The 144,179-nt window shown below is 39.4% G+C and overlaps 3 protein-coding genes across 3 annotated transcripts; all 3 read left to right on the top strand.

Moving 5' to 3' along the window:
* The first annotated feature begins 751 nt into the window (after window positions 1-751).
* Window positions 752-8,287, top strand: LOC113041330 (macrophage mannose receptor 1-like). Its single transcript, XM_026199797.1, has 3 exons — window positions 752-1,255; window positions 1,588-1,938; window positions 7,638-8,287. Exons 1-3 carry the CDS (start codon window positions 877-879, stop codon window positions 7,991-7,993), a joined length of 1,086 nt encoding a protein of 361 aa, XP_026055582.1. The 5' UTR covers window positions 752-876; the 3' UTR covers window positions 7,994-8,287.
* Window positions 8,288-23,951: 15,664 nt separating this feature from the next.
* On the top strand, window positions 23,952-27,686 carry LOC113041334 (macrophage mannose receptor 1-like). The gene is made up of 5 exons (XM_026199800.1): window positions 23,952-24,024; window positions 24,924-24,962; window positions 25,300-25,662; window positions 25,992-26,339; window positions 27,083-27,686. The coding sequence occupies exons 2-5, from the start codon at window positions 24,926-24,928 to the stop codon at window positions 27,436-27,438; spliced, it is 1,104 nt and encodes a 367-aa protein (XP_026055585.1). The 5' UTR covers window positions 23,952-24,024; window positions 24,924-24,925; the 3' UTR covers window positions 27,439-27,686.
* Window positions 27,687-58,996: 31,310 nt separating this feature from the next.
* Window positions 58,997-121,653, top strand: LOC113041333 (macrophage mannose receptor 1-like). Its single transcript, XM_026199799.1, has 5 exons — window positions 58,997-59,121; window positions 59,873-59,911; window positions 111,083-111,445; window positions 111,824-112,171; window positions 121,067-121,653. Exons 2-5 carry the CDS (start codon window positions 59,875-59,877, stop codon window positions 121,420-121,422), a joined length of 1,104 nt encoding a protein of 367 aa, XP_026055584.1. The 5' UTR covers window positions 58,997-59,121; window positions 59,873-59,874; the 3' UTR covers window positions 121,423-121,653.
* The last annotated feature ends 22,526 nt before the right edge of the window (window positions 121,654-144,179 follow it).

A 144,179-nucleotide genomic window follows, 5' to 3' on the forward strand; every position in this document is an offset into this window, starting at 1 on the left:
TTTTTAGGCCCTATGACTAACACCTCTGTTTTTTCTGAATTTAGCAGTAAGAAATTACTCGTCATCCAATTTTTTATATCCACTATGCATTCCATTAGTTTTTCAAATTGGTGTGTTTCACCGGGCTGCGAGGAAATATAGAGCTGAGTATCATCAGCATAACAGTGAAAGCTAACACCATGTTTCCTGATGATATCTCATCAGCCTATTTCCCTGCATTTATCACATGTGAATCCCTCATCAGCGACAGAGATAGATAAACTGTACATGTGGCAAGAGGTGCAAATAACAATTATAGGAGAAGCCATTACTCACCGTGCTTGATGAAATATTCTTACTGCGGTTGTTTGATGAACTTGTGAAAAACTGAGTGCTAACACTTTGCAGGTGTGCTGCAGTCACGGAAAAGTGAACGATCAAAGTTAATCTGATAAGATTGATCGATAATATCAGAAATATGGTGTGAATTAAGTTATATTTTACAACTTTAAAAAACAAACAAACAAACAAACAGATGATAGTAAGAAAGATTATAAAGAAAAAATATAAAATAAAAACAGCTACACGGAGCTATGATTAGCTACAGAAGGCCAGCAGGAAGAAGAGAAAACACTGTCCAACAGCGACACCAACAGGCCAAGACGATTCAAAGAATTCAGTTTGGTCACTGAAAATCAAATCTCTGGAAATGCAGCACATTCATGTGTTTATCTTTAAAGTGAACTCAGTGTTCTTCCTCTAGAGCTCCACAGTCTCACCAAATCCTGTAGAAACACTGAACGTACAAAAGCACCATTCAGAGCACTTTATCAAACACATACTGAAACTCTGAGCTCTTGAAATACAGTGTGGATATAATGAGTGAGATCTGTGTGAATGTGTCTCTCCTCAGTCGTGGTCAGTTCGTCTCCGCGTCAGTATCACTTTGTGAATCAGAAGAAGAACTGGACTGAAGCTCAGAGATACTGCAGAGAGAAATACACAGATCTGGTCTCTATCAATGACATGAATGAACAGAAGGATATAAATCAGCTCCTAAAGAGAGAGAACAGTGCTGACCGTGTCTGGATTGGGCTGCAGGACGCATGGGATTGGTCTCTGAATAACTCTGACTTCTACAGAGGAGATGAGTCTCAGTTTAGGAAGAGGGGACCAGATCAACCAAATGGAGATGGAGACTGTGTTTTTATGAAGAGTGATGGACAATGGCATGATATGAGCTGTGCTACCCAAACACATTTCATCTGCTATAATGGTGAGATCAGCTGTATGTTTCATATCTGATGAACTTTGCACTATTAACCAAATTCACACTATTATCTTATTTAAAGCTGCTCATAGCTGAATTGGTTTAACTTTGCAACACTGACACTTATTTTATTTTAAATGCCACAGAAATAAATGTGACTTGATTATGTGATTAAAACAGAAATTTTCTGAAAGAACTGGTCATTTTCACAAAGAAACACTCAGTTTTGAATAATGAATCACAATTAGATGTGTCTTTTTGTTCTTGGTAAATGAGAGGAGAAAGAACATGTATTTTATTATTTAAATCAATATCAGATTTCTCTTTCTCTTTTAAAGGCAGCAGTAAAGGATTCGTCCCTGTACAGGAGAAAAAGAACTGGATTGAAGCTCAGAAACACTGCAGAGAGAAACACACAGATCTGGCCAGTGTGAGGAATGAGACGGAGAATAATCAGATAAAGAAAATCATAAACCAGAACCTAACTTCACCTAATCAAGCCTGGATCGGTCTGCAAAGATCCTGGAATTGGTCAGACAACAGCAACTTCATATCCCCTCTCTGGAGCAGTGGTCAGCCCAATAGCAGAGATGGCAAAAACAGCATCTGTGCATCAACTGGTATCAGTGATGAAGGACGATGGACAGACGAGCGTTGTTCAGATCAGCATCTCTTTGTGTGTTATGATGGTGAGTAGATCAATCATCTGAGCTGCTGAACATCTACTTGTTAAACTACAGAAACTCTCTCATCATTACAGTGTGACTGCACTATTCCTTTAACCAGCAATTCCCAGAGTTTCTGTCAGTGAAAGTATTTCTTGAAGTCTTTAAACTAATTTTTCATTAATTTGACAAAACATTCACGGTTCACATTCACATTCATGGTTCTCTCATGTCAGTTAATGATCACAAGACGTGCAGCTAAGCAAAAAAAATATATATAAAATGAAGTGCTGAAAACTTCTGTTCACAAAAAAGTTGGAAATTATGCAAATTGGTAAATTATGTAAACTGGGTTTACACACACTGGGTTCTCAAATGCTCATGTGATCGCACATGTTCCAGTGACTTATTTCTTAGTTTTCTGATAACTTCTCTTTGATGGTGAAATTTTGAGGTTGTTCATGAGGCGTGTAAAGGGCGTGTTTTAGTGACGTGCAGGGGTGCTTCAAGCTCCACTGTGGAAACCCTGCGCTATTTTGGCCTCGGTGCTACTGGCCCGGGGCTATGAGCCCCGCCTGGCCCGCTTTAAGCCCTGGCTCGCACTGGTCCGACAGTGGAAATGCGGCTATTGGCACATAAGGGACTGCAACATAATCTGCTTATCAGAAATGTTGCTGGGAGAGAGAAAGTGTTAATGGGAGAGAGGACTCGGAGCAAGAGGAGTTAGGATCGTGACCGGTGTAGCAGTCGATTCTGTTCCCCTCGGAATGTCTGTTCCCCTTTACGCAAACATACTACAATTCTTGCGTAGTTGCCGAGTTACTATACGTACGATCAGAACTAGCGTGCGCAAGAAGCATGACTGGATATACGGCAAGTAAAATAGTTCAAAATACAGTCCTAAATCCTAAACTTGAAATTAAATTTAAGATGAGAGGTTTTTCAACTTGAAGTGTAAAAACATAAGACAAAAATAACGGAACAACTGCAAAATGAATAAAAAAAATAGAACATTAACGGGAGTGCGATAATCATTTTACTATGTTGCAGTGTAGCAAGAAATTAATCCCTTTTTGCTTTCCTTACATCCAAGTGTGTTCGGTGTGTTTGTACGCGGGAGTGTTGCCAAAGCCGCAGAATCTAGGCTACTTTGGGAAAATGTTTGATTAACTATTAATTTTTTTCTATGAATATATGACGTACTAACAGGGAATTTGCAGCGCCCCCACACTTTGATGCTCATTACAAGAATAGTATGTATAGTAATCTTTATTGAAGTAAATTAGGTTTTAATCGCCATCATGCATGAATGAATAATATTTTTGCTATTTTACACTTAATAATCCATCATGTTCACATTGCACAACTGAAATTGCACTTCAAAATATTCATATTTTCAATATTTTTTGAGACCCCCCAAAAATTTTTAATTTCTCGTTTTCAGGGGAGCCCATGTCTTATTAAGGGGAGCCGAGCTCCCCCTAGCTCCCCCGTAGTTCGCACTATGACCCCAGGAACATCACATCTCTGTCGCCTCATCTGGAGCATCTAACAATTATGTAAGGCCTGTACTGCTTGCCTCGTGAGTTTACAGCGGTCATCGTCACAGATGTATACATTCCACCACAAGCAGACATGGAGATGGCCCTGTCTAAACTCCATGATGTTCTTAGTGTCTGCTTAAACAACCACCCGGACACTGCCATCATTGTGAGTGGGGACTTTAATCAAGCCAGTCTTTAACATGTAATGCCAGACTTTTACCAGCACATTTCCTGTTCAACCAGAGGGAGGAATACATTTGACCACTGCTATTCTCAGTTCAGGAATGGCTTTAAAGCTAGCTGGCAACCAGGTTTTGGAAAATCTGACCATATAATCAGAAGCTGTGCTACAGGATGCACTCGATAACATGGACTGGGACATGTTAAGGTCTAGTTCTATTGACATCAGTGAATTTGCGGATGTAGCTATCAGCTTTGTGAAAGTGACGTGACATACAGCCAAGTATGGTGACCCATACTCGGAATTCGTGCTCTGCTTTAAACCCATCCAAATTGCACACACACAACAGTGAACACACACACCGTGAACACACCCGAAGCAGTGGGCAGCCATTTATGCTGTGGCACCCGGGGAGCAGTTGGGGGTTCGGTGCCTTGCTCAAGGGCACCTAAGTCGTGGTATTGAGAGTGGAGAGAGAACTGTACATGCACTCCCCCCACCTACAATTCCTGTCAGCTTGAGACTCGAACTCACAACCCTTAGATTGCAAGGCCAACTCTCTAACCATTGGGCCACGACTTCCCCTTTGTCTGCACGCTGGTTGAGGAGTTAACACAATCCATAACAATAAAAACTTTCTCGAACCAGAAACCATGGGTCGATAAATCAATCTGGGCAGTGGTGAATGTGCGCACAGCCGTGTATAATGGCAGGAGATATGATAGAGTAGAAAACTGCCTGTTGCGCTCTCCGATGCACTGTGAGAACTGCTAAATAACAGTACAGAGAATGGGTGGAGTCTCATTTCCAACTGAATGACTCCAGGCACATGTGGCAGAGACTGAGAACTAACTGTTCTTTTAAAAGTAAACCCTTCGTCGCAGTGAGTGCTGACTCTTCACTACACAATGAGCTGTACACCTTTTATGCACGTTTCGAAGCAAACCTCTGGCGATATCAACAGTCTGCCAACATGCAAAGAGGAAAAGAACAGCTTCGTCAGTGATGCATGCGCAATCACTGTATTGGAGGATGAGGTTCGTTGAGCCCTGAAGCTTGTGAACTTCAGGGAAGCGGCTGGCCCAGATGGGATTTCCGGTTGTGTATTGAGATCATGCACTGATCAGCTGGCTGGATTGTTTACGTCCATCTTTAACGAGTTCCTTGCACAGTCAGTTGTCCCTACATGCTTTCAAAAAAATCTATCATAATTCCTGTGATAAAAAACAACAATCCATCTTGCCTAAATGACTATTGACCAGTAGCACTCACAGCCATAGACAGTAAAAGAAATGGACACAGCGACCCCATTGGAACTCAACTGAGACAATTGAAGCCCATTTTTAGCGTTTTTTAGCACTTCCGTTTCTTACGTGCAGACTCAAACGAAGCGTGATGACGTCAGCAACCTGTCTGACAGATGTAAATCTTCTAGTAGCTGTGCGTGCAAACTGCCATCGTTAATCTTGCAGAGACGGCGAGCTTGAGCGGGGAGTTCTTTGGCGTGAGTGAGCAGGAGTAAGTATTCAGATTAATTATTTTGTATAGTATTTTAAAATGTAACGCCAGTACGCCATATTAAGTTAATTGCCTGCGAGCTTCTCCTCCTGTCTGTACGGTAATGCGACAGAGAGTCGAGTGTAGGGCTGTGCAAAAAATCAAATGCGATTTTCATGCACATCTCATCAGTAAAGACGCTCCTGTAATTAGAAGTATATTTCCAGCACGTGCGTTCAGATCAGGGTTGCCAGGTTTTCACAACAAATCCTGCCCAGTTGTTCTTAAAACTGTTCCAAAACTAGCCCAATCTTCCGGGAGGTTCCCCGATAAAAATTGCTTCCCGGGGTTAAAATATACGTTTTTTAGCAGGATTACCTTGGTAAAATTAGCATTTTAGGGGCTAAATATCACGTTGGAAGACTTGGCAACACTGGTTCAGGTGGAGCGGCAGTTACTACACAGAGCCGTAGTCTACGGACTACGAAAAAAAAGTATATTTTAACCCCCGGGAAGACATTTTTTATCGGGGAACCTTCTGGAAGCACGATTGGGCTAGTTTTTGACTAGTTTTGAGAAGCAACTGGGCAGGATTTGTTGTGAAAACCTGGCAACCCTGATCTGAACGCACATGCTGGAGAAATAGTTCTAATTACAGGAGCGTCTTTACTGACGAGATGTGCATGAAAATCGCATTCGATTTTTTGCACAGCCCTAGTCGAGTGGTTGTGATGCAATCGTTAGCCTATTTTTTACAAAAACTGTTTCTACGGGGCTGTAATGTAACATAGAAGGTAATGGAGCCCTTTATACATTGTTGTGTATCTTTAGAAATAAATAATGGACAAACAGAGTCTTTAAACGCCTCAGATGTAAAGTTATTCGCTGTCAAAGTGATGCCAAAATGAATGGGAGTCAATGGGAATGCTAACGCAAGTGAAGTTCTGCTACAAGATGGCAGCACGCAGCCGACTTCAACTTCCGGTCGACTTCCTTGCCGCCTGCTCACAGCACTAATTATGATGGTTTTTGAGAGGCTAATCAAGAACATCATCTGCTCCTCTATCCCTAACAGCATTGACCCATTCCAGTTTGCCCTAATAGGTCTGCTGAGGATGTTTTCTCCCATCTCCTGCATGCCACTCTCACCCACACTGACAGCAATAAGGTGAATTATGTGAGCCTTCTGTTTTTAGATTATAGCTCAGCCTTTAACACTATAGTCCCTACAATCTGGTCTCCAAGCTCAGAAACCTCAGACTGAATGCCCCACTCTGTGACTGGGTTCTTGAATTTCTATCATGCAGACCTCAGGTAGTGAGGGTGGCTCCGACCACCTCCAACATCATCACCCTGAGTACAGGAGCCCCACAAGGATGTGTTTTGAGCCCGCTGCTCTACTCGCTCTACATATATGACTGTGTGTCCATTCACACCTCCACGTCTGTCATCAAGTTTGCGGATGATCCAGTGGTGATGGGCTTCATCACCTACAACGAGGGTGGCTAAAGAAACAAACTGTCTCTTTCTGAATGTCAGCAAAACCAAGGAGCTGGTTGTGTACTTCAGGAGGAGGCAGCAGTGGATCTACACCCCACTCATCATTAACAGGAACACAGTGGAGAGGGTGAGCAGCTTCAAATATCTTGGTGTACACATTTCCAAGGACCTGACCAGGACTAACCACATTCAAGCTCAAGTAAAAAAAAAAGCCAGACGACAACTGTACCATTTGAGACTCCTGTGAAAATTCAAGGTTTCCCCTGGAATCCTCAAAACGTTCATATCGGGTCTATAGAAAGTATATTGACTATTGAGGATATTGTCTTGTCATCCACACCAAGAGATGTAAATCTAGGGCTGTTTAGATCCTCAAAGACTCCACCCACCCTGGAAACTCACTATTTAATCTGCTACAGTCAGGCAGACGCTTCCACAGTCTGATGGCAAAAACAGAGAGGCTAAGAAGGAGTTTCTTCCCTCACGCTATCAGACTACTAAACATGGACATTAAACACACTGCACTTTAGAGAATCCGGAAGTGTAGGGTTACCCAGTAGCTCTCTGTGTCTGCACTTTTTTTTGATAAGCTAGCTATGCAACTCATCCTCACTGCACTGTTTACATCTCAAAACAACATCTGTGTAGTAGTTTTATATATTTTGTATGTTTCATTATTTGTATTTAGTTTGGTTTTTTTCTTCTTTATTTGTGTTTAATTTTCTTATTTTTTTCTTCTTATAATTTTTCATACATTTCATTATTTTTATTTAATTTTCTCTTATTTTTTTCTTGCACAGTCTGAAAAGAGTATGCCAGACCTACATTTTACTCCTTGTTGTTGGTCATATAACTTGCATGTGACAAAATAAAATCTTGAACATCTTGTATCTTGAATCTTAAGTATTAGCTTTCATAAACTGTGGAGGCCTGCTGCTTTAACTCAACACTCTTCATATGAGTTCCTGTGTTTAAATACTTCACTTTCTGTTTGTTTCCAGATAAACTCGTTCTGATCCGAGAGAATAAGACGTGGACTGAAGCTCTGAGATACTGCAGAAATATGAGCATGGACCTGGTGTCGGTGGATTCGGAGCAGATGCAGAAGCGGGTGATGAATGTGACCTCGAGCGCTCTCTCTGATCACGTGTGGCTGGGTCTGCGTCACTCCTGCACAGTGGGGATCTGGTTCTGGGTCAATGGTTACACCGTGTGCTATGATCAGTGGGCTTCTAGTTATGACACTGGACTGAACAACTGCACTTCGACAGTCAGATCTGGAGTCATTCGAAAGAATGATAATCGCTGGATCAGCCGCCTTGAAACTGATAGATACAACTTCATCTGCATCAAGTGAGTGCTGGAGAGTACCTGATTACATGTGATCCAGATTACAAATATTCTGTACTTGTAATTAGATTACACTGCATCTCATTGGCTACCATTACATGCACACTTTTTGGTTCAATCAGACTGAATTCATTATGATTGATGCATCTGATTATTGTGTTTACATGAATGCTAAATAAAGTGATCTGGTTGATGTGTTTATATATCACAAGCTTCAAATCAGAATAGATTTTTTTAGACATGCGCACACTGCTCAAATAGTGAAAGTGAAAGTGACATATAGATAATATTGACTTTTCACTGTTTGCACATAATAACCACTCTCCTACATGGTTTCTTTATTTGTTTTTAAAAGCAGAATTATTATATACACGTTTATGGATAAATAAACATATTAACTGCTGTGCTGTGCTGTGCTGCTCATATATATATATGCCCATCCCATCCAAAATGGGTTGCCTGTGGATGAGTCTTCAAAACAAGGCTGTCCTGCTCCACTTCACAGTTGCCGAGTGAAAGGAGAATTTTCTAATGAAAGGACATGCATTTATACAACACTTTATTCAAAAGGAAGAGCCGCTCGTTCCGTACGTCATTACATTATTTCTGTGTCATTGCACATGTGCAGTCCTTTCAGTTTCGTGGTTCAATCCGATCGAGTGTTTACATGCCAGCTCAATCATATTAGAAGAGGAATAAACCACCACCTTCAATGGTCGTCATGGTTTCTAAGTATGTTCTTATGTGTCACTATAGTTACTGATTATGTTGTTCACCTGTGTCTTATTAATTTCCTTCATTACTGTTTTTTATTTAATTACTCTCACTTGACGTTAAAGATTATTAATATTTTTGGCTTGATGACAAAGTGAGTGTGATGTTGCTTTGTATAAAATCATCAACAATGAATACATGTAAATTGAAAATGGAAAAATGTTTTATATCATTACAATAAATATTAATTGAGTGACTTCACAGAATATTTGCACTTTATTTGAACATCAACAGAAACATTTAAATTAAGTAATTGATGCTTTATTGATACTTCAATGTTGCAGCAATATTACAAGATCTACAAATACAAACAGTGATGCAAAAAAAAAACAAACAGACAAACTTAGAAACACCAAATAATGTCTTTGAATTATACATGAAAATACCAAAAGCTGGTTTCCTGGTACAGTTGTGTTTTTTTTTAATCAACAGCACACATTCAAATTCTGTTCTGAAGATACAATCTGTTCCATATCTGATTATTCTTCCTCGAAGGACACTGGGACATTCATGACTATAAAAATGAACAACAATATGTAAATTAATAGGAAAAAATATTGACACATGAAATAAACAGAGAATTGCAAAGACAAGAATAAGGCAAAGCATGTTTATTTATATAGCACATTTCATACATAATGTTAATTTGCATTCCTTTGATTTACATAAAAGGAATTAAAACTATGATAAAATGGCTAATGTTTAGAACATCTGATATCTTCTGGAAGCTGATTCCAGCTGCGGGCGACATAATAACTAAAAGCAGAGTTCCCTTGTTTTGTGTGAACCCTTGGTATTTCTAACTGACTCGATCCTAGTGATCTGAGCGGTTTGTTAGGTTTATATTCAGTGAGCATATCTGACGTACCTGTATAAAAACAATTGTCTTGATGTTTTGTGATTAATCAGTTGAGTGAAGCATTTTTCTCATCATGTTCACCTGTTTCTTGCCTTAAACTGAGAAATCACATATAGGCTAACCAAACAACTAGACACAAATAATCACCTCAGCACAACTAAACAAGGGAAGTGAATCAACAACTAACCAATAAATGCAACTAAACATCTGAACCACGAAGATAATGCACTTCTACGGAGCACCTCTGGTCCCACTTTGTCAAAAAAAATATATATAACTAACTCGTGGCCTCAAGATGAGTTAACTCGTGGCCTCAAGATAAGGTAACTCGTGGCCTCAAGATGAGTTAACTCGTGGCCTCAAGATAAGGTAACTAGTGGCCTCAAGATAAGTTAACTTGTGGCCTCAAGATAAGTTAACTCATGGCCTCAAGATAAGGTAGCTCGTGGCCTCAAGATAAGGTAACTAGTGGCCTCAAGATAAGTTAACTCATGGCCTCAAGATAAGGTAGCTCGTGGCCTCAAGATAAGGTAACTAGTGGCCTCAAGATAAGTTAACTCGTGGCCTCAAGATAATAACTCATGACCTCAAGATAAGTACTTGCTACATCATTAGAAGAATGGCATCTACACTGATATTTGTCTGTTTCTCTCTTATTCCGAGGTCAGCGTAGCCACCAGATCCAGTCTGTGTCCAGATCAGAGGGTCACTGCAGTCACCCGGATCCAGTACGTATCCAGACCAGATGGTGGATCAGCACCTAGAAAGGACCTCTACATCCCTGAAAGACAGCGGAGACCAGGACAACTAGAGCCCCAGATACAGATCCCCTGTAAAGACCTTGTCTCAGAGGAGCACCAGGACAAGACCACAGGAAACAGATGATTCTTCTGCACAATCTGACTTTGCTGCAGCCTGGAATTGAACTACTGGTTTCGTCTGGTCAGAGGAGAACTGGCCCCCCAACTGAGCCTGGTTTCTCCCAAGGTTTTTTTCTCCATTCTGTCACCGATGGAGTTTCGGTTCCTTGCCGCTGTCGCCTCTGGCTTGCTTAGTTGGGGTCACTTCATCTACAGCGATATCGTTGACTTGATTGCAAATAAATGCACAGACACTATTTAACTAAACAGAGATGACATCACTGAATTCAATGATGAACTGCCTCTAACTATCATTTTGCATTATTGAGACACTTTTCCCAATGAATGTTGTTCAGCTGCTTTGACGCAATGTATTTTGTTTAAAGTGCTATATAAATAAAGGTGACTTGACTGGACTTGACTTGACTCAGTGTGGATTTTTACCATATGGAAATTAAATATTTAAGTTCAATATCTGCCAGTATTATATACGTTTAATCATTTCATCTTTACAAGCTAACTTTAGCTTAGAAAGTCTTCACATAGCCTAACGTCAGCAGCAGTGTGGGACAACTTCAGAAAAAGTTTAAAAAGGTAAACTTCAAATGTAAGCATATGGAGATAAAAAGTAGTTACGGTAGCTATAATCTCTAATAATGTAAAATAATAAATACCTTTTTTTGACCAAACAAAAGCGAAAACTCAAGGCCGTGTCTGATGAAATCACCAGATGACCATTAAACCAATATCCCAGAGTAATTAATTTACTCAAACAGTACACTGACTGAACTGCTGTGAAGACCGAACTGAAGATGAACACCGAGCCAAGCCAGATGACAAACGAACACGCCCACTGCTGGAGCAGTTCTCGTTCTCGAGTCATGAACCGGTTGCATCGGTTTTCGGATCACCAGTACACTGAACCGAGATATATATATATATATATATATTTAAGATGAATGTTTCTAATCTGTATATTGTAGATAATGTATATGCCAAAGGGGTTTTCAGGGAAGTTGGACAATAATTAAGACTCTATGTTTAATAGGAATAAGGGATGATTTATGAAATATCTGTACTGTATATATAGTTAATGATGACACATTAACAAATTGAGTTTGTAGTAAACAGAACATGAACATGAGTAGAGCAGCTGATGATATTGAACTGCAGCACGTGCCGGTTAGAGTGATTCTCGTTCTCGAGACACGAAACGGTTGCATCGGTTTCGGATCATCAGTACACTGAACTGAAAACCTTTTCTTTCCGACGCGTCCGATTCGATAACCGAGGAGCTGATGATACTGTGCATCCGTGATTCAGCGTGAAGCAGACTGACACAGAGCGCGTCTGGACCGAACTGATTCTTTTGGTGATTGATTCTGAACTGATTCTGTGCTAATGTTATGAGCGCGGGTAAACCGAGGACTTGAATGAAGGGCAATCTGGCGAAACGTAAGTTCATTTAATAAAAAATGCATCGCAATGGATTATGTATAGTAAGTGGATCATGGTTTCTGCACTGATGACACCTGATTTATTTACTTTATATCTTCAAGACCTAAATCCTAGTATGCAAATTATTGGTGTTACTGTATTTGGGTGCGTTGTTGCAAAACTCAAATGTAAACTTTTGATGATTATGAGGTTTTTAACTGACTAAAGTTATGATTACTGACTTATATAAAAAATTATATATATATATATATATATATATATATATATATATATATATATATATATATATGTATATGTATATATATATATATGAACTTCCCATCACATCTCGGTTATGTATGTAACCCACGGTTCCCGGAATAGGGAACAAGATGCTGCGGTGACATCACCTTAGTGGGAACACCCCTCGGTGTGTCGATTGTCTGAAGTCCTATACCATCCCACCAATCCCATTGGCCAAATAGCGTTTGGCACCGCCCTACGCATGCGTACGCATCGTATACCTGAGTGCCGCTATTTTGCTCAGATTTCATGAACTGAAGAAATGCTATCAAGGTATGGAATGGCCGGGACCGCAGCATCTCGTTCCCTATTCGGGGAACCATGGTTACATACGTAACCGAGATGTTCCCTTTCATTGGTCACTTCGATGCTGCGGTGACGTCACCGTTTGGGAACCCTATACCATAACGCAGTGATCCTCAAATCTGGCTCGCGAGATCCACTTTCCTGTGAAGTTCAGCTCTAACCCTAATCAAACACGCATGAGTTTGCTAATCAATGTCTTCAGGATCATTAGAAAATCACAGAAAGGTGTGTTTAATAAGAGTCGGAGCTAAACTCTACAGGAAACTGGATCTCGCAAGCCAGATTTGAGGACCACTGCCATAACGCCTGACGTACCTGATAGTTGGAATCCAAGGAAAGCATCTGCTCAAGTGGACAGAACCCGGGAGCCAGGAGCCATCCTCACATCCAGACTTAAAACTTGACAAAAGTGTTGGGTGAGGAACATCCTGCCGCAACACAGATATCATATATAGAAGAACCACTGAGAAAGCTTGTGATTAAGCCACTGCTCTCGTTTAATGAGCTCTAACTCCTAAGGGCGAAGCGAGTCCGCGCGCCTCATAGGCTAAAGATATAGTCTCTACTAGCCAATGGGACATGGGCTGCTTTGTGACAGCATGGCCTCTATTTTGTGTCCTAACAGACAAAGCTGGTCGGATTCATGCCATGGAGCTGTTTGATCAACATAAGCCTTCAGCGCTCTAACAGGGCAAAGACTCAGATCTCCTGACCCTGCCTCTGCAGGGGGTAAAGCCTCCAAGACTACTTGTTGAAAGTGAAAAGGGTTCGAAGCGACCTTAGGGACATAATTAGGCCTCGGTCGCAGCAATACTTTCACAGAGCCTGGTTCAAAATCCGGTATAGTTTCAAAGGGCTCAAACGGATGCCTTGATAAACCTTGCAACACAATGGATAAATCCCATGAAGGAACTCGCACAGGGCGGACAGGCCTCGGCCATCGTGCACCTGTCACGATCGGTGTACTGGAAACACGGGAGAGGGAACCAATTGTAGGTAAGTCATTTATTAAGGGTAATCCAAACAGGTAAACAATCCAGGCAGGGTCAAAACCAGAAGATCCAAACAACATAAACAAGACACGAACACAAGGCAAGGCAAGGCAAGGCAAGAATTGACGGACATGAATAATACTCAGACTTTAAACAAGGACTCCGTAACACAGACTCAGACATACAGGGTATAAATACACGGAAGGATAATGAGGGAACAGACAGGTGGGGAACAATCAATACTCAACAAGGAGGAAGGTGACTAAATAAGGGAACAGGAAGTGATAAGGTGACAGACATCGTGAGAAAGGAGGACATCTAGTGGAACCCCAGGGAACAAAACCCAGACACTGTGACAGCACAGTATAAAACGAGAGACCAGCGGATGACGGCCCGCTGAAGCACCATCTATACATACTTGGTAAGTTGGAATGGCTGCCACATAAACTTTCAGAGTGGCTGACGTTACATCATCAGAGAAACGGTCTTGAAGGAACTACAGTACTGAAGCCACTGGGCAGTAAACTGGATCCATATTACAAATTCCACACCAGGTCGTAAACAGTTTCCATTTGAAGCATATAAGCATCTCGTAGAAGTTGCCCTGGAATTCATTATAGTCTCTGTGGTTTCAACAGAAAGACCGGGACATATTAACTCACTCCGCTCAGAGGCCATGCCCACAGCTTCCATAGATCTGGCCTTGGGAGCAAAATCAATCCCTGTGCTTGCGATAGTAAGTCCTGTCTGAGGGGAATCTCCCATGGAGAGCCCGCTAACAGACTGAACAGGTCCACAAACCACGGCTGTGTGGGCCATCATGGAGCCACCAGCAGCAGCTGCTCCACTCTGTCCAGCCGTATCCTGGATAACACCGCTGGAATTAGACGAATCAGGGGAAAAGCATACAAGCTGGTTCTGGGCCAATTGTGAGCTAACGCATCCAAGCCTAGGGGCGATGGAGGGGATAGGGAGAACCACAGCGGGAAATGCGTAGTCATGCTCGACGCAAATAAGTCCACTCTTGCTTCTCCAAATATTTGCCATAAAAGGCTCACCGTTTGGGGGTGCAACCTCAATTCCCCCTGCTCCAGAGTCTGTCTGGATCACAAATCCACTCTGAAGTTCAAACGTCCGGGCCACATAAACTGCTCTGATCGACAGAAATCTGTTCCGAGACCAAAGAAGAGTATTGTGTAATCCTCCTCGATGATTCAGATAGGACACAACCGCTATGTTGTCTGACCTGAGTAGTACATGAAGGCCAACGCCAGCCAATCGTCCAGGCAATTCAATCCAAGAATGCCTTGGAGCCGCAACGGGGCCAGAACTGCGTCCATGCGTTTCGAAATACTTGATGAGCCAAGGCTAAGCCAAAAGAAGAACACAGTATTGATACACTTTGCCCTCTAAAGCGTATCTAAAGGAACTTCTTGTGTCTCTTGATGATCTTAATGTGAAAATATGCATCCTTCAGATTGATCGTGACAAAACAACTGTTTGGTTGAATCTGAGACGGAATAGACTTTACCGTTAACATCTTGATTTCCACGGCAAAAAGGCAGGCCTTTCTGAACTGAATGGTGTATCCGTGACGAATTGTGCGTAACACCCATAGTGAAAATGCCGTGCAAGCACTACCCTGTGCCCCATAAAACGTAGTGGTTTCCAAGCCTCCGCCTACGTTTTATTGTGTCTAATCCTGTAGCATATCCATGGCAGGATTTAATCCAACAAGATAAACATCGGGCCACGCTGCTAGCGAGAACGCAGCAGCTGTGTGAGCCATCATAAACAGGCCATCTTAGTCAGCCTCTTGTGCCGTCCCTTAAACTCTGAAGGCTGGATTGTGCAGAGTGTCTGAGGGGGCGCTCAAGTGATAGCTCGATCCAATGATGCTAAAGGTGCCTTTGCTGCGAGACAGTCAGAGTTAGAGCACGGGGACTGCAGTGAGAGGCTTGGATGTGCATTAGCGGTTCAACAGCGCTCTCTAATGGAGGGCACAGTCCCTGATGAACAGGAAGGGAAGCGCATGCGTCAAAGTCGCTGCGTTTCGTTGTGTATAACCCTGAAGCGTATTCACGGCAGGATTTAATCCAACAAGATAAACATCGGGCCAAACCACTAGCGAGAATGCGGCAGCTGTGTGAGCCATCATAAACTGTCCGTCTTTAGCACTATTCGGACCGGACTAGTTTTCTAAACTACGTTTGAGTTTCGATTCTTACCACCTGACGTCTGAGATTTTCATGTACCAATTCGGGCGGGACTAGTATGTCCGTGTTTATTACAGAGGTGGGAGGGTCTGATTTGTGCATCTGGGCGTCACAGAGATCACGCGCTCTGTATGCGTGCATTGCATTCTTTCAGAATGATTGCCTTAGTATTATTACACAATAAATACTAAATGGCTAGTATAGCAAAACCATGTTAATGTGTGGTTCCTTTAGTTTAACGTGTTTTCCTTTTTTTATTAAATGTAATTAAAACATTATGTAACTGAGTACATAAATGAACGTGAGTAATCTTACCTGATGCTGATATTACAATAGCCGGTATTAACAGTTTATCTTGCTCTTGATTTTATTATTTGTATTATTTTTTTATTAATATCTATTTGCCGCTAAGCAAATATATCAAACATCCGCGCGGTAGAGCATCTACGGTAATTCACGTTGGCCAAAACACACAAGGAAACGCGTTGTGAAATAAAATATCACCGGCAATCACAGACATTCGCATTCGGACGGGATTAGTTTTCTCAGAGGATCACTGAGTTTGCTGAAAAACGGTAGGTAATTTGCTCTGGAATTATCACAGAGGTTGTGTGAGAAAAACACAGACGTGGCAGATTCGGACGGGATTAAAATCACAGAGTACGTCTGTGAAACGCAGATTTCTCTAACGACCCCCTGTGAAACTAGTCCCATCCGAATAGGGCTTTAGTCAGCCTCTTGTGCCGTCCCTCAAGGTTTACTCTTAGGGCAAACCTTCCTACCTCTTTCTCCAGGCCCTCTCCCACTACTCGGGCCTGGCCCTCCATCCCTCCCCCTGATCCACCTCCATTCCGCCTTCCTCAGATAAGAGCAATACATCAATCAAATCTGTAAATGATAAACTTTTTGGTATACAGACATAACAACAAAACTTTGTGCACTTATAAAATAAAGATAACAAACAAAGTGTGCTGTCTGCAGCCTTTGTCTGCACTGATCTTCATTTACAAACACATCATTAAAATTAACTGTAACTCTGTGAATACTCAATGAAGAAACATGAGAGAGATATCTATAGAAAGCTTGACATGTTTGCTTTTAAACTAAACGAGTGCCGCTAAAAACAAATATTCTGTGATAAAGTTATCCATATGAAAACAATGCAATGTCCGTTTTTCACGTCTCTCTAGACTTTTTCCAAAGACTTTTTCCAAACTATAATTCCTGACTAAATATATAATCAAGTGAAATATTAAGAAGTTTCAAAAACAATATACAATACTATACCATTCAAAAGCTAGATGTAAATAATATAAATGCAACAAATAAAGATAACTGTAACAAATTTTCCCCCCTAAATAACCTGAAAAATTTTCTCAGCTCTTTTCAACATTAATAATAATAATAATAATAATAATAATAATAATAATAATAATAATAATAATAATAATAAATAATAACAAATGTTTTTTGTGGAAAATAAGATTTCTGAAGGATTGTGTGACTGGAGTAATGATGCAAAAAAAATAGTTTGAAGGTCAGCTTTGATTGTTCCTAATAAACTGTTTAACTGCACTCCCAAGTGGATATAAAATTTGGTTGTGGGATAATTAAATATATTCTTCTCAATATCATAAACTCGTCATTATCTTTAGGACACGTCCCAAAACCATTAAAGCTGGCGGTTATCAAGCCTCTTATTAAGAAACCAAAACTAGATCCTAGTGTACTGGCAAATTATAGGCCTATTTCAAATCTTCCATTTATGTCTAAAATTTTAGAGAAAGTTGTGTCTACTCAATTGAGCACCTTCCTGCATAAAAATGATCTGAATGAAGAATTTCAGTCAGGTTTTAGGCCCCACCATAGCACAGAAACTGCACTTGTTAAAATTACAAATGACCTGCTCCTTGCGTCAGATCAAGGCTGCATCTAATTTCTAGTCTTACTTGATCTTAGTGCTGCGTTCGACACCATAGATCCTGACATACTGATAGATCGATTACAAAACTATACAGGTATTCAAGGGCAGGCTCTAAGATGGTTTAGATCCTACCTGTCCGATCGCTACCATTTTGTTTACTTAAATGGGGAGTCATCTCATTTATCATCAGTAAAATATGGAGTGCCACAAGGATCCGTCCTAGGTCCCCTTCTATTTTCAATATATATGTTGCCCCTTGGTAATATTATTAGAAAATATGGAATTAGCTTCCACTGTTATGCTGATGATACTCAGCTATATATCTCAACGAGACCAGATGAAACTTCCCAATTATCTAAGCTAACAGAGTGTGTTAAAAATGTAAAAGATTGGATGACACACAATTTTCTCGAATTAAATTCGGATAAGACAGAGATACTAATTATTGGACCAAAAAACACTACACAGAATCTTGTAGATTACAATCTGCAACTAGACGGATGTACTGTTACTTCCTCTACAGTCAGAAATCTGGGTGTTATATTAGACAGCAATTTGTCTTTTGAAAATCATATTTCCAATGTTACAAAAACTGCATTCTTCCATCTTATAAACATTGCCAAGCTACGAAACATGTTATCTGTTTCTGATGCAGAAAAGCTAGTTCATGCATTCATGACCTCTAGACTGGACTATTGTAATGCACTTCTAGGTGGTTGTCCTGCTTCGTCAATAAACAAGCTACAGGTCGTCCAAAATGCAGCAGCTAGAGTCCTTATGAGGTCAAGAAAATATGATCATATTACCCCAATTTTACAGTCTCTGCACTGGCTACCTATTAAGTTCCGTATCAGTTACAAATTATCATTACTTACCTATAAGGCCCTAAATGGTTTAGCTCCAGCGTACCTAACTAGCCTTCTACCACGTTACAACCCATCACGCACCCTAAGGTCACAAAACGCTGGACTTTTGGTCGTTCCTAGGATAGCAAAGTCCACTAAAGGAGGTAGAGCTTTCTCACATTTGGCTCCCAAACTCTGGAATAGCCTTCCTGATAATGTTCGGGGTTCAGACACACTCTCTCTGTTTAAATCTAGATTAAAAACACATCTCTTTCGCCAAGCATTCGAATAATGTATCTTTTTAATTGTGAGTGTAGTTGCATCTGTTCAAAGGTGCATTTTTATTCATTAACTTGGGTTAAACTAATTTTACTTTGTTGGATCAGCAGCTATGCTAATGATGTCTGTATTTTGTTTCTATGTTTCGCCACGGGATTTACATCCCTGGATCAGTCTGGATCCAGAACACCTGAGAAGAGATGATGCTGACCCTCAGAGGACCCCAGATGATGCTAACCTTGAATCAACAAACAGAACTAACAATTATTGCTAAATGTGTGACTGAATCATATAATAACTTAATTAATAATATTGATAGTTCATCGTCTAGCTGACTACGTCTTGTATTATTATTATTATTATTATTTTTTTAAATCCTGTCAAATGTGCACAAACTACTAGCTACTACTAAATATTGTAGAAACATAATTTTCTGTAAAGTTGCTTTGTTACGATTTATTTTGTAAAAAGCGCTATACAAGTAAACTTGAATTGAATTGAATTGAATTCTAAATAAACTACAAACATAAAATTATATACATTTATTTTGTCTTCACATTCTTTCTTGTAACTCCTCCCTCACAGTGGCACAGCTGAATGAGAGGCTCATTATGCAGCTCATTATGCAGCTCATTATGCAGGCCTTTGTCTTTGTAAATCACAATGATATTCATGATAGTTGATGCCTACTCGCATATGACTTTTACCAACAAAAAGTGTCTTAAAAAATTTAAATCAATATATTGTTTTCTGTAAGTGAGTAAATAAGATGATTTTCACATAATTTAGAAAGAAAAATTCTAGGTTACAAGCTCCAGTTCTCAAAAGTCCCGGGAACCAATGTTATTTATGTGTTGTTGTTGTTTTTTTTTTTTTTTTTTTGCCTTATTCAAGTCATTTAACATTTTTATGCGTGGTTAGTGAAAAACTAAAAATTCTCAAAAACACAATCATGTACATACATGCATTTCACATATTATTATACCCCAGTTTGTGCTGATTACAGTGAGATTAGAATTTACCCGTTTAGATATTTATAAGAAACTGAAAAAAGCACAAATGTCATGGCATGACAAAACTTCTCCAGGCCCCAAAAATACCCTTAGACTGACTCCAGAGGGTTAAAAACTATTCAGCGGAATATTCCCCTGCTAGTTACTTGAGTTGACTCCTGCTTATACTTACCTATTGTGTTTAGCTTCTCTCTCAGTGATCTGCCTTCTCCATCCCGTGGCTCCAGTTACTCTACAGTGTTACCTCGATCAGTACCTCTCGTTCTAACCATCACTGAGGTGTGTGCTCATCATCCTCCAGTTTGGTCACCCTCACCGGCAACTCTGGTCAATTCTTTTTGGCCTATATGACTTTGTTACAGAAGTTATACCAGAGACTGTTCTAGACATTCATATCACAACATCAGAAGTCTAACCTATCAGTTTTGCCTGTTGAAGTTATTTCTGTCATGTCCATAGAAAATGTTCCTGTCAGTCGTTTTAAGTTCCCCAGAGATCACTCCTGGTTACATGTCCAGTCCATGGAGAAGGTTTTTGCCTTTTTTTTAACCAGATTCATGAAGTGATTCCTGCTCGTCATGTTCATGAAGACTATTCATGTCTGTTAAGTTATGCCTTCAGAGGTTGTCCCTACCCATTATGTCTGGGCCATACAAGATGTTCCTGCCTGTCCTGTCACTCCTACAGAGGTTGTTTCTGCCAGTTGGCTCATGGTCATAGAAGGTGTTCCTACCTATCAAGTTATGGCTAGATAAAATGTTCCTGTCTGTCTTGTTTTGTCATCGGAGGTCATCCTTGCCAGTTGGGTCATGGCCATGGAGATGTGTTCCTGTTTGTCTGGTCAAGCCCTCAGACGTTGTTCCTGCTAGTTAAGTTACATCCACTGAGATCATACCAGATCTGGTGTTTCTGACGAGTCCCTCAGAGGATGTTCCTACTAGTCATCAGCCACCTGAAGAGGCCATCCTGTCAGTTTTGTCTTGTCCTTGAAGATTGTTCCTGTTAGTCTTGTCAAGCCCAAGGAGGTTGGTTCTGCTAGTCAAGGTACAAGTCAAGGTACAGTCACTGAGATCAGACCTGCTACCTGCTGCTTCTGACAAGTCTCTCAGAGGATGTTCCTACTAGTCGTGAGCCACCTGAAGAGGCTATCCTGTCTGTTTTGTCCCTTCTTTAAAGATTGTTCCTGTTTGTCTTGTCAAGCCCACCGAGGTTGTTCTTGTTAGAAATTGCCCCCACTGAGATCATACTGGATCCGCTAACTGCTGCTTCTGATGAGTCCCTCAGAGGATGTTCCTGCTAGAAGTTGTGCCACTGAGCTCATACCAGACCGGTATCTGCTGCTTCTAACGAGTCCCTCAGAGTGTGTTCCAGCTAATCATGTTTCACCTGTGGAGGCTTTCCCCAAGTATACTACTCCAGTTATGACCACTGAAGATGTTCCTGTACAGTCTGCTCAAGCAGACGTTGTGCCCTTGTTTTGTCTGGTCCTGTGTAGTTGCCTTGCTCCTTGTTTTAGTAATTTGTTTGTTTTTGCCTTTTTTGCTTTTATTTGTAAAATGTATTTAGTTTTTATAGTCCTGATTCTTGTTTTTGTTTATTCTCTAAGTTGGTTAAATTGGTACAAATTCCTTTTTACTTTACTCTTTATTAGTTACTTGGTTATATTTTCCCTTGTCTTGGGGTTAACTTGTGTTTTTGTGGAACATTGTCCTGTCTAGTCTTGTGTTCGAGTGTCCTGCCCTGGTTCTACCTGCCTGGCACTTTTTTTACTGTCGAAGTATAAAAAACGTAAATAATATTGTCATTTAAAATGTTTTGTCTTACATGGTACAATTATCATAAAAACTTCTTTGTTGTTAGATTTATTATTATAATTTTTTTAGCTAAATCTCAATTGTCATGCTATGTCTCAAGGATGTTCAATAAATTACAACTTTTATAAACTGAAAAGAAAATAATAAAATTGATAATAAAAATACCTCAGGCATAATTGTATTTTAGTGTTTTTTTTTTTTTTTTTTTTTTTTTTACCCTAAAAGCATATGAAGTTGATACATTATGACACTAAAATCTTTGTACTCTGGTGACACCATATCCTGTTATTAAACTCTCTGAACAGTTTTAATTAGTTGAAGGACCAGGAAATTGTTTTACTTTTTTTTTTTTTTTTTTTTTTTACTGCATATGTCAACTAAATATATTTTTCTATCTGTATCTTGAAAGGTAAAATGTTACAATTAGGTCTCAGTGTGAGATTGTGGGTGGGGTTAGATGAAACTGTAGGTATGGGGGCCCCTTTTGGAAATCTGCTCAGGGCCCCCAAAAAGCTGGGGCCGGCCCTGTTTACCCAGTTTATATCTGTAAGGAGTTCATTACACATTTTCCGTGTGTTAACATCTGTAATTATATTATTCGAATGTCTGACTTGATTCTTTTTAATGTATTTTGCCCCACCCCCAAACATATGATTGGACTATCAGTTGAATATCGGCAAGATTCTAAAATTCCGATTTGACTCTGAACATCCTTAGTCGGGGACACCCCTAATAATGTTAAAGCAGATGTATAGACTTACACTCGAGTGTGTGCGTGTGTGTGACTGATAAGAGCTCTGCCATTCACACCTAACATAAAATTTTCCATCAAGTCAAAAATATTCCTCCTGTTAAAAATACTGAAAAAACATCTTAATGCTGGATGTGTTTCAGGTTTTGTCTTCTCCAGATGTTCACTGCTGGACTGGAGTGCTGTGGATTATTGTGATGTTTTTATCAGCTGTTTGGACTCTCATTCTGAAGGCACCCATTCATGATGCACTGATGCAATGCTACATTTCTCCAAATTGGATGAAGAAACAAAGTCATCATGATCTGGAGGGTGAGCAATTCCTTTGAGTTTATGTTGCAAACAAGAAAATATGTTGTTTTTGTTGTTGTTTTAATCATGAACTTCATTAATTCATCAAAACTTCATTTTGATAAATTTTTCAGAAAACAAGACTAATAAAATGACATTGCATCTCCAGTAAATATTTCTTGACTTAAGAAAGTTTTTACTTGAAAACAAAACAAAATATGGCTGCTGAACAGCATGTTTGTGGTGTGACATCATCTTACGGGAAAGATATTAGATGCAAATCACTGGAATACTCCCCGGCCATAAATGATGGCAATATACTGTATTTTTGAAGGTGACGTGATATTAATTACTGTCTCATATTTGCATGTTTGACGCACTGCAACCAAATCTGAATCTGAATATTACCATGATAACATAGTAACAAACAATGTGGCAACACAGAAGATAATGTGTATCAATTCAGCTCAAACTCTGCACCACACACATCCAAAATATTATATATATATATATATATATATATATATATATATATATATATATATATATATATATATAATATTTAAGTTTACATTTACTTTATTTCAGAATCTTGCAACCGAAAAAAAAAAAAATGCTTTTTTATGATTTTAGTTTTAATTGCTCTGTTTCCAACCAGATTTTTGACCAGAATCTCTCAACAATAATAATAAAGACAAAACACAAGAGACAAAACTCTTATTGTTTTTCTGCTGATTCTGTATTTTACATGGAAGCTCCTGGATTTCTGGTTAGATTGTTGCTGTTTTTTTCCTTGTATAACAACGGCGCACATTCAAATTCTGTCCCGTATTTGATTATTCATCCCTGAGGGATACGGAGACATTCATAACTATCAGCTGCATAAAAATCTACATAAAAATATGTAAATTAAAATGGAAAATATTCAAATAAGATAAACAGAGGAAATGAGTACAGGAATAATACTAGTATTCCTTATACAATTACTCAAAATAATTAACAAAAAATATCTTGCATTCTTTCAGTACTCAGCATTTTCATCGAAGTTTCAACTTTATCTCAGATGTTTCCCTGGAGAAATAAAAAAAGGATACAAACGAGTCAACAATCCAGTCCAGAGCTGTACAATTAATGTGGAGTTCAAACATCTGAAAGCAGGAAACCCTCAGTAAAAGTGTTTCATTTCTCACTATTATTCATTTCTCTATTATAAAAGAAGGAAACAAACCTGAACAAAGAAACAAACAAGTCACAGAAAGGAGTGAAGAAGGGAGGGAACCAAAGATGGGAGGAGCAGAAAGAGAGAGGATCATGATATCAGTCTGTTCTGATAAAAGAAGAAACACAAACACACCTGAAACACAACATCTACAGGTAAGAGACTCTGAGTTATAACTTTACATTGATCATAATATGATTGATTTATCAGTGTTTATATCACATTATATTAAGCTGACCACTGTTTAACTGGTGAATGTGTGTAGTTTCCTCATTTTATCTGTTGGTATCTGGGTTTTTACAGAGAAAAACCTTCACAAGTGTTTCCTAAATGTATTTTTGTACTATATTTATTAATTAAACAAATTATACTCTATTACAAGAGCAAAACCTACTTACAACTGCAATGCAATACCAGATCATAATGTCTGTGTGAATTTAACAGCAGAAACGTGCAGCATAAAACAATACACTGTAAAAACTGATCATATTTCTTAATAATAAAACATTAAAAAGCATACAGAAAAAATCTGATAACTGTATCATACTGTGTATAACTGCTAGAAATGTAATTTTATAGTCCTTGTGTCATTGTTTCATTCATATAGTGAATTCATTATGTGGGTTTCTATTTTTAACTATATCACAATCTGTGTATTTAAGGTTGTCAGTGTTTTAATGATTTTACTGTTTCAGCAGGTTGGTATATTTGAATTATATCAGTGAGTGAAATATGTTCACAAATAATGTACAGTAAAATGTTTTACTGTGGATGCAACTTAAATCTGGAAACCTAAAATATTTCTGCTGTATTTTTTACTGTAAAATTCTGACAACCACAGCTGCTTTTACTGTAAGTTTGATGTATTTTCAGTGTATTTTCACACTGAATTGTGACACACATCAGCTTCAGGAGCTTCATGTGTGTATTTATGACTGATGTAGAATCTAATAAGCAATGATAAAGCAGAAATGATATGATCTGATGTTCTGAATCTGGTCAGATGTTCAGCGTCTGCTTCATTTATTGAGACTGATTTCTGTTTTTCCCTCAGAAATGGAGAGAATCACACTGATGTCTGTTCTGCTCACAGGTGAGTGCTTGACTAGTACTAGTGCTGATAGTTAGTGTTAGTGCTGTCACAACTAAAAGAGATCTCAGCCAACTTTCAAGTTCAAGTCGATTCAAAGAATTCAGTTTGGTCACTGAAAATCAAATCTCTGGAAATGCAGCACATTCATGTGTTCATCTTTAAAGTGCACTCAATGTTCTTCCTCTAGAGCTCCACAGTCTCACCAAATCCTGTAGAAACACTGAACGTACGACAGCACCATTCAGAGCACTTTATCAAACACATACTGAAACTCTGAGCTCTTGAAATACAGTGTGGATATAATGAGTGAGATCTGTTTGAATGTGTCTCTCCTCAGTCGTGGTCAGTTCGTCTCCGCGTCAGTATCACTTTGTGAATCAGAAGAAGAACTGGACTGAAGCTCAGAGATACTGCAGAGAGAAATACACAGATCTGGTCTCTATCAATGACATGAATGAACAGAATGACACAAATCAGCTCCTACAGAGAGAGAACAGTGCTGACCGTGTCTGGATTGGGCTGCAGGACGCATGGGTTTGGTCTCTGAATAACTCTGACTTCTACAGAGGAGATGAGTCTCAGTTTAGGAAGTGGGATCCAACACAACCAAGTGGAGATGGAGACTGTGTTTATATGAAGAGTGATGGACAATGGCATGATGTAGACTGTAGTACAACAAGATATTTCATCTGCTATAATGGTGAGATCAGCTGTATGTTTCATATCTGATTAACTTTTCACTATTAATGAACCAAACTGACACTAGTATCTTCTTTAAAGTTGCTCTTAGCTGAATTGAATGGGTTTTTGAGTAATTGATGAACTTTGCAACACTGAAACTTATTTTATTTTGAATGCTACAGAAATAAATGTGACTTAATTATGTGATTAAAACAGAAATGTTTTAAAATATTTGATACTTGAATAATGAACCACAATTGGATTTTTTTTTTTCTTGGTAAATGAGAGGAGAAAGAACATGTATTTAACTCTTTAAATAAATATCAGATTTCTCTTTCTCTTTTAAAGGCAGCAGTAAAGGATTCATCCTTGAACAGGATCATAAGAACTGGATTGAAGCTCAGAAACACTGCAGAGAGAAACACACAGATCTGGCCAGTGTGAGGAATGAGACGGAGAATAATCAGATCCAGAACATCATAAACCAGAACCTAACTTCACCTAATGAAGCCTGGATCGGTCTGTACAGATCCTGGTATTGGTCAGACAACAGCAACTTCATATTCAATCTCTGGAGCACTGGTGAACCCAATATCAGAGATGGCAATAAAAGCATCTGTGTATCAACTGGTATCAGTGATGGACGATGGACAGACGAGCGTTGTTCAGATCAGCATCTCTTTGTGTGTTATGATGGTGAGTAGATCAATCATCTGAGCTGCTGAACATCTACTTGTCAAACTACAGAAACTCTCTCATCATTACAGTGTGACTGCACTATTCCTTTAACCAGCAATTCCCAGAGTTTCTGTCAGTGAAAGTAAAAGTTGGACAAACCATTCTCACATTCACGGTTCTCTGATGTCATTTAATATTACAATATTAATTATATAATATTAATTATTCTTGTTATAAACATTAAAACAAATATTACTGTTGTTAATCTACTGCCATGTAAGTGACAATACTAATATTGATGATTTAAATACTTCAGTTTCAAACTTTTAAATCCAAAGGCTTTTGCTTTGGTGAATATTAATGGAGAGCTGTAAATTACTGTCCACAAAAAAATGGTAAATGATGTAAACTGGGTTTACACACATTGGTTTCTGAAATGTTTATTAAACTCAGTGTTAATGTGAAGCAGTATTTAATGTGAATGTAGACGCTGAAAGCACTGTTTTAGAAGCTGCTGGTGTGTAAATGAACACAGTGCCACGCTTCACTCTGAAACACAACACATCAGACTTTGATTTGATTATCACACTAAAGCTGTATCATGATTTCAGATTCATTTTGATTAACTGTGCAGCCTCATTTAAATACATACATTTTTCATTAATTATTTAGTTTCCATAAACTCAGGAAGTCTGTTTAACTCAACACTCTTCATATGAGTTCCTGTGTTTAAATGCTTCACTTTCTGTTTGTGTTTCCAGATAAACTGGTTCTGATCCGAGAGAATAAGACGTGGTCTGAAGCTCTGAGATATTGCAGAAATATGAGCATGGACCTGGTGTCGGTGGATTCGGAGCAGATGCAGCAGCGGGTGATGAATGTGACCTCGAGCGCTCTCTCTGATCACGTGTGGCTGGGTCTGCGTCACTCCTGCACAGTGGGGATCTGGTTCTGGGTCAACGGTCAGACCGTGTGCTATGATCAGTGGGCTTCTGGTTATGACAGCGGACCGGACGAATGTGATAAGACGGTCAGATCCGGAGTCATTCGAAAGAATGATACTCGCTGGATCAGCCGCCCTGAAACTGATAGATACAACTTCATCTGCATCAAGTGAGTGCTGGAGACTCACTGATTACATCTGATCCAGATTACAAATATTCAGTACTTTTAATTAGATCGCACTACATTTTAATATGCCTATAAATAGAGGACCGTTAATTTCTTATGGATTACGTTCACACAATACCAGTAAATTATTCACTCAATTATAAAGTAATCACAAAGTACTCAGAATACATTACTTAAAACGTGAAATCTAATGGATTGTTACTAAATAAAATTTTCATTATGTACTTTATAACCAGTAACAGACTTATAATATAATATAATATAATATAATATAATATAATATAATATAATATAATATAATATAATATAATATAATACACCCACTGTGAATCATATAACAGATTATGAAAATTAAATAAAGCCAATTGGACTTGATTAAAAATAATAATAATTCCAGTTTACTTGTAAAGCTCTTTTCACAATACATACCATTTCAAAACAGCTTAACTAAAAATTAATATTTCATAGTTATGATCATGAATTTTTCTGTTATTGGACTCAGATCATCTCCATTTAGAATCTTTAATGTCTATTTGAACTTCTGTCATGTTTTTATTTAAGATCAAATAAATGATTCAGTTTCACGACTCATGAGGTGATGGAGACAAACATTTACTGTGTTTTCTTTCATTTGACTTTATTATTATTTTTGTATTGCATGTTATTTAGTACTAAGCACTTACATTTACTTTTCTGAAAATAATATGTTCAGGAAACTTCATCTAAAATGACTGCAAATATACTCATTTTAATGCATGCAACTTGATATGAGACACAAGTATCTAATCGGACACTGTGATGGAAAATATGTAAGATACTCTTATATATGTGTCATGTCATGTTCAGTTTTGGTTTTAGTTTCATTTTGATAGACTTTTAGTTTTCTTTCAGTTTGTTTGGTCGTCATGGTTTTTAAGTATCTTCTTATCTGTCACTATAGTTACTGATTATGTTGTTCACCTGTGTCTCATTAATTTCCTTCATTACTGTGTATTTTTTTTTTAATTCCTCTCACTTGGCATTGTAGACTATTAATATTTTTGACTCGAGTGTTATGTTCCTCTGTATAAACTCATCTACAATGAATACATGTAAACATAATTGGATAAATGTAACAATTTTATATAATGATAATAAATGTTAATTGAGTGACTTTATGGAATATTTGCACTATATTTGAACATCAGCTGAAGCAAATAAAGTGGTTTAAATACTGTGGCAAATACTGTACAGATTAAAGAAAAAGAAAAAAAAGTTTTTTTCTAACTGAAATATTTCTATTACAGTAAATGTATTTTTGTATATTTAATGTATATTTAAGTTAAATTAAACACAAATTTTAAATATTGCCTTGGCAACTAGCTAAAATAGGCTTAATTTACTTTAATTTAGTTTTATTAGTTTTAATATCCCTGTTTCCTGCAAGAGATTTTTAATCAGAGGAAACACTCAACTTTCACTCAAATTTTACCTGAAAATCGCTCCTGTTTTGCTGGTTTGATTGTGTTTTTACCATCATCATTATTTTAGAATATTCCATAATTCATATTATTATAGATGGAGTAATTAGTGGTTGTCTGAAAGAACGAATGAAACACATTTGTCTATGTTTCACTCCATATCTAATTGCACTCGTGGAAAGTGCTTGAGAAACAGTGTCTCTTCTGCGGCTTGCTACACTTTCACCTCATTTTTTCAACTCATCCACACTACATGATTTAACTGATTTATATGTAAAATGGCGACAGCGAACCCCATTAAAAGAAATAATCATTTTTAAGATGATTGTTTTCATGCCCACTGGCCAAAGAAAAAAAAGGCAAGGGGGCCCCCTGCAGCTTGTGTATTTTTGTGTATACGGAGGATCGACTCTGGTAATCAGTATTCAATTCACTTATATCTATGTATGGTAGGTTACAGGCCCGGACTGGCCATCGGCTGATTTTGCCCGCTGCCCAGTTGTAGTTTTTTTGTTATTTATAATAATATTTTATATTATTGCCTGCCCCGTGTGATCATTGCCGAGTGTGACATTCAATAATAAATTGATGATAAATAATTAAAGAGCCAGTAAGATGAAAATTCTAAGCTTCCTATCACTGTTTATAAGTCCTGTACATTAGGTTTAAATCCATCCAAGGTTAAAAAAAACATTGTCATTTTGTCAAAATATCATTTTAAAATGACCTCAATTCTCAGAGATCCCCAAACGGTTCGCGCGAAGCTGTTCAAAAGATTCAGTTTCCTTAAACCCCACCTTTGGGTAGCATACTGTGCTCTGATTGGTCAACTAACATAGTCAGTTTTGATTGGTTGTTCCGCACACACCTCCACGGTAAACTATGCGTTAGCATCTGTTTGGGGTGAATTATGTCTTATTCCTCTCACCGCGAAGCAAACAGTAAAATAAAAAACTTGAACAGTCTCGCTGCTTTTTCTTCTGTTTGTGTGTATTCAAGCCGCGCTTCAGTTTGAATCTGAATAGAGCGTTCAGCGCGGGGGCGTGGTCACATTAGATATAATGAAGGGGGATGTGAAAAACATACATCGCGTTGTTTTCATATGGATTACTTTATCACAGAATATCTGTTTTCGGCAGCACTTGTTTAGTTTTAAAGTACACATGTCAATCTTTCTATAGATATCTCTCTCATGTCTCTTCGTTGAGTATTCACGGAGTTACACTACATTTTAATGACGTGTTTGTACATGACGATCAGCGCAGACAGGCTGCAGACAGCACACATACTGATAAGACGCTCGGGAGAAAACAGACACATAACTTCATAATCATACTTCACTTTGTGATTCGGAGATGCTCATTGTTCTAAATAAAGTTGGTAATAAACCCTCTTTTATGGCCAAATGCTTTGAAAATCCCACCTTGTACTCACCGAGATTAGAAAAGCAGTCATCAGTGAAATGTTGTGAACACAACAAAAGGGATTTGTTGTACTGCTCTGGTTTTGTGCTAAAAATGAATTTTAGCCATTGGTTCTTCTGATCTTCATTCTTTGGCAGTGAAAATAAAACAAACTTGCCTTTACAATTAAAAACACACTGTCTCCACGACATGAGGACTGCCTACCTTTACCTACGGATCGCTGCATTTCCTAGAGATTTATGCTCATTTGAAATAGGATGGCCTACAAAGTATGGCATTTGTTTGAATCATTATTAAGAGAGCGATATTGAATGTGGATGTGTTGTACCTGTTTAAATTATTCTCTAACCCAAAAATATCCAGTTTAGAAGGAACAAACTAATTCCTTGAGAACTATAACTTCCCGCTCATGGTCATTGCCATCATCATAGCCTTCACATTATTTCTGATTTTAATAATTTATCTGTATCAAGCTAAATGTGTTTATTGCGAATTCTTGCTAAATATGCAGTTTTATAACTGTCCATTCACATGAACTGTAGTCGTGGTGGAGCGAGTGAAAATCACGACGCTCCGACTTTAAAAAAATCTGCTCCTTGCTCCAGTTAAAATCACCCCCCTTCACTCCACACTCTGCTCAAATACTCTGGTCTTGACTGACAGCGCTATGATTCTGTTCCGTGCTCCCATCTAATGGGGCGTACACCAGATTCGTGCATAGTTGGATGCTTAAGCCGAGTTCAAACTGCACGATGTTCAAAGTAGTCAGGTCGCTGTTCTTTTCACACTACATGACTATCTTGGTCAGCATTCAGTCGCTGCTGTGTTCACACTGCACTATGGATCGCCGACAGAAGATTTCACACTGCATGAATTTACAATAGGAAGAATCGCACGTGTTGCAACCAAACACACGCGAGATGTGACAAGGAATAAATGCGATATCATGTGTGCAAGACTGGAGTTCTCACTTGAGACTGGGAATATTATTAAAAATGGTAACCCGCAAAAAGCTTCCAATATGAATTACCTGTGTGAGAAGATGCCTCTTTCTGAAACAAAGCCATGCTTGCTGATATTGTGGTCTATAACTCCTCCCAGAACTCCCCACTGCTCTGTATCTTGCTCTTTCATTGGTCCAGATATTTAGAATGGCAAATATTTCACTGGGCTAAAATCTGAGCTCGGCTTTAAAAGTTTTACATTTAGTCGCTTCATTCACGCGTGAAAAATACACTTGACAATAGACGCAAATTCGTGTCATGGGAGAGGCTTCTGACTGGTTGATTTCACGCAGCATTGTGATTTCAACCACCATTTTTTTTTCAGTGAATTTTACAAATATTACATTTATTACATGAGTCATGGAATGCAGTTTTAAAAGTATTTTAGGCGAGAATGAAGTTGTTTTAAACTCAATTATGTGGTTTTCTTATAAAGACAGTGCCTATTTAAAAATGTGTTTGCCAATTCTGGAGACAATCAGCTCCACGCGATCAGCAGGAGCTCAGTGCCCATGTTACCGATGAGAGCAGTCTTGACTCAGCTAGTCAACACATTTCCCCGAACTACATTTCTGTGGCTATTAATATTTTAAAGGAAAAGGCAAGGAAGCAGTGGTGTTTTTTTTTTATCAAGTTTAGATGATTTTGTCCTCCATTGTTGTCCTCCATCTGCAGTCAGGATTTAGACAGTATCATAGTACATAGACTGCTTTCCTTAGAGTTACAAATGACCTGCTCTTATAATCTGATCATGGTGGTATCTCTCTATCAGTGCTATTGGATCTTAGTGCTGCTTTTAACACAACATTCTTTTGCATGGACTAGAAAACTTTGTTGGCATTAATGGAAGTGCCATCAATTTGACCAGTGAATGAAGAGATACAGTGCTCATGTAGGCGGTCAAATTAGGCATTTGAGTTTTTTTTATTTTTTTTTATTTTGTGTAATAAGAAATGTAGTGTATACTGTTAACTTCAGCAAAACTTGTTTTCAATGTACTGTTTTCAATGGTTCCGATCGAGAGTTCCTATCAATTGTTCTATGTGGGGCTTTAATTAGTGGGACACCTACGTAAACTATATCGCTTCTCCTTTAAGCGTTCGCGTTTAGGCGCATGGTGTATGCAGATGGGGAAGCGGAGGTAGTCTTTCTCTCTTCTATTTGTCTTGTATTGACTAATTTTCGCTAATGAAATCACTTTATTTATGATGTCAAAACACTGTTAAGAGGCTATGTCATAATGTGTATCAGTGTGATTCGATTATTTTCTTTGTAAGTTGCTCTTTTAACCGTGTTGAAGTTAGAGCCTCATTTTCACGTGCGTTTTTCAATGCAGGAATTAGAGAGTAACATTAGGCCTTCTCGAATGTCCCTAATTGTGCCTCACTTCTCTGTTTAAGGTATGTTTTTCCAATTTGTGATCATTTATTTGACTGTTTACTATGTAATGTGTGAGTTTAACTTGATAGTTGTGTACCTCCAGTATATATTAATTTCATACTAAAATGCTTTGTGGTATATCTTCATACAATGAAACTGTGTAAAATAGGAACTTTATTATACACACAGTGGTTCAGCAATCAGTTTAAGGTACATTTATATGTGCATTTAAATGAATTTATAACATGTTTGTATGTTAACTTTTCCTGTTATTTAATTTCCATTTATTTTTCCTGTGAATGCTGTCCTGTTATGTTGGGTAATTCAGCAACATCGTTTACATGTTAAATGCTATATAATGCCTTCGCGTTAAAGCATTCGCGCTCAGGCGCATGTTGTATGCAGACGGGGAAGCGGAGGAATTAGAGAGTAACGTTAGGCCTTCTTGAATGTCCCTAATTGTGCCTCACTTCTCTGTTTAAGGTGAATAAATAACAGAGTATCATCACTTCAGTCGTTGAGTGGTTGTGTTTCCATGGTGGTGTCCTGTGGTTACCACTTGAAGTCTGCTACATAAAACTGGTGCCGTGACCCGGATCCACTTGGTCAGCTGCAGCCGATCGCCGAATCTGTAACCACTGTATATTTACATATTTCACAAATTTCTGTTAATTTATTTGGGTTTAATTTTTGTCTTACCATTCAGAATGGCCGGAAGAGGTAGAGACACTTCTGATATTTTCACTCCATTAGCTGGGAGAGGTAGGGGTAGAGGTCTGTATAGTGTAAGAGAGAATACAGGGGCCATACCAAAACTGTTATTTCCAAGTACCTTGCCAGAGCCAAAAGTAAATCCCCATCCAGAGTTAGCACAGCCAACGTGTTCCACTCCATCTGACCCCAGCCCCAACGTCACACAGCAGCTACGAGAGTTAATAGGAGAGCTAGGTAGTCAGATTGGTGAGTCCATAATCAGACTTGTGCTAAGTGTCAAAGTGTCGAACCCCCTGTCTCTGACCAAGAGCCAAATGGTTTCTCGTTCTCCTCAGAAGAAGTGTCGACCATACTGATGAACCAGGTTGATTGGAATGCAGGCCCAATGGGAGAAGTGCATTATTGGCTAACTCAGGATGTGCACAACTTAATTACAGCTGGGCAAAGTGTGCTGCCAGTATTTACACTGAAAGCGCTTCAGGATAAACAGTCAGAAGATCCTGTTTTGGCTCGAGTTCTTTCTTATGTCTCCCTTGGCAGGAGGCCATCAAGACGTGAGAGGACAAAAGATTTGTTAAAAATCCTGAAGACTCTCAAACAGTGGGAGAGGTTAAAAATGTTGGACGGAGTTTTGTATCGTGTGTGCAAAGACCAGCTAACAGGAAAGAAACGTTGGCAATATATCTTCCCAGCTTCACTCACCGAACAAGGCCTGCAGGGAGTACATGACGATGCTGGTCACCAGGGCCAGGCCAGAACACTTAATTTGACCAGAGAAAGGTTCTTTTGGGTAGGCATGGAGCGGGATGTCAGAGAACATTTTAGATGCTGTAAGTGCTGCGTGGTGAGCAAGACACCTGAGCCAGAAGCAAGAGCCCCACTCGAGAGTGTTAAGACAACCAGGCATCTAGAGTTGGTGTGCATAGACTTTTGGTCTGCAGATGCAGATCGCAGAGGTGGAAGTGTTGATGTGTTGGTGATTACAGACCATTTCACCAAAATGGCACACGCCTTCGCATGCAAAACCAAACAGCCCAGCAAGTAGCTTGCCAACTGTGGGACAGATATTTCTGCATCTATGGATTCCCAGAGAGGATCCATTCAGATCAGGGTGCAAACTTCAGGTGAACTGATTCAGGAGTTGCTGCAGATTGCAGGTGTCAAGAGGTTGAGAATGACGGCTTATCATCCTATGGGGAATGTTCACACTGAGCGGTTTAATCGCACACTGGGCAGTATGATACGAGCCCTAACCCCAAGAGTTAAGCAAAAGTGGCCTCAGATGTTACAAACACTGACGTTCACCTATAACTGCACCGCTCATGAATCAACGCGTTACGCACCATTCTCTCTGATGTATGGAAGGATCCCTCGTCTGCCAATAGATGTTATGTTCCATAGTGTTGGAAGAGATGACGACATCACAGACTATGGCAGCTACGTTGCAAAAATGAGAGATGATCTCAAGGAGGCTCTTAACCTTGCTCAAGCTAATGCTAGTGCAAGTCAGCAACGACAGGCTGAATTCTACATTAGGAGAGTAAAGGGATGCGACATTGAGGAAGGAGACCGAGTACTGTTAGCCAACAAGGTTGAAAGAGGACGGAGAAAACTGGCTGATAAGTGGGAATCAGTGCCCTATGTCAGAATCAGAATCAGAATGAGCTTTATTGCCAGGTATGTTTACACATACGAGGAATTTGTTTTCGTGACAGAAGCTCCGCAGTACAACAGAATGACAGCGACAGAACATAAAACACATAATAAAAGAATAAAAAATACAAATATGTAGACAGTGAATGACAATATACAAATGACAATTGTAGGCAGGTATATTACAAAATGAAGTTATGTATGTACATATATATTGTGTGCAAAATTTAAGTGTATACTAAGTATGTGTGTTAGATAAATAAAGTGTGTGTGTATATAAATATAAAGTGTAGTGTGTTCGCCATTATTGTCAGCTGTTCATAAGATGGATTGCCTGAGGGAAGAAACTGGTCCTGTGTCTGGTCGTTCTAGTGCTCAGTGCTCGGTAGCGTCGACCAGATGGCAACAGTTCAAAGAGGGAGTGTGCTGGATGTGAGGGGTCCAGAGTGATTTTGACAGCCCTTTTTCTCACTCTGGATAAGTACAGTTCTTGAATAGATGGGAGAGTTGAACCGATGATTCGCTCAGCAGTCCGGACTACCCTCTGTAGTCTTCTGAGGTCAGATTTAGAAGCTGAGCTGAACCAGACAGTTACTGAAGTGCAGAGGATGGATTCAATGATGGTGGAGTAGAACTGTTTCAGCAGCTCCTGTGGCAGGTTTAACTTCCTCAGCTGGCGGAGAAAGTACAACCTCTGCTGGGCCTTTTTTACGATGGAGTCAATGTGAATGTCCCACCTCAGGTCCTGAGAGATGGTGGTTCCCAGGAACCTGAATGACTCCACTGCAGTCACAGGGCTGTTCATGATGGTGAGTGGGGGGAGTGCAGGGGGGTTTCTCCTGAAGTCCACGATCATCTCCACTGTTTTGAGCGTGTTAAGCTCCAGGTTGTTGAGACTGCACCAGACAGCCAGCTCTTTTACCTCCTGTCTGTAAGCAGACTCGTCACCGTCCTGAATGAGGCCGATGAGTGTGGTGTCATCTGCAAACTTCAGGAGCTTGACAGAGGGGTCCTTAGATGTGCAATCGTTGGTGTACAGGGAGAAGAGCAGTGGGGAGAGAACACAGCCCTGGGGAGCTCCGGTGCTGATTGTACGGGTGTACGGGTACGGGTGCTGGTGGCTTCTAAAGACTCCAGATGCCACATTTATCGTGTTAAGAATATCAGTACGGGTCAAGAGAAGGTAGTACACCGTAACCTAATGTTGCAAGCCAACTTTCTGCCTCTTGAAGAAGGAGAACATGAAGATGAGTCTTTCCACGATGACTCATTAGCCAGCCAGGAGCAGTCAGGTGAAGCTTTGGCACATAATTCTGCACTAGGGAGTGACCTTCCTGAAACAGAGCATACTGCTGAGTGGGTTGCTTCCTTACCTGACACAGATAATTCGGTGGAAGGGCGATTAGATGCGGGAGAACAGGAGAGTGTAATGGATCCTGGAAAGCCTGAGAGTAAATCAGATGATTCTGACCCAGGGTCTGAAATTAATTTCCCTCAGTCCGACTCCCAAATCAATCAATCAATCAATCAATCACCTTTATTTATATAGTGCTTTAAACAAAATACATTGCGTCAAAGCACTGAACAACATTCATTTGGAAAACAGTGTCTCAATAATGCAAAATGATAGTTAAAGGCAGTTCATCATTGAATTCAGTTATGTCATCTCTGTTCAGTTGAAATAGTGTCTGTTTTTATTTGCAATCAAGTCAATGATATCGCTGTAGATGAAGTGACCCCAACTAAGCAAGCCGGAGGCGACAGCGGCAAGGAACCGAAACTCCATCGGTGACAGAATGGAGAAAAAAACCTTGGGAGAAACCAGGCTCAGTTGGGGGGTCAGTTCTCCTCTGACCAGACGAAAACCAGTAGTTCAATTTCAGGCTGCAGCAAAGTCAGATTGTGCAGAAGAATCATCTGTTTCCTGTGGTCTTGTCCTGGTGCTCCTCTGAGACAAGGTCTTTACAGGGGATCTGTATCTGGGGCTCTAGTTGTCCTGGTCTCCGCTGTCTTTCAGGGCAGTAGAGGTACGTACTGGATACGTACTGGATCCGGGTGACTGCAGTGACCCTCTGATCTGGACACAGACTGGATCTCGTGGCCACAGTGACCTCGGAACAAGAGAGAAACAGACAAATATTAGCGTAGATGCCATTCTTCTAATGATGTAGAAAGTACGGTGTTATGTGAAGTGTTTCCGGTTCCGGTTTACCTAACTAATGCAGCCTAAAAATCCTTTAACGGATTTGGATATTAAAAGCATATTAGTTTGTTATGTGTATGCCAGGTTAAAGAGATGGGTCTTTAATCTAGATTTAAACTGCAAGAGTGTGTCTGCCTCCCGAACAATGTTAGGTAGGTTATTCCAGAGTTTAGGCGCCAAATAGGAAAAGGATCTGCCGCCCGCAGTTGATTTTGATATTCTAGGTATTATCAAATTGCTTTTTGAGTTTTGAGAACGTAGCGGACCTAGAGGAGTATAATGTAAAAGGAGCTCATTCAAATACTGAGGTGCTAAACCATTCAGGGCTTTATAAGTAATAAGCAATATTTTAAAATCTATACGATGTTTGATAGGGAGCCAGTGCAGTGTGGACAGCACCGGGTTAATATGGTCATACTTCCTGGTTCTAGTAAGAACTCTTGCTGCTGCATTTTGGACTAGCTGTAGTTTGTTTACCAAGCGTGCAGAACAACCACCCAATAAAGCATTACAATAGTCTAACCTTGAAGTCATAAATGCATGGATTAACATTTCTGCATTTGACATTGAGAGCATAGGCCGTAATTTAGATATATTTTTGAGATGGAAAAATGCAGTTTTACAAATGCTAGAAACGTGGCTTTCTAAGGAAAGATTGCGATCAAGTAGCACACCTAGGTTCCTAACTGATGACGAAGAATTGACAGAGCAACCATCAAGTCTTAGACAGTGTTCTAGGTTATTACAAGCAGAGTTTTTAGGCCCTATGATTAACACCTCTGTTTTTTCTGAATTTAGCAGTAAGAAATTACTTGTCATCCAATTTTTTATATCGACTATGCATTCCATTAGTTTTTCAAATTGGTGTGTTTCACCAGGCTGCAAGGAAATAGCTGTGTATCATCAGCATAACAGTGAAAGCTAACACCATGTTTCCTGATGATATCTCCCAAGGGTAACATATAAAGCGTGAAGAGTAGCGGCCCTAGTACTGAGCCTTGAGGTACTCCATACTGCACTTGTGATCGATATGATACATCTTCATTCACTGCTACGAACTGATGGCGGTCATATTAGTACGATTTAAACCATGCTAATGCACTTCCACTGATGCCAACAAAGTGTTCAAGTCTATGCAAAAGAATGTTGTGGTCAATTGTGTCAAACGCAGCACTAAGATCCAATAAAACTAATAGAGAGATACACCCACGATCAGATGATAAGAGCAGATCATTTGTAACTCTAAGGAGAGCAGTCTCAGTAATATGATACGGTCTAAATCCTGACTGGAAATCCTCACATATACCATTATTCTCTAAGAAGGAATATAATTGTGAGGATACCACCTTTTCTAGTATCTTGGACAGAAAAGGGAGATTCGAGATTGGTCTATAATTAACAAGTTCTCTGGGGTCAAGTTGTGGCTTTTTCATGAGAGGCTTAATAACAGCCAGTTTGAAGGTTTTGGGGACATATCCTAATGACAATGAGGAATTAATAATAGTCAGAAGAGGACCTATGACTTCTGGAAGCACCTCTTTTAAGAGCTTAGATGGTATAGGGTCTAACATACATGTTGTTGGTTTAGATGATTTAACAAGTTTATACAATTCTTCCTCTCCTATAGTAGAGAATGAGTGGAACTGTTCCTCAGGGGGTCTATAGTGCACTGTCTGATGTGATACGGTAGCTGACGGCTGAATGGTTGCAATTTTATCTGTAATAGTATCGATTTTAGAAGTAAAGTAGTTCATAAAGTCATTACTGTTGTGGTGTTGGGAAATGTCAACACTTGTTGAGGCTTTATTTTTCGTTAATTTAGCCACTGTATTGAATAAATACCTGGGGTTATGTTTGTTTTCTTCTAAAAGAGAAGAAAAGTAATCAGATCTAGCAGTTTTTAATGCTTTTCTATAGGATATGCTACTTTCCCGCCAAGCAATACGAAATACCTCTAGTTTTGTTTTCCTCCAGCTGCGCTCCATTTTTCGGGCTGCTCTCTTTAGGGTGCGAGTATGCTCATTATACCATGGTGTCAAACTGTTTTCCTTAACCTTCCTTAAGCATAAAGGAGCAACTGTATTTAAAGTGCTAGAAAAGAGAGAGTCCATAGTTTCTGTTACATCATCAAGTTGTTCTGAGGTTTTGGATATGCTAAGGAATTTGGATACATCAGGAAGATAACTTAAAAAGCAGTCTTTTGTGGTAGAAGTGATGGTTCTTCGATACTTGTAACAAGAAGTAGAATTTGTAATTTTGGCTATATGAAGTTTACACAGAACTAAATGATCTGAGATATCATCACTTGGCTGAATAATTTCAACACTATCAACATCAATTCCATGTGACAGTATTAAATCTAGAGTATGATTTCGACAATGAGTAGGTCCTGAAACATGTTGTCTAACACCAATAGAGTTCAGAATGTCTATAAATGCTGATCCCAATGCGTCTTTTTCATTATCGACATGGATATTAAAATCACCAACTATTAAGACTTTATCTGCAGCCAGAACTAACTCGGATGTAAAATCACCAAACTCTTTAATAAAGTCTGTATGGTGTCCTGGTGGCCTGTATACAGTAGCCAGTACAAACATAACAGGGGATTTATCATTAACATTGGTTTCTCTGGATAATGTTATATGAAGCACCATTACTTCAAACGAGTTATACTTGAAGCCTGCCCTCTGAGAAATCCTGAAAACGTTGTTATAAATTGAAGCAACTCCTCCCCCTTTGCCTTTTAAACGGGGCTCATGTTTATAACAGTGATCTTGGGGGGTGGACTCATTTAAAATAATGTAATCATCAGGTTTTAGCCAAGTTTCTGTCAAACAGAGCACATCTATATTATGATCAGTTATCATATTATTTACAAAAAGTGTTTTCGTAGAAATGGATCTGATATTCAATAAGCCAATCTTTATCATTTGTTTATCCATATTGCATTTGTTTTTTATTTGTTGAACCTCAATTAAATTGTTAACCTTAACTTGGTTTGGACATTTTTTGTATTTTCTAGTTCGGGGAACAGACACAGTCTATATAGTGTGATATCTAGGTGAAAGAGTCTCTATGTGCTGAGAATTAACTGACCTCTGTGACGGGAGGCAGCTAGCAGACGGTCGGTTTAGCCAGTCTGTCTGCTTCCTGACCTGGGCCCCAGTTAGTCAAGTATAAACACTAAGGGCCCTATCTTGCTCCCAGCGCAATTGACTTTGTACACCGACGCATGTGTCATTCCTATTTTGCACCTGCGCAAAGCGCGCTTTTCCCTCCACAGAAGCACGTCGCTAAACTAGTGAATGAACTTGCGCTCCCTGGGCGGTTCAGCGCATAAAAGGAGGCGTGTTCCGGCGCAAACAATCCCTGGTGCTATTTTGCTGTTCCATTAAACAATTGCGCCACTGACCAGAAAAAAACTAGTCTAAAGTCAGTGGCGCGTTGCGCGTTGTTCATTATGCTATTTTAAGGGCGCATGCTTGACCATAATGTATAGCGTGCACAACGCGCATACACTTTGCTCATGTAATCTAAACAGATGCAACAGTTATTTTTGCAAATCATAAATTGTTACACTTAAAAAAAATATTAACACGAGATGACGGAAATCATTGTGGTGTGCCACGAAGATGTGAAAAAATAGGCATAAATCTAGCTTACAAATTATTCAGGCTAATTGTAGTAATTAAGGATCAGACCTGTTTGAGGTCATATATGTATATAAGGACATCTGACAAATTGGTTTGTCCGTCAAGAACCAGGAAAAAAAAAATCGATGAAACAATTGTGGCTATTTCCTCCCACGCCTGTTTAACCGACGCTATTTTGGGTGGGTTTCTCCCATCCCCATACAACACAACTTCTCTGTCTTTCACTGCTCTTACAAGAACATCAGTCTCCTCGGCTGTGAACCGCTCCTGGCGTGCGCCTGGTAAATACGCCATAAAAATAGCAATCCATAATGGAACTTGCGCACCTGCTTTTAAAGGGAATGTTGGATGACGCTCTGATTGGTTTATTTCACGTTACGCCCAAACCACACCTATGAATAATGAAGCTACTTCAGACCAACCCATTTTAGATTTGCGCCGGGCGCAAGAGCCATTTATCCCGCCGGGAAAATAGCAACAGCGCCGAGACCCGCCCACAAACTTACTTGCGCTTCGCGCTTTGACACTTGCGTTTCAGATCGTTAAAATAGGGCCCTAAGACTATTTGCCATATTTCTAGACAGAAGAGCAGCACCACCCCAGGAGGGATGAAGACCATCTCTTTTAAACAGGTCAGGTCTGCCCCAAAAGCTCGTCCAATTGTCTATGAAACCTATGTTATTCTGTGGGCACCACTTAGACATCCAGCCATTGAGTGATGACAATCTGCTATGCATCTCGTCACCACGGTAAGCAGGCAGGGGACCAGAGCATATTACAGTGTCTGACATCGTGCTTGCAAGTTCACACACCTCTTTAAAGTTATTTTTAGTGATCTCCGACTGGCGAAGTCGAACATCATTAGCGCCGGCATGAATAACAATCTTACTGTATTTACGCTTAGCATTAGCCAGCACTTTTAAATTTGCCAAGATGTCAGGCGCTCTGGCTCCCGGTAAACATTTGACTATGGTGGCTGATGTCTCTATATTCACGTTCCGTACAATAGAATCGCCAATAACTAGAGCACTTTCATCAGGTTTCTCAGTGTGTGCATCACTGAGTGGGGAGAAGCTGTTTAATGTTTTGATCGGAACAGAAGAGCGGTGTTTTGACCCACGACTACGCTGCCTCACCGTCACCCAGTTGCCCTGCTGCAGGGGCTCTGTTTCCGGAACCGAACAATGTACAGGAGTCCCTGAGCTAGACGCATCCGAAGCCATATCTAGAGCCCTAACATTCTTACTGTCCTCAATTAAAGTTTGGATGTGTGTCTCTAATTCTGAAATCTTCTCTGTCAGCCTAACTATTTCCCTGCATTTATCACATGTGAATCCCTCATCAGCGACAGAGATAGATAAACTGTACATGTGGCAAGAGGTGCAAATAACAATTGTAGGAGAAGCCATTACTCACCGTGCTTGATGAAATATTCTTACTGCGGTTGTTTGATGAACTTGTGGAAAACTGCAGCGTGAGAGAGGAGAGGAGGGGAGAAAAGAAAACGCTAATGACAAGCTAACGAGTGCTAACGCTTTGCAGGTGTACTGCAGTCACGGAAGAGTGAAGGTCAAAGTTAATCTGATAAGATTGATCGGTAATATCAGAAATATGGTGTGAATTAAGTTATATTTTACAATTTAAAAAACAAACAAACAGACAGTGATAGTAAGAAAGATTATAGAGAAAAAAATATATAAAATAAAAACAGCTACACGGAGCTATGATTAGCTACAGAAGGCCAACAGGAAGTAGAGAAAACCAAATCATCCCATCAAATCTTACAGACTCTCAAGACCAAGTCTATGCAGTTGGTGCAATGCCCAGTGCTAGAGAGCAGTTGAGATCCACCAGCACTGGGTCCATCTCTAGCGCACCACATAATGTATCTGAAATAGTGACCCAGGTATGAACACGGGTTGGTAGGTTAGTTAGACCGGTAAACAGGCTGATTCAAAATATGACTCAGAGAACAACTCACAATGCAGTTAAATATGTTTCTAAGTCTCTCTTATTTTAAGAGGTTTTAAGTTATGTAGGCCCAGTAATAAGAATGTGAGGCAACAAAAAAAGAGTGTAAATTAAGTCACATTGAGTGGTGTATAAGGCACCTCTTGAGCAAAAGAATATCTGAGAGCCTGATCAACTTTATGTTCTTTTTCCCGTGAGTGTCGGGAAACATGAATGTTGTATGACAGAATGATGTTGTCAAGTAACCATCTAATTGCCCTATTTGCTCCTTTATTCAACATAAAGGTGTAAGCTCAAGTTTTGTGAAGTTAAAGGGGAAGTATGTAGCCGGTCAATTTAGGCATTGGAGTTATAATTTTTAATTTTTATTTTTTTTTGTGTAATAAGAAATGTAGTATATACTGTTAACTTCAGCAAAACTTGTTTTCAATGTACTGTTTTCAATGGTTCCGATCGAGAGTTCCTATCAATTGTTCTATGTGGGGCTTTAATTAGTGGGACACCTACGTAAACTATATCACTTCTCCTTTAAGCGTTCGCGTTTAGGCGCATGGTGTATGCAGATGGGGAAGCAGAGGTAGTTTTTCTCTCTTCTATTTGTCTTGTATAGACTAATTTTCGCTAATGAAATCACTTTATTTGTGATGTCAAAACACTGTTAAGAGGTTATGTCATAATGTGTATCAGTGTGATTCAATTATTTTCTTTGTAAGTTGCTCTTTTAACCGGGTTGAAGTTAGAGCCTCATTTTCACGTGCGTTTTTCAATGCAGGAATTAGAGAGTAACATTAGGCCTTCTCTAATGTCTCTAATTGTGCCTCACTTCTCTGTAAGGTATGTTTTTCCAATTTGTGATCATTTATTTGACTGTTTACTATGTAATGTGTGAGTTTAACTTGATAGTTGTGTACCTCCAGTATATATTAATTTCATACTAAAATGCCTTGTGGTATATCTTCATACAATGAGACTGTTTGTGTAAAATAAGAACTTTATTATACACACAGTGGTTCAGCAATCAGTTTACTGCGAACTGACTCAAATGATTCGCGATCCCGCTCCGAACTGCCAAACTGACTCAAATGATTCGCGATCCCCATAACTGACTCAAATGATTCGCGATCCCGCTCCGAACTCCCGAACTGACTCAAATGATTTGCGATCCAAAAACTGACTCAAATGATTCGTGAACCCGATTTGAACTCCCGAACTGACTCAAATGATTCGCGATCCAGCTCCGAGCTCCCAAACTGTCTCAAATGATTCGTGATCCCCATAACTGACTCAAATGATTTGCGATCCCCATAACTGACTCAAATGATTCACAAACCCGCTACGAACTCCCTAACTGATTCAAATGATTCGCGATCCCCAAACTGACTCAAATGATTCGCGATCACGCTGCGAACTCCCGAACTGATTCAAATGATTCGCGATCCCCAAACTGACTCAAATGATTCGCGATCCTGCTCCGAACTCCCGAACTGTAAAAATAAATTAATAATTATAGATTTTCAAATATTACACCTGTCATAGTCTATTTTGCTGTCAATACTGTAGACGGTGTCCTTTATCAGGCTTTATATTTATGCTCAACATGAAGAATAGATACTGTTGTCATGAAGACAAGACCCTGGTCTGTCGACAGTCTCCCTCTATGTCACCTACAGCAGCAGCAGTGATTCTGGTGTGTAAAGACCATAGACTGTATATAAACACAGAAAACTCGAAGCAGCCGCCATGCAGCAGAACCGCCACGCTCACGACACGCAGCCAGTGTGTCACCGGCCTGAGACTCAGGGGGAAAAGTTGGGTAAAAATGTATTATCTATCAATAAATGAAGCTTTAATGAAAGCACAGACTTTGAGATGATAAATAACTAACGTTACAAAGTGGCAGTGTTGGGCAGTAGCGTCGCTACAAGTAGCGAAGCTACTAGTTTAACTACATTTCTCAGTAGCTTGGTCGTAGCTTCGCTGCTTTCTGAATCAAATAGCTTTTTAGTAGCGAAGCTCTTTTTTTTTACCAAGTAGTGCGGTAGCTTCCACACAAGCTACATTTTCGCAAGCATTTCTGAAGCTCAAACTCAAAAATCGGGAAATACAACTGTTAAGATCGCTGATCCTGGATTAGTAATGACGCGACGGCGCTACTTCATCTTGTTCGTGTTTACGGTGGATAGCAACCAACCATCTTTATGATGCATTACTTCCACCTTCTGCTCCGGATGGTACCACTCCTTGGCCAGTCACGCAAAAAATTATTTGATGAAATGATGGCATAGGATGAGGTCGGAGAACAGCTAATCCCGAGGAGTGAGTCGCCGTGGCCGTACCTCGACAAGTACATGACACTGACCGAGATAACAGAGAGAAAGTATGTTTTCAGATGCTGTTTGTAAAAATTATCAGGGTCCAGCCTGGCCATTTTTTTTGGTCTTGCATTTTGTTCTGCAAAGGCCTACAGTATATTAAGCATGCCCATGCAACAGGTGCATACACTTACTTGTGCGCACATTGTTAATTACATGTATTTAGATTGTTTTTGTTGCCAAATTGATAAGGAACACAAAAAACTATTCAACTAAACAATTACACCTGCCTATCTGTTTGACTGACAGTTTTGAGCACTGAGATAGCATTGACTTGTAATAAAACGTGTTCAACATAAACATTTAATTTTAAAAGTAGCTTAGATGTAGCAAGCTACTGTTGATGTAGCTTAGCTTGCTACATTTCCCAGGGGGGTAGCTTCAGTGTAGTGAAGCTTCATTTACTGTAGAGTAACTGGTAGCTTAGCTCACTAAATTTTTCAAGTAGCTTGCCCAACACTGCAAGGTGGTGTAGTCTACTACGTGATACGTTACCCACTTTTAAAAAGCGTTGAGTACGCAGTCTGCGTAGGGCACCAACTCCCGGAGAGGACACCATCTACTGTCTATGGGCACCATCCCAGTTACTCCAAAGAAAAAAAAAGAAAAAAAAGAAACTTCCTCCATTCTCCCATCCGCGCTCACGACCGCTCGCACCTCATGTTTGCGGCTGAATGTTCATAATTGATGGATGAACATCTGTGCCCGGGTAGAGTACATCAGCAATCCAGCAAAGATAAAGGAAAACTAAATGTAAAAAAAAAAAAAAAAAGGCACAGGAGGGATGAAGACCATCTCTTTTAAACAGGTAAGGTCTGCCCCAAAAGCTCGTCCAAATGTCTAGGAAACCTATGTTATTCTGTGGGCACCACTTAGACATCCAGCCATTGAGTGATGACAATCTGCTATGCATCTAGTCACCACGGTAAGCAGGCAGGGGACCAGAGCATATTACAGTGTCTGACATCATGCTTGCAAGTTCACACACCTCTTTAAAATTATTTTTAGTGATCTCCGACTGGCGAAGTCGAACATCATCAGCGGCGTCATGAATAACAATCTTACTGTATTTACGTTTAGCATTAGAAACATTTGACTATGGTCGCTGGAGTCTCTATATTCACGTTCCGTACAATAGAATCACCAATAACTAGAGCACTTTCATCAGGTTTCTCAGTGGGTGCATCACTGAGTGGGGAGAACCTGTTTAATGTTTTGATCGGAACAGAAGAGCGGTGTTTTGACCCACGACTACGCTGCCTCACCGTCACCCAGTTGCCCTGCTGCAGGGGCTCTGCTGGAACCGGACAATGTACAGGTATCCCTGAGCTAGACGCATCCAAAGCCGTATCTAGAGCCCTAACATTCTTACTGTCCTCAATTAAAGTTTGGATGCGTGTGAAATCTTCTATCAGCCTAACTATTTCCCTGCATTTATCACATGTGAATCCCTCATCAGCGACAGAGATAGATAAACTGTACATGTGGCAAGAGGTGCAAATAACGATAGCAGACGAAGCCATTACTCACCGTGCTTGATGAAATATTCTTACTGCGGTTGTTTGATGAACTTGTGAAAAACTGGAGTGAGAGAGAGGAGAGGAGAAAAGAGAACGCTAATGACAAGCTAACAAGTGCTAACACTTTGCAGGTGTACTGCACTCACGGAAAAGTGAACGATCAAAGTTAATCTGATAAGATTGATCGATAATATCAGAAATATGTTGTGAATTAAGTTATATTTTACAACTTTAAAAAACAAACAAACAAACAGACAGTGATAGTAAGATAAAGATTATAGAGAAAAAAATAAAATAAAAACAGCTGCACAGAGCTACGATTAGCTACAGAAGGCCAACAGGAAGTAGAGAAAACACTCATGCTTAACGCAATTTTTTTAATGTGTTCCTGTAGCTCAATTGGTAGAGCACTGTGCTAACAAGTGCAAGGTTGGGGGTTCGATTCCCCGGGAACACATGATATGTAAAAGTTGATAGCCTGAATGGACTGTAAGTCGCTTTGGATAAAAGTGTCTGCTAAATGCATAAATTAAATTTTAATCTTAATTTAATGAGTGATTTACATGTTAAGCCAATGCAAAGACGCAATAGACATCCTGCGGCGCAATTCACATGAATGACTTGACGCAATTTGAGCGTTTTGTCATTTGAGGAGCTTGATCTAGTAGTGATGTGATTAGAACGTAGCGAACGGAGGCAGAAATCTGAAACTGTACAATACATCTTCGTACTTTTATAGAAATAGTGGCTCTATTTATAATTTAAAAACTATAAACATTTTAACCTTGAAAAAAAAAAACACTCCCTCCTTGTGTTTTCATTTAAACATATTAATAGCAGCAGAAATGTAGTTCAGGGAAATGTGTAAGCCTATATTGTCATGATCCTGTCTCTTTCTCTGTCTCCCTCTGCTGGTTACTCACACGCTCTATTCCCCATCACTCTCTGTTTCATTACTGACAGCTGTTTTCACTTTCCATTAGGCTCGTTCCTCCCCAACTGTTCCTCATCCCGTCTCATTATCTTGGCTACTTCTAACCCTCTCTTTTCCCGTCTTGTATTGACCAGGGTCTTTTCACTCCTGTCCTGTCCTGTCCTGTCCTGTCGGGGTGTGCTACGATAATACTTACTGCTGGAATTACTCTGTGCTCGTCATTATACATCCACAGAACCCTACCTGCTAAGAGCTGCTACAGCTTACATGCTCGGTGCTCTCCGACTATCAGCCCCTTCGTGAGTTGTGAGTGCCTCCGCCTCGCCAGTCTTCTGGTCACCCCTGCCACAGAGGAGCAGTGTGTTCACGTTTTATTACCAAGCCTATGGGTTTCTTCAGTTGGTCGTTCTCTCTTATTTGTGTTTGGATTATCTGTGGCCAGACTTTCTTTCAATTAAAGAACTGTAATAGTCATACTCCTATTCTACCCCATCACATATATACCCTACATTACAATGAAACTATATATTATATCAAACAGTACCGCCTATTTTTATTTTCATTTTAACATTTCAGACAGGACAACTTTGGCAAGTTACTTGAGTTTATTTAACACAATTTATCTTTGGTGGTATGGTTAGGGGGGTTCTTGCTCCCAAATTAATTGAACATACAAGAGCTTAAACATTAACCCACCAGAACCATCAGATTGGAAATGCATGGCAATTAAGTCACTTAATAAATGTCTTTAAAGCAAATAGTGGTAATTGTGTAGATTTGGCAGTGGGATGTCTATCCTGTAGCTTGGATATGAAGATGAGTGTCTCTTAGTGGACTTGAAAGCCTCAGTGATCTGAAACAAAGAGACGACAACCAGAAGGCACACGTTAATATGCTCATGCTTTTAATAGGGAGGGAGGGTTGGGAGCCATTTGAACATACTTACCGAGCAGTAGTGCACCGTATATATGTCCCGTGTCTAATAGGAGAATGGTAGTGATTAGAGCCATTTGACAGCTGACTGCATCAGCTGGTCGCAGCCCTGAACTAAGGTTGTGCTCGATTTCAGACAGGACCACTTTGGCAAGTTTATTGAGTTTATTGAACACAATTTATCTTTGGCAATATGGTTCCTTATGGGGGTTCTAACCCCCCAAACATAATGAGAGGTATTACTGCCTTAAGAAGAACCCCCCAAAACCAACATTGTTCCATTCCTGCAAAAGAGAAAAGACAGTGTTATTGAGATATTCTTAATGTAACCTACTGGCTAGCAGAGGGGTACTCTCCACTATAATGAGGGAGAGAATAGCAGGCCTCTCTCTAATTAAAGTAGCATAAAGTAAATTATTTGACTCTAGGGGTCAAACAACTAAAAATAAAAAAAAAGCAGAAACTATATTAGCATACTATCATCTAAAAAACATTGCAAGAATTAGATGTTTTGTTTCCAGTCAAGACTTGGAGAAACTTGTTCATGCCTTTATCACCAGCAGGGTGGACTATTGTAATGGTCTTCTCACTGGCCTTGCAAAGAAGGCCATTAGACAGCTGCAGCTCATCCAGAACACAGCCACCAGGATTCCGACTAGAACAAGAAAATCTGAGCATATCACACCAGTCCTCAGGGCCATACACTGGTTTCCAGTTACATTTAGGATTGATTTTAAAGTAATTTTACTCATATATAAGTCACTAAATTACCTAGGACCAAAATACATAGCAGATATGTTCACTGAATATAAACCTAACAGACCACTCAGATCACTAGGATCGAGTCAGTTAGAAATACCAAGGGTTCACACAGAACAAGGGAAGCCCGCCTTTAGCTACTGTATACAGGCCACCATACCGACTTTATTAAAGAATTTGGTGATTTTACATCCGAGTTAGTTCTGGCTGCAGATAAAGTTTTAATAGTTGGTGATTGTAATATCCATGTTGATCATGAAAAAGATTCATTGGGCTCAGCATTGATAGACATTCTGAAATCTATTGGGGTTAGACAACTATGGACTCTCTCTTTTCTAACATTTTAAATACAGTTGCTCCTTTATGCTTAAGGAAGGTTAAGGAAACCAGTATGACACCATGGTATAATGAGCATAATCCCACCCTAAAGAGAGCAGCACGAAAAATGGAGCGCAGCTGGAGGAAAACAAAACTAGAGGTATTTTGTATTGCTTGGCAGGAAAGTAACCTATCCCACAGAAAAGCATTAAAAACTGCCAGATCCAATTACTTTTCTTCTCTTTCAGAAAAAAAAACAAACATGACCCCAGGTATTTATTCAATACAGTAGCTAAATTAACGAAAAATAAAGCCTCCACAAGTCATCACAGTAGTAATCACCTTTATTTATATAGCGCTTTAAACAAAATACATTGCGTCAAAAAAACTGAACAAGATTCATTAGGAAAACAGTGTGTCAATGATGCTAAATTATAGTTAAAGGCAGTTCATCATTGAATTCAGTGATTTCATCTCTGTTCAGTTAAATAGTGTCTGTGCATTTATTTGTAATCAAGTCAACGATATCGCAGTAGATGAGGTGACCCCAACTAAGCAAGCCAGAGGCGATAGCGGCAAGGAACCGAAACTCCATCGGTGACAGAATGGAGAAAAAAACCTTGGGAGAAACCAGGCTCAGTTGGGGGCCAGTTCTCCTCTGACCAGACGAAACCAGTAGTTCAATTCCAGGCTGCAGCAAAGTCAGATTGTGCAGAAGAATCATCTGTTTCCTGTGGTCTTGTCCTGGTGCTCCTCTGAGACAAGGTCTATACAGGTGATCTGTATCTGGGACTCTAGTTGTCCTGGTCTCCGCTGTCTTTCAGGTCAGTAGAGGTCCTTTCTAGGTGCTGATCCACCATCTGGTCTGGATACGTACTGGATCCGGGTGACTGCAGTGACCCTCTGATCTGGATACAGACTGGATCTGGTGGCCACGGTGACCTCGGAACAAGAGAGAAACAGACAAATATTAGCGTAGATGCCATTCTTCTAATGATGTAGCAAGTACATAGGGTTTTATGGGAAGTGTTTCCGTTTCCGGTTTACCTAATTAATACAGCCTAAAAATCCTTTAACGGATTTGGATATTAAAAGCCTATTAGTATGTTATATGTAAGCCAGGTTAAAGAGATGGGTGTTTAACCTCTTAGCCTGCATCCTGACGCCCTCGTCCTCAAAGCCATTCAACTCACACATGTCAGTTTATGAATAGATTAAATCAAATGGGACAAATTTAATCTTGACAAACTATGTATCATTATAAAGATCTAAGCCTCAAGCATCGACGACAGATTGCTGTTTTTCAATGGAAAGCTTAAAAAGACTGTATTTGCTACATTTGAGTAAGCAGTACACATAAAAAAGCATGAACATTAGAAACGCTGTACATACCAGATCCGTCGTAATAACGAGTCATAAACACATCCACAGCTGTAAATCCCAGTTTAATTAGAAAGGTAAGGGTCCAATGAACGACATCTCATGAAGCACGTTTAGTCCAACGAAGCAATACCATGGTAATATGGATCATAATTCCTTTGTTTACGTTTCAGTTCTTCAGCGACAGAACTGTTTCAGTCCATTATGGAATAACTCACGGTCGGAAACTGCGTCTTGGTAGGAAAAACACGGCATGGTTTTGCAGCGTAGTGTCACAAACAGAATGAGGCGATCCACCGGAAAAAGAATGAATGAAAGATAGGTGAAAGATAGTTTATTTGAATTTGCCGCTCCCTCGTGACGCGCTCTGACGCACCTGTCAGCTGATGGAGGCGGAACTTATAGCGATCGCCTTTGTCTTTGTTTCTTTTATTTTTCGACAGTTTTTATATATGTGAGAGTGTGTTTTATGTTGAATGTGAATGTATCTGCGTGATTACCATCTGTTTGAGTGCAAATCAGCCCAAATCAGCTCGCTATTACTGCATGATCACGGCTATCAAAGTGAACGTGTCTATATGAATAGAGAGAGTGGATTATTTACTTTATGGCACATTTGTGTTATTACCATCTGTATAAGTGGCCATCAGCACTTCAGGACTTATTTGCATTGTAATTCATTGTAAATACTGCATTTCTAACAATCTCAGGATTTTCTGTTTTCTGTATTTTTCTTACTCAAATTACTCTTATTGTATTTTTCTAGTGATAAAATAAATTACTAATATGATGTCTAAGTTTCTGTCTAGCGTTTTATAATTGAAAAAAAAAAACTATGCAGGTGTATGTTTACTTAATAATTAGTTTGTAGAAGCCTTCAATACTACTGGGAAATATATTTTCTTAAATTTGGGGGGCGGGGGTGTAGACATAGTCTCAGAAGTCTCATTTTTTCATGATATTTTATTCAGATTTGAAATAGAAAGGACCTCTACAGCCCTGAAAGACAGCGGAGACCAGGACAGCTAGAGCCCCAGATAAAGATCCCCTGTAAAGACCTTGTCTCAGAGGACCACCAGGACAAGGTCAGAGGAGAACTGACCCCCAACTGAGCCTGGTTTCTCCCAAGGTTTTTTTCTCCATCTACAGCAATATCATTGACTTGATTGCAAATAAATGCACAGACACTATTTAACTGAACAGAGATGACATCATTGAATTCAATGATGAACTGCCTTTAAATGTCATTTTGCATTATTGACACACTGTTTTCCTAATGAATGTTGTTCAGTGCTTTGACGCAATGTATTTTGTTTAAAGCGCTATATAAATAAAGGTGACTTTACTTGACTTTAGTTACTATGCTGCCCGCAGTTGGAATCAGCTTCCAGAAGAGATCAGACAAAACTCTTTTTAGCTGTGCATTTATTAAATGAGAACTGTGCGATGTCCGAAATGATTGCACTGTATTTTACGTATTGACTGTATTTTATGTAAAATCATTTTCTATTTTTAACTGGTTTTAATTCATTTTAAATAACTCAATTTTAAAATCATTTACAAAGTTTTAAAATTTGCTTGTTTTTATTTTTGTTATTATTTGACTTTCTTTAATGTAGGGCACTTTGAATTACCATTGTGTACGAAATGTGCTATATACTGTAAATAAACTTGCCTTGCCTTGCCCAGCGAGTTATAGCAGCAAAGGGTATTCTCTCCAGCGGGAGAACCACAGGAACAAGCAGCATGTACCTGAGCTTGGCATGAGGGGTAGGAGAGCAGCCCAAAGACCCCCCAAAACTGTCTTTGTTCCATTTCTGCAAAAGAGAAAAACAATGTTATTGAGAAGTTCTTAATGCAGCCCACTGGCTAGGAGAGGAGTATTCTCCGCTCTTAAAAAAAAAAAACAGGGAAAGAATAGCAGGCCCTTCTTTAATTTAAGTAGCTGGGGTGTTCCTCCCCTGCTGAGGAATGAACAACAGCCCCCTGTAGTTATAGGGAGTTCTCTCCTGCGGGAAAAATAGCAGGCACTATTTATTTTTTTATTTTTTGTAAATATAAATTAATATGAAATATCCAATTAGTCATCACCAACTTCCTATATTTAGCTGTAGATCATGCTGTATAGCATGCCTAGCAAACATAACTGAACAATTATCAAATGAGCAATGTCTGAGTCATGTTCGCCGAAATAGCACTAAATAGCAAAAATAGCTAATAAAATGAAAAGCTTTACTTAGCTTCGTGAAGATGTCCAGAGATTATTAAAAGGGGAACTGTGCGTGTTGTGTGCTGTGGATGCTTTGATTCTTCTTGAATATCTTTCTTCTTCCAGCGGGGAAGGAGATCTTGTGTAAAGTTGTTTGGTCAGTCGTATTATTATACATTTGGTGATGAATTGCAGGTAATTAATTGCAGATGAATTGCAGGTAATTAAAGATGAATTGATACAACTTAGAGTTGTATCATATAACTCCCGAGGGTTGCATTTGGGTCGGGATGCTGGTGATAAAGCACAACGGATTGTTATTGACAAACTTTTGGGGAATGTGGATATTTTATGTTTACAAGAGACCTTTTTATCAAAGCAAGATCTTGATAAACTTAATTCTCTTCATGAGGATTTTCAAGGTGTGGGAGAATCCACAACTGATTTGAATATGAGAATATTGCGTGGCAGGATACCAGGGGGTGTGGCCATACTCTGGCATAAGAAATACGATCCTCTGATTAGTGTAATTAGATTAGAGGTAGACTGGTGTATAGCAATCAAAGTGGAACATAATAAGAAGGTCTTTGTAATCCTGAACGTGTATACTCCATATGAATGTAGTCATAATGAAGATGAATATATGAATAGGCTTGCTTTCATGAGTGCTTTTATAAAGGAAAGTTCATGTACAAGTATATTTATATTGGGGGATATGAATGCTGATATCTCTGATCATAAGTCGTTGTTTGGCCAACAGCTAATTAGGTTTTGTCACGATAGTAAGTTGACTTTTTCCAGCCAAATATTATTGCCTGCAGACAGCTATACATATATCAGTGAGGCATGGAATACAACATCTTGGCTGGACCATTGTATATGTACAGCAGATGCACATGATTCCTTAGATAAAGTTGAAATATTGTATGATCTGGCCACAACAGACCACATACCAATCTCAGTTATGTTAAATATTGAAAGTTTACCTGGGATGACTATTTGTGAAAATTTGGAACAACATGGAAGATTAGATTGGGCAAGACTCACAGTAAATGATCTTCTGGGATATAAACTAATGACAGAGAAGAGGTTGAGTAATGTGGAAGTGCCAACTGAGACAATTATGTGTGATAACACAGATTGTAAGAATCCTAAGCACAAGTATGATCTATGTCTGATGTATGATGAAATGATGGATTGTTTGGATAATGCTAGTAGACCTTTTTGTCAAAAAAGGGTTAAAAATTATAATTTAAGGGCTGGATGGAATGAATATGTCTATGAACTGCATTTGCAGGCCGGAGCAGCATTTAAAAACTGGGTCTTAATGGGTAAGGCTAGGTATGGCCCAGAATTTGAGGAAAAGAAGCTGGCAAATGCTAAATTTAAATATGCTGTACGGTATATAAAAAGGAACGAGATGTCGATAAGGGCAAACTCAATGGCCAAGAACTCTCAGCATAATGATGTATATGAATTTTGGAAAGAAGTCAAGACTATCAATAATAGTAAAATACCACTTCCAACTAGTATTGATGGGGTTGTTGGGGCGGGGAATATTGTTAATTTATGGAGAAAATATTATGGAGATATTTTTAATTGTGTTGAGAGGAAGGAATTTAAAGTTGGTCATGTGGCGAATGATGAAGGTATGATAATTACAATTGATGAGGTCAAGTACGCAATTGAGAAACTGGCTGAGAATAAAGCCTGTGGTCCAGATCGCATAACTTCTGAACATTTGAAGCATGCTAGTCCAAGGATCTCAGTGTTACTTGCTTTATGCTTTACAGGATTTTTAGTCCATGGTGTGTTACCTGATTCCATGGTGTCAGTTTTACTGGTACCGGTAATTAAAGATTAAAACAGGTAAAATAACTGGTACAGAAAACTATAGGCCAATTGCACTGGCAAGTGTAATTTCTAAAGTATTTGAGCGAATCCTTATGGATAGGCTTAAAGAGTATCTAACAACCACGGATAATCAGTTTGGTTTTAAAAGTAAGCATGGCACTGATTTATGCATATATTCATTAAAGGAAGTAGTTAGTAAGTATAATCTACATAATTCAACTGTTTTTTTGTGCTTTTTAGATGCATCTAAGGCGTTTGATCAAATTAATCACACTAAGTTATTTTTAAAATTGCAAGAAAGAGGGGTTCCCCCATACTTTATAAGAATATTATATTTTTGGTATGTACATCAAACCTTAAAAGTTCAATGGGGTAAGAACGTATCGGAACCGTTTTTTATGACGAATGGGGTTCGGCAAGGGGGGATATTGTCACCTCTTCTTTTTTACCTGTACATGGATGGTCTTTCTGTGGAGTTGAATAATTGTAAGACTGGATGTTTAATAGGTGATAGTCTCATTAACCATTTGATGTATGCTGATGATCTGGTTATTATGTCTCCTTGTAGCGCAGGATTACAAAAGCTGCTTTGAGTATGTTCAAGGTATGGTGTGCAGCATGATATAAAATTTAATGTTAAAAAGAGTGTGATTAGGATTGTTAAAACCAAAGAGGACCTTAAGCAAAATTTTCCTTCTTTTTATATAGATGATCAAGTATTGAATGTGGTAAATAAAGTGAAATACTTGGGTCACATCATTAGAAATGATTTAAATGATGAAGATGATGTGCAGCGCCAGTGCTGTAGGTTATATGGGCAAGTTAATATGCTGGCTCGTAAATTTTATATGTGTACTGATGCTGTTAAAATAGCTCTATTTAGGGCATTCTGTACATCTTTTTATACAGCTCACTTATGGTGTAGGTATGCCAAAGCTAAAATGCAAAAACTCCAGGTGGCATTTAATGATGCGCTAAGAATTTTGCTTAAACATCCAAGGTGGACAAGTGCAAGCCAATTGTTTGTATCTAATAATGTACCTACTTTGCATGCTGTCTTAAGGAAGTGTATGTATAATTTCATATGTCGGCTGAATGATTCAAAAAATGGTATCATAATGGTCTTAAATGATGTTACATTAAGTGATACAAGGTATTTTTCCAGCTTGCGGAAGCATTGGAATGCAAGCTTGTATGTCTTTTAAATTCTCTGTGTGTATTTTCCTCTTAATTCTTTCTTCTTTTCATATGGACCATGAGTCTGAAATAAAGAGTAATAATAATAAAAGTAAGGGTCTACATCCATGGTCGCTCAGGTCACTTCCAGTCCATCGCTTGACAAACAAAAAGTTCACGACTTGAAATCTGGTGCGATTCTCCTGCATAAAAACCCTGATTTTAACGCTTCCTATGGAGATAGATTCGCCGTCTGATAAGTTCCTGAGTGAGTGATATCTCATCAGCTGGTCACAGCCTATGCCTCTGTGACCTGACTGAACTAACATTGTGCTTGATTAATAAATTAATTTAATAAAGACCAAATATGACCTGTTAGATTTACCCAAAACTAATTATAATTTATGTTTAACCAGTGAAGAGACATCAGAGCCAGTGGCAAATGTCAGAAGGACTAGCCGAGTCAAGACTGCTCTCGTCTGTAACATGAGTACTGAGCTCCTGCTGATCACGTGGAGCTGATTATCGGTGGAACACATTTTTAAATAAGGGCTGTCTTTATAAATAAACAACAGATTTAAGTTTAAAACAACTACATTCTCGCCTGAAAAACAGGCATTTCATGACAAAATAACAGTAATATTTTGAAAGTTATACGAATAAATGATGGTTGAAATCACTTCTGCATGAACTCAACTGACAGAACCCCCTCCCATGACATGAATTTGCATCTGTTGTGAAGTGAATTTCACTTGTGAATGAAGCGAGTAAACTCAAATATTAAAGCGTCCAACTATAAGCAAATAGACATATTTTGTTGCAAAAACAAAACCATCGAGCGAGTTTTGCTGCCTCTTTAACCTGATCCAGCATGAGAGCAACCAAGGGGGAGACAATCACAATTATCACCTTGCTGGACTTTTGCCTTTCCAGTTTCTCGCTGACGATCAGTAACTGTTGATAAATTAAGCTTTTCCCAAAACCTGTCAGGAGTACAGCCATCTACGTCACGGCTCTCAGCCTGCCCTCTCTTCATTGATTGGCCGGCTGTTTTGGAGCTGGAGGAAAACTGGGAGATGGTTTGCTGTCTCAGACTGAGTACAAAAACAAACTGAAATTGAGTGGAAGGACAAATTCTGACGTAGTCAGGCTAGATGCTTGCAACAACAACAAAAAAAAGGTTTTAGTTTTAATAGCTCTACTTCCAACCATATTTTAACCAGAATCACTCATCAATAATAAAAAAGACAAAACAAGAGACACAACTCTTATTGTTATTCTGCTGATTTTGCATTTTACCTGGAAGTGCTCCTGGTTTTCTGGTTAGATTGTTGTTGTTATCATTCAAATACTGTCCTGTATTTGATTACTCCTCCCTGAGGGACACTGAGACATTCATAACTATCAGCTGCATAAATATATAAATAAAAATATGTAAATTAAATTGGAAAAAATTCAAATGTCACACAATGCTGGAGATAAACAGAGGAAATGAGTACAGGAATAATACCAGTATTCATTAAAAAATTACTCAAAATAATTAACCAAAAATATCTCGTGTCCTTTCAGACCTGAGCCTTCTCATTGAAGTACTGACTGATCCCAGATGTTTCCCTGGAGAAATTAAAAAATGATACAAATGAGTCCACAATCCAGTCCAGGGCTGTACAATGAATGTGGAGCTGAAGTACAAACATCTGAAAGCAGGAAACCCTCAGTAAAAGTGTTTCATTTGCACTATTTCATCTCACTGTTGTTTAGGAGATACACATCCATAAACTGATGATGACTGACACACACACACACACACACACACACACAAACATTTGTTTTTGCGAAAATTGGAGACATCCCATAGGCGTAATGGTTTTCATACTGTATAAACTGTATATTCTATGATCCTACACCAACCCTACACCTACCCTAACCCTCACAGGAAACTTTGTGCATTTTTACTTTCTCAAAAAAACAAACAAAAAAAAACATTCTGTATGCATTTTGAAAAATGGGGACTCATAAGTGTCCTCATAAGTCACCCTCTCCTTGTAATACCTGTGTCATACCCATGTCATAATACAGAGTTGTGTCCTGATATGACACACAGACACACACACACACACACACTTGGCATCTACATTACAGACTTCTTTTATATACACACAAATGATGACATTTCCAAATGCAGATTTTGTCATTTTTAACTCACTTCTGGATACAAATTTGTCACCAAAATATGGTTAAAGCAAGACAGTATTAGTGAAAAGGTAAAATATTAAGTAACAGACAGAACCATATCTCCCCAGTTAATTTAATTTAAGACATTACAATTACTAATTGTACAAACACTAATCTGCTTACATTTCCAGAAAATAGATCTGAACATTGGATAAAGTCTGGTTCAAAATTCTACGAAACAGAAAAGTCGAGGAAATAACTTTTGAAGATATGTATTTGAAATTAAATCTAAAGATAAAAATAATTACAAAATATTCAAAGTGTATTTAGATTACTTTCCAGCTGTATAAACACACACAACAGGGAAGAGATGAACACACTCTCTCTTGTTCAGTGTGCTTGCCTTTGGGCAAAAAAGAAGGAAACAAACCTGAGAAAGAAACAAGTAAACCACAGAAGGGAGTTTTTCATTCCAGGAAAACCAAAGGAGGAGCAGAAAGAGAGAGGATCGGTGATATCAGTCTGTTCTGATAAAAGAAGAAACACAAACACACCTGAAGCACAACATCTACAGGTAAGAGACTCTGACTTATAACTTTACATTGATCATAATATGATTGATATATCAGTGTTTATCATATTATATTAAACTGATCACTGTTTAAGTAGTGAATATGTGGGCAACAGCAGTGCAATACAAGATCATAATGTCTGTGTGAATTTAATTTTGGAGATTTAAAAAGCCTATACCTGCATCATAAAATAATAGACTGTAAAAAAATCATATTTCTAAATGGTAAAACACAAAAAAGCATAGAGTAAAAATCTGATAACTGTATCATACTATATATAACTTAGAAATGTAATTGTATAGTCCTTGTGTCATTGTTTCATTCATATAATAGATTCATTATGTGGGTTTCTCTTTTTAACTATATCACAATTTGTGCTTTTGTCAGTATTTGAAAGATTTTACTGTTTCAGTTGGTTGTTATATATATATTTTTTGCAAATAATGTTCAGTAAAATGTTTTACTGTGGATGCAACTTAAATCTGTAAACCTAAAATATTTCTGCTGTATTTTTTTACTGTAAAGTTCAGGCAGTCACAGCTGGTTTTACTGTAAGTTTGATGTATTTTCAGGGTATTTTCACACTGAATCGTGACACACATCAGCTTCAGGAGCTTCATGTGTGTATTTATGACTGATGTAGAATCTAATAAGCAATGATAAAGCAGAAATGACATGATCTGATGTTCTGGATCTGGTCAGATGTTCAGCGTCTGCTTCATTTATTGAGACTGATTTCTGTTTTTCCCTCAGAAATGGAGAGAATCACACTGATGTCTGTTCTGCTCACAGGTGAGTGCTTGACTAGTACTAGTGCTGATAGTTAGTTAGTATTTCAACAGTAATGTAGTCAGAGGTGTGTAGAGTACCCAAAAACTGTACTCAAGTAAAAGTACTTATAGTAATATTTACTCAAGCAAAACTAATTACCCGAGTAAGAGTAAAAAGAGTCAGTCAAGTTTATTATTTGGTAAGCTGATTTCCACTATGACAATGTAATGGTAAATCATAGCAATGATAAATTCCAGAGCTCTGGAGAGTAACACAGGGGGAGACGGCAAAGGAGTATAAATGGAAATTGGGAATCTGAGGACACAGAAATTACGGGTTAGAGGAGATGGGTTTGGGCACTAGTTTGGGATAGTGAACGGTAGACCGGCCTGGCCTGATGGTGGCTTTATCCAGGTGAGAGATTGCTGGGTGCAGGTGCAGGTGATCCGTACTCCAGCGATTGGGATCAGGTGCTGGTGATAATTGGGGTAGCTGTGGCTGTTACATAGTGCCCCTATGAAATTTTTTATTTTTTTTATTTTTTTATTTCTTTCTATTTTTTTTTATTGTTACCAAATTGTGTGTTTTAGCATGTCTAACTATTTGAATGCATAAAATAACTTATATTTTTTCTTGCCTCATGAATTTTTCCCTTATAAATTCTGTGTTGTGTAGTTAATTTTTTTCTGGTTATGAAATGAAGGCAAAAAACAAATTTCATCAATTATAATTTAATTATTGAAAATTAAGCTAACTTTATTTTTTGGCAAACAAAGGTGATTTACTATTAAAATTAAAACATGGAAGAAATGTTGTGTGATTTTTCCTTTAAAATAATGTTTGTTTCATAGAAGTAGCAGGCAGTGTACATTCTTTACTTTATTTTAAATTGGAATTTTAAATTGGTCAACGTCAATACCTTTACAGTTATTTGTATCATCATCATCATCACCTTTATTTATATAGTGCTTTAAACAAAATACATTGCGTCAAAGCACACAACATTCATTTGGAAAACAGTGTGTCAATAATGCAAAATGATAGTTAAAGGCAGTTCATCATTGAATTCAGTGATGTCATCTCAGTGAAGTGACCCCAACTAAGCAAGCCAGAGGCGACAGCGGCAAGGAACCGAAACTCCATCGGTGACAGAATGGAGAAAAAAACCTTGGGAGAAACCAGGCTCAGTTGGGGGTCAGTTCTCCTCTGACCAGACGAAACCAGTAGTTCAATTCCAGGCTGCAGCAAAGTCAGATTGTGCAGAAGAATCATCTGTTTCCTGTGGTCTTGTCCTGGTGCTCCTCTGAGACAAGGTCTTTACAGGGGATCTGTATCTGGGGCTCTAGTTGTCCTGGTCTCAGCTGTCTTTCAGGGCAGTAGAGGTCCTTTCTAGGTGCTGATCCACCATCTGGTCTGGATACGTACTGGATCCGGGTGACTGCAGTGACCCTCTGATCTGGACACAGACTGGATCTGGTGGCCACGGTGACCTCGGAACAAGAGAGAAACAGACAAATATTAGCGTAGATGCCATTCTTCTAATGATGTAGAAAGTACGAAGTGAAGTGTTTCCGGTTCTAGTTTACCTAATGAATGTAGCTTAAAAATCCTTTAACAGATTTGGATATTAAAAGCATATTAGTATGTTATGTGTATGCCAGGTTAAAGAGATGGGTCTTTAATCTAGCATTGTATGGTAAGGTAGGTAAGGTAGGTTATTCCAGAGTTTAGGCGCCAAATAGGAAAAGGATCTGCCGCCCGCAGTTGATTTTGATATTCTAGGTATTATCAAATTGCCTGAGTTTTGATAACGTAGCGGACGTAGAGGAGTATAATGTAAAAGGAGGTCATTCAAATACTGAGGTGCTAAACCATTCAGGGCTTTATAAGTAATAAGCAATATTTTAAAATCTATACGATGTTTGATAGGGAGCCAGTGCAGTGTGGACAGGACCGGGCTAATATGGTCATACTTCCTGGTTCTAGTAAGAACTCTTGCTGCTGCATTTTGGACTAGCTGTAGTTTGTTTACTAAGCGTGCAGAACAACCACCCAATAAAGCATTACAATAGTCTAACCTTGAAGTCATAAATGCATGGATTAACATTTCTGCATTTGACATTGAGAGCATAGGCCGTAATTTAGATATATTTTTGAGATGGAAAAATGCAGTTTTACAAATGCTAGAAACGTGGCTTTCTAAGGAAAGATTGCGATCAAGTAGCACACCTAGGTTCCTAACTGATGACGAAGAATTGACAGAGCAACCATCAAGTCTTAAACAGTGTTCTAGGTTATTACAAGCAGAGTTTTTAGGCCCTATGATTAACACCTCTGTTTTTTTCTGAATTTAGCAGTAAGAAATTACTCGTCATCCAATTTTTTATATCGACTATGCATTCCATTAGTTTTTCAAATTGGTGTGTTTCACCGGGCTGCGAGGAAATATAGAGCTGAGTATCATCAGCATAACAGTGAAAGCTAACACCATGTTTCCTGATGATATCTCCCAAGGGTAACATATAAAGCATGAAGAGTAGCGGCTCTAGTACTGAGCCTTGAGGTACTCCATACTGCACTTGTGATCGATGCGATACATCTTCATTCACTGCTACGAACTGATGGCGGTCATATAAGTACGATTTAAACCATGCTAATGCACTTACACTGATGCCAACAAAGTGTTCAAGTCTATGCAAAAGAAGGCTGTGGTCAATTGTGTCAAACGCAGCACTAAGATCCAATAAAACCAATAGAGAGATACACCCACGATCAGATGATAAGAGCAGATCATTTGTAACTCTAAGGAGAGCAGTCTCAGTACTATGATACGGTCTAAATCCTGACTGGAAATCCTCATATATACCATTTTTCTCTAAGAAGGAATATAATTGTGAGGATACCACCTTTTCTAGTGTCTTGGACAGAAAAGGGAGATTCGAGATTGGTCTATAATTAACAAGTTCTCTGGGGTCAAGTTGTGTTTTTTTTTATGAGAGGCTTAATAACAGCCAGTTTGAAGGTTTTGGGGACATATCCTAATGACAATGAGGAATTAATAATATCAATCAATCAATCAATCACCTTTATTTATATAGTGCTTTAAACAAAATACATTGCGCCAAAGCACTGAACAACATTCATTTGGAAAACAGTGTCTCAATAATGCAAAATGATAGTTAAAGGCAGTTCATCATTGAATTCAGTTATGTCATCTCTGTTCAGTTGAAATAGTGTCTGTTTTAATTTGCAATCAAGTCAATGATATCGCTGTAGATGAAGTGACCCCAACTAAGCAAGCCAGAGGCGACAGCGTCAAGGAACCGAAACTCCATCGGTGACAGAATGGAGAAAAAAACCTTGGGAGAAACCAGGCTCAGTTGGGGGGCCAGTTCTCCTCTGACCAGACGGAACCAGTAGTTCAATTCCAGGCTGCAGCAAAGTCAGATTGTGCAGAAGAATCATCTGTTTCCTGTGGTCTTGTCCTGGTGCTCCTCTGAGACAAGGTCTTTACAGGGGATCTGTATCTGGGGCTCTAGTTGTCCTGGTCTCCGCTGTCTTTCAGGGCAGTAGAGGTCCTTTCTAGGTGCTGATCCATCATCTGGTCTGGATACGTACTGGATCCGGGTGACTGCAGTGACCCTCTGATCTGGACACAGACTGGATCTGGTGGCCACGGTGACCTCGGGACAAGAGAGAAACAGACAAATATTAGCGTAGATGCCATTCTTCTAATGATGTAGAAAGTACGGTGTTATGTGAAGTGTTACGGTTCCAGTTTACCTAATTAATGCAGCCTAAAAATCCTTTAACGGATTTGGATATTAAAAGCATATTAGTATGTTATGTGTATGCCAGGTTAAAGAGATGGGTCTTTAATCTAGATTTAAACTGCAAGAGTGTGTCTGCCTCCCGAACAATGTTAGGTAGGTTATTCCAGAGTTTAGGCGCCAAATAGGAAAAGGATCTGCCGCCCGCAGTTGATTTTGATATTCTAGGTATTATCAAATTGCCTGAGTTTTGAGAACGTAGCGGACGTAGAGGAGTATAATGTAAAAGGAGCTCATTCAAATACTGAGGTGCTAAACCATTCAGGGCTTTATAAGTAATAAGCAATATTTTAAAATCTATATGATGTTTGATAGGGAGCCAGTGCAGTGTGGACAGGACCGGGCTAATATGGTCATATTTCCTGGTTCTAGTAAGAACTCTTGCTGCTGCATTTTGGACTAGCTGTAGTTTGTTTACCAAGCGTGCAGAACAACCACCCAATAAAGCATTACAATAGTCTAACCTTGAAGTCATAAATGCATGGATTAACATTTCTGCATTTGACATTGAGAGCATAGGCCATAATTTAGATATATTTTTGAGATGGAAAAATGCAGTTTTACAAATGCTAGAAACGTGGCTTTCTAAGGAAAGATTGCGATCAAGTAGCACACCTAGGTTCCTAACTGATGACGAAGAATTGACAGAGCAACCATCAAGTCTTAGACAGTGTTCTAGGTTATTACAAGTAGAGTTTTTAGGCCCTATGATTAACACCTCTGTTTTTTCTGAATTTAGCAGTAAGAAATTACTCGTCATCCAATTTTTTATATCGACTATACAATCCATTAGTTTTTCAAATTGGTGTGTTTCACCGGGCTGCGAGGAAATATAGAGCTGCGTATCATCAGCATAACAGTGAAAGCTAACACCATGTTTCCTGATGATATCTCCCAAGGGTAACATATAAAGCGTGAAGAGTAGCGGCCCTAGAACTGAGCCTTGAGGTACTCCATACTGCACTTGTGATCGATATGATACATCTTCATTCACTGCTACGAACTGATGGCGGTCATATAAGTACGATTTAAACCATGCTAATGCACTTCCACTGATGCCAACAAAGCGTTCAAGTCTATGCAAAAGAATGTTGTGGTCAATTGTGTCAAACGCAGCACTAAGATCCAATAAAACTAATAGAGAGATACACCCACGATCAGATGATAAGAGCAGATCATTTGTAACTCTAAGGAGAGCAGTTTCAGTACTATGATACGGTCTAAATCCTGACTGGAAATCCTCACATATACCATTTTTCTCTAAGAAGGAATATAATTGTGAGGATACCACCTTTTCTAGTATATTGGACAGAAAAGGGAGATTCGAGATTGGTCTATAATTAACTAGTTCTCTGGGGTCAAGTTGTGGCTTTTTTATGAGAGGCTTAATAACAGCCAGTTTGAAGGTTTTGGGGACATATCCTAATGACAATGAGGAATTAATAATAGTCAGAAGAGGACCTATGACTTCTGGAAGCACCTCTTTTAAGAGCTTAGATGGTATAGGGTCTAACATACATGTTGTAAGTTTAGATGATTTAACAAGTTTATACAATTCTTCCTCTCCTATAGTAGAGAATGAGTGGAACTGTTCCTCAGGGGGTCTATAGTGCACTGTCTGATATGATACGGTAGCTGACGGCTGAATGGTTGCAATTTTATCTCTAATAGTATCGATTTTAGAAGTAAAGTAGTTCATAAAGTCATTACTGTTGTGGTGTTGGGAAATGTCAACACTTGTTGAGGCTTTATTTTTCGTTAATTTAGCCACTGTATTGAATAAATACCTGGGGTTATGTTTGTTTTCTTCTAAAAGAGAAGAAAAGTAATCAGATCTAGCAGTTTTTAATGCTTTTCTATAGTATATGCTACTTTCCCGCCAAGCAATACGAAATACCTCTAGTTTTGTTTTCCTCCAGCTGCGCTCCATTTTTTGGGCTGCTCTCTTTAGGGTGCAAGATTGCTCATTATACCATGGTGTCAAACTGTTTTCCTTAACCTTCCTTAAGCGTAAACGAGCAACTGTATTTAAAGTGCTAGAAAAGAGAGAGTCCATAGTTTCTGTTACATCATCAAGTTGTTCTGAGGTTTTGGATATGCTAAGGAATTTGGATACATCAGGAAGATAACTTGATGTGATATGACACTAGTTTTGCTCAAATCAAATGGTAAAATACTCATGAAGTGGAAAAGAAATGTTGTTCAGGTGTTTACGTTAGGGGTTGCACGACTACTGATTTCTGCTAGTCGATTTCTTATTTTAAAAAAATACTTAAGTTACTTGACTACTCGTTGTTCATGCTACTGTAAATGTCATGATCTCAGTGGGGGCTGACGCCTTTTCTGTCCTGGAGCACATGATTTGGGTTTTGCTGGCTCGCCAGGTGTTTCACTATCCCCGCTATGTTTTCTCTGCCCTTCTTGTTATCCCTGTTAACATTTTCTCCCTCACCTCCACCCTGTCTTACGCTGATTATCTTCCCTTTATCATGCCCTTGTGTTTGCTATCTTGTGTCAGTCCGTAAGCATTGTTAAAGTAAGTTTCTCGTTGCTAGCCATAGCTTTTGTATCTTTCCCTCTGTCTAGTCGATCTGCTGTTCCTGCTTTTTTTTCTTTTTTCTGCCTTGCCTCTCGTTTCTCAGTAGCCCACATCTACCAGGCGGCTGTCTCTACTTACCTGTGCATTGCCTTTGGACTCCTGCTACGCCTTTCCAGCGCTGATCTGCCACCTGTTCCCCGCTGCTGTGCGGCTGTTGCCATAGGGATCACCAAGCTGACTGTCTCATGCTCCAGCGGATTAAGTCCTCTGAGTTTATCAATAAAAAGTTTCATTCATTCAACCGCAGCTGGATCCTGTTCCTTTCCCTGACAGTAAATGAAAAGACATGAAATAGTTCTTATCAATTAACGCTCATTAATTCATATTCTAATTACATATGTAAAAAATAAAAAATAAACTCATAATTATGATATTATATGTTACATTTTTATGTAACAGCCAGTATTTGCATCTGTATTTGCATCTGTAACAATTACAAAATTATTAATTGTTATAGAACGTATAGAACGTCGTACATCTTTTTTTTCATAGTTATCACTGTTAAACCTAAATAATTATTAATTTCTAAAAATATATTTATCATGCAAAGAGAGATACCATGACAAAGGTTTAGTGATCATTTGAACATGACTGAATCAATTAAATGTGCACATTTTCATAACGCAGAACCCGTTCACATATCGCACCTAAAAGAGCTACTGCAAGCGATTTTTAGTGCTGCAAATCCATTTACTAAATTTATTTCAAAATGGCAATCCATATATAGCTATGAACAGCTGTTCCTTCATCTTGGCAGAGCTTTCAAAGTTGTTACAGTAAAGGATGAAGCTGATTGGTTGGTTCTTGTCACATGACCTGGGGTGCGCTTGCAGGATTCTGAACAGTTGAGATTTTTTTTTTTTGAGATTAACAATTTTATTGATAACCACCCGAACTATTCCCTAATGATGGCTTTAAGGTCATTCCTTGGCTAACATTAGACGAACCACACAATCAACATTGTGTAAAGAAAAAGGAGTGGAAATAACAATTTTAAAAAAAATTAAATAAAATGTAGTCTTTACAGTGTCACAATCAAAACATGCTATTCACATGCTCCACTTCCAAATAGATTAAGTACTTGGACCATTTTTTAAAATACAATTTTAAGTTGTCCCTCTGCTTATATGACATTTTTTCATATGCAGCCACTCTTGAGAGTTCAGCTACCCATTCTTGAAAAGAGGGGGCGTGTTCTGATTTCCAGCTCCGGAGAATAATTTGTCTGCCAATCAATAGACTAGTTTGAATCCAGGATTTTGTGCCGGCGTTTATTATATCATTATTTATCCACCCACCTAATATAAAAAGCTTAGGACATAGTAAGACCTGGAGGTCTAAGATTAAACAGAGCCCCAGATACAGATCCCCTGTAAAGACCTTGTCTCAGAGGAGCACCAGGACAAGACCACAGGAAACAGATGATTCTTCTTCACAATCTGACTTTGCTGCAGCCTGGAATTGAACTACTGGTTTCGTCTGGTCAGAGGAGAACTGGCCCCCCAACTGAGCCTGGTTTCTCCCAAGGTTTTTTTCTCCATTCTGTCACCGATGGAGTTTCGTTTCCTTGCCGCTGTCGCCTCTGGCTTGCTTAGTTGGGGTCACTTCATCTACAGCGATATCGTTGACTTGATTGCAAATTAAAACAGACACTATTTCAACTGAACAGAGATGACATCAATGAATTCAATGATGAACTGCCTTTAACTATCATTTTGCATTATTGAGACACTGTTTTCCAAATGAATGTTGTTCAGTGCTTTGGCGCAATGTATTTTGTTTAAAGCACTATATAAATAAAGGTGATTGATTGATTGATTGATTGAAACATATGTGTTCCTGAACTCTTTTCCAAAAATCTTGAACTTTTATGCAGGACCAAAGGGCATGAGCTAAATCACCAGTCTCAGCCTTACATCTCCAACACAAAGGTGTATCCTTTAACCCAAGTTTAAACAATCTGGAAGGGGTCCAATAAAACCGATGTACAATCTTAAACTGTATAAGACGTATTCTGGCATCCCTCGAAGCCATTTTAGCATTCTTTAAAATTCCCTGCCACTCTTTATCATCTAATATAATGTTCAGATCCCTTTCCCATATTTTCTTAAACGAGTAGTACATAGATGCTTCATGACCCTTCCCGTATAATGAAAAAATCCTACAATGGGCATCTGCTAACTCAGGAAGCTGGGTAGTGGAACCGAAAGTTTCACATAGTAGATGTCGTAGTTGTAAATATCGGAAAAACTGAGATCGAGGTACATTGTATTGCTGCTGGATACACTCAAATGACTTCAAACTACCATTTTCATAAAGATCTCCTAGATTGACAAGACCCTTCTTCGCCCAGTCTTTCCAAAGAAAGGGAGCTTTATTAATACACAGTTTTGGATTCAGCCAGATGCTTGAGCTAACATTTAAATAGGGGTTAAAACTATGCAGACGTGAGATCTTTAACCATATCGCATTTAAGTGTGAAATAATTGGATGCTTTTTTACCTTTCCAACCAGTTTAATGGATATGCTTTGTAAAAGCGAAATGGATGGCAAAGCAGACTGTTCAATCTTGTACCAAGGGGGGGCTCGCTCAGGGGGAAGTGACCAGTGAGCCAAGTGTCTAAGACTAAAAGCGTAATAATAATACAATACATTGGGCAGCCCTAGACCACCTTTTTCTACAGGCCTCTGTAACTTATTGGAATGTAATCGGGGCCGCTTACCGTTCCAAATAAAATTCTTACAAATTCTATCAAACTGTTTAAAATATGAAAGAGGTATTTGTATTGGGAGTGACTGTAATAAGTAATTAAGTTTGGGTGTACAACTCATTTTAATTACATTGACTTTCCCAGCCAGTGACAAGAGGAGTGGAGCCCACCTCTCCATATCACATGAGATTTTTTTCATTAAGGGATCAAAGTTAACTCTAACTAATTCCTTAAAGTCAGGGGGAAATAGAATGCCTAAGTATCTTAAACCTAACTTGGGCCATTGGAATATGCCAGGGTGAAAGGCTGTTGATGGGCAAAAAGCAGTTAGTGCAAGAGCTTCGGTTTTCGACCAATTCACCCTATAGCCAGAAAACTTAGAGAACGAGTCGATTGTTCTAAGGAGGCAGGGTATAGATCTGCTGGGATCAGAAACAAACAATAAAATGTCATCGGCATAAAGCATAAGCTTGTGTACTTCTCCCCCTGCTATGTCGGGTTCCTCTGCCCAGAGAAAAATACTCTGACATCAGACCGTTGGTTTGCACTGTAGCTAAGGGTTGTTTATAAAGTAATTTAATCCATCTAATGAATGTATTGCCAAAACCATAAACTTCTAGAATTTTGAAAAGGTAATGCCACTCTACCATGTCGAATGCCTTTTCCGCATCTAATGAAATGGCTGCAATTGGGATTTGTTCCTCCATTACTGACCACCAGATGTCAATAAACCTTCGAATATTATCAGAAGAACTTCGACCAATAATGAAGCCTACTTGATCCACATGTATGAGCGATGAAATAACTTTGTTTAAGCGATTAGCTAGAATCTTTGACAAAATTTTAGTATCCAATTGGATCAGTGATATTGGGCGGTAGCTTTTACAATCACTTGCATCTTTGTCCTTTTTAAGTATAAGGCTAATGACAGCTTGTGACATTGTTTGTGGCAATTCACCCCTCTGAAGTGCCTCCATAAAGACTTCTAACATTAACGGAGCCAGTTCTGAAACCAGGTCCTTAAAGAACTCGGCGACAAAGCCATCTGGTCCAGGAGCTTTCCCTGTAGGTAATGCTTTGATAACCTCCATTATTTCCTCCAACGTTATATCTAAGTCAAGAAATTCCTTCTGCTCACTTGATAATTGAGGAAGGTCTAGTGGCTCCAGGAAATCACTAATTTCCTCGTTAGTTGACGAGGATGTAGATTTATAAAGGTCAATGTAAAAATCTTTAAACTGCTTGTTTATATCTGTAGCAGCAGTAAAAAACTCTCCTCCAGGAGCTCTGACAGCTGCAATAATTGTTGAGGACTCCTTGTGTTTAATATAATTGGCTAAAAGTTTGCCTGCCTTATCCCCTGACTCAAAGTAGGTCTGTCTTGCTCTAAATAACAGAAACTCCATCTTTTGAGACAAAATGTTATTATATCTATATTTTAGTTGCGTTAATTCCCTGAGGCCACTAGGTGTCGTATGACGTTTCATCTTTGTTTCAGCTTTTTTTATATTATTTTCCAATTCCGAAATTTCTTTTTCTTTAAGCTTTTTGTAAAAGCTCGCGTATTGAATTACACGACCTCTAATAACTGCCTTAAGTGCATCCCATGCCAGACCAACTGAGGACACAGATGCCCAATTAGTATCTACGTAATTATTAATTTCTGTTTTTAACATTTGTTTAAATGCTGGAATTTGTAAAAGGGACTTGTTCAAACGCCATCTGAATGTTTTTTTTCCTCTCAATATAAGGTTTCATCTGCAAACCCACCCAGGCATGGTCTGAAACTAAGATGTTTCCTATGTTACATGCAATTACAGATGGGATAAGTGATCTTGACAGAAGAAAAAAATCAATTCTAGAAAAAATATTATGTGCATTTGAAAAAAAAGTATAATCTCTCCCTTGTGGATTCAGGAGTCTCCAAATATCAGTAAGGCCTAAATATTTACACATCCTTTGTAGCACCATTCTAGCTTTAGGTGTAGTACAAACTTTTGAGCCACTATGATCAAGAACAGGGTCCATTAATAAATTAAAGTCTCCACCCAGAACAATCTCGTAGTGGTTCCTAGTTGCTTGCATCTTTGATTCCAAATCTATAAAAAAATTGTGATCATCAAGATTGGGTGCGTAAACATTTGCCAACAGTATATTTTGGCCCTGGATTTCAGCCCAGACCATAATAACTCTTCCTATTGTATCATTCATTTGTTTAACCAATCTAAATTGTAGATGTTTTTTAACTAAAATCATTACCCCCCTACTACTACTTGACCCTTCACTGCAGAACACAAATCCTCCGACTGCCCTGCCCAGTTTCTCAGCTTCCTGGTTAGCAAGATGTGTTTCTTGTAAAAAATATAATATCAAATCTGTTCCGCCTAAGTACAGACACCACCTTCCTCCTTTTAATATGATGCCCCAACCCATTCACGTTCCAAGTACAAAAAGATAATTTGTCTAAGTCAGAAAGTGACATTCTTCATAAACAGTAACAAATATAGCCAAGCCCAGTTTCTCTGAAACATAACTAAGCAATAATATGACCTTAAAGCCCCAAACAACCCATAGAAAAGAAAAAGAAAAGGTGCGCTGAACCTGAACAGTGCGCTTAACCTTATCTAAAGTCCATCTCACAATGATCCAGAGGTCCGTGGCTCTTGATCAGGAGGTGCTCCGTGAAGAGTCTGCTTCTACAATAACTTATCCAATGAAAGACAATAAACTCCCATCAGCGGTGGTGAGGACGAGAAAAAAAATAAAATAAATATATATATAAAATAAAAATAAAAAATAAAAAAATAAAATAAATAAAAATAAAAATAAAAAGAGGGATAAGGAAAAGGCAGTGACAACGTTACTCCATTTTTTCAATGAAAGCCATAGCCTGTCGCGGGCATGTGAAAGTCCTGCGGCCGTCCCTTGCTTCGATTCTCAGTTTAGCAGGATACAGAAGCGCGAAGCTCACCTTTTTCGTGTGGAGAATTTTTTTACACTCCTTAAAACGCTCTCTCTTCAGCTGAGTAGATCTGGCGAAGTCCGGGAAGACCATTATATTGTTGTTTTCCCAGCTTAGACTACCTTTATTCCTGGCTGCATGAAGCACAAAGTCCCTGTCGGCAGAACGTAGAAATCTTGCCAGTATAGGCCGGGGTTTGTCAGTCGAGTTGGGACGTTGACTGGGGGATCTGTGCGCGCGTTCTATCTCTAAATGCCGGTCCGAGCGATCAATCAGAGGCGGAATAATGCCGTCCAGAAACTTCACCATATCCTGGCCTTCTTTGCCTTCCGGAATTCCGACGATACGAATATTGTTGCGTCTGCTGCGATTTTCCATATCTTCAATTTTGTCCCATAACTGATCCAGCTCGACTTTACTGGCAGGTGGATTAGCTTTTAGTTCTTTCTCGGATCCTTCCAAAAACTCCACTCGTTTTTCCACCTCGTCCAGCCTTGTGATGAGAGCGGATAATTTAGCCTCCATCGACGCGGTAGTTTTCCGTATCTCCGTAATACCATCCATGTCACCGGATATTTTTGTCAGGATCGTGTAAATGTTGGCGATGTCGTGTTTCTCAGCAAGAGACTCCGAGACCGTTTCAGGCTTGGCTGGGCCTCGGCCATCTTGATCCTGAGACGCATCGGGCGCGTGTGAACGTAAGTGCTTTTTAATGTCCCCACAGGCCGAGGATTTCGACATTTTTTGACATTGTCTTGTTCAAATATCACTTAGATACCCAAATCACAAAAACTTTCATCGGAACAAAGTGAATGATAGGATAAACTAAGCAGATTGAAGCGGAGCTCGCTGTTACTCAGCCTCCTTTCGCATCGTGTCACGTGACTCCCCCCAGTTGAGATTTTTTTAACTGGGGGGCCGGGTTTCATATTTTTTTGAAGCACCCCTGGGCACTGCCATTGGCTAGCAGACCCCAACCGAATAACTTTACATCTGAGGCGTTTAAAGACTCCATTTGTCCATTCATTATTTATAAAGAAACACGAAAATGTATAAAAGGCTCCATTACCTGGTATCTTACGTGATGGTCCTGTAGAAGCAGTTTTTGTAAAAATTAAGCTAATGATTGCGTCATAAATGGAAGCTTTAGCCTAAGTTCTGCCAGGAAGACTCAATCACTTCGTCATTAATTACCTTCATCATTATCCAATCACGTCTTTATACTCCTGTATAAAAGCTCGTACTTACACATGTTTGAGTTCGCAGATGCCAACGCGACAACCGCAGATTCCGACGCGACAACAACTGCAGATTCCGACGCGATTGTACTTGCTCAAGCCGTTGTGTTTATTCCTCTACTTGCTGGAATTAAGTTCGTGCCCCGCAAACTATCTAGAGTTTGACGTTCCTCTAAGATGCACACGGGATCGTTGGCTTAGCTCCGTGTCGCGGTGATTATCTGCAGTCGTTTGTGTTGGATGATTTACAAGCTTTTCTCGGCAGAGGATGTGAACATTGGTGGAGTTTCGTGTGCTTTCAGGCCAGGGTTGCCAGGTTCTCAAAACCGCCAGTTACTACTATTTAAAAAAAAATAAAAAAATAGCCCAATTGCGTTCAAAAGGGATTTATCGGTAGAATTCACATTCTAGGGGCTATATATAACACTATTGGGGTCACCTCAAACCCAGGACTGAAAAGGCATCCCACAAAAAAAAAAAAAAAAAAAAAATACGGTCTTGGCAACGCTGGTGCTTTCCGAGATGTCGCGTCAGTGCTGCTTGGGTCTCAACACCTGAAAAGACTTTGGTCTCAATCAACAAATATTCATCTGTACGCTCACGTGAACTTGCACGAATGAAGTCTCTCCGGACCAGACCAGCAGACAGAATTAAGGCTGCCGGTCTCTTCGGCATCTCGCCTCCATCACTTCACAAGTCTACAGCATTATAAGTATCATTTCGTTCTATGCACTTGCGGCGCCTGGGCATTAATTTATTCTCTGCAAGGATTTATACTTACACGTTCAAATAAAGCACTGGGCGTTTCGTGCTTGTTTATCTAGCAGACTTGCACAGCATAATTAAGATGTTGATCATAGTGCATGCAATTTTCTGAATAACTTCTTCGTAATAAGGCACTTTAAGGCTCATCATAAACGCTACAATCTTTATACTGATAAAGATTTTTCGCATTTCTTTAAAAAAAAAAAAAAAAAAAAAAAGCTCTGTCTAGCACACTTGAGATTCGCTGTTTTAATCGTATGCTTTAAATTTGTTTATTCAGTCTTTCATTTGCGTTATTCCTAAGTTCATACTCTAATGGGATTCTATGGTTGCAGATGCAGGGAACCGCTGCTCTCACCTCATCTTTACATGGCTTACTCTTGGGCTAGCGAATTATGAACACTGGATCTACACTACCAAGCTGATGCGTATGGACCCTTCTTTTGAGTCGTAGGTAAGATTCGGCTCAATGCTCAGTCAGCAGGCATATATTACTCCAAGTGACACGAGTTGCTGCTGACCTTATTTCAGAGTAGTGACAGATCTCCAGTTTAAACCGAATATTAATTCGCAGGCATGGTTTGTTTGCACTCCTGGTCTCCGTCTCAAGGCGCGGTCACACTAGACTTTAAACATGCAAAATTATTTCGAACGCCACTGCGAATATGGGCGGGAGCAAGATAAAACAGTCTCCCCTCAATTTTCACAAGATGGATTATGTTTCTAGCACTGTGTCTTTTGCAACGGCGTCGAAAGCGTTTTATATTGTAACGTTACTCTGTATCTCTCTATAAATATATACACCCTAAGGGGAGGAGGGGGAGAAGAAAGAGAGAGAAAGAGAAAAAAAAAAAAAATTATAAAACGTTGTCATTCCAATGCATCACCTGTTCCCGTCGACACTACAAACCATGCAGCTTCTTTTCTTTTATAAATCTTTTAATGTATTATAAAATAGGACGCTGCGCAACAGCTAAAGTTATATAGCGCTTCCTTTTTGAATTTTGTACAGAGGGGGTCATGCAGCAATGTATCGCTCTTCTACTGGTTCACATCCTCACGTTATTCAAATTCCCTGGTCAGAGTTTACCAAACTTGAACTTTGGAACGCAGCGAAATGCAAAATTCTTCGCATAAGCTTGCGTTTCCGGTCCGACGCATTCGCATGCGTATGAATGGAAGTCAATGGAGAGAAAAGTGCAGTGTGACCGCCCCATCACTCATAACTAACTAACGGCTAGAGGGGCGCGTTAAGTAGGTTCTGCTCATGCTGTCAAACTGACGTCATCAGAAAAATTATTCGTTACAGGGTGGAAATATTCAGAATTTGATAAGATTGCTAAGACAAACAATGTTTAATTGTTTACATCAAGATTAGCAATGCGTGCTAGTAAGCTTAAGTCACTTCGATTTATGCGTATTTTAAATTTAACCTTCGATACCTCAACTTAATATATATATATATATATATATATATATATATATATATATATATATATATATATATATATATATATATATATTATAAAAAAAAAAAAAATGGGGAGTGACAGTTAAGGGGTTAAGCTACAATCAAGGCTTGTTTATATTCACGCATCTACTGGTGTTGGTTCATCACTCTTACTCGGCTGTTGCGGCTTTCACTTTACACTTTTAAACTTTCAGACAGCTGTGCCCTCAGCCAACCCGGATTCTTCAGTCTGCCCTCTGTTAGAAGACATAATACTAAACGAAGTGCTTACGTCAGCTGGAAATCACATTTCTAAGGCGTTGCTCCCTCTACAATCAAGCCTACATGTTTGCATGGTCCGCTTCTAATGTTTTTCCTTCCAATTTTTGCGTTCCTATCCTAATTTCAACCGTTGCTCCTTTCTCGTTTACAAAAAAAAAAAAAAAAAAATCGCAATCTTAATTTCTCTATTCGCAGACTCCTTGCCAGCATCTAATTCACGCTAAATTGTATAATCTAATTTTCAAGCCTTTTGGTTATTCAGTTCCATTACTACTTGAGGGGTTAGCTAAATCTTCCAACAAATTAAAGACAAATGTCTGCCTATTACCCTGCCCATATTGCAAAATTAATTACTTCCATCTGCTACGGCCTTCCTTCGAAGTACCTCAATATTCTGGAGGCAGCATTTATCTGCCTTCTACAGGTTATGCTTCCAGGGGAATTCACTTCAAACCAATCCATTTGATCCTGCTCGCGGCATTTCCTTCAGATCTATGATTCGGACCAAAAATTCTTCACACTCTCCTCAAGCACTCAAAAACCCATGTGCAAGGTTCTGGTGTCACCTTAACAATTCTAAAATCAATAATCCTGTCCCTTCTCTGCATGGTGAAATTTCTTAAAAATCCGACCTAGAATTTCTAAAACGCACCAGCTCTATTTTTCTAACGGAGCCCCCTTTCCAAGGCTGTTTAGAACTCTCTTAACCACTGTTCTCAAAGCTGCAGTCTATCTACTGGCCATTCATTCAGAATTGGGGCAGCTACTTCAGCAGCTGAATGAGGGATCTCTACATCAGCTGTTAAGATCATGGGCAGATGGTCTTCCTAAGCATTGAATCATACATCAGACCTGATTCAAAACCATTATTGAAGCTCAGCAAGCTCTCCTGTAACTAATCAGGTAAATTCATGCAATTACTGGTGGTGGTGTTACTATATCTGTATGGTCTATCAAGGCCTGTACATGTCTGGCCTTTGTGGCTATTTCTGTATGGTCTTTCGAGGCCTGTCTGTGTCTGCCTATCGTGGCTATTTCTGCACGGTCTATCGAGACCTGTCCGTGTCCGGCTATCATGGCTATTTTTCTGTATGGTCTATCAAGGCCTGTCCCATGTCTGCCTATTGTGGCTATCTGTGTCTGGCCTATCGTGGCTATTTCTGCACGGTCTATCGAGACCTGTCCGTGTCCGGCTATCATGGCTATTTTTCTGTATGGTCTATCAAGGCCTGTCCCATGTCTGCCTATTGTGGCTATCTGTGTCTGCCTATCGTGGCTATTTCTGCACGGTCTATCAAGACCTGTCCGTGTCCGGCTATCATGGCTATTTTTCTGTATGGTCTATCAAGGCCTGTCCCATGTCTGCCTATTGTGGCTATCTGTGTCTGCCTATCGTGGCTATTTCTGCACGGTCTATCGAGACCTGTCCGTGTCCGGCTATCATGGCTATTTTTCTGTATGGTCTATCAAGGCCTGTCCCATGTCTGCCTATTGTGGCTATCTGTGTCTGGCCTATCGTGGCTATTTCTGTACGGTCTATCGAGGCCTATCTGTGTCTGGCTATAATGGCTATTTCTGTACGGCCTATCGAGGCCTGTCCGTGTCTGCCTATCGTGGCTGTCTGTGTCTGGCCTATCGTGGCTATTTCTGTACGGCCTATCAAGGCCTGTCCGTGTCCGGCCATCATGGCTATTTTTCTGTACGGTCTATTGAGGCCTGTCCTGTGTCTGCCTATTGTGGCTATTTCTGTATGGCCTATTAAGGCCTGTCTGCGTCTGCCATTGTGGCTGTCTGTGTCTGGCCTATCGTGGCTATTTATGTACGGTCTATCGAGGCCTGTCTGCGTCTGCCTATCGTGGCTAATCATGGTCTATCGAGGCCTGTCTTGCGTCTGCCTATCGTGGCTGTCTGCGTCTGGCCTATTGTGGCTATTTATGTACGGTCTATCGAGGCCTGTCCGTGTCTGCCTATCGTGGCTGTCTGCGTCTGGCCTATTGTGGCTATTTCCGTTGGTCTATCGAGGCCTGTCCGTGTCTGGCTATCATGGCTATTTTTCTGTATGGTCTATCAAGGCCTATCCGTGTCTGGCCATCATGGCTATTTATGTACGGTCTATCGAGGCCTGTCTGCGTCTGCCTATTGTGGCTGTCTGCGTCTGGCCTATCGTGGCTATTTCTGTTGGTCTATCGAGGCCTGTCTGTGTCTGGCTATCATGGCTATTTTTCTGTACGGTCTATCGAGGCTGTCTGTGTTCTGCCTATCATGGCTATTATGTTGGTCTATCGAGGCCTGTCTGCGTCTGCCTATCGTGGCTGTCTGCGTCTGGCCTATCGTGGCTATTTCTGTTGGTCTATCGGGGCCTTTCTGTGTCTGCCTATCGTGGCTGTCTGCGTCTGGCCTATCGGGCTATTTATGTTCGGCCAATTGGGGCCTGTCCGCGTTTGCCTATCGTGGCTGTCTGCGTCTGGCCTATCGTGGCTATTTATGTTCGGCCTATCGTGGCCTGTCCGTGTCTGCCTATCGAGGCCTGTCTGTGTCGGCCTATCGTGGCTATTTCTGTTGGTCTATCGAGGCCTGTCTGTGTCGGCCTATCGTGGCTATTTCTGTTGGTCTATCGAGGCCTGTCTGTGTCGGCCTATCGTGGCTGTCTGTGTCTGCCTATCGTGGCTATTTCTGTTGGTCTATCGAGGCCTGTTTGTGCTGCCTATCGTGGCTATTTCTGTTGGTCTATCGAGGCCTGTTTGTGCTGCCTATCGTGGCTGTCTGTGTCTGCCTATCATGGCGATTTCTGTTGGTCTATCGAGGCCTGTTTGTGCTGCCTATCGTGGCTATTTCTGTTGGTCTATCGAGGCCTGTCTGTGTCTGCCTATCGTTGCTGTCTGTGTCTGGCCTATTGCGGCTATTTCTGTAAAAACTTAAGAAGTTTAATCTAACGTCATTTATACTGGTCATGCTAACTCTCTTTCTATTTCTTCCAGGAACCTTAGGATTCACAACTGGTGGGTATACTCCATCTACTTTTTTGGGGGGAAGGCTGGCCCCGTCTGGAGGTCTCATAATCCACCTAATTTTGGGGGTCTGCTGCGCCCCTGCCTTCGTCTTCAGGCAGGAAATGCAGATTCGCTACCCTTGGATTACGAACCATGGACGGGGCCTTCCGCCAAAGAAATTTTATAATTGTGCTCGCTGAGCTGTCAATAAATGTATGCTTCGTACATTCCTCTATCTCCCGAGTCTTTCTGGTAGAACCAGCAACTCTCTGTCGCACACTAGGGAAATTACCGTATGGACAGGAGGAGAATCTTGCAGGAAATCTTTTACTGTCTATGAGGCTATCAGGGGGACGTGGAGGCATGACGTTAAGGGATATAATTAATCAGAATACTTACCAAAATTTGCTCCTGTTCACGCTCGCCTTCTCTGAAAGATTTGGTGGGTGATTCAGATTTCTCTTGGCACAGTGATTAGAAGATTTACAGGTTGCTCAGTTGACATCTACGTCATCAAGCTCAGTTTGAATCTGCGCAGTATGCTCGACCACCCGGAAGTAAGTGCTTCTAATTGACTTCACTTGTCTGCGTTGAATCCAATGGGGTCGCTGTGTCCATTTCTTTTACTGTCTATGGTTTTTAATGTGCCTGGAAAAAACGAGCACGTCACATTGCGTGTGCGTCGCTTCCATTATGAGCGCACTTACCGCGTATGTGAACGGCCGCTTAAGCAAGTCTTTTTGTGAACTTCACTAAACAAATGTGCGTGTGCCAGGCAAACCAGCAGAATATAAAGATGCAAACATTTAGGCCAAATAGAAAATTTATCCACATCTAAGATGATTATTAGCCTGCTCTAGAGAGACAACTGGTTTGGTTTTTGAGAGACTGAGACGCGCAGCTCGGCTGTTTGATTGGTGAGCGCTCTGTGGTTGTTCCATTCATTCATTTCATATCTTAGTCTGAGGTTTAAATTATGGCTTTTTAAATATATATAAATAATATAACCTTTATGATGTATTATTATAGGTGATATTAGTCTTGCCAAGCTCTGATTTCTGAGAGATGTGTTACACTTTTCAAAGATGAGGCAGTGCTCTTCCTTTGTGCAACACATTTATTTCTGTATGAAAAAGACAGGTTAGATCGGGAAGACTCTCTGTAGCATGTGCACTCAAACTCACTTATTACATACTGATCGCTCTTTCACTCTACTAGCGTCAGTTTTCTTAACAGTATCAAAAATAATTTTAAAAAAAGCATTTATGCATATCCATGACACTGACTGGACACACCATTGCAATATACTTAAAGTTACCTTTTCTAAACCCATTACACAATAAATTAAAACCTGTTCAATACTCACTCTTACATTGTGCAGAGGCAAGTATAGTAAATATCATTAAAGTATCACATTAGACTCTGTTAACATAAATACAGGTAAGTACAGTGCAAACTCTATACTCAAACGTTGAAAATCACAATTCAGTGTATAGCTACATTACTCCAGCATTTATAAATTGTATAAACTTTTCTTATTACTCTTTGTATCATTTTATTAATTACTTCAATCACAGTTTAAACCCAATAACGGTTTCTATATTTTAACATTACATTCTCAGCAAATGGATTATAAAATCATTAACACACGGAGTCTGATTACTTAATGATACACCATGAAATGCTCTTTTTACAGTTAATGGCGTATGATGGAATGACTCTCAATAAAGTTGTGGCACATGCTCTTCGCTTTGTAGTTGCAAATCCTCTTTGCTTTGTAGTGGCACATCCTCTACGTGATGCTGAGGACTTTGCTGAGGCTGAAAAGGCTCTGCTAGAGGATTCAATTAAACCTGTCTTTGCTGTCTCCCTCGGCCAGGTCTGAGATGCCACTGGTACAGTAGTTGCCGCTGCATTCGTTGCTGGAGGTGTCACTCTGCTCTAGCTGTTTCCAATGCTGTCGTTCTGGGTTTGTTCTTCCCTTTGAAAAGTTTTGGGAGTCCTTCTGTTGCTGACGAATCTCAGCTGGTGGCTGATCAAGGGGAAGGAAATCACAGGGCAGCAGAATATTTCTGTGAACCACTCTGTATTTTCCTTTACCACTTTTTGGACTGATCTCATAAACGGGACTGCCATTGGCTTTTCTTTCCTTCACTTTGTACACTTGGCCCTCCCAGTAGGACTGGATCTTTCCAGGACCCCCTCTGGGAGTGAGGTTTCTGAGGAGATCTCTGTCGCCGGGGTGGAGGTCTCTCCCCAGAACTTTTCTGTCGTAGAGGACTTTTCTCCGAACTGCTCCCTTGGCAGCTGTTTTTGCCACAATTTTGTATGCCTCCTGCATTCTCGTCTTCCAATGAGTCAGGTAGTCATCATAGGTGTCACAGGCCTCATCTTTTTCCAGATTAAATAACAGATCAATAGGCATGTCCAAAATGAATGTCCAAAGATAAGGTAATTGGGTGCGTAACTTGTTGCCTCATTCTTTGTGCAGTTGTACACATGGACAATTTTAGCGAGATATTCCTTCCAATCCTCCTTCTCCTTGTCCTCCAGGGTGCGCAGCATGGACGACAGCGTACGGTTAAACCTCTCTACCTGCCCGTTACCCAGGGGGTGGTATGCTGTCGTGTGCAAGCCCTGGATGCCAGAGAGTTTCTTCAAGCTGGGCATCAATCTGTTCTCAAACTCTTTACCCATATCGTGATGTAGTCTACTGGGAAACCCGAACTTAAGGGCAAAATCTTTGAAAATCTTGTCAGCTACAGTCTTGGCCGCTTTGTTCTTTGTTGCGTAGGCCTGCGCGAATCTTGTAAAATCTTCCATGACCACCAATATATAATCATACCCATGCTTACATTTCTCCAAATGCAGAAAATCTATGGAAACGAGCTGGAATGGATATGTGGTCTGGATGGACACCAGACGTGCACGGGTCTGCTTACTCGGTTTCTTCTTCTTGAGGCATTCACATACTTTACTGACAAAATGTTCAACGTCCCTACTCATCTGTGGCCAGTAGAACCGTTCTCGAATCAGGTCAAGCGTTCGACCCCCAAGTGACACATGTCCTGGTGTAGTTCTTTGAAGACCAGCGGATGATAAACTTTGGGGAGCAGCAGTAGTTCTCGTCATTAATTTGTATAGGTGCTGTGTATACGGTCTTGACTGGTTCCAGATATCCAATCACAATGTGACGGTACAGACAGATGGTACGATCAGTCGTGTTGGTCATGGAGATGGGTATGTATGGAACTCTCCTTTCTTGGATCTGCACAAGTACATCATTGTAAATAGTGCCTTCTGGGGGAGGATTAAATAAGTCAGGTGAAAAGAACATATGTTGGCCTTGGGCTCGTGAACTCACATGTGCTCTTATATAGACTGGTGAATTGGTTAGCTGGTAAGGCAAACTTTTCCCACCAGTACGGACTACACCAATCTCTGAATCTGAATCTCCATTTGCATTAACTTAATAACACGATGAGCAGTATTCACTGTTAATGCAAGGGCTCTACTAACTTTCTACGCCAACTGCTTTCTTTCCTTTTTCGTCTTTTCCTCATTTCTGTTAATGATGGCCTCAATGACATTGTAGCCGATGATGGGGTCACTGCCTAATCTAAAAGTGACTTCAATCCAGCCGATATATGGAATGGGCGTGTCATTGGCAGCAAAGACTGTCAGTGTCTCATCCCCCAACAACTCTGAGATGGGTTTTACAGCTGTGTGGGGGAGGTGGTTCAGTCGCCAGGGGTCATTCACCGTGCTGGACTGTGCTCCTGTGTCCCACAGGGCTCTAACTGGGCGATTGTCCATGACACAGTCCACTATACATCAGCTTCCTACAAGGTTTACTAACGGTGGCTGGTATCGAGATGGTATATAGTTAACTACAATTACAGCTGATGAGGCACCAGATGCTCTCTTTCCAAGAGCTATTGTAGGTTGAATGACTGGGGTGGGTGGTGGCTGCTCATTTTGGGGCACTGTTTCTTGGACTACTGCTGGCCCCATCTTAGTAGTCCCTGTCCGTTTCCCGACGATGCTCTGCATCCGCGAGAGAAATGGCCTTCCTGCCCACATTTGAAACAGTGCAAACAGCTCTCACCTGTCCCCTCATCCCTGCATTTCTTGCAGCCTTTCACTCTCTGCTTTTGTTCAGGAGGACAGGGGCTTGCTTCCATTACAGCCAGAAACATTTGCTTCATCTCTTTGCAAAGTTCTTCCATCATCTGATGCGCATTCATGCTGTCAGGCTTAGTCTCGTTCCCTTTTACTGTTGTGATCGCTGCTGTTGAGTTGGACTCCTTAAGTTTAGAGGGGCTCTGGGCAGGTGTGGATTTCACCTGCGTATCTGCTTGAAGCTCCTGTACTTTGGGGGTTTTACCAGCAGTGGATCTTTTCAGTTTTTCTTGTCTCTCACTTTCAACTTTGGCCGCCTCATCCACTTTCTGTTTAAGTTCTTCATCTGATATACTCACATCACTGAGGTAGAGCAGAGTTTGGAATTTCACAGAATCACTTAACAGTCCAGTCTCTATTGAGCGGAGGAACTTGCGTTGAATCACGGCTCTGCTGTACTGTTCATCTGTGTCCTCATTTGCTGCTTTCCATAATAGCTTCTCCTTCAGCTCAATTGCACGGAATACAAAGTTCAGAGCAGTTTCTTTGGGCTCTTGAGAGATGTTAAGTAGCTGGTGGTACAGTTCAGTGGAGCTATCTACCCGATAGTGACCTTTCAGGATGGTGAGAAGTGAACTAAGTGTCAGACCACGCTTGATTTCTAGCATGTCTCTCTAAGGCAGCCCTGCACTGACAGCCCTGATTATAGCTTCTAGTACTTCAGTCTGTGTGTGCCCTTTTTCTATTCCCAGCTCAATCTGAGGACTAAACTGAGATATGACAATTTATCCCTCTGACCACTTTTAAACTCTCTTCGCATTGTTACCTCAGGCAATGGGCGAGTTGGCTCTAATTGACTCTTGAGTGGGGAATCGTTTTTCTTTACATTAGGTTTTTTTTTTCTTCTCTTGGAGCTGGCTTCTCTGATGGGTACACTTCATCTCGTTGATGACACTTTTTACTTTGTCTTTCAATGAATGTTAATAAATCAGCACAGTACTGTTTAACTTCATCACCCTCTTGTTTCTCCTCAAGCTCATCCAATACACACTCAGCCATCTTGATAAGTGCCCTCCGTGTCCTGCTGCGGGACTCTCCACTGTCCAGGCCATCACATTTCAGGTACCTGCAGACATCCCAGAGAGACTCTTCCCCAAGCTGCCACAGAACTGCACTCATGCAGGATCTGACTGGTGTCCATGTTGTTGAAGGCTTGACTCGTTAGGAAGGGGGGCGGGGGTTAATAATGCTGATCACTTTGTCGCCTCCTCCTAGCTGGCTCGCCAAAATATGTTACACTTTTCAAAGATGAGGCAGTGCTCTTCCAACGCGCCTTCTTAGCGTGCTTTGGAGTCACCAAAAATGTCGTGGTGGTCATCTGTGCTGGTGCTACATGGTGCTACAAAGGTAACTTTATATAGCAGCTAAAATGAACAACATTCATGTAAACTGTACCACACCACTGATCTCTAAAAAAGAGTGTACCAGACCCATTTCTTTAATGAAGCTTAGCCACATTAAATTAAAATGTGTCATTTAAATGACATAACATCCCTCATTATGACCAAGTGGAAAAAAAAAAAAAATGTATTCGATAGCAAGGCCTTTACCGTAATAGCCCATATATAGCGGACAAAGCATAACAGACTTCTCCCCTATGAAGTGAGCGTTTGTGACTACTTTGGCTTGCCATAGAAATCACTGCGAGCGTCGCTTACTTCCGTGTGTGTGTCAACTCCGCATCTACGCCATTCATTAACAGAGACAGGCAGAACAGGCAGGATTCATATTTAAATCAACTTTTGCTGCTTTATATTTACAGATACTAGTCCATATTGTGATTTGATTTAAGTGTAACAACATACTTTTGGTGAATTAATTCAAAATTTGAGAAATTCTGTGACATTCCGCTGTTAAACTGTGAATTCTGTTTCAATGACTCCATAAAGACTTTACTGCATAATTTTAACACTTATCGTGCGACCACTTGCCTGATGTGAACATAATATCTATCTATAATATTTCATACCACTGGTGAAAGGGTCAGTGCAATGCAAATATATCTGAAAGGTCTGCATGAAGATATCTTTACACATCGGATCTCGTGAGATATCGTGTCATGCCATATATATATATATATATATATATATATATATATATATATATATATATATATATATATATATATATATATACATCCAATGATTTGTGATTTGTCATTCGTCTGGGGTGTAGGCGGATCGCTGCCCCTATGATAGAAAATGGAATCTAAGATCTGATATTGGCTGTCTGAGAATCATAGACATTTTGTTCCTAAATGTTGTTGCATAATGTGCTACGTTAAGTGTAAGCTGTGTTGAGATGTTTCTTGAAATGCAGCAACCTCTGTTTATGCTAGAGGAATGTTTGAGCAGTTTGAATATGTATGATGCATATGTATATTTATAATGTTTTTTTTTTTTCTTCAAAAGAAAGGGGATGTAATATTCACGTAAGCACTGAATATTTGTGACACTGATTTATGGCATGACAGCAAGGTGCTGAAGGATTATTGGCTCGGCGCCACGTGTATGTGACATATGAATACTGCTGCACGTTTGCTAGTAAAGCCCCAAGTCTCCTTATTTTGCACATCCTGTGCAATATATAACAAACCAAGAATAAGACAATTGTGGATGAAAAAATGTCTCCACGATCTGATTTTGAAGAAATATCGTTGTATTGTGCTGCAGTGCACGTTTTATTAGCTGCAGTTCTGGCGCTGCGGAATTAATATGCTGCGACATACATGCAGTACCACTGAGTATGCGGTTTGCATAGGACACTAACTCCCAGGGGGGCTCTAACTCCCAGCGGGGCACTATCCCATTTTCTCAAAAAAAAAAAACTTTCGTTTTGTAAGTATGTTAAAACATATACGTATATGTAAATAAGCATGTAAACATGAACATAAATTCATAATTATAAAAAATGCATTTTACAGTGAAGGCAGTAGATAGGTGACCCAGTCCAGGATCAACATTGAAATTGCAACGCTGTTTCACCGTCTTACCTTTATCACGGGTGAATTGTGATCATTCTGGAGACCTTGGATTAACGTTGAATTAGGCATTGATTTTAAAAAGTAAATCAACGTTGATAACACGACGTTGTGTCCCTGTCGTATTTGCACCATGTATAAATACACAATGGTATGTTCAATTAGATCCTAGTTTGCATTTAGATCAAAACTGTCCATGAGAAATTCAAAAAATTAAATGACTGGCAGCAATGGCCTTACAGTCAACTTCAATAAACGACCACACGCTCAAAATTGTAAAACAGCAGTTTTATTTTGGAAACAGTTAAAAAAAATCCCAAACTTTATTTTGCAGCGTATGCATGGATGTATTGTTAAAAACATGGAGTAGAACAATCCAAATACAATTATATTTAAAGGTTTTTGTAAAATAATTTTTTATTTTGTTTGCATATAAATGCATATTTTTTGCCGCACTTGCAAGAGAAAACCCTTGTACCTTTATGACTGAAACCAGATTATCTTTTATTTTGGTGGAAAACGTCTCAGGTTATGAATGTAACCATGGTTCCCTAAGTAGGGAACAAGACACTGCGTTCTCTAGGGGCCACTATGAGGAACACCTTGTCGTGACCCGTGTCTGAAGCATACATTGAAAAAACACCAACTTGTTGGCCGGCTACAGCCTATGACGTCACTATCAGCGCGACTATAAATAGGCACCGGGAGAACATGCCATTCTTCGTCTAAAGCATGGCAGGGAGCTACAGGCCGCAGTGTATCATTCCCTACTCAGGGAACCATGGTTACATTCGTAACCGAAGATGTTCCCTTTCAAGGCAACTTCAAACTGCGTCCTCTAGGGACCGCTATGGGGAACAGTATACCCACGCCACCACGCTGAGGGGAGTGCAGGCCAGAATCATGGCGAGCACTAAGTACCAACTCTACCATTTCCACAGGAGTTTCCCCTGTGACGTTTAGACGGCTGTCTGTGACAGTACCCCTTATGGCCAAAGGCCTAAGCTACATACCCAACTTAATTGTTAGGGCCTCGGCCCGGGGTAGAGTTGAAGGCTTGGAATCAGGAAAGATTCTTTTAAAGGAATACGGCTAAGAAGCTAACATTTTCTTGCCTGTCACACAGGGGCTATCGCTAGCTTATGCATAAGAATCAGAATCAGAATTAGAAAGAGCTTTATTGCCAAGTATGCTTGCGCATACAAGGAATTTGTTTTAGTGGCATAGGCTTCCAGTACACAGAGACAACAACACACAGACAAAGAAAAAAAAAAAAACAATTAGGCAAATAAATAAGTGTATAAACAATTGGGCTATAAATGATAATGGAATAGGATTGAATATGATGCAGGGATGTAATAGGATGAAAGGGTAACAAATAAATATAAGGATATTGCAAATTTTTTTGCATAAGCATAAGTGGGGAACATTTAACTGTTCATGAGGTAGATTGCCTGCGGGAAGAAACTATTCTTGTGCCTGACTGGTCTGGTATTTGCCGGCCAGATGGCAAAAGTTCAAAGATGGGGTGACTTGGATGTGAGGGATCCAGATTGATTTTCTGAGCCCTTTTCCTCACTCTGGATGTATACAGTTCTTGAAGGGTGGGCAGGGTAGCACCAATAATCCTTTTGGCAGTCCGAACAGTTCTCTGTAGTCTTCTGATGTCTGATTTTGTTGCTGAACCAAACCAGACAGTTATTGAAGTACACAGTAAAGACCAAATATTCGCTGAGTAAACTGTTTCAGCAGCTCCTGTGGCAGGTTTAACTTCCTCAGCTGGCAAAGGAAGTACAACCTTTGTTGGGCCTTTTTCACAATGGAGTCAATGTGATTGTCCCACTTCAGGTCCTGAGAGATGGTAGTTCCCAGGAATCTGAATGACTCCACCGCAGCCACAGTGCTGTTCATGATGGTGAGTGGGGAAAGTGCAGGGGGGTTTCTCCTAAAGTCCACAATCATCTCCACTGTTTTAAATGTGTTCAACTCAAGGTTGTTAAGACTGCACCAGACAGCCTGCTGCTCAACCTCTTGTCTGTAAGCAGACTCATCACCATCCTGGATGAGGCCGATGACTGTAGTGTCGTCTGCAAACTTCAGGAGCTTGACACAAGGGTCTTTAGAGGTGCAGTCATTAGTGTAAAGGAAGAAGATCAGAGGGGAGAGAACACATCCCTGAGGGGCACCAGTGTTGGTGGAGCAGCTGTTTGACATGAATTTCCCCAGTCTCACTAACTGTTGCCTATTTGTCAGAAAGCTGGTGATCCACTGACAGAAAGAGCTAGGAACAGAGAGCTGGGTCAGTTTGGTCTGGAGGGTTGGGATGATGGTGTTGAAAGCCGAACTAAAGTCCACAAACAGGATCCTCACATAAGTCCCTGGTTTTGTCCAGATGTTGCAGGATGAAGTGCAATCCCATGTTGATTGCATCATCCACGGACCTGTTTGATCGGTACACAAACTGCAGGGGGTCCAGTAAGGGTCCAGTGATGTCCTTCAGATAAGCCAGAACCAGTTTTTCAAACGACTTCATGACGTTGGTGTCGCTGTTGGACAGTGTTTTCTCTACTTCCTGTTGGCCTTCTGTAGCTAATCGTAGCTCCGTGTAGCTGTTTTTATTTTATTTATATTTTTCTCTATAATCTTTCTGACTATCACTGTCTGTTTTTTTTTTAAGTTTTAAAATATAACTTAATTCACACCATATTTCTGATATTATTGATCAATCTTATCAGATTAACTTTGATCGTTCACTTTTTTTTACGTGAGTGCAGTACACCTGCAAAGCGTTAGCACTCGTTAGCTTGTCATTAGTGTTTTCTTTTCTCCTCTCCTCTCCTCTCTCACGCTGCAGTTTTTCACAAGTTCATCAAACAACCGCAGTAAGAATATTGAGTAATGGCTTCGCCTGCTATCGTTATTTGCACCTCTTGCCACATGTACAGTTTATCTATCTCAGTTGCTGATGAGAGATTCACATGTGATAAAAGCAGGGAAATAGTAAGGCTGAAAGAGAAGATTTCAGAATTAGAGACACGCATCCAAACTTTAATTGAGGACAGTAAGAATGTTAGGGCTCTAGATACAGCTTTGGATGCGTCTAGCTCAGGGATTCCTGTACATTGTTCGGTTCCGGAAACAGAGCCCCTGCAGCAGGGCAACTGAGTGACGGTGAGGCAGCGTAGTCGTGGGTCAAAACACCGCTCTTCTGTTCCGATCAAAACATTAAACAGCTTCTCCCCACTCAGTGATGCACCCACTGAGAAATCTGATGAAAGTGCTCTAGTTATTGGTGATTCTATTGTATGGAACATGAATATAGAGACACCAGCCACCATAGTCAAATGTTTACCGGGAGCCAGAGTGCCTGACATCTTGGCAAATTTAAAAGTGCTGGCTAATGCTAAACATAAATACAGTAAGATTGTTATTCATGCCGGCGCTAATGATGTTCGATTTCGCCAGTCAGAGATCACTAAAAAAAACTTTAAAGAGGTGTGTGAACTTGCAAGCATGATGTCAGACACTGTAATATGCTCTGGTCCCCTCCCTGCTTACCGTGGTGACGAGATGCATAGCAGATTGTCATCACTCAATGGCTGGATGTCTAAGTGGTGCCCACAGAATAACAAAGGTTTCATAGACAATTGGACGAGGTTTTAGGGCAGACCTGACCTGTTTAAAAGAGATGGTCTTCATCCCTCCTTGGGTGGCGCCACTCTTCTCTCTAGAAATATGGCAAATAGTCTTAAGAGTTCATACTTGACTAACTGGGGCCCAGGTCAGGAAGCAGACAGAATGGCTAAACCGCCCGTCTGCTAGCTGCCTCCCGTCACAGAGGTCAGCTAATTCTCAGCACATAGAGACTCTTTCACCTAGATATCACACTATAGAGACTGTGTCTGTTCCCCGAACTAGAAAATACAAAAAACGTCCAAACCAAGTTAAGGCTAACAATTTAATTGAGGTTCAACAAATAAAAACAAATGCAATATGGATAAACAAATGATAAAGCTTGGCTTATTTAATGTCAGATCCATTTCTACGAAAACACTTTTTGTAAATAATATGATAACTGATCATAATATAGATGTGCTCTGTTTGACAGAAACTTGGCTAAAACCTGATGATTACATTATTTTAAATGAGTCCATCCCCGAGATTACTGTTATAAACATGAGCCGCGTCTAAAAGGCAAAGGGGGAGGAGTTGCTTCAATTTATAACAACGTTTTCAGGATTTCTCAGAGGGCAGGCTTCAAGTATAACTCGTTTGAAGTAATGGTGCTTCATATAACATTATCCAGAGAAACCAATGTTAATGATAAATCCCCTGTTATGTTTGTACTGGCTACTGTATAAAGGCCACCAGGGCACCATACAGACTTTATTAAAGAGTTTGGTGATTTTACATCTGAGTTAGTTCTGGCTGCAGATAAAGTTTTAATAGTTGGTGATTTCAATATTCATGTCGATAATGAAAAAGATGCATTGGGATTTATAGACATTCTGAACTCTATTGGTGTTAGACAACATGTTTCAGGACCTACTCATTGTCGAAATCATACTCTTAATACTGTCACATGAAATTGATGTTGATAGTGTTGAAATTATTCAACTAAGTGATGATATCTCAGATCATTATTTAGTTCTGTGCAAACTTCATATAGCCAAAATTGTAAATTCTACTTCTTGTTACAAGTATCGAAGAACCATCACTTCTACCACAAAAGACTGCTTTTTAAGTTATCTTCCTGATGTATCCAAATTGCTTAGCATATCCAAAACCTCAGAACAACTTGATGATGTAACAGAAAATATGGACTCTCTCTTTTCTAGCACTTTAAATACAGTTGCTCCTTTACGCTTAAGGAAGGTTAAGGAAAACAGTTTGACACCATGGTATAATGACCATACTCGCACCCTAAAGAGAGCAGCCCGAAAAATGGAGCACAGCTGGGGGAAAACAAAACTATGAGGTATTTCGTATCGCTTGGCGGGAAAGTAGCATATCCTATAGAAAAGCATTAAAAACTGTTAGATCTGATTACTTTTCTTCTATTTTAGAAGAAAACAAACATAACCCCAGGTATTTATTCAATACAGTGGCTAAATTAACGAAAAATAAAGCCTCAACAAGTGTTGACATTTCCCAACACCACAACAGTAATGACTTCATGAACTACTTTACTTCTAAAATCGATACTATTAGAGATAAAATTGCAACCATTCAGCTGTCAGCTACAGTATCACATCAGACAGTGCACTATAGACCCCCTGAGGAACAGTTCCACTCATTCTCTACTATAGGAGAGGAAGAATTGTATAAACTTGTTAAATCATCTAAACCAACAACATGTATGTTAGACCCTATACAATTTAAGCTCCTAAAAGAGGTGCTTCCAGAAGTCATAGGTCCTCTTCTGACTATTATTAATTCCTCATTGTCATTAGGATATGTCCCCAAAACCTTCAAACTGGCTGTTATTAAGCCTCTCATAAAAAAAACAGAACTTGACCCCAAAGAACTATTTAATTATAGACCAATCTCGAATCTCCCTTTTCTGTCCAAGATACTAGAAAAGGTGGTATCCTCACAATTATATTCCTTCTTAGAGAAAAATGGTATATGTGAGGATTTCCAGTCAGGATTTAGACCGTATCATAGTACTGAGACTGCTCTCCTTAGAGTTACAAATGATCTGCTCTTATCATCTCATCGTGGGTGTATCTCTCTATTAGTTTTATTGGATCTTAGTGCTGCGTTTGACACAATTGACCACAGCATTCTTTTGCATAGACTTGAACACTTTGTTGGCATTAATGGAAGTGCATTAGCATGGTTTAAATTGTACTTATATGACCGCCATCAGTTTGTAGCAGTGAATGAAGATGTATCATATCGATCACAAGTGCAGTATGGAGTACCTCAAGGCTCAGTACTAGGGCCGCTACTCTTCATGCTTTATATGTTACCCTTGGGAGATATCATCAGGAAACATGGTGTTAGCTTTCACTGTTATGCTGATGATACTCAGCTCTATATTTCCTCGCAGCCCGGTGAAACACACCAATTTGAAAAACTAATGGAATGCATAGTCGATATAAAAAATTGGATGACGAGTAATTTCTTACTGCTAAATTCAGAAAAAACTGAGGTGTTAATTATAGGGCCTAAAAACTCTGCTTGTAATGACCTAGAACACTGTCTAAGATTTGATGGTTGCTCTGTCAATTCTTCGTCATCAGTTAGGAACCTAGGTGTGCTACTTGATCACAATTTTTCCTTAGAAAGCCACATTTCTAGCATTTGTAAAACTGCATTTTTCCATCTCAAAAATATGTCTAAATTAAGGCCTATGCTCTCAATGTCAAATGCAGAAATGTTAATCCATGCATTTATGACTTCAAGGTTAGACTATTGTAATGCTTTATTGGGTGGTTGTTCTGCACGCTTAGTAAAAAAACTACAGCTAGTCCAAAATGCAGCAGCAAGAGTTCTTACTAGAACCAGGAAGTATGACCATATTAGCCCGGTCCTGTCCACACTGCACTGGCTCACTATCAAACATTGTATAGATTTTAAAATATTGCTTATTACTTATAAAGCCCTGAATGGTTTAGCACCTCAGTATTCGAATGAGCTCCTTTTACATTATACTCCTCTACGTCCGCTACGTTCTCAAAACTCAGGCAATTTGATAATACCTAGAATATCAAAATCAACTGCGGGCGGCAGATCCTTTTCCTATTTAGCGCCTAAACTCTGGAATAACCTACCTAACATTGTTCGGGAGGCAGACACACTCTTGCAGTTTAAATATAGATTAAAGACCCATCTCTTTAACCTGGCATACACATAACATACTAATATGCTTTTAATATCCAAATCCGTTGAAGGATTTTTAAGCTGCATTAATTAGGGAAACCCCAACCGGAAACACTTCACATAACACCGTACTTGCTACATAATTAGAAGAATGGCATCTACGCTAATATTTGTTTGTTTCTCTCTTGTTCCGAGGTCACCGTGGCCACCAGATCCAGTCTGTATCCAGATCAGAGGGTCACTGCAGTCGCCCGGATCCAGTACGTATCCAAACCAGATGGTGGATCAGCACCTAGAAAGGACCTCTACTGCCCAGAAAGACAGCGGAGACCGGGACAACTAGAGTCCCAGATACAGATCCCCTGTATAGACCTTGTCTCAGAGGACCAGGACAAGACCACAGGAAACAGATGATTCTTCTGCACAATCTGACTTCGCTGCAGCCTGGAATTGAACTACTGGTTTCGTCTGGTCAGAGGAGAACTGGCCCCCAACTGAGCCTGGTTTCTCCCAAGGTTTTTTTCTCCATTCTGTCACCGATGGAGTTTCGGTTCCTTGCCGCTGTCGCCTCTGACTTGCTTAGTTTGGGGTCACTTCATCTACAGCGATATCATTGACTTGATTGCAAATAAATGCATAGACACTATTTAAACTGAACAGAGATGACATAACTGAATTCAATGATGAACTGCCTTTGACTATCATTTTGCATTATTGACACATGGTTTTCCAAATGAATGCTGTTCAGTGCTTTGACGCAATGTATTTTGTTTAAAGCACTATATAAATAAAGGTGATTGATTGATTGATTGACAGACGTTAAAGCCACAGGTCTGTAGTCGTTAAGTCCTGTTATCTTGGGTTTCTTTGGAATGGGGATTATGGTGGAGCGTTTGAACCAGGAAGGCACTTCACACAACTCCAGGGATCTGTAGAAGATCTGTGAAAAGATGGGGGCCAGCTGGTCAGCACAGATTTTCAGACAGGCTGGTGTAACGCCATCTGGGCCTGGTGCTTTTCTTCTTTTGTTCTTCTTGAAGACCTGGCGCACATCATCTTCACAGATTTGAAGAGCAGGAGGTATGGAGAGGGGGATTGCAGGAGGTGTTAAAGGTTGTGTAGGGACATAATCAAGATAAGCTTGCTGAAAGAGCTGTCTCAACAGTTCTCTAGTAAGAGGAATCATGGGTCACGAGGAGGTAAGAAGAACCTAAGGGATGTGATGCAGACAAGGCAGCGTTCTCGTCCGAATCAGAGTGATACAGAGGAATCTACTCATTCCCTTCAGGGATTTTTTATTTCTGCTTTATCCTCCCCTTCCTAATTCCCCTGTAACCACCAGCTCTCCACCTGGTCAGGGTTAGGTGGAAACCTTTCACAGAAAAGTCTCTTATACTGGACCTATAATGTTTTTGGTTGGTTTTATGTTAAAAGCCACCTGACTGATGGTCCGGACTAAAAGGAGGTGCCCCTTGAGCGGTATGTATGTAACCCTCTCTGTATACACTGATGTGTATTACATTTCTGGAGGTTATGAGTCTATTAATAAACTCTGTGAGTTTGCTTTGCAGTGCTCAATTACAAAGTTTACTATACACTCGCCAGCACCAGCCATCCGGCTTCATGTTCCGGTATTAGGCGGCTGAGATCACAGGTTTCTGCAGGAGCCTCCTTGATCATCAGGCCTGGCACAGCACTGCAGGGAATTTCATGAATGTCCAGCCAGGTCACCCTGAGGGGTCTCCTGGCTGCTTAGTGGTGCTGTCGCATCTAGCGGGAAGTGAAGGGGGCAGTTACAGAAGTTTTCTTGTATATGCTGCCTCAGGTGATGCTCCCGTCGTCCGAGGTTTCTAAAATTTGACCTTGCCTCTCCAATGCGATTCAGCGCCTCTCCGATGCTTAGGAACCTTTAGGTACACACACTTTTTTTTTGTGTACCTTCTCAAAACCACATGGTGGTCAGTGTGCATTCCTCTTACCCCTGCCCACAGGTGGGGGAGGAGCGCAAGTCGTGACCCTAGCCTTCTGTGCCTGTCTTTGATCTTCAGGTCGAGATGGGCCAGGACTCCTATGGATCTGAAAGCAGCAGAGCGCGTCTCCCCAAAACTCTCAATCACAGTTCAGAAGGCAAAACCTGAGTATTGAGAAGAAAGCCTTTTCTTTCTTATCGATGTCAGCCAGGTTCATCCATAGTCCCGCACATGTTGGAGGCGGCCTGCTTGGTAGCATGGAGAGAGGTCAGTGGTGCAGCTAAGCCAGATGAATTTCTGAAGGGGCTTAGGTGGCAAGGAGGGAGCTTAACCTGTTAGCCAGCGCCCCGACGTGGGCGTCCTGAATGCCCCTAAACTCGCACGTGTCAGTGTTTTTTTTATATATCATTATAAAGATCTAAGCCTAAAGCATCGGCGACAGATCGCAGTTTTTCAATGGAAAGCTTATAAAGACTGTATTTTGCTACATTTGTGTAAGCAGTGCACATCAAAACATGAACAATGGAAATGGTGTACATACCAGATTCGTCGTAATGATGAGTCATAAACATCCACAGTTGTAAATCCTGGTTTAGTTAGAAAAGTAAGGGTCCACTGAACGACATCTCATGGGGCACGTTTGGTCCAAAGAAGCAATAACATTGTAATATGGATCATAATTCCTTTGTTTATGTTTCAGTTCTTCAGCAACAGAACTGTTTGTGTCTGTTATGGAATTACTCACGGTCAAAAACTGCATCTTTGTAGTAAAAAAACGGCATGGTTTTGCAGCGTACAGTGTCACAAACAGAATGAGACAATCCACCGGAAAAAAAGAATGAATGAAAGATAGGCGAAAGATAATATATTTGAATTCTGGCACTCTCTTGTGATGCACTCTGACACACCTTTCAGCTGATGGAGGCGGAACTTATAGTGATCGCCTTTTTCTTTGTTTTGTTTTCTTTTTCAACTGTTTTTTTATATAGGTGAGAGTGTGTTTTATGTTGAATGTGAATGTATCTGCATGATTACCATCTGTTTGAGTGCAAATCAGCCCAAATCAGCTCGCTATTACTGTATCATTCACTATCAAAGTGAACTCGTCTATATGAATAGAGAGAGTGGATTATTTACTTTGGCACATTTGTGTTATTACCATCTGTATAAGTGGCCATCAGCACACCAGCACTTATTTGCATTGAAATTCATTGTAAATGCTGCATTTCTAGCAATCTCAGGACTTTCTGTAATTGGAGTAAAAAGTTACATCTTTTTATTTTATTTTTCTTAATATTCTTATTTTTATTCCTGAAATTATTCTTATTGTATTTTTCTAGTGCTCAAATAAATAAATAATTTATTCAATTAAATTCAAGTAAATAAATCACTTATATGATGTCTAAGTTTCTTTTTAGTGTTTTATAATTGAAAAAAAAACTTTGCAGTGGTATGTTGAATGACTACATAGTTTGTAGAAGCCTTCAATACAGTTGGTAAATAATTTTTTTTTATATTGGGGGGGGGGGGGGGGGGGGTGGGGGGTGTAGACATAGTCTCATAAAAATATTAGCAGGAGTCTAATTTTTCATGATATCTTATTCAGATTTGAAATAGAAACTCATAAAACACGAGACTTTAAACCCATTACTTTTCTTGATTGCTGCAGGACTGATTTCATGTATTTTTTAAATCAAATAAAGAATATATAAGTTTGGTTAAAAAATAAAATAAAAATAAAAATCAAGGCACTTCAGTGTCTATCACTTTTAACATTTTGAGCATTATCAAATCTTGTTGATAAAAAGTAAAGCCCAAAGGGTCTTCTTTCCAAAGACACCAAACTTATGTTTGTAACACACTGAAGTAGGAAACTGATACAATTTTAAGTTAGGTGGAGCACTTTCAGCTGTGAGTCCCATAATGGGGGGTCTTGTTAACAGGTTAAAAGAGAATGTCTCCCCTGCAGAAAGAAAAATTATTATTATTATGATTTATTTTTTAGCTCTTTCTACAGGGGACATGCCCTCGTTTTCATGGCAAGCCCAACTTTGCTGTGGCGTGATCCATAACCTCTAACAGCTCTACCTACGCAGGGCAGGAGAATTGAGAAGCCTCAGCCTTAGCTTCTTCACCATTCTCAAATATATCCTGCTTTTCCTGGGTAAAAACCCAGCAGAGCACTAACCTTAGTATCAGATAGTGTTAAATATATAACATCATCCTCCTAAGGCTCTCTCTCATCCATAGCCATTAAAAGCGCAAAAGGGAAAGTCCCTCTTTTAACCATTCAGACAGATCCACCTGTATTCTCACGAGCTCATTCTCCTCCATGAACGAGATTGGAGCTTTTTTCCTTGAAAAAATGCTCACAATGCACGCAGATTAACTCCTCAAAGATAGCGCGTGCATGCTTTACACCCAAACAAATGACGCAAAGATCGTGTGTGTGATCGGGTGTCAAATAATGCCGACAAGCATGCACACATTGTCTAAACGCTGGCTAGTAGTTGCCATGATATACAGAGAAAGATTGCCGGTTCTTACAGATGCATGCTTCAAACAGAACAGTCAATGAAGACGAAGAAGAGAATGACGTATTCTCCCAGTGCCTGTTTATAGTCGCGCCGGTAGTGACGTCAGAGGCTGTCGCTGGCCAACAAGTTGGTGTTTTTTTCAATGTATGCTTCAGACACGGGTCACGGCGAGGTGTACCCCATAGCGGCCCCTAGAGGATGCAGTACGAAGATCCCTTGAAAGGGAACTACAGTTTCTGTAAAAAACATGTTTAAGTAATGTGTCTCATTGCAAGAGATGTATACATTTGTGCAGTGAAAATGTGTTGAACAGTTCGAGAAGGGAACCTTCAACCAGGGACGCTGTAAGGGGAGGGAACATTAGGACAATTCCAAGGGCCCACCATTAGAGGGGGCACCGGACTGTGCTTCTTAACTGGGGGAAACGCAGAATGAGATTTCTACCAAAGGGGACTCTAAAATGTAAAACTAATAGCCTTGAGCATATAGTGTGGTTGTGCGTCGGGTGATCCTTGAAAGTGTCCCAGCTCCAGGTCCTTTCTGATGCCATCCCCTCCACTCTCTCCCACTTGTGCGTTTTCTGTACTGTCCTGTATAAACAAACACAAAAACACCAAAAATAGATCCTCATAAAATATCAACTTTTATATTGTAAAATATATTATACTGAAAACTGAATGCAAAATAAATCACACAATATTTTCCTATTACAGTTCAGTAGCAGTGGGGTTGGAAATAAAGTGGACAACAATATTCATTAAATAATTATTTAATGTATTCAAATTTAAGTTTACAATATTAACAAATTATTCACAAGCAGTGTTTTCAGAGCCCCCAATTACACTTCTTTAATCAGAACACCAGCTATACATTGTAGTTAAAAAAAGTAAAATCAAAACCTCACAAAAGGTCAATGAATCTCTTAAGTTACAGTGCAATGTAGCGGATGAACAATTTCTTACCAGTGTTTCAAAAACAAGCTGGATCCTTAATGACTCTACTAGGGGAAATAAGAAATGGTTTACTGAAAAGTTCTTAAAAAGCCGGATTTAATTTTATACTATTTCTTTAAACCAGTGGTTCTCAAACTTTTTATACCAAGTACCACTTCAGAAAATATTTGTTATTAAATATTAAGTTCCACCATAATGAGCAACATTCAATTTCATCAGCGTAGTAGTACTTACTATTCAATTCAGCTACAGCTCTACAGTTAAAAAATGAGGCAGTTTTATTCTAATAAGAATATTTATTGTTGTCAGCCACTACCACAGTTTGAACATTAAAGGGACAATAAGTAACTTTTTAGGTATTTTATTATCTAAAAACAATATTTTTATTCATAAATATGCCCTCAATGGTGTACAAATACCTATGCCAATGTTTAAACTAATCCTTGTAAATGAAGAATATATTATCTTTATATACATGGGACGGGTAGGTCGAAGGAGGCTTCCATTTAGTTCCGCCATCTTGCAAAACTATAATAGCAGAGAGGGACAAAAAGTACTAAGCCAACGCGTTTCCACAGCGCGTTTTCGGTCAGAGCCAGAAACGCAGGTGCAGAGCAGTGAGAGGCGCTTGAAACTGCACCGGCAAGTTTAAAAGTCTGGATTGCATTCTTATTATGGACCATACATATGCCGCGCCACAGGAGAAGAAAACATCGTCGCCAAAACAGTCAAAAATAGAACGTAAAAGGAAACGTGACTGTAGATTACAGAAAACAAGAGTTAATGTCGGGGAAGCTTTTTCTAGGTGGAAAGAGCTAATGCTTGATAAAGATTTCAAAAGAGACGCTGAAGTGGCCAGTTTTCTTCTTGACAGGTAATTCAGTGTTACAGTCTATATTATAATATTTTTTTTATATCTAACAATGCATATAATTCAGAAAATATAACGAATAAATTAGACATAACTACTAATTACAATATTTCATGTTTTCCACAGTCAGTAATTCATACTGTAACATTCGTTTGTTTATGGTCATGTTGCAGTTTGTTTGAAATAACACACCTGTTCACCTGAAGGAAAACTCGACGAAGTGCTGTTAGAAGACATCCTGTCAAAGATTTTGGTACATATCGCCTACCGTAGATGCAACGCGCATTTGAAAAAGCGAGGCGCTGGAGAGCAAAATTAGTTTGAATGCAAAATACAATTTCACCACTAGATGGGAGTAATTCCTACTTAGTGTCCCTTTAACACTACACTGTGCTTACATAAAGGTAAATGAAAACTTAAATGTTTCAATTAAAATGTGTTATAACAAAAGTTACATAACTGTACTGTACTTAACTATATATATAAAAAACACCTACTCAAAGATTAAATTAAAATGTATTATCATAAATTAATATTTAGTGATTCCCCTGCATAACCACTAGAGGGGCCTGACACTTTGAGAACCACTGTTTTAAACAATCCTAATTTATTTTTAAAATTCATTTTCAATAATTCGTTAAAATTGTACCAACATTTGCACTTATATGTTTCAGAAAACACTTTATTATAAGAATAAAAACATATATAACACACCTAATGCAAGGGATTCATATGAGGAAAATGTGGAAAAATCTCTAAAAGACAGACATTAACACATAACAAACCAGCGAAACATTAGATGAGCATCTAACTTGAGCATCTGTGATAAAGCAATACAAAAATATGTGGGTATTTATTTATATTCTGCAGGTTACATGTCCTTTAAGCTACCCATTTGTAAACTCTGGTAAAGTTATATTTTACTATTTTCAAAAAATAATAAAGATAGCGATTTCCTCACCTCATTTTGCCAGTATGTTTGCAGGACCTTGCAGAACATGTCTGACCATTCTTGTGTTCACAGTTTTTGTTCTCCATTGACATGTCATGACTCAAATTCGTTTGAAACGATTTGTGTCGCCAATAAGCATTAATCCACAAAAGACTTAAGATGTTAACTTTTTTAACATGACTGACACTCCCTCTGAGTCAGAATAAACCAGTATCCCGTACACTGTATAACAGTAAACTGACTGAACTGCTGTGAAGAGTAGGGTTGCCACTTTCAATACAGAAAAATAAGGGATGCCTGGGGGGAAACCCCTCGGAGCCATGATTCAATTCAATCACTTAATTCAATGATGAACTGCCTTTAACTGTCATTTTGCATTATTGACACACTGTTTTCCTAATGAATGTTGTTCAGTTGCTTTGACGCAATGTATTTTGTTTAAAGCGCTATATAAATAAAGGTGACTTGACTTGACTTTACCACTGCCGAGTCATCGGACCTGTGGTCATCTTGGCCCCAAGGGGTTTGTATTGAAGGTGGCAACCCTAGTGAAGAGAGAACTGAAGATGAACACAGAGCCGAGCCAGATAACGAATGAACACGCCCACTGCTGGAGAGGTTCTCGTTCTCAAGTCAAGAACCGGTTGCATCGGTTTTCGGATCACCAGTACACTGAACTGAGAATCATTTATTTCGGACGCATCCGATTTGAGAACCCATGAACTGATGATACTGTGCATGCGTGTAATTCTTCACGTATTTTGTTAAACATTGGAGAGTGTGATAAAATAATTATTTATTTTGCTTTTTATTTATTTTTTATTTATTTATTTTCTTAAGATTAATGTATCTAATCTGTAGATTTTGTTAAATTGAATATAATGTTACATTATAAAGGCCAAAGGGGTTTTCAGGGAAGTTGGACAATAATTAAGACTCTAAAGACTCTATGTTTCATAGGAATAAGGGATGATTTATGAAATATCTGTACTGTATTTATAGTTAACGATGACACATTCACAAACTGAGTTTGTAATAAACAGAACATGAACACGAGTAGAGCAGCTGGTGAGACTGAACTGCAGCACGTGCCGGTTAGAGCGATTCTTGTTCTCGAGTCAAGAACCAGTTGCATCGGTTTTCGGATCATCAGTGCACGAAAACCTTTTCTTTCGGACGCACCCTATTTGAGAACCGAGGAGCTGATGATACTGCACATGCGTGATTCAGCGTGAAACAGACTGACACATAAGACTTAAATCCTCATATGCACATTATTGCTGTTACTGTATTTGGGTGCGTTGTTGCAAAACTTAATTGTAAACCTTTCCTGATTATGAGGTTTTTAACTGACTAAAGATATGATTACTGACTTGATATATATATATATATATGAATGTTTGATAGACTTGACGCCATTACATCATCGCCAATGACGTCATTACATCGAGCGTAAATAACCGGTGAACCGTTTTTTTCAACCGGTTTATTGAATCGAACCATCCGAAAGAACCGGTTCGCGGAAAAGAACTGAACTTCCCATCACTAACAGAAAGACGATATTAATGGTCATATTTTCAAATGTAGAAAGGCGTGAACCGATTCATTATTCAGTTTCCTGAATGACAGCCAGATTAACCAATCATGATCAAATCAATAAAGTAAAACAACCAATAGGAATTGTTTCAGTGTGATAAAGCAGCAAAATGTATTTAGTTTTATTATTGTTAATGATGATATTTAACATATACCTTTAGATTTTAGAATAGGTATCATGTCTAAAATATTTTAAAATGCTGTTAAAATAACAATAATCTTAAATTATATAAGTTTGTTAACCTTTTTCCACCATTTAGCATTAAACATTTTTAATTAAAAAGACAGATAGCAGATAATGTTGTTTCGTTAAAACGTTGTTTCAACGTTGAAACCACACCTGACCTTATTTCAACCATATTTCAACGTCGAAGGTCGGTCATGTGCCAGCTGGGGAAGAATATGTGACACGTCATGCCTGCATCCATGCCCGCTCTCACCTCATGTTTGCGGCTGTCGGCTGTCTGCAAATGAACATAACTGATGGACAACTTTGCCTGGGAAAAGACAACAGTAGTCCAGTACCGAGATGAGAAAAAGAAAAAAAGCCCAAGATAAGGCCTGTGAATCACTTTCAGGAACTTTTATTATCTTGTTAAACTTTTGTGGATTTTGATAACATTGAGTCAATAACGTGTTTTAATGTCGTTGATAATATCACCGGCACATCTGCCTTAATATTCTCAGGGACAGTACTGAACATGCTGTCGATTGTAATGAAAGGGATAGTTCACCCTAAAATTTTATTTTTCATTGTTTCTTCACTCACATGTTCTTAAACTTTCTGTTACAACTCTGAGTGAGAAATGCATCAGATGGCTCAGTGCATGCGGCAGGTAACTGAACGAATCATTCAAACTGATTCATGAACCAATTCACTAGTTTGATCAACCATTAGAACAGAATTGACTCAAAAGTATGAATCATTCGCGAATGGGCATCGCTCATTGCCCAGAGAAATGGTGCGTTTGGAATAAGTCCTTGAAGTGTTTAACTTTTTTTAACAGAGTAAAAGTACAGTTTTTTTCAAAAAATTTTTTTACTTCAAGTAAAATTACCTATCTTTAAATATACTCCAAAAGTATTAGTTACCCCATAAATTTACTCAAGGAAGTGTAACGAAGTAAATGTAACTCACCACTTTCAAGATGCATGACAAATGAGTCCAAGATGGAAGGATTAAAGCCACCTGCAGGATTTGATTTACGGCATGGTAATTTGGCGGAAAAACTGGCGGAGATTTCAACAAAGATTTGAGCTGTATCTAGACGCAACTGAAAGCACTAGCAAACCAGCCAAGGTAAACTTCTCATTATTTCTTCATGTAGCTGGAGAAGAAGCGGTTTAAGTGTATAATACATTCACATTTGAAGAAGACAATGATCAAGGACAAGTGTCATTGAGCAAGGCATCGAACCCCCAACTGCTCCCTGGGCACCGCAGCATAAATGGCTGCCCACTGCTCTGGGTGTGTGTTCACATTGTGTGTGTGTATTCACTGATCTGTGTGTGTGCACTTCGGATGGGTTAAATACAGAGTCAAGTCAAGTCAAGTCACCTTAATTATGTAGCGCTTCAAACTAAATGCATTGCGTCAAAGCAACTGAACAACATTCATTAGGAAAACAGTGTCACAATAATGCAAAATGATAGTTAAAGGCAGTTCATCATTGAATTCAGTGATGTCATCTCTGTTCAGTTAATTAGTGTCTATGCATTTATTTGCAATCAAGTCAATGATATCGCTGTAGATGAAGTGACCCCAACTAAGCAAGCCAGAGGCAACAGCGGCAAGGAACCACAATTCTATCGGTGACAGAATGGAGAAAAAAACCTTGGGAGAAACCAGGCTCAGTTGGGGGGTCAGTTCTCCACTGACCAGACGAAACCAGTAGTTCAATTCAAGACTGCAGCAAAGTCAGATTGTGAAGAAGAATCATCTGGTTCCTGTGGTCTTGTCATGGTGCTCCTCTGAGACAAGGTCTTTACAGGGGATCTGTATCTGGGCTCTAGTTGTCCTGGTCTCCGCTGTCTTTCAGGGCAGTAGAGGTCCTTTCTAGGTGCTGATCCACCATCTGGTCTGGATACGTACTGGATCCGGGTGACTGCAGTGACCCTCTGATCTGGATACAGACTGGAACTGGTGGCTACGGTGACCTCGGAATAAGAGAGAAACTGACAAATATTAGCGTAGATGCCATTCTTCTAATGATGTAGCAAGTACATAGGTCGTTATGGGAAATGTTTCTGGTTCTGGTTTACCTAATTAATGCAGCCTAAAAATCCTTTAACGGATTTGGAAATTAAAAGCTTATTAGCAGAGCACGAATTATTCTGAGTATGGGTACTTGGCTGAATGTCACATCTCTTTCACTTTCATGTGTATGCAAGGGGGCATGCCAATTAGCCTGTATATTACTGAACTAAAGTTAAAGGCAAAATCATGCAAGCTTTGACTGTGAACAAATGGGTCTCATACAGAGAGTTATGGAATTGAGCAAAAGTGACAAGATGGATATTTTCCCATTTTTCATGCTGATGTGTTTGAGGGCGTAGGTTGCCTGGAGGGAGAACAAACGATCCATATAGATGAAAATGTGATTCCGAGAGTTCATCCACCCAGGAAAAAAGAATTGAGCAGAATGCAAAAACTGAAAGTAATAGAAAGGATTGAAGAGCCCACACAGTGGGTTAACCCCATAGTGATTGTGGAAAAGTCTTTTGGGAAATTAAGAATATGTTTAGACCCCCGAGATCTCAACACAGCGGGAATGAGAGAAAACTACCAGTTCTACCAGAAAGACTCGGGAGATAAAATGATGTACAAAGCATACATTTATTGACAGCTCAGCAAGCACAATTATAAATTTCTTTGGTGGAAGGACCTGTCCATGGTTCGTAATCCGAGGGTAGCGAATCAGCATTTCCTGCCTGAAGACGAAGGCAGGGGCGCAGCCGACCCCCCTGGAAGGTAAGGACAGGACCATCCTGGTGGTGGTGGGGAGGGTGGAGGTTGTTGTCGCGTCGGCATCTGCGAACTCAAACATGTGTAAGTACGATCTTTTATACAGGAGTATAAAGACGTGATTGGATAATGATGAAGGTAATTAGTGACGAAGTGATTGAGTCTTCCTGGCAGAACTTAGGCTAAAGCTTCCATTTACCAAGGCCTCGTCCATGGTTCGTAATCCGAGGGTAGCGAATCTGCATTTCCTGCCTGAAGACGAAGGCAGGGGCGCAGCTGACCCCCAAAATTAGGTGGATTATGAGACCTCCAGACCTCCAGCCTTCCCCCCAAAAAAGTAGATGAAGTATACCCACCAGTTGTGAATCCTAAGGTTCCTGGAAGATATAAAAAGAGAGTTAGCATGATCAGTATGATGACGTTAGATTAAACCTCTTATAAAGTTTTTACAGAAATAGCCGCAATAGGCCAGACACAGACAGCAACGATAGGCAGACACAGACAGCCACAATGTCCAACACAGACAGGCCTCGATAGACCGACATAAATAGCCACGATAGGCAGACACAGACAGCCACGATAGGCAGAAACGGACAGGCCCCAATAGACGAACATAAATAGCCACGATAGGCCACACGCAGACAGCCACGATAGGCAGACACAGACAGGCCTCAATAGACCAACAGAATAGCCATGATAGGCAGACACAGACAGCCACGATAGGCAGACACAGACAGCCACAATAGACCAACAGAATAGCCATGATAGGCAGACACAGACAGCCTCGATAGGCCGTACAGAAAAATAGCCATGATAGCCAGACACAGACAGGCCTTGATAGACCATACATAAATAGCCACGATAGGCCAGACGCAGACAGCCACAATAGGCAGACGCAGACGAGCCTCGATAGACCGTACAGAATAGCCATGATGGCCCGACAAAGACAGGCCTCGATAGACCAACAGAAATAGCCACAATAGGCCAGACGCAGACAGCCACGATAGGCAGACACGGACAGGCCTCGATAGACCGTACAGAAATAGCCACGATAGGCCAGACGCAGACAGCCACGATAGGCAGACACAGACAGGCCTCAATAGACCGTACAAAAATAGCCACAATAGTCAGACACGGGACAGGCCTCGATAGACCGTACAGAAAAATAGCCATGATGGCCGGACAACGACAGGCCTCGATAGACCATACAGAAATAGCCATGATGGCCGGACACTGACAGGCCTCGATAGACCATACAGAAATAGCCACAAAAGGCCAGACATATACAGGCCATGATAGACCATACAGATATAGTAACACTACCACCAGTAATTGCATGAATTTACCTGATTAATTACAGGAGAGCTTGCTGAGCTTCGAGAATGGTTTTGAATCAGGTCTGATGTATGGTTCAAATGCTGAGGAAGACCATGTGCCCATGATCTTAATAGCTGATGTAGAGATCCCTCGTTCAGCTGCTAAAGTAGCTGCCCCAATTCTGAATGAATGGCTGGTGTAGAGAGAGGGGGATAGACTGCAGCTTTTGAGAACAGTGGTTAAGTGAGTTCTAAAACAGGCCTTGGAAAGGGGTGCTCCGTTAGGTAAAATAGAGTGTGTTGCGTTTTTAGAAGTTCTAGGTCGGATTTTAAGAAATTTCACCATGCAGAGAATTTGTTAAGGTGACACCAGAACCTTGCACATCGGTTTTGAGTGTTTGAGGAAGAGTGTGAAGAATTTAGGTCCGAATTGTAGATCTGAAAGGAAATGCCGCGAGCAGGATCAAATTGATTAGTTTTGAAGTGAATTCCCCTGGACGCATAAAGCCGTAGAAGGCAGATAAAACACTGCCTCGAGAAGAATATTGAGGTACTTAGAAGGCCATAGCAGATGGAAGTAATTAATTTTTGCAATATGGGCAGGGACATCGCGGCATCTGCGAACTCAAACATGTGTAAGTACGATCTTTTATACAGGAGTATAAAGACTTGATTGGATAATGAAGAAGGTAATTAGTGACGAAGTGATTGAGGTTTCCTGGCAGAACTTAGGCTAAAGCTTCCATTTACCAATGGTACAAGAAATAACAAGCAGACTCTCAAAAGCAAAATACTTTACAGTGTTGGATGCTAGTTCTGGTTTTGGCAACTCAAATTTGATGAGGCCAGCTCTCGCCTTTGTACATGCAACACTTCTTTTGGCCGCTTCAGATTCCTCCGACTTCCTTCAGATTCTTTCTTTTTTGGGGTCAACTCAGTTCCAGAAGTTTTCCACAAGACGGTGCAACAACTTTTTGATGGAATTGAAGGTGCAGAGACATACATTGACGATCTTTTTATCTGGGGAGAAACAAAAGCACAGCATGATTACAGACTGAGGCAAGTGCTAGAGAGAGCATGGGTCAAAAACTTCAAGCTGAATAAGGAGAAATGCAAGATAGGCCTAGAGGAAATCAAATATCTCGGTCACATCTTCGCAAAGGATGGCGTTAAACCAGATGAGACCAAAATAGAAGCTGTCAGAAAAATGCTGACTTCAGAATTCAAAAAGGATGCGGATAGATCTCTAGGCATGGTCACTTACCTTGCAAAAAATAGAACAACGTTATGTGCAAATAGAAAAGGAGATATTAGCGATTGTGTTTGGAGCAGAGCGTTTTCGTCAGTATGTTTATGGAAGAGAGGTAGACGTATAATCTGACCACAAACAGCTGGAAGCAATGATGAAAAAGCCGTTGAGCAGTGCTCCAGCTAGAATACAGAGACTGTTGATGAGATTACAAAAATATCAAGTACAGGACAAGCCAGGTAAGGAGATGTATATAGCGGATGCATTATCCAGAGCATACTTACCTGAGACTGACTCTCCTGATAAAGAAAATAGAAGCTCAGGTGCATATGGTAATGTCAAACCTACCTGTGTCAAATGAGAAACTAGATGAATTCAAAAAGGAAACTAAAAAGGATGTGATTCTGACTCACAGAGACAGTGCTAAATGGATGACCTGAAAATGAGGAGCCAAGCAGCAAAAGAAATACAAGGATATTGGAACTTCAGAGAGGAAATCTCAGTTGTGGATAGAGTTTTGTTCAAAGGAGAACGGCTCATAGTTCCAGCATCAATGAGAGCAGATATGATAAAGCGAATTCATGAAAGTCATCTAGCCATAGAAAGCTGCAGACGGAGAGCGAGAGATGTGCTCTTTTGGCCTGGAATGTCACAAAGCATAACAGAGATGGTAAACGACTGTGATGTGTGCAGCACATACCAGAAACACCAAACCAAAGAGCCATTACATCCACACAGTGTTCCTGAAAGACCCTGGCAGAAAATAGGTGTTGACTTGTTTACCTTTGACCAACAGGAGTATCTACTCTAAGTGGATTATCACTCCAAGTTCATTGAAGTCGAGTGGGTGAGAACAGATACAATAAGCACAACAGTCGTCACCCATCTGAAGTCATAATTCGCCAGACATGGAATTCCTGAAACAGTAATTTTAGACGATGGGCCACAGTTTAGCTCACATGAATTTCAAGTTTTTGTGAAAGAGTGGGAATTCTTGCACAAAACCTCAAGCCCCCATCATGTACAGACGAATGGAATGGCGGAAAGAGGAGTACAGACTGTTAAGGAAAGTCGGGAAGTCGTGGCCTAATGGTTAGAGGGTTGGACTCCCAATCTAAGGGTTGTGGGTTCTAGTCTCGGGCCGGACGGAATTGTGGGTGGGGGTAGTGCATGTACAGTTCTCTCTCCACCTTCAATACCACGACTTAGGTGCCCTTGAGCTAGGCATCGAACCCCCAACTGCTCCCCGGGCGCCGCAGCATAAATGGCTGCCCACTGCTCCGGGTGTGTGCTCACAGTGTGTGTGTGTGTGTTCACTGCTCTGTGTGTGTGCATTTCGGATGGGTTAAATGCAGATCACAAATTCTGAGTATGGGTCACCATACTTGGCTGAATGTCACTTCACTAAAAATATGCTTAAGAAGGCCAAGGCTGATGGAAAAGATCCTTACCTGTCTCTGCTAAACTTGAGAAGCACAGCCATGGAGGATATTGGAGCATCTCCAGCCCAATTGTTGATGGGTCGAAGACTAAGAACAAGACTTCAGAGTTGCTGAAGCCTAGTATGGTAACTAACCCAGTACAGCAGGTGTTAGAAAACAGACAGAAGGAATATTTTGATCAAAGGTCCAAACCTCTTCAGAAACTCCAGGCTGGCGACAATATAAGAATATGGCATGAGGGCACATGGAATCCAGCTGAAGTTACTGGACTTTCTGAGCAGCCAAGATCTTATGTCGTTCAGACACCTAAGGCAAAGGTGTACATAAGGAACACAAAGTTTTTAATGAAATCAAAAGAACAAAGTGACACACCAAGGAAGGACACAGAAAACCCAAATCTGACTGAACATAAGGGTTGTGGCAACACAGAGGAAAAGCAGGAAATGGAAACTAAAACATCGAAAAGAGATGTCGGTCCCACTGAGCTCTCAAGTTTACCTTTGAGAACTGCCAGTGGAAGAGAAATCTCAAAACCAAGAAGGTTTATTGAGGAATAGTTATATTAATTATTTTTCCTTAAGTTAAACTAAGCCACAGTTCGCCTAACCTGATTTTACCAAGTGAGACATGTTCCTGGGACAACATCGTTGTTGACCCTGGAACAACATTGTGATTAACCAATCAGATTTGAGGAACCAGTTTATAGATTTTGTGAAGTTTATGCTTAAAATCAGTGTTTGGTGCTTGTACATCAGTGTCATTCATCTATCATTTCCTCTGATTTTAGGGATTACTCATGGTTAAGGTTAGGTTTAGGTGTAGGGATATGGTTAAGAATATATTTTTGGAGTAAAATGTTGTTCCAGGGTCAACAAAATATGTTGACCTAGGAACACATCGGACTTGGCAAAATCAGGACGTGCGCCACAGTTCAGAGGACAGTGTTATGTTAAATGAGAGTTTGACTATGTTCTAAAACCTTTTAAAAAAATGCAGTTGTGTTATAATGTGCAGTGATACACATTTGTTTTGTAATGGTGTGTTATATACAAGGTCACTGAAGTTATTTTGTAGAATAGAAAAAAAAGAAGATGTCATGATACATGATAAATGAGTCACCTATTGCCACCCCTTAAGTCTAAATGTAAACTGAAATGTAAAATGCCCTAAACTGACATGGCTTAAACCTAGAACGTCTTCTCCATACATCACATTGAAACAATTACTATCCACCTGGGAGTGTAGATAGTGTTGAAAAATCAGCAAAACAATCCAAACTGAAAATAAACAATGTTAAAACTCAAATACCACAAAATAACAAAAATGGTTTTGACCAGTACTGCCAAACTATTTGCAAAAAACTGAGAATATTTTCAAATCAGACACACATAAAACCAAATAATGCAGAGATCCGCCTTCTTTAATGTGAAACACTAAAACTATACAAACATACACTCAGTCAGAACCAAAAAAGCACAATAAACCCAAAAACAACTCACAATGATTGTGAAGACAGTGAACACAAACCAATTTTGGATTAATTGGAACAATCTGAAAAAAAAAAAAAAAGATCATGAAGAATTTGCAATAAAATATGGAGAAATATGGGAATGTCATTTATAAACATTGCTTAATAAAGTACAAACAGACACAAACTGTAAACAAAATCGGACAATCAACCAATTTGAAAAACTATAATTAGCAATCACAGATAACCAAAACCCATTAGCTTTCCCAATAACTGATAAAGGACTTAAAGAAAAAATCAAAAACCTCCAATTCAGAAAAGCAGATGGACCTGATGAGACATTAAATGAAATGATAGTACATTTCAATTGTCCATTCTAAAACTATTCAACTTCCACTATAGAAGAAAAAACACTCAATCTGCCATGATCTGATGTTTCCAGTACATGTAGATTATGTTATGCCATATTACTCTATTATATTAGTTAGATATATTTTGCCCCCGTAAATCTAATACTTTATCTTATTTTATTTTATTTCTAACTTATACATACACTTATTCATATTGCTCTACGTTTAATTATTTATATATTTTTCATTATTATTATTATTATTTTTACTATTACTATTGTTCTTTTTTCTTTCTGTTAATACATATGTGCACTATTTTTAAGCAGCCCATCTGTAACTGCTTTGGCAATTCAACTGTACAGTTTTTGACATGCCAATAAAGCACACCTAAATTGAAATTGAATTGTTAGTGCTGTCACAACTAAAAGAGATCTGAGTCAACTTTCAAGTTCAAGTTGATCCAAAGAATTCAGTTTGGTCACTGAAAATCAAATCTCTGGAAATGCAGCACATTCATGTGTTTATCTTTAAAGTTCACTCAGTGTTCTTCCTCTAGAGCTCCACAGTCTCACCAAATCCTGTAGAAACACTGAACGTACAAAAACACCATTCAGAGCACTTTATCAAACACATACTGAAACTCTGAGCTCTTGAAATACAGTGTGGATATAATGAGTGAGATCTGTGTGAATGTGTCTCTCCTCAGTCGTGGTCAGTTCGTCTCCGCGTCAGTATCACTTTGTGAATCAGAAGAAGAACTGGACTGAAGCTCAGAGATACTGCAGAGAGAAATACACAGATCTGGTCTCTATCAATGACAAGAATGAACAGAATGATATAAATCAGCTCCTACAGAGAGAGAACAGTGCTGACCGTGTCTGGATTGGGCTGCAGGACGCATGGGTTTGGTCTCTGAATAACTCTGACTTCTACAGAGGAGATGAGTCTCAGTTTAGGAAGTGGGATCCAACACAACCAAATGGAGATGGAGACTGTGTTTTTATGAACAGTGATGGACAATGGCATGATATGAGCTGTGATACCCAAACACATTTCATCTGCTATAATGGTGAGATCAGCTGTATGTTTCATATCTGATGAACTTTGCACTATTAATTAACTAAACTGACACTATTTTCTTCTTTAAAGCTGCTTATAGCTGAATTGGTTTCGGAATAATTGATAAACTTTGCAACACTGAAACTTTTTTATTTGTATTTTAAATGCTACAGAAAGAAAGGTGACTTGGTTATGTGATTAAAACACAGACATGTCCTAAAAGACTTAATTTTCATCATGAAGAGATAATTTTCATCATGAAACACTCTCAATTCTGAATAATGAACCACAATTAGATTGGTCTTTTTGTTGTTGGTAAATAAGAGGAGAAAGAACATGTATTTAATTCTCTAAACCAATATCAGAGAAATGTTTTTCTCTTTTAAAGGCAGCAGTAAAGGATTCGTCCCTGTACAGGAGCAAAAGAACTGGTTTGATGCTCAGAAACACTGCAGAGAGAAACACACAGATCTGGCCAGTGTGAGGAATGAGATGGAGAATAATCAGATCCAGAACATCATAAACCAGAACCTAACTTCACCTAATCAAGCCTGGATCGGTCTGTACAGATCCTGGTATTGGTCAGACAACAGCAACTTCATATTCAAACTCTGGAAGAGTGGTGAACCCAATGAAATAGCTACAAATTACAGAATCTGTGCATCAACTGGTGTCAGTGAAGGAGGATGGACAGACGAGCGTTGTTCAGTTCAGCATCTCTTTGTGTGTTATGATGGTGAGTAGATCAATCATCTGAGCTGCTGAACATCTACATGTCAAACTACAGAAACTCTCTCATCATTACAGAAGTTCAACGAGCGCGCTATAACTTTAACCCAAAACTTTCCAAGTGTGTTCCTGGTTAATTCAACCAAAAATGAAAATTTTGTAATTATCTCAACTCATAAGATTTTGGTTCACCTCTGAAACACATGAAGATATTGTTAATGAAACCTCAGGGGTTTCTGTCCCACCACTTTAAACAAAACTTAGATCATGAAGGCATCTAAAATTAAATCCATATTTACAGAAATAGTCACTTATACATTGAAAATAATTGGTGTATAATCAATTTGCACTCAGAAATTGCTAAAAAAAAATCACAAATAGTCAAAACACACTGAATTACTATAAAAGTTAATTTATGAAGTACTGAAACAGTATTTTCCTTTAAAATTAACATAAATGCACATGCAAAGAGAGACGCACATGGAGTAACACATATATATATATATAAACTACAGCTAATGAAAATGTCACATATTTATTCTTTTTTTTAATTACAATTCAAATTAAAATGTAAAAATAAAAGTCGAAATGAAATAGAAATGAAATGCTGTTAATAAAATTATTGTTGCAATATTGTAGTTGGCTACTGTACAAATAAAAACACTATAACTAAAATATATAAACAATGAATAACTTTACGTATAAAAGTATTTGTGTATACAAAGCATAAATCTTTCTTCATATTTCAGAATGAGCACTTAATCATTTGTTTTATATGTTGAGTTCATGTCTGTCTGATGTTTATCATGTTCATGATGTCCACTACTGTAACATTAATGAACGTAGCTTTTTAATAAGTAGGGGAAATTCCCGACATTAAAAAAAAAATTACCGTTTACATGCCTAGGGTGTTTGCATTGCAAGAATATACAGATATACTTGTTAGGTGATGTTTTCTCATTAAAATCATACAATTTCCTATTAATTCAGTAGAACATTTACGTATACTTGGGATTACCAATATGGCGGAAATGAAGTACAAAAAAGTACAATAAAGTACAAACAGACACAAACTGTAAACAAAATCGGACAATCAACCAATTTGAAAAACTATAATTAGCAATCACAGATAACCAAAACCCATTAGCTTTCCCAATAACTGATAAAGGACTTAAAGAAAAAATCAAAAACCTCCAATTCAGAAAAGCAGATGGACCTGATGAGACATTAAATGAAATGATAGTACATTTCAATTGTCCATTCTAAAACTATTCAACTTCCACTATAGAAGAAAAAACACTCAATCTGCCATGATCTGATGTTTCCAGTACATGTAGATTATGTTATGCCATATTACTCTATTATATTAGTTAGATATATTTTGCCCCCGTAAATCTAATACTTTATCTTATTTTATTTTATTTCTAACTTATACATACACTTATTCATATTGCTCTACGTTTAATTATTTATATATTTTTCATTATTATTATTATTATTTTTACTATTACTATTGTTCTTTTTTCTTTCTGTTAATACATATGTGCACTATTTTTAAGCAGCCCATCTGTAACTGCTTTGGCAATTCAACTGTACAGTTTTTGACATGCCAATAAAGCACACCTAAATTGAAATTGAATTGTTAGTGCTGTCACAACTAAAAGAGATCTGAGTCAACTTTCAAGTTCAAGTTGATTCAAAGAATTCAGTTTGGTCACTGAAAATCAAATCTCTGGAAATGCAGCACATTCATGTGTTTATCTTTAAAGTTCACTCAGTGTTCTTCCTCTAGAGCTCCACAGTCTCACCAAATCCTGTAGAAACACTGAACGTACAAAAACACCATTCAGAGCACTTTATCAAACACATACTGAAACTCTGAGCTCTTGAAATACAGTGTGGATATAATGAGTGAGATCTGTGTGAATGTGTCTCTCCTCAGTCGTGGTCAGTTTGTCTCCGCGTCAGTATCACTTTGTGAATCAGAAGAAGAACTGGACTGAAGCTCAGAGATACTGCAGAGAGAAATACACAGATCTGGTCTCTATCAATGACATGAATGAACAGAATGACACAAATCAGCTCCTACAGAGAGAGAACAGTGCTGACCGTGTCTGGATTGGGCTGCAGGACGCATGGGATTGGTCTCTGAATTACTCTGACTTCTACAGAGGAGATGAGTCTCAGTTTAGGAAGTGGGATCCAACACAACCAAATGGAGATGGAGACTGTGTTTTTATGAACAGTGATGGACAATGGCATGATATGAGCTGTATTACCCAAACACATTTCATCTGCTATAATGGTGAGATCAGCTGTATGTTTCATATCTGATGAACTTTGCACTATTAATTAACTAAACTGACACTATTTTCTTCTTTAAAGCTGCTTATAGCTGAATTGGTTTCGGAATAATTGATAAACTTTGCAACACTGAAACTTTTTTATTTGTATTTTAAATGCTACAGAAAGAAAGGTGACTTGGTTATGTGATTAAAACACAGACATGTCCTAAAAGACTTAATTTTCATCATGAAGAGATAATTTTCATCATGAAACACTCTCAATTCTGAATAATGAACCACAATTAGATTGGTCTTTTTGTTGTTGGTAAATAAGAGGAGAAAGAACATGTATTTAATTCTCTAAACCAATATCAGAGAAATGTTTTTCTCGTTTAAAGGCAGCAGTAAAGGATTCGTCCCTGTACAGGAGCAAAAGAACTGGTTTGATGCTCAGAAACACTGCAGACAGAAACACACAGATCTGGCCAGTGTGAGGAATGAGACGGAGAATAATCAGATAAAGAACATCATAAACCAGAACCTAACTTCACCTAATCAAGCCTGGATCGGTCTGTACAGATCCTGGTATTGGTCAGACAACAGCAACTTCATATTCAATCTCTGGAAGATTGGTGAACCCAATGAAATAGCTACAAATTACAGAATCTGTGCATCAACTGGTGTCAGTGATGAAGGAGGATGGACAGACGAGCGTTGTTCAGTTCAGCATCTCTTTGTGTGTTATGATGGTGAGTAGATCAATCATCTGAGCTGCTGAACATCTACATGTCAAACTACAGAAACTCTCTCATCATTACAGAAGTTCAACGAGCGCGCTATAACTTTAACCCAAAACTTTCCAAGTGTGTTCCTGGTTAATTCAACCAAAAATGAAAATTTTGTAATTATCTCAACTCATAAGATTTTGGTTCACCTCTGAAACACATGACGATATTGTTAATGAAACCTCAGGGGTTTCTGTCCCACCACTTTAAACAAAACTTAGATCATGAAGGCATCTAAAATTAAATCCATATTTACAGAAATAGTCACTTATACATTGAAAATAATTGGTGTAGAATCAATTTGCACTCAGAAATTGCTAAAAAAAAATCACAAATAGTCAAAACACACTGAATTACTATAAAAGTTAATTTATGAAGTACTGAAACAGTATTTTCCTTTAAAATTAACATAAATGCACATGCAAAGAGAGACGCACATGGAGTAACACATATATATATAAACTACAGCTAATGAAAATGTCACATATTTATTCTTTTTTTTATTTACAATTCAAATTAAAATGTAAAAATAAAAGTCGAAATGAAATAGAAATGAAATGCTGTTAATAAAATTATTGTTGCAATATTGTAGTTGGCTACTGTACAAATAAAAACACTATAACTAAAATATATAAACAATGAATAACTTTACGTATAAAAGTATTTGTGTATACAAAGCATAAATCTTTCTTCATATTTCAGAATGAGCACTTAATCATTTGTTTTATATGTTGAGTTCATGTCTGTCTGATGTTTATCATGTTCATGATGTCCACTACTGTAACATTAATGAACGTAGCTTTTTAATAAGTAGGGGAAATTCCCGACATTAAAAAAAAAAATTACCGTTTACATGCCTAGGGTGTTTGCATTGCAAGAATATACAGATATACTTGTTAGGTGATGTTTTCTCATTAAAATCATACAATTTCCTATTAATTCAGTAGAACATTTACGTATACTTGGGATTACCAATATGGCGGAGCAGCGGCTTCACTTTCATGATGTCATGAGCAATCCAGTTCTTTATTATAGATCAATGATTGAGACGTGATTTTTTTTATTTGTTTGACATTTCTCTCAGTGATAATCCATGATCCAGCTTTGCTTGCAATGATTGAGATGCTCCTTTTATACCCATCTACATGCTCCTCTGTTTTTTATCAGCTCGAGGCTGTTTCTTTTACAACCTTGGTGGAGAACTTTGAAAATTTGAAGCCTGCAGCCTGCCATCAAGATATTATTACTAATATTATAAACAGGCCTTTATTATGGGATTAGAATCCCGCCAAATGTATTACAGCCACAGATCGAAAAATAATAAGATTAGATCAAATATTTAAAAACACATGTAAAATAATAATGCACAAAAACAATGCAGTCATGGATCGAAAAATAATAAGCGTGAATCAAAAATGTAAATACATTTAAAATGATATTGCACAAAACTGAAACATGAATTAAACATTTTCCAAATCTCAAACAAAATCAGGTTTCCTGCTCACATGTTATTTTTTTGTGTGCTTGTGGTCTTTTCCCCTGTGCTCTTGTTTCCACGTTCTGCACTTGGGTTTCTAAAAGTTGCAGTTAGAGTTTCATGTAAATCAGGGCTGGCTTCAGCGTCACCATTGGCCCACAAGTTCTTGATTGACAGCTGCTCCCTATCCAATCAGTCCAAGGGGGAGTTGACGTGACTCAAATGCGACTCGTGGCTGCTGTGGCAAGTGTGTGAAGTAGATGGTGACGGTGACACGGGAGTGGATTTTCAAATCTCTCCCGTCCCGTCCAGTTCCAATCCCACGAAAAAACTGGGGGAAAATCCTGTCCCGTTTCCTGGAATGACTCATGTTCTCTCCCACTCCCATGTTGTATTTTATTTTATTTTTTTCAGTTACAGTGAAAAAATACAGCACAGATGACAGCATGCCTACTTTAAAATGTAAAAATGTAGTTTTTTATTTTTATTTTATTGAACTAAAAACCATCTTAAACAATGCACATTGTGCGTTTCACACACGTAATGTAAATCATCCATGCTAACACAAGTTTTCTATTTTATTTTATTTTCCATTTGGGCGTAAACATTGCACTCTGAGAGTGGCACTCTAGATTTATTTTTCCTACACAGAGTTTCTTGCTCAAGTACACATGAACTGCATCTTGTTTTCTTTAATTATTTTACAGAAGCAAAATGTTTCGTTGTTATTCTGAGTGCACACAAATAAACGTATGTGGATTAGAAAGGTTTATTACTTTTATCCGTATGATCTGTGGGATTTAGAAAGTGAGTGGGCCACCTAGAGGCGGAGATATTTAATTGTTCTTACAGAGATGCGAATTGTTCTGGATTTTTACCCTACAGACTTTATCACCTATGGGTATGAATGATGAAGCATTATTTAATATGATGCTATGAAATATTATTATTACATATATGATATCATTAATAATATTATTTTATATTATTTATTATATATATATTTTGCATTTACGATGGATTTAATTGTGGAGTTAATGTGGTGTGGTGTTAACGATTATTCAATTACTAATCTTGATTGGATATTGGTAATTCTTCTATCACAATGATGGAGTCACAAGATCCAAGTGCGAGGTAAAAATGGTTTATTTGTAGCTGAGACAGTCAGCAATGAGAAGTAGGAAGACGATGGCATAACCCCAGATGAATCACATCCAGAGCACTCAAGCAGCAGTAACTCAAACCCACACAGGAATCCTAGGCAAGTGAGGAATAAGGTCCAGCAAATACCAACTGGAGGGACAGGAGCACAACTACACAAGAAAGACAGACGAGAATCAATGAACCAACAACACGAACAGGAATGCCAGCCAAACTTAAAGGCATCGCAAATGAGTTGCATGCTTCTGCTAGTTAACAGACGCACACAATCAGACAGAGACACAAGATGAGCGCACTGACCCATGAAACGTGACATCTTCGCTGTGATATTTCATGTTGTTTTAAATACAATGGAGTTTGAATACAATGTTGATGCCTGATGAAGATCATACGATCGAATCGTTGCTATTAAAGTATTATTTTTTTTATTGTTTTGCATTTGATAGTGTGTGGGATTTTCTTGTTTTCTCATATCTGTGTGAACAAAAATGAGTATTTTAAGAGCAAGTAAGAGCACCTTGCCTCCATCTGTCCTGCTGTGAGCTTGCTGCTGTTCAGCTTCCACACACACTTCAATAGCGCACATTTCTGTAGGTTAACATTAGATTGAGCGGCCATGTATTACTACATACTAAAAAAAGCTAAATTTGAGGTCTATGAATGATAGGTGGGCTTTTGGATGTACTGCCCTACGTAAGCTACTGTATTAGCACATAGACCATCCATTAACAATCTGTCCTTTACCAGCCATACCAAAGCAAACAGGAGGAGAGCATAAAGACACTTGAGTTCAAAATTAAAATAAGCCCACAGTTTATAATTTATTTATTTAAAAGGTAGGCTATATTTGTATATAAACTTGGGGATCAAAGTGTTATTACGATTCCAGGTCCTGTGGCTCCGCCAACATTTTTTCCTGTCCTGTCCCAATCCCGTGATTAATAGTGATTTTGTTTACAATCAATGCCAGCCTCTATAGTGATGATGGATAAGCAGCGTGGAGGAGAAGAAGTGGATGTAATCGAAATACCACTGTTTTATCAGCATGTGCATCAATTCCTTTGTTCTGCTGAACACAAAGGAGGAAATTTAGAAGAATGTTTGCAAACAATCAGGTTTCTGCCACAATTTCATGTCCATAGTATTTTTCCATACTATGCAAGTCAAAGCTGTTTTTGTAGAAACATTCTTCAGAATTTCTTCCCTTGTTTTAAGCCACACCCTGACACTTCTCATGAAACTACACAAAGATTAGGCATAATGGCTAAACAGTCCATTTAGATATGTTTGTGTGCATGTATATTTTTTATGGATTGATTTATTAATTCAAACAAACATACAACAGAATAAATTGAAAATTACGACAAAGAAGAATTCTAATTAAGAGAAAAATAAAATTAACGCATGTCCTAATTCTTAACTTCACTATGCGTGTTTTGTTTTTGTTTAGTTCGCATGTAAATATAAATAAACGAATGGGTAATCTAATTCTTAGAATAAATATTTTTTTTTTTAGCGGTTGACATTCTCAGCCAATGAGCATGAAGCTGTGTCGTCAGTCAGCCGCTTCCCATCATGCTTTTGATCAGCACAGTCGGTGGAGAGCAACTGCGCTAGACTGCTCAATCCGACACTCGCCAGAGTTTTTTGGCACACGTCAGCATGACATCAGAGCAAGGCGGACGTAACTCTGACACTTTTCTAACCGGCATGCATCTCGCGATGATCACCAGTGATCGGTTCTGCACAGATTTTGCTCATCTCAAACAAGCTTATTTAATGCGCATCTTGTCAGTAAAGCCGGTTTTGTAATCAGTTTCTAAATCTCCATCTCCTGCGCACTTTCAAATGGAGCAGCATTAGGTGCGCTCGACTTGAAGCAGCTGCACAGATTGATCAATGTATGACATCAAAGTACTGCGAGGGTGATTCGAAAACATTGGATCCATGTGCTTTCTTATCGCTTGCGCTGTACTTTGATGTCATACAGTGATCATTCTGTGCAGTGTTTCTTCAAGTTGAATGCTAATACTGCCCCATGTAAAAGCGCGCAGGTGATGGAAATTTACCACAGAACTGGCTTTACTGACAAGATAAATTAAATATCACGTGTGATTTGTCGTGCAGCCCTACTGCCTAAAATATAAAGTATTGCTCACTAAACCAAACTAACAAGACACATGTTAACAGGCTAGATATCGGCCTACTCTGAGTACATAGAGCTTGCAGAAAATATCATAACACACAAAGGAAATGTTTCTGTCACCCACTAACAAAATATTTATGGCTTATTACCCGAGATCTTCACACAACTGCCACAGTAGCCACGAGTCGCATTGGAGTGATGTTAACTCCCCCTTGGACTTGTGGGCCAATGGTGATGCTGAAGCCAGCCCTGTTTTATATGAAACTCTAACTACAACTTTTAGAATTGCAGAACGTGGAGACAAGAACAAAGGGGAAAAGACCACAAGCACACAAAAAAATAACATGTGAGCAGGAAACCTGATTTTGTTTTTCATTTGGAAAATTATTAATTCATGTTTCAGTTTTGTGCGATATAATTTTAAATGTCTTTACATTTTTGATTCATGCTTATTATTATTCGATCCATTACTGCGCTGTTTGTTATTGTTTTTTTAAATTGCATTTGTTTTTTGGTTTAGTGCGTTTTTTTTTTTTACACGCGTTTTTAAATATTTTATTATTCTTATTTTTCAATCTGTGACTGCAGTACATTTGGCGGGATTCTAATCCCATACTTTAGTCCTATTAGTCAGAGTGTTATGGCTATAATGGTGCTTAAGGTTTTTTATTTGACAAAGTTTTAAATTTAATACACAAATCAATGCTGTTGTTAAATCCAGGTTTTTTCACTTGAGACTCCTGGCTAAAGTCATTATATTTCTTTCTGTTAAAGACCTTGACAAAGTCATTCATACCTTTATTGTTTCAATGCTTGATTAATTTAATTACCTTTACACAGGAGTCAGCCAGAAAGCGTTGTTACATTTGCAGGGAGTCCAAAATGCAGCAGCTAGGATGCTGACAGTTTCCAACTAGAATATAAGCTTTTATTGTTTGCTTTTAAATCATTAAATCTTTGTAGACCTTCTTAAACAGCACTGGATCCTGTATTTAAATGCTTCATGTTCTGTATCTTGATTTTCTTTTTGATCTGTTTGTGATTCCAGATAAACTGGTTCTGATCCGAAAGAATAAGACGTGGTCTGAAGCTCTGAGATACTGCAGAAATATGAGCATGGACCTGGTGTCGGTGGATTCGGAGCAGATGCAGCAGCGGGTGATGAATGTGATCTCGAGCGCTCTCTCTGATCACGTGTGGCTGGGTCTGCGTCATGCCTGTAAACTGAGATTATGGTTCTGGGTCAACGGTTACACCATGTGCTACAATCAGTGGGCTCCTGATTATGACAATGGACTGGACAATTGCAATAAGACAGCCAGATCTGGAGTCATTAGGACATGCGATAATCGCTGGATCAGCCGCCCTGAAACTGATAGATACAACTTCATCTGCATCAACTGAGTGCTGGAGAGTAACTGATTACATCTGATCCAGATTACAAATATTCATTACATGTAATTAGATTACAAAACATTTTAAAAAGCCAATAATCAGGTTACTTTCTTATGGATTACATGTTCACACAATGTCAGTAAATTATTCATGTAATCAAAAAGTACTCAGAATCATTAATAAAATGTGTAAAAACAGTTTTCTTTATGTAATTAGTAATCAGCAACAGACTAAATATGTATACAATATAATATAATATAATATAATAATCTACCCACTGTGTGTGTTTGTCTGTTTTAACTTTTATCATATTTTCACTTATTTAAGATCAATTATTTGATTCAGCTTCATGACTCATTACTTACATTAACTGTTTGTTTTTTTCTTCAGTTTACTATTATTATTTTTATTGTATGTTATTTAGTACTTACATTTACTTTACTGGAACTGACATGTTCTGCAAACTTCATCTACAGTGACTGCAAATATAATGATATATAACTATAAATCATGCAACTTCATTTAAAAAAAAAAGTTAACTTTTGTATTTTAATCTCTGGTTTAGCTTATTTCCTAGAGTTATTAAAAGGATGTTGTGATGGATAATATTTAAGATGCTGTTATGTACGTCACGTTCGGTTTTAAATTCAGTTTCATTTTCATGGCCTTTTAGTTTTAATCTCATTGTTTCCTGTGTTTCCTTTTAGTTTCCTTGGCCATCGTGGTTTCTGTAGTTACTGATAATGTTGTTCACCTGTGTCTTGTTAATTTCCTTCTTTACTGTGTTATCAGCCTCTCACTTGGCATTAAAAATTGCTGACTTGTATGACAAAGTGTGTGATGTTCCTGTATAAAATCATCTATAATGAATACATATAACATAAATGGATGAATGATTTTATATAAAGGTAATATATATTCATTGAGTGACTTAATGGAAAATTTGCACTATGTTTGAACATCAGCTCAGCAGGAGCATTTCAATGAAATGGTGAAGGTTAAAATGTGATTAAAGCAGTGATTACTGATACTTCTATATTGTGGCAAACTACAGGACCGTCAAATAAACACAATGCTGGCAGGAAAAAAAAAGCCTTAGAAACACTCAAAAATAATTAAAACTTACATGTTTCTGAAATATATTGTAATGTACGGGAAGTTAAGCAAGCAGCAGTGATGAGGATCTATGAGTGGTTTCACGCCTAGTTTGTTTGAGCCCTGCAAATGCTCGCAGAGCGGTTCAACTCGCATATGTGAACAAACAAGTGAACTCAACCCTCCCCTAAAAGAACCCAAAAGTGAACCATACTCAGACCACCTCCATTCAGTTTAAAGCTCAGGTATTCCAGAAACATAGTGCTCAAGTCAAAAGTCAAAGAGTTAAAATAAAAAAAAAGACTGCATTTTTTTAGTTAATTCCATTAAATCATCTTGCGTTTTTCAAAGTAAAATTGCAGTGGTTCCCTAGCTTTTCTCCTCTATGTACATATTTGACAATATGAGGCCCTGTAACGGGGCTGTTCTAGGTGGGGTTTGAACCCGGGTCTGTTGGGTCCAAAAATCATTTAGTTAATGGATTGATCTAACTCCCCACTAAATGATTCCAAGAGCAAGGATGATCAAAGGCCAGGAGTCGTGGGTCTTCAACAAAAGACAAACTTTACTAATAAAAGGTGCAACAAAACAAGAGAAGCTGTGCTTCCAAAAAAACAGTACAAAAAATAGACACAAGGGTCCAAAGACTTAAACTTTAACAGACTTAACTTGCAACAGATAACATAGGCTCAAGACTGAACAATAAGGCATGGCACAAACACACTTAAATAGGGGAAGATACAGGTGTGATGCATCAGGCATAATGAGTGGTAGTGTTCAGAGTCTGGTGAGAGACGCCACCTGCTGACCAGGAGGAAAATATCAGTTCAGTTAAGGGTTCCTTATAGGCCCCCAATTAATGAAAGTAATTGTAACTATGAACATTGAAATGCTGGTATGTACTTAGATGTGTATACATTTGTAAGCTACTGTAATTTACACGTTAACGAGTGTGAACCTATCGTTGTTTTCTTTTGTCCTCTCTTCTCTCTCGCTCCAGTTTTTCACAAGTTCATCAAACAACCACAGTAAGAATATTTCATCAAGTACGGTGAGTAATCGATTCTCCTGCTATTGTTATTTGCACCTCTTGTCACATGTACAGTTTATCTATCTCTGTCGCAGATGAGGGATTCACATGTGATAAATGCAGGGAAATAGTTAGGCTGACAAAAGATTTCAGAATTAGAGACACGTATCCAAACTTTAATTGAGGACAGTAAGAATGTTAGGGCTCTAGATATGGCTTTGGATGCGTCTAGCTCAGGGATTCCTGTACATTTTTCGGTTCCGGCAACAGAGCCCCTGCAGCAGGGCAACTGGGTGACAGTGAGGCAGCGTAGTCGTGGGTCAAAACACCGCTCTTCTGTTCCGATCAAAACATTAAACAGGTTCTCCCCACTCAGACATCTTGGCAAATTTAAGAAAACAAGCTCAGTTGGGGGTCAGTTCTCCTCCTACCTGACGAAACCAGTAGTTCAAGTCCAGGCTGCAGCAAAGTCAGATTGTGCAGAAGAATCATCTGTTTCCTGTGGTCTTGTCCTGGTGGTCCTCTGAGACAAGGTCTTTACAGGGGATCTGTATCTGGGGCTCTAGTTGTCCTGGTCTCCGCTGTCTTTCAGGGCAGTAGAGGTCCTTTCTAGGTGCTGATCCACCATCTGATCTGGATACAGACTGGATCTGGTGGCTACGGTGACCTCGGAATAAGACAGAAACAGACAAATATTAGCGTAGATGCCATTCTTCTAATGGTGTCAAGTACATAGGGTGTTATGGGAAGGGTTCCTGGTTCCGGTTTACCTAATTAATGCAGCCTAAAAATCCTTTAACGGATTTGGATATTAAAAGCATACTAGTATGTTATGTGTAAGCCAGGTTAAAGAGATGGGTCTTTAATCTAGATTTAAACTGCAAGAGTGTGTCTGCCTCCCGAACAATGTTAGGTAGGTTATTCCAGAGTTTAGGCGCCAAATAGGAAAAGGAAAAGGACGTTTTGAGAACGTAGCGGATGTAGAGGATTATAATGTAAAATGAGCTCATTCAAATACTGAGGTGCTAAACCATTCAGGGCTTTATAAGTAATAAGCAATATTTTAAAATCTATACGATGTTTGATAGGGAGCCAGTGCAATGTTGACAGGTCCTGGCTAATATGGTCATACTTCCTGGTTCTAGTAAGGACTCTTGCTGCTGCATTTTGGACTAGCTGTAGTTTGTTTACTAAGCATGCAAAACAACCACCCAATAAAACATTACAATAATCTAACCTTGAGGTCATAAATGCATGGATTAACATTTCTGCATTTGACATTGAGAGCATAGGCTGTAATTTAGATATATTTTTGAGATGGAAAAATTCAGTTTTACAAATGCTAGAAACGTGGCTTTCTAAGGAAAGATTGCAATCAAATAGCACACCTAGGTTCCTAACTGATGACGAAGAAATGACAGAGTAACCATCAAGTCTTAGACAGTGTTCTAGGTTATTACAAGCAGAGTTTTTAGGTCCTATAATTAACACCCCCAGTTTTTTCAGATTTTAGCAGTAAAAAATTACTCGAAAGCCAGTTTTTTATATTGACTATGCATTCCATTAGTTTTTCAAATTGGTGTGTTTCACCGGGCCGCGAAGAAATATAGAGCTGAGTATCATCAGCATAACAGTGAAAGCTAACACCATGTTTCCTGATGATATCTCCCAAGGGTAACATATGAAGCGTGAAGAGTAGCGGCCCTAGTACTGAGCCTTGAGGTACTCTATACTGCACATGATACATCTTCATTCACTCCTACGAACTGTTGGCGGTCATATAAGTACGATTTAAACCATGCTAATGCACTTCCATTAATGCAAACAAAGTGTTCAAGTCTCAGTACTATGATACGGTCTAAATCCTGACTGGAAATCCTCACATATACAATTTTTCTCTAAGAAGGAATACAATTGTGAGGATACCACCTTTTCTAGTCTCTTGGACAGAAAAGTGAGATTCGAGATTGGTCTATAATTAACTAGTTCTTTGGGGTCAAGTTGTGTTTTTTTTTTTTTTTGATGAAAGGCTTAATAACAGCCAGTTTGAAGGTTTTGGGGACATATCCTAACGACAATGAGGAATTAAGAATAGTCAGAAGAGGATCTATGACTTCTGGAAGCACCTCTTTTAGGAGCTTAGATGGTATAGGGTCTAACATACATGTTGTTGGTTTAGATGATTTAACAAGTTTAAACATTTCTTCCTCTCCTATAGTAGAGAATGAGTGGAACTGTTCCTCAGGGGTCTATAGTGCACTGTCTGATGCGATACTGTAGCTCTCGGCTGAATGGTTGCAATTTTATCTCTAATAGTATCGATTTTAGAAGTAAATATGTAAAATGTCAACACTTGTTGAGGCTTTAGTTTTGTTAATTTAGCCACTGTATTGAATAAATAGCTGGGGTTATGTTTGTTTTCTTCTAAAAGAGAAGAAAAGTAATTGGATCTAGCAGTTTTTAATGCCTTTCTGTAGGATAGGTTACTTTCCCACCAAGCAATACGAAATACCTCTAGTTTTGTTTTCCTCCAGCTGCGCTCCATTTTTCGGGCTGCTCTCTTTAGGGTGCGAGTCCCCTCCCTGCTTACCGTGGTGACGAGATGCATAGCAGATTGTCATCACTCAATGGCTGGATGTCTAAGTGGTGCCCACAGAATAACATAGGTTTCATAGACAATTGGACGATTTTTTGGGGCAGACATGACCTGTTTAAAAGAGATGGTCTTCATCCCTCCTGGGGTGGCGCCACTCTTCTCTCTAGAAATATGGCAAATAGTCTTAGTGTTTATACTTGACTAACCTGGGCCCAGGTCAGGAAGCAGACAGACTGGCTAAACCGACCATCTGCTAGCTGCCTCAAATCACAGAGGTCAGCTAATTCTCAGCACATAGAGACTCTTTCACCTAGATATCACACTATAGAGACTGTGTCTGTTCCCCGAACTAGAAAATACAAAAAACGTCCGAACCAAATTAGGATTAACAATTTAATTGAGGTTCAACAAATAAAAAAACCGGATGAAATATGGATAAACAAATGATAAAGCTTGGCTTATTGAATATCAGATCCCTTTCTACGAAAACACTTTTTGTAAATAATATGATCACTGATCATAATATAGATGTGCTCTGTTTGACTGAAACCTTTCTAAAACCTGATGATTACATTATTTTAAATGAGTCCACCCCCCAAGATTACTGTTATAAACATGAGCCGCATCTACAAGGCGAAGGGGAGGTGTTGCTTCAATTTATAACAACGTTTTCAGGATTTCTCAGAGGGCAGGCTTCAAGTATAACTCGTTTGAAGTAATGGTGCTTCATATAACATTATCCAGAGAAACAAATGTTAATGATAAATCCCCTGTTATGTTTGTACTGGCAAATGTATGCAGGCCACCAGGGCACCATACAGACTTTATTAAAGAGTTTGGTGATTTTACATCTGAGTTAGTTCTGGCTGCAGATAAAGCTTTAATAATTGGTGATTTTAATATCCATGTTGATAATGAAAAAGATGCATTGGGATCAGCATTTATAGACATTCTGAACTCTTTTGGGGTTAGACAACACGTTTCAGGACCTACTCATTGTCAAAATCATACTCTAGATTTAATACTGTCACATGGAATTGATGTTGATAGTGTTGAAATTAAACAGCCAAGTGATGATATCTCAGATCATTATTTAGTTTTTGGGCAAACTTCATATAGCCAAAATTGTAAATACTACATCTTGTTACAAGTATGGAAGAACCATCACTTCTACCACAAAAGACTGCTTTTTAAGTTATCTTCCTGATGTATCCAAATTCCTTAGCATATCCAAAACCTCAGAACAACTTGATGATGTAATAGAAACGATGGACTCTCTCTTTTCTAGCACTTTAAATACAGTTGCTCCTTTACACTTAAGGAAGGTTACAGTTTGGCACCATGGTGTAATGAGCATACTCGCACCCTAAAGAGAGCAGTCCGAAAAATGGAGCGCAGCTGGAGGAAAACAAAACTAGAGGTATTTTGTTTTGTTTGGCGGGAAAGTAACCTATCCTACAGAAAAGCATTAAAAACTGCTAGATCCGATAACTTTTCTTCTCTTTTAGAAGAAAACAAACATAACCCGAGGTATTTATTCAATACAGTGGCTAAATGAACGAAAAATGAAGCCTCAACAAGTGTCGACATTTCCCAACACCACAGCATTAATGACTTTATGAACTACTTTACGTCTAAAATCGATACTATCAGAGATAAAATCGCAACCATTCAGCCGTCAGCTACAGTATCGCATCAGACAGTGCACCATAGACCCCCTGAGGAACAGTTCCACTCATTCTCTACTATAGGAGAGGAAGAATTGTATAAACTTGTTAAATCATCTAAACCAACAACATGTTTGTTAGACCCTATACCATCTAAGCTCCTAAAAGAGGTGCTTCCAGAAGTCATAGATCCTCTTCTGACTATTAATAATTCCTCATTGTCATTAGGATATGTCCCCAAAACCTTCAAACTGGCTGTTATTAAGCCTCTCATCAAAAAACCACAACCTGATCCGAAAGAACTAGTTAATTATAGACCAATCTCTAATATCCCTTTTCTGTCCAAGATACTAGAAAAGGTGGTATCCTCACAATTATATTCCTTCTTAAAGAAAAATGGTATATGTGAGGATTTCCAGTCAGGATTTAGACCGTATCATAGTACTGAGACTGCTCTCCTTAGAGTTACAAATGATCTGCTCTTATCATCTGATCGTGGGTGTATCTCTCTCTATTCTCTCTAGTTTTATTGTATCTTAGTGCTGCGTTTGACACAATTGACCACAAAATTCTTTTGCATAGACTTGAACACTTTGTTGGCATTAATGGAAGTGCATTAGCATGGTTTAAATCGTACTTACATGACCGCCATCAGTTCATAGCAGTGAATGAAGATGTATCATATCGATCACAAGTGCAGTATGGAGTACCTCAAGGCTCAGTACTAGGGCCACTACTCTTCACGCTTTATATGTCACCCTTGGGAAATATCATCAGGAAACATGGTGTAAGCTTTCATTGTTATGCTGATGATAATCAGCTCTATATTTCTTTGCGGCCCAGTAAAACACACCAATTTGAAAAACTATTTGAATGAATAATCGATATAAAAAACTACATGACAAGTAATTTCTTACTGCTAAATTCTGAAAAAACAGAGGTGTTAATTATAACCTAAAAACTCAGCTCTATATTACTTCGCGGCCCGGTGAAACACACCAATTTGAAAAACTAATGGAATGCATAGTCAATATAAAAAACTGGCTGACGAGTAATTTTTTACTGCTAAAATCTGAAAAAACAGAGGTGTTAATTATACGACCTAAAAACTCTGCTTGAAATAACCTAGAACACTGTCTAAGATTTGATGGTTGCTCTGTCAATTCTTCGTCATCAGTTAGGAACCTATGTGTGCTATTTGATCGCAATCTTTCCTTAGAAAGCCACGTTTCTAGCATTTGTAAAACTGCATTTTTCCATCTCAAAAATATATATAAATTACGGCCTATGCTCTCAATGTCAAATGCAGAAATGTGCAGCAGCAAGAGTTCTTACTAGAACCAGGAAGTATGACCATATTAGCCCGGTCCTGTCAACACTGCACTGGCTGCCTATCAAACATCGTATAGATTTAAAAATATTGCTCATTACTTATTACCTGGCTTACCCATAACATACTAATATGCTTTTAATATCCAAATCCGTTAAATGATTTTTAGGATGCATTAATTACGTAAACTGGAGCCACCTAGGAAGGACCTCTACTGCCCTGAAAGACAGCAGAGACCAGGACAACTAGAGCCCCAGACACAGATCCCCTGTAAAGACCTTGTCTCAGAGGACCACCAGGACAAGACCACAGGAAACAGATGATTCTTCTGCACAATATGACTTTTCTTCAGCCTGGAATTGAACTACTGGTTTCGTCTGGTCAGAGGAGAACTGGCCCCCAACTGAGCCTGGTTTCTCACAAGGTTTTTTCTCCATTCTGTCCCCGATGGAGTTTCGGTTCCTTGCCGCTGTCGCCTCTGGCTTGCTTAGTTGGGGTCACTTCATCTACAGCGATATCGTTGACTTGATTGCAAATAAATATTAGTTATAAATCTGTTTTTATAGGATGGAATCACAAACTATTTTTCAATACGATCTTCACAAGTCTGTAATAAAAAAAATCAATAAATAAATACTTCTCATTCATTTGCATATTGTTTTATCTTTTCATTCCCTTTCAATGACACACACAGAAATTGTACATGTTTTTACCCTCAAAAACCAACAGCATATAAATATAAGTTTTATCTGTTTTTGGGTGACAGTGATGAAGACGTTGATGATGATGACGTTGCTGACAACGACGATAATGACAAAGGCGATAATCCTGAAAGTCCATTCACCACACTCTAATCCATGATGTCCACGAAAGTTCATGTCCATGGTGTACATTCCACAATTTCCAAGTGCAAACTTTTGTGTTGATATCGAATCACAGTAAACCCAAGTCTTAAAAATCACTAGTGTGGCACAATCCGGTTTCAGGATCCACAGCAGTATTTCACATTGCCTCTACATTCACTTCATTGACATGTTTCAGACAAGATTTCAGACAGGCATGTAAAAGAGAAAGATGTCTCCCACAGAATGTGGAGTCCTTCTACAAAAAGAATCACATTAAACAGTTATAAATAACTATGTAAATAACAGTCAACATGTAAGTCGATATAAAATAAACAATGCTTACTTCAGATTGAGCATGAAACTCTAAGTTTCCCAATCAGGACCAATGAATGTTTGGAGCCATAAGCCATGCTTATTCCTCCATTACCAATCTACTACTTCTACTCTCTACACCAGTTTTATACATCAGAGTATTACTCCTTGTTGCCCCCTCATGGTGAGTAGTAGAGGTACAACGAAAAAAAACATGTTAACAGGTTTGACTGTTACATTTGCACCCCCTCATTTTAAGACTTGACATAACCATGGCAAGACTTTAGATTTTGCACATGGTAAGTATCTATCGTTGCAGGGTCGGTAAGCAAAGAAACAGAGTAATTAACAGGGCCTAAACATCTAAGTATTCTGGCTGGTCCCTTCCATCTGCCAGACAACTTAGCCATAAAATCTTCCTCTGCTCTGGATAAGGGATGAGCATGCACCCAAACTACATCTCCAACTTGGTACTGGTTTTGCTTTCGGCGAAGGTTGTAATATTGCTGCTGTTTAGCCTGTGCTTTTTCCACATTTTCCTTCACCTGGCGAAGAAGGTGCTGCTGTCTATCAAGCACTGAATAAAGGGAACTATTTGGATCAGGTGTTCTATGTAATTGAATTGCTCTTTCTACTTTTACTACTCTTCTACTTACGGACCTTTTAAGTTCCGACCTAAGGCAATCTGTGCTGGAGAATGGCCGGTACTCTCCTGCCAAGCAGTATTTATTGCAGATCGAAATTCAGGTACCCATCTGTCCCACTGTCAATGCTGCTCTTCCACATAAGATGCCATCATTGTTTTCAGAGTTAGGTTAATGCGTTCTGTGAGATTAGTCTGTGGATGGTATGCGGTTGTGAGCTTTTGCTCACTCCCCACTGCTTGCACACTTGGCTAAGCAGATTAGAGGTAAACCGAGCCCCTCTGTCAGAAACAAGGTAAGCAGGAGTGCCCCATCTTGTAAAAATTTAATCTGTCAGAATCTGAGCAATGCAGGGTGCTTTGGCCTGCCTCAATGGAAACAACTCCACCCATTTAGAGCAATGGTCAACCACCACTAAGAGATGTTCATTTTGCCTTATGCTTTTTGGAAATGGCCTCATGAGATCTACTCCAATCATATGGCCTGGGTGTGGATTGGAGATGACCAGATAATTGGCTGCAGGATGGTTTGTATTGTTGACACGTGATACATTCTTTGCAATGTCTCCAAACATCAGATCTTACACTTGGCCAGTATACCATAATCTGAGTAAAGTTTTAAGTCTTCCCAAATATCCACTCATACGGTTAGCATGGGCATAGTGAAAAAACTCTTTCCGTAGATCAGAAGGAATGACGAGTTGCAGCTTTTGGCCTGTTTGTCTGTTTGGCACGCTCCAAAACAAAAGTTCGTTCTCAATTAGATAATGTACTCGAGAAATGTCTTGGGCTGGTTGTGATATTACCTTTAAGATAAGCTCTTGAATCTCTGGATCCTTTTTCTGTACTACAGAGACACTGGATAGATCCACTGGTAAGTTGGTTAGTAAGCTGCTGAGGTTTGAAACTCTTACCACTGCAATCATCTCTGAGGCTAGCTGCTCTGGAGATCTGGATAGCACATCAGGCACTACATTGCAATGGCCTTTACGATATTTGACAGTAAAGTCGTAACCATGTAGCCATATTGTCCAGTAGGTAAGTCGTGATGAAGGCTTTGGATGTTGAAATACCCAAGTAAGTGCACTGTGATCAGTGATGACCTCAAATGGTCTTCCTTCTAGATAAGGTCTCCATTTTTCAACTGCCCAGACAATTGCTAAACACTCCTTTTCAGATACCGAATACGACTTCTCCGCCCCTCTGAGTAATCTGGAAGCATACGAAATGACTCTTTCTCCATCCTCCATTTCTTGGATAAGTACAGCACCCAATCCTATCTCACTTGCATCTGTTTGCACCCGAAATGGTCTATTGAAATCTGGCGGTAAGAGAACTGGTGCTTGACTCAAGTCATTTTTAATGGCATTAAAAGCTCTTTGACATTCTTCTTCCCACATCCAGGTGGATTTTTTCAGCTTGAGGGCATGTAAAGGTGCTGCTTTTGTGGAACAATGTGGAATTAAACGATGGTACCATCCAGTTAATCCCAGAAATCTCTGCACATCTTTTAGAGACTGTGGAACAGGAAAGTTGCTGATGGCTGAGACTTTGTTGGGATCCGTCTTGACTCCCTCTGCTGAAATTATGTGACCTAGTTAAGTGATGTTGCATTGCATGAAGTTACATTTTCCAAGATTAAGGGTAAGTCCAGCGTCATTGAAACATTGAAATACGCAGGTGAGTTCGTAGATGTGCTCCTCTTCATTTTTGGAGTACACTACTATATCATCTATACACACCAGACAACACTTGCCTTTAAGAGGTCTCAATACAGTCTCCATAAGTCTCTGAAAAGAGGCAGCTGAGTTTTTGAGGCCGAAAGGTAACCACAAGAATTCAAATAAGCCTGCAGATGTACCAAACGCGGTTTTCTGTACACTATCCTCCTCCATCTCTAGTTGCCAGTAGCCACTTTTAAGATCTAGTGTACTAAAAACAGTAGCACCATGGAATGACTCCAATATTTCCTGGATTTGTGGCATGGGATATGCATCTAGATGGGTTTTGGAATTTAAGCCTCTATAATCAATGCACAACCTAGAACTTCCATCCTTCTTGGGGACAACAACAACTGGTGATGCCCATGGGGAAACAGAAGGTTGTATGATATTTTTGTCCAGCAGTTCCTGGATTTCATTGTCAACATACTTTTGTTTGTCCATGGAGAGTTTGTATGCCCTTTTTCTGACTGGGAGTTCATCCGTGGTTATAATTCTATGCTTAACTATCTTTGTATGCCCAATCTCTGTAGAGCAGACAGAAGGCCAGTCAATCAACAAATTATCCAATCTTTCCTTGAATGGTGGTGTAGTCTCTGCTTTACTTGTTAAAAGTTGTATGGACTCAAGTACGGTGTCATCAATGTTAGGTGTTGGTATAGCCAAGTAGAAGTAGACTGAAGAATTAGAATCTTGCATCACAAATGGGAAAAACTGGTTAGTGCCCTGGCCGCTTGCAGAAGGTAAACCATACTGGGCTTTACTAAAATCCAAAACAACTCCAGACTGTGACAAAAAAATCCATTCCTTAAATGACTGGTACTGTTAAATCTCTGTCTTTTGGGATAAACAGTGTTAAGGTAAATGGTTGACCGTGCACCTTACCTTGCCATATCACTTTTCCAGTTGCTGACTGCTTCTGCCCATTAGCCAACATAAAGGTTTGGCCCTTACTTGACTGACTTAATCACTCTTGTTCAGTTGTTCCCAGACAGATTCTTGGATTAAGGACAACGAACTACCAGTGTCCACCATGGCCAACAGAAAACGATCACATAAGATAATAGGTATGTTGACTGTCTTTGTTACAGTTGGACACTGCACTTCAATGGACTGCATCACTCTAGTACTAGCCGGCGTTTGTTTTCTCTTTTGCTCATCCAAATGAACCTGATTCCAGTATTTCTTAACTTCATCAAAATCACGTTCAATTTGCGTCCCAATTCTGACTAGCTCACCAACATTTGCCACAGTACCTCTTATCAGACTAGCCAGGCGGGGATTGCAGTTACGCAATATGGCCAGTACAATGTCGTTCTCCGGCATATTCTTTCTCCATCTCAAACACAAAGCTCGATAATGAAAAGCAAAGTCTCTTATGCTTTCTTTGGCCCCTTGTTTTCTCTCCATCAATTGTCTTGATGCCACATCCTTATAATCTTCACTCAGAAAAGATCTTAAAAAAACATATTTGAACTGCCGCCAACTATTCACTTTCCTTCTTTCTGCTTGCCACCAGTCTTTAGCGGTTTCTTTGAGTAATGTGTTAAGCAACGCCAGGACTTCCTGATCACTCAAAGGCCTCACTGCAAAGTACTCCTCGCAGCGTTCAATAAATAAAATAGGGTCTTCATCTTGCTTATTACTAAAACAAGGAAAGTCTAACTTGACTGGAGGATTGTAGGGCATTGACATAGTCTTCTCTTGACTGGTGAACGTGTTTTGCTGGACTTCATAGGTATGATGCGGACTTGGTCCAAAATCATGAGCTCCACCACAACTTTTGGGCATCACTGGTTTGGGCATTGGAGTCAATGATTTGATCTTGGCTTCAAGCTGCACATCCCTTCTCTTTAGACAGTCTACCATTGACTGATCGAGTTCCTGTACAGACCTTTCCACGACTTTCTTTACTCTCTCACATTCATGCTCCACACGATACATCAACCGACCTTCAATCCCTTTACATTTGTTCTGGAATTCTTCTTGTGAAACACAGCCACTCAACGTCTTGATACTGTCAGCGACCTGTCCTTCCAGCGAATTGACTTTATCTGTAAGTTGTTCTATCAGTTTGGTAATGGACTCAGGAAGTGTCTCTCTCTCTCTACTGCAGGTAGTGGGGGTAGTGGTAAGTTAAAGTCTTCATCTATGCTGGCTTCACTCTCATTTTCAGAGAATATGTATAGATCACTAAAGGTAGTTATTAAATCTTTGAGGGGTTCTCTGGGATTGGTAAATGAACCAGTGGAAAAATCCACCTCTGGGACGCACTCATCCCTGTCCAGAGTTGCATGACTTTCCATCTTGTGTGGACTATTCGACTTTCTCAACAAACAGTTAGTCTCCCTGTTCAGGCGCCATTCTATAACCGTTCCCTTGATCTCACAATGTTATTAGTTATAAATCTGTTTTTATAGGATGGAATCACTAACTATTTTTCAATACGATCTTCACAAGTCTGTAATAAAAAAAAATCAATAAATGAATACTTCTCATTAATTTGCATATTGTTTTATCTTTTCAGACCCTTTCATTGACACACACACAGAAATCGTACATGTTTTTACCCTCAAAAATCAACAGCATATAAATATAAGTCTTATCTGTTTTTGGGTGATGGTGATGAAGACGTTGATGATGACGACGTTCCTGACAACGACGATATTGACAAAGACAATAATCCTGAAAGTCCATTCACCACACTCTAATCCATGAATGTCCATGGTGTACATCCCACAATTTCCACGTGCAAACTTTTGTGTTGATATCGAATCACAGTAAACCCAAGTCTTCAAAATCACTAGTGTGGCACAATCCGGTTTCAGGATCCACAGCAGTATTTCACATTGCCTCTACATTCACTTCATTGACATGTTTCAGACAAAGGCAATTTGATAATACCTAGAATATCAAAATCAACTGCGGGCGACAGGTGTTCTGGATCCAGACTGGAGCTTGTGTAAATCCTAGTTACCATGGGATGTGAATCCCGTGGCGAAACATAGAAACAAAATACAGACATCATTAGCATAGCTGCTGATCCAACAAAGTAAAATTAGTTTAACCCAAGCTAATGAATAAAAAAGCACCTTTGATCAGATGCAACTACACTCACAATTTAAAAGATACATTATTCGAATGCTTGGCGAAAGAGATTTGTTTTTAATCTGGATTTAAACAGAGAGAGTGTGTCTGAACCCCGAACATTATCAGGAAGGCTATTCCAGAGTTTGGGAGCCAAATGTGAGAAAGCTCTACCTCCTTTAGAGGACTTCGCTATCCTAGGAACGACCAAAAGTCCAGCGTTTTGTGACCTTAGGGTGCGTGATGGGTTGCAACATGGTAGAAGGCTAGTTAGGTACGCTGGAGCTAAACCATTTAGGGCCTTATAGGTAAGTAATGATAATTTGTAACTGATACGGAACTTAATAGGTAGCCAGTGCAGAGACTGTAAAATTGGGGTAATATGATCATATTTTCTTGACCTCGTAAGGACTCTAGCTGCTGCATTTTGGACTACCTGTAGCTTGTTTATTGATGAAGCAGGACAACCACCTAGAAGTGCATTACAATAGTCCAGTCTAGAGGTCATGAATGCAACATTGGAAATATGATTTTCAAAAGACAAATTGCTGTCTAATATAACACCCAGATTTCTGACTGTAGAGGAAGTAACAGTACATCTGTCTAGTTGCAGATTGTAATCTACAAGATTCTGTGTAGTGTTTTTTGGTCCAATAATTAGTATCTCTGTCTTATCCTAATTTAATTGGAGAAAATTATTTGTCATCCAATCTTTTACATTTTTAACACACTCTGTTAGCTTAGATAATTGGGAAGTTTCATCTGGTCTCGTTGAGATATATATCTGAGTATCATCAGCATAACAGTGGAAGCTAATTCCGTATTTTCTAATAATATTACCAAGGGGCAACTTGTATATTGAAAATAGAAGGGGACCTAGGACGGATCCTTGTGGCACTCCATATTTTACTGATGATAAATGAGATGATTCCCCATTTAAGTAAACAAAATGGTAGCGATCGGACAGGTAGGATCTAAACCATCTTAGAGCCTGCCCTTGAATACCTGTAAAGTTTTGTAATTGATCTATGAGTATGTCATGATCTATGGTGTCGAACGCAGCACTAAGATCAAGTAAGACTAGAAATGAGATGCAGCCTTGGTCTAATGCAAGGAGCAGGTCATTTGTAATTTTAACAAGTGCAGTTTCTGTGCTATGGTGGGGCCTAAAACCTGACTGAAATTCTTCATACAGATCATTTTTATGCAGGAAGGTGCTCAATTGAGCAGACACAACTTTTTCTAAAATTTTAGACATAAATGGAAGATTTGAAATAGGCCTATAATTTGCCAGTACACTAGGATCTAGTTTTGGTTTCTTAATAAGAGGCTTGGTAACCGCCAGCTTGAATGGTTTTGGGACGTGTCCTAAAGATAACGACGAGTTTATTATATTGAGAAGCGGTTCTTCGGCTACAGGTAACAGCCCTTTCAGTAATTTAGTGGGTACAGGATCGAATAAACATGTTGTTGGTTTAGATACAGTGATAAGTTTATTTAGCTCTTCCTGTCCTATGGTTGTAAAGCACTGCAGTTTATCTTTGGGTGCGATGGATGAAACTGAAGTGTTAGATGCTGTAGAATCTACATTCGCTATTGTATTTCTAATGTTATCTATTTTATCAGTGAAGAAATTCATAAAGTCATTACTATTTAACGTTGGTGGAATATTTGAATCAGGTGGCTCTGGTAATTTGTTAACTTAGCCACTGTGCTAAATAAAAACCTTGGATTGTTTTGGATATTTTCAATGAGTTTGTGTATATGTTCTGCCCTAGCAGTTTTTAGAGCCTGTCTATAGCTGGACATACGGTTTTTCCATGCAATCCTAAAAACTTCTAAGTTTTTCTCTATTTGCATTCAAGACTACGAGTTACTTTCTTGAGAGAGTGAGTATTACTGTTATACCATGGTACAGTACGTTTTTCTCTAACTTTTTTCAATTTGATTGGGGCAACAGCTTCTAATGTATTAGAGAAAATAGTGCCCATGTTGTCAGTAATTTCGTCTAATTTCATGTGTATTTTTGGGTACAAATAGCAGTTGAGATAGATCAGGCAGGTTATTTGCGAATCTTTCTTTGGTGGCTGGAACAATAGTTCTGCCCAGACGGTATCGCTGAGACATATAGTTAATATCAGTTATACGCAGCATGCACGATACAAGGAAATGGTCTGTAATATCATCACTTTGAGGTACAATATCTATAGCAGTAAGATCGATTCCATGCTATATAATTAAATCTAGTGTATGATTAAAACGATGAGTGGGCCCGGTGACATTTTGCTTGACTCCAAAGGAGTTTATTAGGTCAGTAAACGCAAGTCCTAATGTATCATTTGCATTATCAACGTGAATATTAAAATCTCCCATGATTAGCACCTTATCAACTGTAACTAGAAGTTCTACCAGAAAGACTCGGGAGATAGAGGAATGTACGAAGCATACATTTATTGACAGCTCAGCGAGCACAATTATAAATTTCTTTGGCGGAAGGCCCCGTCCATGGTTCGTAATCCGAGGGTAGCGAATCTGCATTTCCTTTCTGAAGACGAAGGCAGGGGCGCAGCAGACCCCCAAAATTAGGTGGATTATGAGACCTCCAGACGGGGCCAGCCTTCCCCCCCAAAAATAGATGAAGTATACCCACCAGTTGTGAATCCTAAGGTTCCTGGAAGAAATAGAAAGAGAGTTAGCATGACCAGTATAATGACGTTAGATTAAACTTCTCAAGTTTTTTTTTTACAGAAATAGCCGCAATAGGCCAGACACCGACAGCAACGATAGGCAGGCACGGACAGGCCTCGATATACCAACAGAAATAGCCACGATAGGCAGACACAGACAGCCACAATAGGCAGACACAGACAGGCCTCGATAGACCAACAGAAATAGCCACGATAGGCAGACACAGACAGCCACGATAGGCAGGCACAGACAGGCCTCGATAGACCAACAGAAATAGCCACAATAGGCAGACACAGACAGGCCTCGATAGACCAACAGAAATAGCCACGATAGGCAGACACAGACAGGCCTCGATAGACCAACAGAAATAGCCACGATAGGCAGACACAGACAGCCACGATAGGCAGGCACAGACAGGCCTCGATAGACCAACAGAAATAGCCACAATAGGCAGACACAGACATGCCTCGATAGACCAACAGAAATAGCCACGATAGGCAGACACAGACAGGCCTCGATAGACCAACAGAAATAGTCACGGTAGGCAGACACAGAAAGGCCTCGATAGACCAACAGAAATAGCCACGATAGGCAGACACAGACAGGCCTCGATAGACCAACAGAAATAGCCACGATAGGCAGACACAGACAGGCCCCGATAGACCAACAGAAATAGCCACGATAGGCAGACACAGACAGGCCTCGATAGGCCGAACATAAATAGCCCGATAGGCCAGACGCAGACAGCCACGATAGGCAGACGCAGACAGGCCTCGATAGACCATACAGAATAGCCATGATAGGCAGAACACGGACAGCCTCGATAGACCGTACAGAAAAATAGCCATGATAGCCAGACACAGACAGGCCTCAATAGACCATACAGAAAAATAGCCATGATAGCCAGACACAGATAGCCACAATAGGCAGACATGGGACAGGCCTTGATAGACCGTACAGAAAAATAGCCATGATAGCCGGACACGGACAGGTCTCGATAGACCATACAGAAATAGCCATAATACGCAGACACAGACAGGCCTTGATAGACCATACAGATATAGTAACACCACCACCAGTAATTGCATGAATTTACCTGATTAGTTACAGGAGAGCTTGCTGAGCTTCAATAATGGTTTTGAATGAGGTCTGATGTATGATTCAAATGTTTAGGAAGACCATCTGCCCATGATCTTAACAGCTGATGTAGAGATCCCTCATTCAGCTGCTGAAGTAGCTGCCCCAATTCTGAATAAATGGCCAGTAGATAGACTGCAGCTTTGAAAACAGTGGTTAAGTGAGTTCTAAACAGCCTTGGAAAGGGGTGCTCCGTTAGGAAAAATATAGCTGGTGCATTTTAGAAATTCTAGGTCGGATTTTTAAGAAATTTCACCGTGCAGAGAAGGGACAGGATTATTGATTTTAGAATTGTTAAGGTGACACCAGAACCTTGCACATCGGTTTTTGAGTGCTTGAGGAGAGTGTGAAGAATTTTTGGTCCGAATCATAGATCTGAAGGAAATGCCGCGAGCAGGATCAAATTGATTGGTTTGAAGTGAATTCCCCTGGAAGCATAACCTGTAGAAGGCAGATAAACACTGCCTCGAGAAGAATATTGAGGTACTACGAAGGAAGGCCGTAGCAGATGGAAGTAATTAATTTTGCAATATGGGCAGGGTAATAGGCAGACATTTGTCTTTAATTTGTTGGAAGATTTAGCTAACCCCTCAAGTAGAAATAGAACTGAATAACCAAAAGGCTTGAAAATTAGATTATAAAATTTAGCGTGGATTAGATGCTGGCAAGGAGTCTGCGAATAGAGAAATTAAGATTGCGATTTTTTTATTTTTATTTTTTTTATTTATTTATTTATATGACAAGAAAGGACCAACGGTCGAAATTAGAATAGGAATGCAAAAATTGGAAGGAAAAACATTAGAAGCGGACCATGCAAACGTGTAGGCTTGATTGTAGAGGGAGCGACGCCTTAGAAATGTGATTTCCAGCTGACGTAAGCACTTTGTTTAGTATTATGTCTGCTAACGGAGGGCAGACTGAAAAATCCGGGTTGGCTGAGGGCACAGCTGTCTGAAAGTATAAAAGTGTAAAGTGAAAGCCACAACAGCCGAGTAAGAGTGATGAACCAACACCAGTAGATGCGTGTATATAAACAAGCCTTGATTGTAGCTTAACCCCTTAACTGTCACTCCCCAATTTGTTTATATATTTATTTATTTTTTATTTATTTATTTTTTTTTATTAAGTTGAGATATCAGAGGTTAAGTTTAAAATACGCATAAATCGAATTGACTTAAGCTTACTAGCACACATTGCTAATCTTGATGTAAACAATTAAACATTGTTTGTCTTAGCAATCTTATCAAATTCTGAACATTTCCACTCTGTAACGAATAATTTTTCTGATGACGTCAGTTTGACAGCATGAGCAGAACCTACTTAAGGCGCCCCTCCAGCCGTTAGTTAGCTATGAGTGATGGGTGGTCACACTGCACTTTTCTCTCCATTGACTTCCATTCATACGCATGCGAATGCGTCGGACCGGAAACGCAAGCTTATGCAAAAAATTTTGCCTTTCGCTGCGTTCCAAAGTTCAAGTTTGGTGAACTCTGACCAGGGAATTTGCATAACGTGAGGATGTGGACCAGTAGAAGAGCGATACATTGCTGCATGACCTCTCTGTACAAAAATTCAAAAAAGGAAGCGCTATATAACTTTAGCTGTTGCGCAGCGTCCTATTTTATAATACATTAAAAGATTTATAAAAGAAAAGAAGCTGCATGGTTTGTAGTGTCGACGGGAACAGGTGATACATTGGAATGACAACGTTTTATAATTTTCTTTTTTTTTTTTCTCTCCCCCTCCTCCCCTTAGGGTGTATATATTTATAGAGAGATACAGAGTAACGTTACAATATAAAAAAAATGCTTTCGACGCTGTTTCAAAAGACACAGTGCTAGCAAACACATAATAATCCATCTTGTGATAATTGAGGGGAGACTGTTTTATCTTGCTCCCACCCATATTCGCAGTGGCATTCAAAATAATTTCGCATGTTTAAAGTCTAGTGTGACCGCGCCTTGAGACGGAGACCAGGAGTGCAAACAAACCATGCCTGCTAATTAATATTCGGTTTAACTGGAGACATGTCACTACTCTGAAATAACACGTGGAGTTATATGCCTGCTGACTGAGCATTGAGGCGAATCTTACCTACGACTCAAAAGAAGGGTCCATATACGCATCAGCTTGGTAGATCCAGTGTTCATAATTCGCTAGCCCAAGAGTAAGCCATGTAAAGATGAGGTGAGAGCAGCGGTTCCCTGCATCTGCAACCATAGAATCCCATTAGAGTATGAACTTTTCAGGAATAACGCAAATGAAAGACTGAATAAACAAATATTAAAGCATAGGATTAAAACAGCGAATCTCAAGTGTGCTAGACAGAGCTTTTTTTTTTTTTTTTTTTTTTTTTTTTTAAGAAATGCGAAAAATCTTTATCAGTATAAGATTGTAGCGTTTATGATGAGCCTCAAAGTGCCTCATTACGAAGAAGTTATTCAGAAAATTGCATGCACTATGATCAACATTTTAATTATGCTGTGCAAGTCTGCTAGATAAACAAGCACGAAACGCCCAGTGCTTTATTTGAACGTGGAAGTATAAATCCTTGCAGAGAATAAATTAATGCCCAGGCGCCGCAAGTGCATAGAACAAAATGATACTTATAATGCTGTAGACTTGTGAAGTGATGGAGGCGAGATGCCGAAGAGACCGGCAGCCTTAATTCTGTCTGCTGGTCCGGAGAGACTTCATTCGTGCAGGTTCACGTGAGCGTACAGATGAATATTTGTTGATTGAGACCAAAGTCTTTTCAGGTGTTGAGACCCAAGCAGCACTGACGCGACATCTCGGAAAGCACCAGCGTTGCAAGACCGTATTTTTTTTTTTTTTTTTTTTTTAAATAGTAGCAACTGGCGGTTTTGAGAACCTGGCAACCCTGGCCTAGAAGCACACGGAACTCCGCCAATGTTCACATCCTCTGCCGAGAAAAGCTTGTAAATCATCCAACACAAACGACTGCAGATAATCACCGCGACACAGAGCTAAGCCAACGATCCCGTGTGCATCTTAGAGGAACGTCAAACTCTAGATAGTTTGCGGGGCACGAACTTAATTAGAGCAAGTAGATGAATAAACACAACAGCTTGAGCAAGTACGATCGCGTTGGAATCTGCGGTTGTTGTCGCGTCGGCATCTGCGAAACTCAAACATGTGTAAGTACGATCTTTTATACAGGAGTATAAAGACGTGATTGGATAATGATGAAGGTAATTAGTGACGAAGTGATTGAGTCTTCCTGGCAGAACTTAGGCTAAAGCTTCCATGTCTGAGAGGAAATCTGCAAATTCTTTTAGGAATTCTGTATACGGCCCTGGTGGTCTATACACAGTAGCCAGATTAAGAGATACATTAGATTTCTTTTGCATGTCTGACAGAGTAACATTTAGCAGAAGTATTTCAAAAGAGTTAAACTATATATTGTTGCAACACCCCCGCCACGACCAGTCTGGCGGGGCTCATGCTTATAACAGTAGTTTGGTGGAGTAGACTCATTTAGACCAAAATAATCATTTGGTTTTAGCCAGGTTTCAGTCAAGCAGAGCAAATCAAAACTATTATCTGTGATCATTTCATTTACAATAACTGCTTTTGGTGTGAGTGATCTAATATTTATGAGCCCAAGCTTTAAAAATTGTTTTTGTTCATTTACTTTAAATTTTTCTGGTTTAATTACGATAATATTTTTTCTAGATCCTACATTATATTTATATTTATATTTTGACCTCACTATTCGGGGAACAGACACGGTCTTAATAGATTTTACAGCGCAAGTACTTTTAGCATTTAAGCGGGTGGAACAAAACTCATCATAATGTTTATTTGAGAATTGTCTTACTAGTCACATGGAGCGAAGTGTCCTGGAGATGTTGTCAGAGAGAAGCTCCGCTCCAATTCTGCTGGGGTGTAATCCATCAGCGTGAAACAGTCTAGGACGCTCCCCGAAAAGATTCCAGTTATTAACAAATAGCAGTTTCTGTTCTTTACACCATGACAACAACCATTCATTTAAAGCAAAAAGTCTACTGAACCTTTCGTGTCCTCGTCGATACGTGGGCAGTGGTCCTGACACGACTTGATTGCAAATAAAAACAGACACTATTTAAACTGAACAGAGATGACATAACTGAATTCAATGATGAACTGCCTTTAACTATCATTTTGCATTATTGAGACACTGTTTTCCAAATGAATGTTGTTCAGTGCTTTGACGCAATGTATTTTGTTTAAAACACTATATAAATAAAGGTGATGATGAATGATGATAAAAGCACAAAAGTAAAATGCTGTACAATAAAAAACACACATAAATTTAAAGTGCTTAATTTAAAGTGCTTTGTTTAAAGTGATTACCGCTTGAGGAAAGAAACTGTTTAAATAGCGATCAGTAGAACATTTGACCGAGCGACACCTTCTCCCTGAGGGAAGCATCTCAAAGAAGGTCCCTGCAGGATGGCCTGAGGCATTGTTAACAAGTTTTAAAGCTCGATTCAAGAGTCTAGCTTTATATGTAACCTCCAGGAGCGGCAAAGTGCAGCCAATGATCCTACTGGCTGAGCGAACCGCTTTGTTCAAAGCCTTCTTCTCTTTCAAGGTGAGATTACCATACCAC

Source organism: Carassius auratus, chromosome 23, assembly GCF_003368295.1.
Source record: "Carassius auratus strain Wakin chromosome 23, ASM336829v1, whole genome shotgun sequence".
Classification (NCBI taxonomy): Eukaryota; Metazoa; Chordata; class Actinopteri; order Cypriniformes; family Cyprinidae; genus Carassius; species Carassius auratus.

Excerpts from the sequence above, each read along its gene's own strand:
- LOC113041330 (XM_026199797.1), top strand. The coding sequence starts at position 877 with ATGTGTCTCTCCTCAGTCGTGGTCAGTTCGTCTCCGCGTCAGTATCAC. Across the intron at positions 1,256-1,587 it reads ACATTTCATCTGCTATAATG|GCAGCAGTAAAGGATTCGTC; the intron begins GTGAGATCAGCT and ends TCTCTTTTAAAG. Across the intron at positions 1,939-7,637 it reads TCTCTTTGTGTGTTATGATG|ATAAACTCGTTCTGATCCGA; the intron begins GTGAGTAGATCA and ends GTTTGTTTCCAG.
- LOC113041334 (XM_026199800.1), top strand. The coding sequence starts at position 24,926 with ATGGAGAGAATCACACTGATGTCTGTTCTGCTCACAG. Across the intron at positions 25,663-25,991 it reads ATATTTCATCTGCTATAATG|GCAGCAGTAAAGGATTCATC; the intron begins GTGAGATCAGCT and ends TCTCTTTTAAAG. Across the intron at positions 26,340-27,082 it reads TCTCTTTGTGTGTTATGATG|ATAAACTGGTTCTGATCCGA; the intron begins GTGAGTAGATCA and ends TTGTGTTTCCAG.
- LOC113041333 (XM_026199799.1), top strand. The coding sequence starts at position 59,875 with ATGGAGAGAATCACACTGATGTCTGTTCTGCTCACAG. Across the intron at positions 111,446-111,823 it reads ACATTTCATCTGCTATAATG|GCAGCAGTAAAGGATTCGTC; the intron begins GTGAGATCAGCT and ends TCTCTTTTAAAG. Across the intron at positions 112,172-121,066 it reads TCTCTTTGTGTGTTATGATG|ATAAACTGGTTCTGATCCGA; the intron begins GTGAGTAGATCA and ends TTGTGATTCCAG.